The 118,286-nt window shown below is 43.1% G+C and overlaps 2 protein-coding genes across 7 annotated transcripts in view; one reads left to right on the top strand and one right to left on the bottom strand.

Annotated features, from left to right (window-relative positions):
- RNF170 (ring finger protein 170) overlaps positions 1 to 6,248 on the bottom strand; it is a 13,468-nt gene extending 7,220 nt beyond the window's left edge. The window contains exons 1-5 of one of the 4 annotated variants that reach the window (XM_069962210.1): positions 5,993 to 6,248; positions 3,531 to 3,689; positions 2,962 to 3,064; positions 1,903 to 2,014; positions 1,732 to 1,805 (exon numbers count right to left, since the gene is read on the bottom strand). In XM_069962210.1, the coding sequence (XP_069818311.1) occupies positions 1,732 to 1,805; positions 1,903 to 2,014; positions 2,962 to 3,064; positions 3,531 to 3,667 (426 nt within the window). In that variant the 5' untranslated portion in view covers positions 3,668 to 3,689; positions 5,993 to 6,248. The remainder of the gene's footprint in view (positions 1 to 1,731; positions 1,806 to 1,902; positions 2,015 to 2,961; positions 3,065 to 3,530; positions 3,690 to 5,992) is intronic. The other 3 variants (XM_069962212.1, XM_069962211.1, XM_069962213.1) reach the window with 3 other exon arrangements.
- Positions 6,249 to 26,867: 20,619 nt separating this feature from the next.
- HOOK3 (hook microtubule tethering protein 3) lies at positions 26,868 to 102,435 on the top strand. 3 transcript variants are annotated; one of them, XM_069962215.1, is made up of 24 exons: positions 26,868 to 27,480; positions 41,423 to 41,508; positions 42,304 to 42,376; positions 46,409 to 46,459; positions 52,813 to 52,945; positions 54,987 to 55,054; positions 58,626 to 58,688; positions 61,695 to 61,778; positions 65,241 to 65,303; positions 66,795 to 66,958; positions 67,857 to 67,997; positions 77,821 to 78,022; positions 78,106 to 78,216; positions 80,145 to 80,232; positions 80,332 to 80,401; positions 81,750 to 81,890; positions 83,029 to 83,116; positions 84,131 to 84,165; positions 85,259 to 85,341; positions 88,475 to 88,575; positions 89,384 to 89,488; positions 90,061 to 90,132; positions 91,847 to 91,983; positions 100,899 to 102,435. In XM_069962215.1, exons 1-24 carry the CDS (start codon positions 27,424 to 27,426, stop codon positions 100,912 to 100,914), a joined length of 2,232 nt encoding a protein of 743 aa, XP_069818316.1. In that variant the 5' UTR covers positions 26,868 to 27,423; the 3' UTR covers positions 100,915 to 102,435. The 3 variants fall into 3 exon arrangements, with proteins under 3 accessions (XP_069818316.1, XP_069818317.1, XP_069818318.1); XM_069962216.1 differs by lacking the exon at positions 65,241 to 65,303 and having other exon boundaries at positions 26,869 to 27,480; XM_069962217.1 differs by lacking the exons at positions 65,241 to 65,303; positions 100,899 to 102,435 and having other exon boundaries at positions 26,869 to 27,480; positions 91,847 to 93,197.
- Positions 102,436 to 118,286: the final 15,851 nt, after the last annotated feature.

A 118,286-nucleotide genomic window follows, 5' to 3' on the forward strand; every position in this document is an offset into this window, starting at 1 on the left:
GGAGCCAATAGTAAAGCAGTGTCAAGCTGGGATCAGCATCATTGCAGCGCTGATGGCAGATTTGTAGTGTGTATATAATATATAGGAGCCACCATAGAGGCTAGTCTGCATCCACACTATAGCGAAGTATAGGGAAAAACAGACACAGAGATGGGAGTTTGCAGGGTGATAAACGGGGGGGGGGGGGGGGGGGGGGAGAACAATACCATTTCCTAGTGATAGAATGGTTAGGGATAATTCTGCTCTTCATATACACACACAGGACAGTACATCCTAAAAATTCACTGAAGTGACAGTGACACTTTAAAGTGTCACTGTCATTATAACTTTCATGCTATCTTCACAAACTGTATAAACAATGGCCGTTCCGTATGTTTAACCCTACCTACGGCCAGAATTAATGATAATATTCATTAATTCTGGCCGTATCGTTTAACAATGGCCATTCGTGTGGAACATGTTTATGTAGTGTGGGAACATAGCCTCAAAATCAACAGTAGATGTGATATAAAGCATATTTGCAATTTACATTATTATTTTTTGGTCAGCATGCTGTAAAACAAAGCTATACTTACTTGCATCCAGGTCCAGCCTCCTAAAGGCAGATTTTTAGTTTTGTGTTGGTTGAAAAAAAAAAAAAAAAGACTAAACATATGATTTCCTGCCCAGTACAATCCTACGCAGGGGCGTAGCTAGGATTCATGGGGCCCCATAGCAAAAACTTTATGGGCCCCCCTACACACTATAATTTATATATGTGCTAGGATTCATGGGGCCCCATAGCAAAAACTTTATGGGCCCCCCTACACACTATAATTTATATATGTGCTAGGATTCATGGGGCCCCACAGCAAAAACTTTATGGGCCCCCCTTAACAACACTAATATATATATATTTATTTATTCATTCAGTGATGTTGCAAAAAAAAAAAAAATCTCTTGTGGCCAGAGGCAGAATCCTGTGTGCAGCTACAACAGTGACTGGCAGAGGAGAAAGCCAATGTCTGCTTGCTCAGTCCATCCACTGTATTTACCTATAACAGCCTATTAGGAGCCTCATGGTTATATACATAGGTGCAGGAGCAGACTACCTTTTGCTTAACCCTTTATTTACTGCAGTGTGTAAGTGACCCAGTGTTCTCTTACATGCTTCAAAACAAAGGGTTAATACAGAAGACAATTAGCTCTCTCTCCTTCACTACTCCTGCACTGATAACCCCTGACCTATGCAGGAGCTCAGAGAACAGAGGTCAGAGGTTATCAGGGTAGTGAGGCAGAGAGCTAATTGTTAACCCTTTTTGTGTTGCAGCATGTAAGAGAACACTGGGTTACTTACACACTGTAGTACATAAGGGGTTAAGCAAAAGGACACACAAGGCTCTTATCTTCCCTGGGCCCCCTCCCTCCACGGGCCCTATAGCACCCGCCTTCCCTGCCTCTATGGTAGCTACGCCACTGGTCCTACGGCTCAACGCATCCATCAATCAAATGACTGCCTTCTCTGTGAGCACGCAGATAGCCGGGACTTCCTGTGTTTGGTCTCTTTTTTTTTCTTTCTTCAACCAACACAACACTGGACCTTAATTTCAAGTATAGCTTTGCTTTAAAGCATGAAAACTAAAATATAAATAAATGTAAACTTGCTTTATATTAACATCCCCTGTTGATTTAAGTAGTACATCTTAAAGCAGTGCTGAAAAAATTCTATTAGAGATAAAAAATATTTCTTACCGTTTGACGGCAAATAGGACAGCTGATGGCACCAAGCCACGACCCATATCTCCAGTATGCAATAATGCATGGACCTATATGGGGATAAGATTTTTTTTTTTTAACCATATGCTACATAATGTGTGAGAGAAACAATTTACAGCGTGGTAAAAAAGAAAAAAAATTCCTTACCACAAAAAAGATGTCCACAATTTGTCTCCACTGGAAATGTTGCCTGCTGCAAACAGACTGGGCAAGACATATCAGAGTAGAATTGATGTCGAGGTTGGATAGTTGTTTCCTGCTAATACAAAACAATCATGAAAGCTAGACATCATAACTGTACATTGTGATGACTATTATTTAGGATTCAATACATAGTTGAAATGTAATTTCACTGGAGAATTCCTACTAAAGCAAAAGTCAGAATACTACTGTACATACTATATAGTACATCTAAATTCTGTTATCAGGGAGGCACCTGACTCACTCTTAACTTTTATTCTGCAGCAGGACACCAACCCCAAATGTATAAAATACGTCATTATAAACTAATGAATGGCCCTTGCAGAGCCCTGATCACAGTATCATCGAGTCTTGTCTGGGATTACATAAAGAGACAGAAGCATTTCAGCAAGCCTACATCTACAGAAGATCTGTTCTTAGATCTCCAGGATGTGAGGACCAACACCCTTGCTGAGTTTCTCCTAAAAGAACTGATGCGGTTTTTAAGTCACAGGATGGTCAAACCATTGTCAAAGCTCCATTTACATTCTGTAAACGGCTCCAAATCATTATGCAGCACACATACACTATAATAAATTCATTGTACCATAACATGCAGTAGCCCCCTAAACACAGTCTTTGCCTATAACAGGGGTCTGCGGGTACCCCAGTTTTTCTTATTTTACTGTATAGATTGGAATACATTAAATCATTAGCATAACTATGCAAATACATTTGCAAAAACCTAGAATATATTATGTCAATAGGGCCCCTTCACATTAAGCAAGTGTGGTGGAATTCAAGCACAGCCCTCCCCGTGGACGCTGTTTGAATTGTCTGTCTGATTAATTCAATGGGATTGTCTGTCTGTCCGATTGATTCAATGGGATTTCTCGTGAGAGCAGAGGTGCACAAAAAATTCGCTTGAAATTCCATCACTTTTGCTCAGTGTGAAGGGGCCCACAGTTTTGATTCCTAAATAGTTATACCCATGCATAACAACATAGTATACAAAGGATAACATACCTGTTCATTTTGTAGTTGCTCCCTAATGGCCCTTACCCTTTCTTGATTTTCAGGGTGAATGTTTTGGTGCTCACTTCTGTTTAACAAATTTAAAATATTAGTTCTGTGAAAAGACAACATTAAATTCACACCATTAAAACAGAACTTTGGAGACAAATTGGTTACATGATGCAAGCTAATTATAGAGACTTAACAGGTCTCCAGATAAAATGGGCCCATTTCATACAATAAAAACAAGAACATTAACAAATTATGAAAACCAAAATACATAATTTATTTTACCAGTAGATGTCTTATGGAATTAGCTGCACAATTTGATACTTAAAGGAACATCCCAACTATGCTCTGGCTGAAAAGACAGATTAGGCATGCTGGATTTCAAGATGTCTAATCCTGCTTTGTCATGAAATAAGCCACTGGCAGAAGTATTTGAGAGCAGCCTATTAAAATGTTGCATGCTGTAGTATTCATCCAACAGCTATCTCGTGCATATGACTAGCCTTACATGGGAGACTCAGACTAGTTAGTAAACCCTACACTCATCTAAGAAAATTACACACAAAACTTACCGCAACATTAAATATGTGAGGGCAGCTATGAAGATCAAACTGATCACTACTGCAACAACCACTTGGTTGCTTACACCTTCAATGAACGACCCATCAACTAATGGCAGGTGTAGAATATCTTCTTGGTTGTCAGCCATCCCAGAACATAGGTATTAATTTCTATTAAAAAAAAAAAGAAGATAATTATCTTCAATGATAAATATTTAAAGGGGTTTTCCCAGGTATAATTTACAGTCCAACACTCAGCATATACAGTATGTAGACAGTTCTATACATTATGTTGCTCACCTCCTATCAATGCACACATACAAGCCAGATTATTACAGTGGTACCTCGGTTCTCGAACTTAATTGGTTCCGGAAGGCAGTTTGAGAACCAAGCAATGTCTTACCATAGGAAATAATGTAATTGTGTTTAATTTGTTCCAGCACCCACTAATAATTACCTACAGTACCATATATTACATTGATAAGTGCCCAGTTTAATCACTACAGTACAATACAGTACAGCACTTTATACTATACAGGACATTTCAGAGCAGCACTATATACTGTACAGCACATTATACACAAGAAACATCCAACAAAACCAGCAATTATATTACAGTAGTCACTAACTCCTCATTTATCCATTACTGTATAGAGTCCCCCACCCCCACACTAATGTATGAGAGATGGTGGTGCACTGACTGTACTACTACTGTACTGTATATGCGCTCCAGCAGTCTTATACAGTACTGTACTGTGTGTGAAGCCTCACCAGTGATAAACTCACCAGGCACAACCCACCATCCATGTTCGTAAAAACTTTCAGAATACAGAGTACTTCAAGACTGGGAGCCCGAAAAGTGTTTGAGAACCGAGCAAAAGTTTGACAACCAAAGAAAACTTTCCTTAAAAAATACAGTTTGAGTTCCAAACAGTTTGACAACCGAGCAGTTTGAGAATTGAGGTACCACTGTATTACCAATTTTGACACCAACAATTTGTTTATTTACATAATAATATTTAGCAGCAGATTTGTCTGTCAGTATAAGGCTGGGTTCACACTAGACTCCCATTATGAGAGGGAGGCTAACGGAACTCTGCGGCGGACAATTCTGCCGCGGAATTCCGCTAGTTTTGCTCAGTGTGAACCTGGCCTTAGGTGTATAGGGGTCTCCAGAGTCTCCACAGACAGATGATGTCGGTGGAGACAGGGGCGTGATGGAATGTCACTGGCTGAGAAGCCACCACCAGGGCAGCCTGGCAACGTCTTTTTGTTCGCTGACAGTTATTGAAGGTGTATAAAAACCTTTACAGATAGCTTGGCAAGATGATTCCTTCTTCTGTGGCACGGTACACAGGGCATGTCCATAGTATACAGGGCATGGGCACGGTACACAGGGTATGTCCATAGTATACAGGGCATGGGCACGGTACACAGGGCATGTCCATAGTATACAGGGCATGGGCACGGTACACAGGGCATGTCCACAGTATACAGGGCATGGGCACGGTACACAGGGCATGTCCACAGTATACAGGGCATGGGCACGGTACACAAGGCATGTCCACAGTATACAGGGCATGGGCACGGCACAAAGGGCATGTCCATAGTATACAGGGCATGGGCACGGTACACAGGGCATGTCCATAGTATACAGGGCATGGGCACGGTACACAAGGCATGTCCACAGTATACAGGGCATGGGCACGGCACACAGGGCATGTCCACAGTATACAGGGCATGGGCACGGTACACAAGGCATGTCCATAGTATACAGGGCATGGGCACGGCACACAGGGCATGTCCATAGTATACAGGGCATGGGCACGGTACACAAGGCATGTCCACAGTATACAGGGCATGGGCACGGCACACAGGGCATGTCCATAGTATACAGGGCATGGGCACGGCACACAGGGCATGTCCATAGTATACAGGGCATGGGCACGGCACACAGGGCATGTCCATAGTATACAGGGCATGGGCACGGCACACAGGGCATGGGCACGGTACACAAGGCATGTCCACAGTATACAGGGCATGGGCACGGCACACAGGGCACGTCCATAGTATACAGGGCATGTCCATAGTATACAGGGCATGGGCACGGTACACAAGGCATGTCCATAGTATACAGGGCATGGGCACGGTACACAGGGCATGTCCATAGTATACAGGGCATGGGCACGGCACACAGGGCATGTCCATAGTATAGAGGGCATGGGCACGGCACACAGGGCATGTCCATAGTATAGAGGGCATGTCCATATACTGCTCACATAACATGGTGTGTACAAAGCCGAGACTGCGTGTTATATCCATGAAGCCTGAACCCCCACACTGACACCTGGACAAGATGAGGGAAAGCTGTCAGCACTGGCTGCCATATGCCCCTGTCGCACAGCCCATACAGTGTGCACATCTTTTCATATCCCTGTGAGGAGACAGCCATGACGGACGCCCAGCACACATACCTGCACAGGGCTCATGGACGCGGCTCCTCCGGGCTGTCACGTGTCACTTTCTGGTAACTTAGGAAACAAGTGCAGGGGTCAGCTGACCCAGGGCCCTCCTGTCAGCAGCTCCTACAGTGCCCGGGAAATGTCTCCTGTCAGAGACACCGAGCAGCCGGAGCAGCCTCCTCAGCCTGCAGCTCCCGGGGCACACTCATGTCTTCCTGGAGGAGGGTCCCGAGCAGGAAGCGCGACCGCCATCACTTCCTGCCACAGACAACTCACGTACAGTGCAGCGGGCAGATGACACGGAGTGGCCTGTACTATAGGGCGAAACCACCAGTACATTGGGGACTCCGCTATAAGCAGACCTCGTCTATTTCAGTGAGCCTTGTGTTACGGGGAGGCGCCCCCCACCGTCCACCACAGTGTACTGTAACGTCCGGCAGAGGAGAGGACGGAGCCGTCACTAGTCTGTGCTTGATAATGTCTGTGGAATTCTAGCTAGCTACCTGTCCACTCTCATACATTGGGCAGGGTACATGGAAATCTCTATACACACCTGGTATGCCCACCATACTCCAGGCTGAGGAAGAGGAAAGTTTTCCGCTTGAAATTCCTGGCCTAGAGTATGTCTACACTATGGAATCCCAGCAGATCACCCAGCTCGTCCCCTCTGGTGGCCGCGCACATCTCCGCTGGTCCCATTCTTCAGGCGGACGGCAGAACCTGGCAAACCGTAGAAGGAAGCCTATGGGAGCAGTGGAGATGAGCACGGCTGCAAGCGCGGCCGAGCTGCAGAGTTCGCAGCGGGTGAACGTCCGGGACTCCGTAGTGTGGACATACTCTCGTTCAGCTCTGGCTAAATAGGAGCGGAATTCAAACCTCAATGACTTCTATAGGTTTTCTCCAGCAGAATCCATGTCAATCCTTTAGGTGGAGATTGGATCCACCATGGAAAACTCCGCCATGTAAACAACAGTGGAAATCCCATTGGACACAATGGGACATTGGTCTGTTCATATTTTACGGGTGTAATCCGCGGGAAATTAAGCGCTGATTCTGCATCAAATTCCTCATCAATTCCTCAGTGTGAACTTACCCTAAGTGGAGTGAATGTGTGACTCTTCTAATGGGGATTGGTGTGTATTTTGTTGCAATATCTTGTGACTGATTTATTTAAAAGTAGCACTGCCATAGTGAATGTATTTAAGTAAAAAGTCACAAAAATTGCTCAAGCATATTCACCTGTTACTGACCAGGCGTAGGCTTGCACCTGTCTGTGTGACTTATTAAAAAGTTGTAAATAATAAATTGGAGGCTAATCCCTAATCATGTGAATTTTTGGGTGAATACTCAAACAGGCAGATTAAAAAAAAAGTTGCATCTAAAAAATATTCACCTGTCGAATATTGATTCATAAATAGAACTTAATAAATTTTTTTAGGGGAAGGGGGTGGGGATGGATGCACTTATATGCCATCCCTCAGGATTTCCATTGACTTACATTGTACAAGAATGGATTGAAACAGATCAATTTAAAAAAAAAGAAGTGTATTTTGATCAGTATTTCTGTCAGTATTTGTAGCCAAAATCAGGAGTGGAATTGACAGAGAGAAATTATAATGGCAAAATTTGCTCAGGTTCTGTGTTATTAATCCAATACAAAAGAAAACAGCAGACGGCACTGCTCCACTCTCAGGTCCAATGCAGACACTGCCGGTATGACCTGGTGTCAGGTAGCCTTCGTGGTGCTCAATCCCAGAAAACAGTCACGAATAATGCACTAAGAAAGAGAAACAGATGGAACTCACCAGGTTGTAAAGTGTCAACGTCCGACTTTATTCAGGCATGCGAGGAGCGGAGAGAGATGAAAGTCAAATGACTGAAGTTTCGCGGCAAACACCACTTTGTAAAAAAAATTGAAAATCTAAGTTTGCCGTGAAACTGCGGTTATTCGACTTTCATCTCTCTCCGCTCCTCACATGCCTGAATAAAGCCTGACGTTAACACTTTACAGCCTGGTGAGTGCCATCTGTTCCTCTTTCTTGGTGCATTATCTGTGTTATTAACCCACCCCTGGTTTTGGTTGAAAAAAGGCTTATGGAAATAGTAAAAAAGAGACTGAGAGAACTTTGCCTTCGTGTCTGCACTACATACCTTCTGTGGGCAACCCAATGTGTACCAGCACAGACAGTAAAAAAACATGTGACTGAAGCCCCAAGCTGAATGTTAGATAGCTGGCCAAGGAGACACCCGGTATTTTTCATATATACAGTTGTCCTTCCAGAACATAGAAAAATGCTTTTATTTTCCTGTACAATGGCTTAGCAGTTTGGAATTTAGATTGCTGCAGACATTCATTTTTAAACTACCATTAGTCAGAGTAGACATTTTACATGCACAAGAATCAATATGGAAATATATAACGCCCTGCCCACATGCCATTTTTGTGTTTGCTGTCTTCAGGGCTTTTTTCTGCTCCTTGCTTGCTAAATCAAGGACAGCTAACCATATTTTTCATGGGTCAAAGTAGAACTGGTGCTGTACGTATATGAGCAGAAAGGTTTTTTTTATATATAGTAGAGTGGGCTGTAATGAAAAAATATCCTTGTGTTTTTTTTTTTTATTTCAGGGTGATCTGTATTGCACTGTATCATGCTTCTAAGAATGGAATCACACTAGATGTTTTTCCGGGAATGAAATACTTGATGTTTTTGCTATGGTAAATTTCCAGTGCAGCTTGGCTATTTTTTAGTGAATTTGCAGTTTTTTGCAGCATTTTGCTTTTTGTTCTCCTTATAGTCTTCTATAGGGGGTAAATGTCATGTCTTTATGCAGTTTGGTGTTTTTTCCCCAGTTCTTCAATAGAAAACCTGGAAACACATAATAAATTGTGACATGATTTTTACTGAATAAAAATTCAGGAGATAAAAACGGCAGAAAAACTGCCAAAGAAGGGGGGAAACTGCTATTAGTACTTTGGGTGTTTTTGTGCCATTTTTTTTATATCTCCAAAAATGCTGTGTAAAACTTGTGCCTGAGGGATGCCTTATGTGTAATGGGAGTAATGAGGCGGCAGGCCTCCAGTAGTCAGTTGTTTACCAGGATTTAAATGACCAGCATTAGAGTTATTTCTAAGACCCTATTCACACAAACGTAATCCGTGCAGACCTGCAGCTATGGACAGGATTTGGACATATATCCGTAACTGTCCATATTTGCACAGACATATTGATTGAAATGAATGGATTAGTACAATGGCTTGCCAGTATTTTTTGCTGCACGGATCACTGCCCTCTTACAACTAGCAACTGCAGATGTTTGTCCTGCAGTCGTTAAGGGTGTTCAGAGCGGGGCCGCGCGGCAACTCCGCCCTCAACCGCTGCGATCCCGGGTGCGGCATGTAGCCCGGGACCGCAGCTATTAGCGGGCACGGTCTGATTGCCGTGCCTGCCAATAAGGTAAACAGATGCAGCTGTCAAAGATGACAGCTGCATCCGATTACCTGATGCAGCCGTTCCCTGGTGTCTAGTAGCGGAGATCGCCCCCCCCCCCCCCCCCCAGGACGTTGTCCCGGAGGAGCGATCCCCGTGTCTGCTGCCGGCCGGGGTCTGCGCCGTAATGGCGCTGATCCCAGCTCGGCACACGGTTGCTTTCGGCTGCAGCAGCCGGAAGCAATTGAGTGCCTATCTCATTGATCTATGCTGTATTACTATGCAGCATAGATCTAAATGAGAGATCAGAGTGCTTACACTAGAAGTCCCCCAGGGGGGCTTCTAGTATAAGTGTAAAAAAAAAAAAAGTGTTGTTAATAATAAAAAGCCCCCTCCCCTAATAAAAGTTTAAATCACCCCCCTTTTCTCATGTTATCAATAAAAATAAATAAACATGTTTGCTATCGCCGCATGCGTAATCGCCCGAACTATTAATTAATCACATTCCTGATCTTGCATGGTAAACAACGTAAGCGCAAAAAAAATCCCAAAGTGCAAAATTGTGCATTTTCAGTCGCATCAAATCCAGAAAAATTGTAATAAAAAGCGATCAAAAAGTTGCATATGCGCAATCAAGGTATTGATAGAAAGTAAACATCATGGCGCAAAAAATAACACCTCACACAGCCCCATAGACCAAAGGATAAAAGCGTTATAAGTATGGGGAACATATGTTTGTTAACAATGGTTTGAATTTTTTACGAGCCATTACATACAAGAAAAGTTATACATGTTACATATATTGTTGTAATCGTAACGACTTGAAGAACATATATAACAATTTTATCCCAGGGCGAATGGCGTAAAAACAAATACCCCCCAAATAAACAAAAATGCTTTTATTTTTTTTCAATTTCACCACTCATTGAATTTTTTCATGCTTTTGCAGTGTACTTTATGAAAAAATTCAGCCTGTCATTGCGAAGTACAATTAGTGGCGCAAAAAATAAGGGCTCATGTGGGTTTCTAGGTGACAAATTGCAAGTGCTATGGAGGTAAAAACGAAAACGCAAAAAAACGAAATTGGCCCAGATTGTGGGTACAGAGTGGCTTTAAGGCGCATATTGTATGCCAGGGGAAGGGGTTAAATTCTGCTGCCATTTTGCTTTAATTTCTGTAAAAAAAAACACCTAAAAGGTTAACAAACTTTTTAAATGTCTTTTTGAATACTTTAGGGAGTGCATTTTAAAGCAGGGTGATTTGTGCAGGGGGTTAACATAGATGCCTCTCAAATCCACTTCAAGGCTATGTTCCCACACTGTATTTTTGCTACCAAAACCAGAAGTGGACTGAAATGGCACGCTGTTGAAATTTAGTGGATGGCCGCAATTTAATGGCAAATAACAGGAACTATTTGCCATTAAATGGCAGAGGTTCACTGTGAACATAGCCTTTCTGTGTCTTTAATCCACTCCTTGTTTTTGTTGCAAAATACTGAGCAAAAATACTGTGTGGGTACATAGCGCAAAACTGAACTGGTCTAAAAAAAAAAAAAAAAATCAGAAAATATTCTTGAAAATGGGAAAAATTGCCAAATGACTATAGCAGTGCTTCCCAACCTTTTCCACCTCGGGGCACTCCTTGGAAAAAAAATTACAATGTTCTTCAAAATAAACCATCATTCAGTGACTCACCGGTGACGTTTTCGTTAATCTGAGGCGTCACTTTCCCTTTTCCTCTCTATCCGGCCCAGGCCACCATGATTCATCTCTTCAGAACCTGTGAGACAAACATCTTAGGCTCCACACATTTCTAGAAACTTCCTATCCTTTCTCCCTCCTATAGGCTCCCATAGTAACTGCGCTGTTTGGTGTTATGTGCAGTAAAGTGAATAGGAATGTGGGTTGCCCCCTGTATGTAGGATCCCCTGCTGTGCCTTTATATACTAATAATGCTCTTAGCTGTGTACCCCCATACAATATTAATGCCCCCAGATGTGTCCCCATGCAATAATGCCTCCAAATTTGCCCCCATACAATAATGCCCCTAAATGTGCCCCATGCAATAATAATGCCTCCAAATGTGCCCCAAGCAATAATAATGCCCCCAAATGTGCCCCCAGATGTGTCCCCATGCAATAATGCCTCCAAATGTGCCCCCATGCAATAATAATGCCCCCAAATGTGCTCCCATGCAATAATGCCCCCAAATTTGCCCCCATACAATAATAATGCCCCCAAATGTGCCCCCATGCAATAATAATGCCCCCAAATGTGACCCCATGCAATAATAATGCCCCCAGATTTGCCCCCATGCAATAATGATGCCCCCAGATGTTCCCCCATGCAATTATAATGCCCTCTGCTGTGCCTCCCCCCCCCCAAAAAAAAAAAACCCATCCTACTCACCTAATCCGGGCTGTGTGGCTGCAGGAAGCAGCTCTCCTTCTCTTCGGGCTCCATCTTGCGAGCTGCGGGGACGAAACCTCCGGCAGCCGGCGGCCTATGGGGGTGAATGTAGGAGCAGGACGCTAACAGGTCCTGCTCCTACATTATGCTCACTTTAATGTTCTAAAACTGTGAGCGGGCGGAACATCAAAGTGATTTGTGCATCCCTAGAAGCTACATGGCCGCAGCTTCTAGGGATGCTTAAAGTGACAGTGTCACTATTCCCACCAGGATCCCGCGGCACCCCTGGCGGGTTCTCCCGGCACCCCAGTTGGGAAATGCTGGACTATAGCATAAAGCAGACGTATTGTAAATACGAATTATCAACTAATAATGTGGCATCTTTATCTTTCTTAAACGCAAGATGGTCAAATTTTGAAAAATGCTAATTTTTCAAAGTTTTGACTAAATTTTGCGGGGCACATGTATCAATGTTATTGCGTCATTATTCTGGCATATTTTGTTTTTTTTGTGTCATAGTATTTTAAGCATCATTTACGAAGCAGCATGTGAAGAATGTACAAGCACAAAAATTATTGCGCAAATAGTACATAACCCATTGGGGTTTTTCAGATAAATGTTGACCACAATTTACCACAAAGTACAGTGCGTCACAAAAAAAGAACTCTAAGACCCACTTGGATAAGTGAAAGCATCCTAAGGTTAGGATCACAGAAACAGACACGTTACATCTGAAAAATGGGACCTGGTCCTTAAAGGGGTAGTGCGGCGGTAAAAAATTATTCACAGAATAACACACATTACAAAGTTATACAACTTTGTAATGTATGTTATGTCTGTGAATGGCCCCCTTCCCCGTGTCCCACCACCCCCACCCGTGTACCCGGAAGTGTGGTGCTTTATACATACCTGATCCGTGCCGACATGCGTCCGCCATCTTGTGCCAAACGTCATCTTCGGCCGGCCGGCCCGAACACCTCCGATCTTCTCGAGTGCCGGCCGCGTCATCAGCCGCTGAGCCGCGATTGGCCGAGCACAGTTATGCTCAGCCAATCGCGGCTGAGCAGCTGATGGCACGGCCAGCACTCGGGAAGATCGAAGGTGTTCGGGCCAGCCTAAGATGACGTTTGGCACAAGATGGCGGACGCGTGTCGGCACGGATCAGGTATGTATAATGCACTACACTTCGGGGTACACGGGTGGGGGTGGTGGGACACGGGGAAGGGGGCCATTCACAGACATAACATACATTACCAAGTTGTATAACTTTGTAATGTGTGTTATTCTGTGAATAATTTTTTACCACCGCACTACCCCTTTAAGGCCAAAATTTGCTGTGGTTAATCCAAGCATGAAACCTAAGAGGTATCTCACTTGCTTGTATAACCATGCTTTGTAACCATTATATAAAGATGAAGGGACATCTGTTCACAGGATGACACGAGCTTCTCATGTAGTGTATGACATTCCACTTGACCTAAGATTAACCAGACATATCTGGATGTGAAATATTTCTCAGCGGTTTAGTATTTAATTAGTGTTGTGGCTTCACAGGAAGCCAGTAACAGACAGGGCTGTGTAAAATAAACTCGACGCTAAGCCATTTAAAAACCCACACTATAATATTTTTTTTCTTCTACTTATTTCAAGCCAAAGATGAACTCCCTATATGGCATTACATTCGGTTGCACTTATCAACCTTCCTGGCCTTTACTTGGGAGCCTTTTACACTGGTCGATTACACAGGTCAACAAAAAAAAAAAAATTTACTGGTGTCCAAAATATTTTAATGATTTTGGGGTATTTTTGGGGTGCTGATTCTGAATATGCTATCAGTTTTGCCAGATTGGCTCAAGTTTTTTTTCATGTCTTGTTCATTTTTGAAGATTACTTTCTAAAACTAGTTAAAATAAACTAAAATCAACATTTACTTTGTAAAATTTATTGTATTCATGACAATAGCAATAAAGTTAATGCGCGTGTAGCAAATTACGTCTTTTTTTTTTTACACATTTCACGAAAAATTCTCAAAAACTTGAGCCAATCTGGCAAAACTAATGACATATTCAGAATCAGCACCCCAAAGTTACCCTAAATTCGTTGAAATATCTTTGGCCCCAAAAATGCTGTTGACCTGTGTTATTGGCCAGGAGCGCTAGAAATGCTCCTGCGGCCAATAATCTGTAAGTGTAAAAGTGATATTGATCAGCTCAGAACCAGGAAAGCGCCAGATCTTCGGCCGATTAGGTCTTTGTATCACACGGCCGAGACCGATAAAAGAAAACCGACAGCACAAGTATGTATATAGCTGTGCTGTTAGTTCAACCCCTTCAGAACCAGGCTAATTTTAATTTTTAGGCTTTTTTCCTCCTCGTGTTTAAAGGCCATAGCACTTTCTTTTTTTCACCTACAGACCCACATGAATCCTTATTTTTTGCACCATTAACCCTTTAAGGACAGAGCAAATTTCGATTTTTGCGTTTTCGGTTTTTCCTCCTTGTGCATAAAAGGCCATAGCACTTGCATTTTTCCACCTAAAGACCCACATGAGCCCTTATTTTTTGCGTCACTAATTGTACTTTGCAATGACAGGCTGAATTTTTGCATAAAGTACACTGCGAAACCAGAAAAAAATTCAAAGTGTGGTGAAATTGAAAAAAAAAAACGCATTTTGTTTATTTGGGGGAAATGTGTTTTTACGCCATTCGCCCTGGGGTAAAACTGACTTGTTATATATGTTCCTCAAGTGGTTACGATTAAAACGATATGTAACATGTATAACTTTTCATGTATCTGATGGCCTGTAAAAAATTTAAACCATTGTCAACAAATATACAACACTTAAAACCGCTCCATTGCCAGGCTTATAGCGCTTTTATCCTTTGGTCTATGGGGCTGTGTCAGGTGTCATTTTTTGCGCCATGACATGTTCTTTCTATCGGTACCTTGATTGCGCATATACGACTTTTTGATCGCTTTTTATTACAATTTTTCTGGATTTGATGCGACCAAAAATGCGCAATTTTGCATTTTGGGATTTTTTTGCGCTGACGCCGTTTACCGTGCGAGATCAGGAATGTGATTAATTAATAGTTCGGGCGATTACGCACGCGGCGATAGCAAACATGTTTATTTATTTATTTACTTTTATTAATAACCTGGGAAAAGGGGGGTGATTCAGACTTTTATTAGGGGAGGGGGATTTTTACTAATAATGACATTTTTTTTTTTACTTTTACACTTATACTAGAAGCCCCCCTGGGGGACTTCTAGTATAAGTGCTTTGATCTCTCATTGAGATCTCTGCAGCATAGATATGCTGCAGAGATCCATGAGATAGGCACTCGTTTACTTCCGGCTGCTGCAGCCGGAAGTAAACGAGTGCCGAGCCGGGGACGGCGCCATCTTGGAGCGGTCCCCGGCCGGCTTCATTTACGGAGATCGCTCCTCCCGGAGGAGCGATCTCCCCACTAGACACCAGGGATGACGCTGCGTCCGGTAATCGGATGCAGCTGTCAACTTTGACAGCTGCATCCGATTACTGTATTAGCGGGCACGGCGATCGGACCGTGCCCGCTAATACCTACGGTCCCGGGCTACACGCGGCACCCGGGACCGGCGCGGCGCGCTCTGAACTCCCTTACCGGCATCAGGGCGTAAATTTACGCCCGATGTCGTTAAGGGGTTAATCGTACTTTGCAATAACAGATTTAATTTTCATAAACTATGCAGCAAAACTGGAAAAAATTATTTGTGCTGTGTAATCAGCATTCGTCCTATGGTAAAACGGACATCATCTATGTTCAAATCAGTACGATTACAGCGATAGGCTACCTATAACTTTTATTTTACTTGATGGCTTTTTAACCCCTAGGCAACCCAGGGCATACATGTACGCCCTGGCCACCTGTCACCAGGTGACCCTAGACATATATGTATGCCCTGGGTGTCGAATCTGCTATGAAGCACTCTCCGAAGCGGAGCGCACTTCATAGCAGGTTGGGGCCGGCTGCAATCAGGCTGCAGGCTGCGACAGGCTGCGTGTAAGGGACAGTAGCAGCTCCTGTCACTTACCGATCGGGACCCCCGCAGTGTGACTGCGGGGGTCCTTATTGTTGTGCCGGACGTCTTTTACCTTCCTCCGTGTGGTCCAATCAGCGCTCCGCTCATTGAGTCTGCCACAGGCATAGCAATGATCAGTGTATGCAATCTAATGATTGCATGTAAAAGTTCCTCAGGGGGACTTAAAAATATCCCAAAGCCCCTTCCCCAATAAAAATGAAAATCACCCCCCATCTCATTATAGAAATAAAACATATAAAAATAGATAAATAAATGAACATATTATATACCATGGGGTGCATAATTGTCCAAACTATTAAAATATAACAATGGTCATCCCGTATGGCGAACGGGGTAAATGAAAAGACAGAAAAAAGCTTTGGGATTACTTATTTTTTGTTACATTATATATATATAAAAATGAAAAAAGTGATCAAAACATCCAATCTTCACAAATATGGTATTAATAAAAATTAGAGATCAAGGCACAAAAAAATGATACCTCATACAGCCCCATAGGTGAAAAACTTAAACCGTTCTAAGAGTCACAATAGGGCCATTTTATTTAAATAATGTTTTTAAAAAATAGAAAATCTGTGTAAACCTGCATATGGTTGTGTTCAAGCTGACCTAAAGAATAATGGTATTATGTTGCTTTTACCATAGAGTGCATTACGTAGACACAGGATTCACCCAAAAGTTACAATATTAACTCTTTTTTAATTTCACCAATTTATATTTTCAGAAATAATATTTTGGGGTTCCATCATACATGTTATGGTAGAATGAAAGACGCCATTACAAAGTACACCTGTTCCTGAAAAAAACAAGCCCTCACATGGCCCTGTAGATAGAAAAATTAAAGTGCTAGAGCTCTTAGAAGGAGAGGAGAAAAAAAAAACGAAAAAATGAAAACTGGCGCGGTCTACTGGGTCATTTTGGGCCAGGGGATAAAAAACAAAATGTTCCTTAAAATTGCTTTATTCCTATCCTTATAACGCTTTTATCCTTTGGTCTATGTGGCTGTGTGAGGTGTCATTTTTGCGTGGTGTACTTTCTATTGGTACTAGAGATGAGCGAACCTGGAGCATGCTCGAGTCGATCCGAACCCGAACTTTCGGCATTTGATTAGCGGTGGCTGCTGAAGTTGGATAAAGCCGTAAGGCTATGCGGAATTCATGGATATAGTCATTGGCTGTATCCATGTTTTCCAGACAACCTTAGAGCTTTATCCAAGTTCAGCAGCCCCAGCTAATCAAATGGCGAACGTTCGGGTTCGGATCGACCCGAACCCGGTTCGCTCATCTCTAATCGGTACCTTACTTGCATCGTGGGGGAACAATCCGCCCAGTAGACCACCAATGAACAGGGGAAATAGCTATTTATATGCAGCTGTCAGCTTTGACAGCTGCATCTAAACAGCTGATTAGCGGGCATGGTGACTGCTGTGGTCCTGGCTACTAATAGCAGCCATGATCGCTGCGGTTCAAAGCTGCGCAGCCCCCCTCTGAAATCCCCTACCCAACCCAGGACGTACTGTTAGGCTCTGGGTCGTGAAGCAACAGTGTATACTTATCTGCGCTGCTTGTGATCCAGCATTCAGGTTTCCCATCCATACCTTCAGGCCCCCAACTCCTTTAGAATGATTGACAGTTGGCAGAGGCGTGGCCTGAAAAAAAGCAATCGTATATACTGTTGCTTGTGATCTTTAAACTGGCAGCACAAATACATGCATATTCTGTACTGTCAGTTTCCTGGGCCACACAAATGATACAAGGATCGTTTGTGCAGCCAGGGCTCCTCAATTTGTTGTGTAATGTAAAGGCACTGCAAACAACCGCCGATCTCACCCCAGTGGCCGTAAAATGATTCCTGACCAACCCCCTCCCAACCTTGTGAATCTTCCTGCCTTTCCAGCCACATCCAAAGTCACCCTACTCCTTCCCCTGGACCGCACCTAGCCATACCTAGGTTGGTTCATTTCATCAGACTGATCCCAGGTTCATATACAGGCTGCTTAGCAGGTGTTCGCCCCAACATATGTTGATAAAGTATACCTTAGCAGGTGCCCCCCAATCCAATCAAGGGCTAACAGCCATAAGCACATGGAGAAAATACACAAGACATACCAGGACTTGCCAGCTCGCTTGCCTGGGCGCCTCTAGGCTATGATTATAATTATGTAATTGTGCAGTGAGTGGGTCTGTCGGCCTCTAGTCGCAAGGATTTGTGAAGTGCAGCACAGACTCTAGCAAAAGCAGCAAGGGGCGCACACAGCTCCCTGCGGTGCGCCTGTGGCCCCATTCTTACAAGAAAGAATAACATTGACAGAGGAGCGAATTTCTCATCTGTGTCAGTGTTTTACAGTCAGTTCAGAGGGACTCCCTATAAGTCATGGGCCCCCGGGCATCAGCCAACCCTGCTCAATGGGAAAGACTGGAGCCATGTCACAAAGGGGAGGGGAGATCGCCACACTGGGGGCCGGCAGACAACGCCCTCCCCCCCCCCCCCCCCCCCCAGTTTTCCAGGGTGGGTCAGTGTTTGGGAATAGACCGGCGCCGTGCACAGGAACCAGGCAGCAGTTCAAAAGAAGGATCGCACCACGGCCAGTCTGAAATGTAAAAAACCAAAGTGATGTAACTAGAGGTACAATCGCTTAAAACTAACATACACAAAAACTGCTTCACTTTAGTTCAGAAGGGGTCAAACTACCCTAAGCGGTTTAGAGATGACTAAAACAGCATAAAGAACTTGTTTTGCTGCTGTACACTGACTAATGTGTCATGCTCCAGTGACTTCTCTTGACCTAAGGCTCAATAGCTGCTTCTGTCTTAGGGTGGTTAGTTACGTAACACTCCAGAACACAGGCGTTCTTAAGATTTCCAACTGAACAATCTTACTGTCTATTTATTCAGTAATCTGATATCAAAGATATGGGGGGAGATGTATCAATTATGGTGTAAATTAGAACTGGTCCAGTTGCCCCTAGCAACCAATTAGATCCCCTTTCATTTTCCAGAGAATATGGAGACTGGGGAACATCAAATGGAGTGGCCCACACTTTCTTCAGACCTGAATCCCATAGAAAACCTATAGGATCAGATGAGTTACCGTTTAGAGGCTCACAACTCTGTACCCCACAACCTCAATAGCCTGATGGCCACCCTTCGAGAGGGATGCCCTTTCTCAGCAGACAATAAGAGATGTCATTGTCCAGCTGTAGTTGATGCTCAAGGGCACAAGACAAGTAATTGAGACATTGATATATTTGTTGGGGTACACCCGCCACTGTTGTTGGCTTTTGTTTCAATAAATTGTTTGAAAAGAGGAAATCACCATTGCATGCTTCTACTTAAAGACTCTGTCAGCAAGTTTAGGCTCGTTTCACATCTCCTTTTTTATGCACATCGGACGTGCAAGTCCCTTATCCCCAAAAAAGGATCTGGATGTACACTGACATATCCATTCAGTGCTCTCACACAACATATGCACAAAGTATGTCCTTTATGTATATGTTAGACTCCGTTCACACAGAGCAAGAACAGCGGAATTGTCCACCACAGAATGCCACCAGCCTCCGTGTCATAATGACAGTCTATGGGAGGCGCGCAGCTCCTTTCCCCGCGCTGAAGAATGAACATATTTATATTTATAAAATGGAAAAAGGGGGGTGATTTGGACTTTTATTAGGGGAGGGGATTTTTTATTAATAAAAAAACATTATTTTTTTTTACATTAACTGGAAGTCCCCCTGGGGGACTTGTATATACACAGCACTGATCTCTCATAGAGATCAATGCTGTGTATATACACAGCAATGATCCATTAGATCAGTAATAGATTGCTATGGCCTGCTGCAGGCCACAGCAATCTATTGCCTAGCCGGGATCAGCGTCATTGCGACACTGAGTCCCGGGCCAGCCAAAAGAACGGATCTCCCCCCCGCGAATGCATCGCGGGGGGGGGGGGGGGGGAGATCCGTCCCACTAGACACCAGGGATGTGTGAGCAAAGCCTCTAAATGCAGCTGTCAGGTATGACAGCTGCATTTAGAGGCTTAATTAGCCGGTGCTGCAACGGGACCCGCGCCGGCTAATAAAGGCGCTCCCCGGCTGCACATATCAGCCGGGAGTGGCGCGTTCAGAGCGGGACCCCCCTCTGAACACCCCCCCCCCCCCGCGGCACCATGACGTACCAGATACGTCATGGGTCGCTAAGGGGTTAAAGAAACTAAACACAGCAAGTCCTGTATTTCCCAGTGATTTTTGTGCTCAAAGAGAAGGCACTCATTTGATTGATAAACACATTGGGGGAGATTTATCAAACTGGTGTAAAGTAGAATTGTCTTAGTTGCCCCTAGCAACCAATCAGATTCCACCTTTCATTTTCTAAAGAGTCTGTGTGGAATGAAAGGTGGAGTCTGATTGGTTGCTAGGGGCAACTTAGGGTCCATTTACACAGAACGAATATCTGACAAATTATCGGCCAAAGATTCGAAGCCAAATCCAGGAACAGACTATAAACAGGGAACAGGTCATAAAGGAAAGACTGAGATTTCTCCTCTTTTCAAATCCATTGCTGGCTTTGGCTTAAAATCTTTGGCCGATAATCTGTCAGATAATCTTTCTGTGTAAATGGGCCCTAAGACAATTCTACTTTAGGGTATATTCACACGGACGGGCTCGCAGCGAGATTCTCGCTGCGAGCCCGGCAGGTCCTGGCAGTTCCTATACACTACATACTTGCTGCGGTCTAAACGACCGCAGCGAGTATGTAATTATACCGCCCTTAACCCCTTCTGCTCCCCCGCTGTAAGCATACTTTACCTGTTCTTGCTGCACGGGTCCGGCGTCCTGCTCTCCTGTCCGGCCAATCAGTGTGTTGCCCAGCCGCAGCCACTGATTGGCCGGGCGGGAGAGCAGGACGCCGGACCCGTGCAGCAAGGACAGGTAAAGTATGCTTACAGCGGGGGAGCCGGGCGGGAGCAGAAGGGGTTAAGGGCGGCAGAATTACATACTCGCTGCGGTCGTTTAGACCGCAGCAAGTATGTAGTGTATGGGAACTGCCAGGACCTGCCAGGCTCGCAGCGAGAATCTCGCTGCGAGCCCGTTCGTGGGAATATACCCTTACACCAGTTTGATAAATCTCAACCATTGAGCTGTAACTCCCGGTACTGACCATGACTTCATGTGTTTAGTCTCTTTTTTTAACGAGCGCAAGACTAAATATTTGCCTTCAGGAGACTGGACCTGGATACAAGTTTGTTTTACAGCATGAGAACAAAATAAAGACAGAAAGAATCTTATAGAAAGTTATAACAGTGACACTTTAAGACAGCATATGGCACTTAAACCATTAAATGCCATACTTTCATGATGTAATATCACTGTACTGTGAACTTTTTACACTTTCCATTAACTTCACCTCCAAGCCAAATATCCCTACTGCAAGCCACTGAAACAGGTACAGGCACCTGGGTCAAACATATACCACAATTATAGTGCTATGCAATAAATTATCCCTAATGGGAGACTATCTCACCATATGAGGGCCCATGTGAAAGGAAAGAACCTGACATGATGGAAAAGGGGCAGGGAAAAGTGTGCCCTGTCTGTGGTTGCAGTAGGCTGGCACTGTCTTTTGTGGTACCCACTTCCTTAACAGGGTGGACCGAGCTACAGTGACTGTCCCTTCCTGAGATACACACGGGAAAAAGATAAGAGTAAGAGTAGTGCTGAAAGGGAAGAAACACAGCAATAAAAGAGAGCAAATACATAAAAATTAGTTCCAGAGCATTTTCCCTGTAGGACGGTATAATGGTGTGAACACGGCCTACTGACATCATCTATCAGTGGACATTAGGCCCCATTTGGGCATCTTTAGGTTAGGTTTACATCCATCCGACATCATTTTCTGTGGTATACAAGGAAAACGGGATGCTACATCACAGCACGCTCCCACTAATCACAATTTTGAGTCTCATACAAAAATAGTATATACTTGCAAATGTACCAAACACAGTCACTTTAATACTAAGCTCGGCACATAGAAATGAATGGGTTCAGCAGAGGCACGCTGTGCTATGTGTCAGAAGCATATTTTCCTAGGCGGCCAACATATACCATAGAAAATGACTTTGGAAAGATGTGAACCAAGAAGGTGTGAGAAGGTTCTGATGTGTTGGATTTTCACTGGCCAACCTTATTCTAAGGGTGGTATTACACGGGCCGAGCAGGGCCCGATAATACCTGTAAACGAGCAGCGATCTGCTAGATCGTTGCTCGTTTACTGGACCTATTACACGGCCCGATAATCGTTTGACAAGAGCTGCAAGGACATCGTTACCGATGTCCTTGCAGCCCTTGCTAAACTGGCATACATTACCCATCCACGTTCCAGGGCTGCTCCTGCGTCAGCTTCTCCCGGGGGTCCCGCGCGCTCTCTAGTGTCACAGCAGCCTGTCAGCTGGTAGGCCGCTCAGCCAATCATAGGCCGGGACCGCCGCGGCCTGTGATTGGCTGAGCGGCCTATCAGCTGACAGGCCGCTGTGACGCTAGAGCGCGCGCGGGACGCAAGGAGAAGCGGACGGCAGGAGCAGCCCTGGAACGTGGATGGGTAATGTATATCGTTAGTCGCCGGCCACGCACCGCTATTACACGCAGCGGTGCGCGGTCGGCGCCCGACGAAAATAGGTTCTAAATTATATCAACGATCAGCCGATGATCGTTGTCATCGGCTGATCGTTGCATTTATTACACGGAGCGATAATCGGCCGAATCGAGCCAATTCGGCCGATTATCGTTCCGTGTAATACCACCCTATGAAGGATATGCCAGTGCTAAAAATGTCTGGCAGTGGCTAACCTCTCTTCAGCCCATAGACAACACATAAACACTCAGACAGAGAACAGTCATTAACCCCTACACGACCCTTGATGTACAGTTACACCCTGGAAGTCTGTCACCAGACGACCCTAGACGTAACTGTACATCCTGGTTCTCCAGGGAGCTATGAAGCGCGCTCCGTAGCGGAGAGCGCTTCATAGCAGGTGAAGGCCGGATGCAGCCATCACGCTGCAGCATGTAAAGGGAACCTGTCACCCCCCGTGTCGGTGTGACAGGCTCCCAACCCCCCGCTAGAGCCCCCTATACTTACCTGATTGCGCCGGTCCCGCTTCTTGATCCGGTCTGGTGACGGAGATTTCAGCGCCCGAAGCCTGGTGCGCGCGCTCCTGAGATGAGTCAAACGCTCATAAAGAATGAAGCGTCGGACTCACCATTCATTCTCTATGGGCATCGGACTCATCGCAGGAGCGCGCGCCGGGCTTCGGGCGCTGAAATCTCCATCACCGGATCGGATCAGGAAGCGGGACCCGGTGATCAGGTAAGTATAGAGGGCTCTAGCGGGGGGTCGGGATCCTGTCACCCCGGCACGGGGGGTGACAGGTCCTCTTTAACCCTTAGAGGACCCTGACAATTTCAATTTTTGCGTTTTCGTTTTTCCCTCCTTGTGCTTAAAAGGCCATAGCACTTGCATTTTTCCACCTAGAGACCCACATGAGCCCTTATTTTTTGCGCCACTAATTGTACTTTGCAATGACAGGCTGAATTTTTTCATAAAGTACACTGCAAAACCAGAAAAAAATTCAATATGTGGTGAAATTGAAAAAAAATGCATTTCTTTTATTTGGGATTTTTTCGTTTTTATGCCGTTCGCCCTGGGGTAAAAATGACTTGTGATATATGTTCCTCAAGTTGTTACGATTACAACGATATGTAACATATATAACTTTCATTGTATCTGATGGCCTGTAAAGAATTCAAACCATTGTTAACAAATTTATGTTCCTAAAAACCGCTCCATTCCCAGGCTTATAGCGCTTTTATCCTTCGGTCTATGGGTCTGTGTGAGGTGTCATTTTTTGCGCCATGATGTGTTCTTTCTATTGGTACCTTGATTGCGCATATGCGACTTTTTGATTGCTTTTTATTACAATTTTTCTGGATTTGATGCGACCAAAAATGCGCAATTTAGAACTTTGGGATTTTTTTGCGCTTACGCCATTTACCGTGTGAGATCAGGAATGTGATTAATTAATAGTTCGGGTGATTATGCACGCGGCGATAGCAAACATGTTTATTTATTTATTTGTTTATTTTTATTTATAACATGGGAAAAGGGGGGTGATTCTGACTTTTATTAGGGGAGGGGGCTTTTTACTAATAACATCACTTTTATTTTAATTTTTACCCTTATACTAGAAGCCCCCCTGGGGGACTTCTAGTATAAATGCACTGATCTCTCATTGAGATCTGTGCTGCATAGATATGCTGCAGAGATCCATGAGATAGGCACATTGATTGCTTCCGGCTGCTGCAGCCGGAAGCAATCGAGTGCGGAGCCGGGATCATTGCCATTACGGCGCTGACCCCGGAAGGGGTAAGATGTGTGGATCGCTCCTCCGGGACAACGTCCCGGAGGAGCGATCCTCCCCACTAAACACCAGGGAACGGCTCCATTCGGTAATCGGATGCAGCTGTCAACTTTGACAGCTGCATCCGATTACTGTATTAGCGGGGACGGCGATTGGACCGTGCCCACTAATACTTGCGGTCCTGGGCTACACGCGGCACCCGGGACCGCGGGGGTTCAGAGCGCGGCCGCCGCTCTGAACGCGGTAAGGTGGCCCTGGACGTACGGGTACGTCCAGGGTCGCCTAAGGGTTAAGTGTAAGTTTACTGTAATGCCCCTATTCCACGAGTCGTTTGGAGGAGCAAACGAGCGCTATTAGCGCTCGTTTGCTCCTCGTTCCCCGCTCGCTGCCGCCGCTATTCAACGCGGCGTCAGCGAGCGGGTGAGTGCGGGAGGGGCGGCGGGGAGCTGCTGGGGGGGCTGCCCGGGGGATCGCTGATCGTCCGGGCAGCCCATAGGATATAGCAGCATCTGCTGCCGATGCTCCTATTCAACGGAGCGACGGCAGCAGATCGCTGCTATATCAGTCGCTTGTTTTTCAACATGTTGAAAAACAAGCGACTGCAACGATCAGCCGACATGAACGATGTCGGCTGATCGTTGCACTCTATTCCACGGGACAAATATCGTTCGTAGCGGCCGATATCGGCCGAATACGAACGATATTGCTCCTCTAAACGACCCGTGGAATAGGGCCTTAAGTTAACTGAAAGTGTGCGGTGTTTAAGTGTAAGTGACAGGGGCAGCTCCTGTCACTTATCGATCGGGACCCCCGCAGTCTCGCTTTCACAGACCGCTGGAGGTCTCTTACCTTCCTCTGTGCAGTCCGATTGGCGATCTGCTCATTGAGCCACAGGCAGGCTCAAAAGCAGAACGCCTATTACACTGATCAATGCTATGCCTATGGCATAGCATTGTACAGTGTATGTAATGTAATAATTGTATGTAAAAGTCCCCCAAGGGGACTTAAAACGTGTAAAAGAAAAAAAGTGTTAAAATGTTTTTTAAAAATACCCAAATCCCCTCCCCCAATAAAGATTAAAATCACCCCCCTATCCCATTTTTATAAATAAAACATATAAAAATCATTAAACAAATGACATATACCGTAGCGTGCATAATTGTCTAATATATTAAAATATCACAATCGTCACTACGAACGGCGTAAACGAAAAGAGGGGAAAAAAGTGCCAGGATTGCCAATTTTTTTGTTACATTATATATATATAAAAAAAAATATATATAAAAAGTGATCAAAACGTCTGATCTACAGATATATGGTATTAATAAAAACTTGAGATCATGGCGCAAAAAAATTACACCCCATACAGCCCCATAGGTAAGAAACTAAAACTGTTGTAAGCGTCACAATAGTCCCATTTTATTAATAACCAATTGCAAAAAAAAAAAGGATTTCATAAAAAAAAAAAAATTACCATTAGAGAATCTGTGTAAACCTGCATATGGTTGTGTTCGGGCTGACCTATAGAATAATAGTATCATGTCGCTTTTACCATATAGTGCATTAGGTAGACACAGGAACCCCCCAAACATTACCATATTGCATTCTTTATTCCGACTTCCCCAATTTATATTTTCATAAATAATATATTTGGAGTTCCATCTTACATGTTATGGTAAAATGAATGACGCCATTACAAAGTACAACTATTCCTGTAAAAAACAATCACTTACATGGCCCTGTAGATTAAAAAAAAACTGAAAGTGCTAGAGCTCTTAGAAGGGAAGGAGGAAAAAACGAAAACACTAAAATGAAAATTTGCGCGGTCCACTGGGTCATTTTGGGCCTGGTCCTCAAAGGGTTAAAATGTGTGGCCACTAGAGATAAACGCTACTCCAGCATTCTCAAGGTGGATTGTTTGGCATTTGAATAAGGTTGGGTTCCCACCAGTGTTGTCTATTGTCACTGAAGCAGCACATAGGGTGAGTGGAGCTACCTGCTGCACCCAAAGGGTGGGTTCATACTGAGGAATTCTCGCGGATAATATCCATTATCCATAGAATGGGATAATACCCATTCTATGGGCCGGCTGATTCCGCTATCCACCGAAAGAAGTGACATGTCACTTCTTTTGACGGATAGGGGAATAAGTCGGCCCATAGAATCGTGTCTATGGAGCCGGCGGAAAGGCGCGGATATTATCCACGAGAATTCCTCAGTATGAACCCACCCGTACAATCAGTGTCGGACTGGCCCAGCAGAGAATCCCCCCGGTGGGCCCCCAGCTTTAGAACCTGCACAGACACTGAGTGACATACTGTTTGGCACTGGCTCTTCATTGGCGGCCCCCCAGTGTCATTTCCTCTGCTGGCCCATCATACCCCAGCCCCACACTGCTAACAATGGCTCCACACTAGGTTGGGTGGACTCTGTGGCCTCCATCACACAATAACAGTACAATCACAGCCACTTCTCTCCTCCATAGGGTGTTGTCTCCATTGGGGCAGCGGTATGACCGGCTCCATCTGCCCCCTGTGACGGTGTGCACCCATAGTACAGCAGGGAATCTTGTATTGCCCTGTATGTGTGAGGGAGCCCCCCAGCGCAGGTGTGAGCCCAGTCTTCTCCACCGGCAGTAGGGGGCAGGACTGAGGGCTAGAAGAGAGGCCCCACTCCGCCGGTTCACAGGCAGCTGAGCAGACGGCTCGTGCTTCTCCGGTACCATCTCCAGGGACAGCCTGCCCTCCTCCTCCCTCACCCGGGAGAGCACCGGCCGCGCTGGGCAGAATATCCGGTGATTGTGCGCAGTGAGCGCTGGGTGTCAGCTGTGCATCTCCCACAGCCAGCACTGCGAGCAGGGGGAAGAGGAGGAGACCGACCACCCATCCCCCAGCCAGAGCGCCACGGCCCGGAGCAGGGGGACACCACCGGAACCCTCCGAGCACAGCCACACAGCAGCAGCGCAGGGCACCGGAGCGCCGCCGAGCACAGCCCCGTTATCCGGTGTCATTGGCCGGCACCGCTATCCCATCCATCTGTACAGTACATGTGATCGGGAGATCGCGCTGCCGGAGATCTGTTGGCGGAAAGCGAGTAGCGGACTGCAGAGAGGATGTTAAACGTGGAGAGCCTGGACCGGGTGGATCTCTGTGAGAGTCTGTTGACGTGGGTGAGTGTGAGCCGTCCCTTCCCCCACCCGCCGCCTGACACAGGCCCTGCACGGCCGGAGTACACTGCTGGGACCTAGATGTGCTGTATATAGGAGCCAGGGACCGTGCCTACACATATTACCACAGCTGGAGTACACTGCCGGCACCTAGATGTGCTGTATATAGGAGCCGGTCACTGTGACTATACATATTACCACAGCTGGAGTACACTGCCGGCACCTAGATGTGCTGTATATAGGAGCCAGGGACTGTGCCTACACATATTACCACAGCTGGAGTACACTGTCAGCACCTAGATGTGCTGTATATAGGAGCCAGGGACCGTGCCTACACATATTACCACAGCTGGAGTACACTGCCGGCACCTAGATGTGCTGTATATAGGAGCCGGTCACTGTGACTATACATATTACCACAGCTGGAGTACACTGCCGGCACCTAGATGTGCTGTATATAGGAGCCAGGACCGTGCCTACACATATTACCACAGCTGGAGTACACTGTCAGCACCTAGATGTGCTGTATATAGGAGCCAGGGACCGTGCCTACACATATTACCACAGCTGGAGTACACTGCCGGCACCTAGATGTGCTGTATATAGGAGCCAGGGACCGTGCCTACACATATTACCACAGCTGGAGTACACTGCCGGCACCTAGATGTGCTGTATATAGGAGCCAGGGACCGTGCCTATACATATTACCACAGCTGGAGTACACTGCCGGCACCTAGATGTACTGTATATAGGAGCCGGTCACTGTGACTATACATATTACCACAGCTGGAGTACACTGCCGGCACCTAGATGTGCTGTATATAGGAGCCGGTCACTGTGACTATACATATTACCACAGCTGGAGTACACTGCTGACACCTAGATGTGCTGTATATAGGAGCCAGGACTGTGCCTACACATATTACCACAGCTGGAGTACACTGCCGGCACCTAGATGTGCTGTATATAGGAGCCAGGGACCGTGCCTACACATATTACCACAGCTGGAGTACACTGCCGGCACCTAGATGTGCTGTATATAGGAGCCAGGGACCGTGCCTATACATATTACCACAGCTGGAGTACACTGCCGGCACCTAGATGTACTGTATATAGGAGCCGGTCACTGTGACTATACATATTACCACAGCTGGAGTACACTGCCGGCACCTAGATGTGCTGTATATAGGAGCCGGTCACTGTGACTATACATATTACCACAGCTGGAGTACACTGCTGACACCTAGATGTGCTGTATATAGGAGCCAGGACTGTGCCTACACATATTACCACAGCTGGAGTACACTGCCGGCACCTAGATGTGCTGTATATAGGAGCCGGTCACTGTGACTATACATATTACCACAGCTGGAGTACACTGCCGGCACCTAGATGTGCTGTATATAGGAGCCAGGGACTGTGCCTACACATATTACCACAGCTGGAGTACACTGCCGGCACCTAGATGTGCTGTATATAGGAGCCAGGGACCGTGCCTACACATATTACCACAGCTGGAGTACACTGCCGGCACCTAGATGTGCTGTATATAGGAGCCAGGGACCGTGCCTACACATATTACCATGGCTGGGAGCCACACATAGGAACCCTAGGCTGTCATACACAGAGGATACAGTGATGATACACATATATATATATATATATATATATATATATATATAATATACAGTGTGCCCACATTGCCTTACATGTCAGCCAGACCTGTTGTGACCCTCGGAGTCCAGTGCTGTCTGAGCCCCATAGAAGTTCTGGGGATTATAGGATCCATAATGTTCCTTGTTCCATCTATGGCCGGCCCTATTGTCCATATACTATAGGCCTTCATAAGGTGCTGTATATAGCTGTATACTATTGTGTGGGATAGGCGGCCAACATCTGGTTCACAAAGGTGAACGCCAGCACCACTGTAATGTGGTGGCCTTTGTGCGGGTGTACTCTGCAAGTCTATACCCCCATAGTGTTAGCGGGTGTACTCTGCAAGTCTATACCCCCATAGTGTTAGCGGGTGCACTCTGCAAGTCTATACCCCCATAGTGTTAGCGGGTGTACTCTGCGTCTATACCCCCATAGTGTTAGCGGGTGCACTCTGCGTCTATACCCCCATAGTGTTAGCGGGTGTACTCTGTGTCTATACCCCCATAGTGTTAGTGGGTGCACTCTGCAAGTCTATACCCCCATAGTGTTAGCGGGTGCACTCTGCGTCTATACCCCCATAGTGTTAGCGGGTGCACTCTGTGTCTATACCCCCATAGTGTTAGTGGGTGCACTCTGCAAGTCTATACCCCCATAGTGTTAGCGGGTGCACTCTGCGTCTATACCCCCATAGTGTTAGCGGGTGCACTCTGCAAGTCTATACCCCCATAGTGTTAGCGGGTGTACTCTGCGTCTATACCCCCATAGTGTTAGCGGGTGCACTCTGCGTCTATACCCCCATAGTGTTAGCGGGTGCACTCTGCGTCTATACCCCCATAGTGTTAGCGGGTGTACTCTGTGTCTATACCCCCATAGTGTTAGCGGGTGTACTCTGTGTCTATACCCCCATAGTGTTAGCGGGTGTACTCTGCGTCTATACCCCCATAGTGTTAGCGGGTGTACTCTGTGTCTATACCCCCATAGTGTTAGCGGGTGTACTCTGTGTCTATACCCCCATAGTGTTAGCGGGTGTACTCTGTGTCTATACCCCCATAGTGTTAGCGGGTGTACTCTGTGTCTATACCCCCATAGTGTTAGCTCAGCCCAGTACAAGCACAGGAGGTTCCGGTTGTTGCAGCTGAGACACAGACGCTTGTATCTGTCCCCAGATTATTGGTATGTTATTAGAGTGTGATACTAGTGCATGGAGGCTTTGCCAGGCCTGAGGGCAATATGAGGGGCTCATTGCTGTCCTACCAATATATAGCTGGTAGTAGAGGGCCAGCTGTCCTGAAGTGAACGCTCGCTGGCATATCTATCAGATTAGGACTGAAGTCGCCGACATATGTGGAAATCCCATTTATCTCAGCTCCCCATTGCCTCTTCTTCAGCAGGGATTATGTGTAGGAGATCTCCTTTCTCCAGCCCTGCTTTCCCTCAGATCTGGCTGCTGTGTATTGTATGCGGCTTCATGATGTGTAAGTAAGGGGTCATTGGAGGTCAGCCTTCGCTATCTCTATCATTGTAATGTGGTCAGACCTTGCTACACACATTGTCCTATTGACGTCTGCAGGCATCAGAATGGTTATTTAGCATACAATGAAGCGAGGTGCTCCCCCTGGCCATGTCCCAGTCCTCATTGTGCCGGGGTCCATGTGACTGTGTGTACAATGTGCTGAAGGATGGGCCAGCTTTGTCACAGCCTCTTTGTCTGACTCCGAGCAGTCTGGCTCTATCTCCCATTATTACATCATCAGATCATGAATATCTGCCCTGCAGCTTTTATTGCACTTGTGCTGTTCAGCAGTGAGCCATTCATTCCTGAGAAACAGACCCGCACAGATGTAGCAGAGCTGACCCTGACACTCACTTCTTTGTGCACTGTGATGTAGGGTCTCATTATCATTGAGACCGATTAGCAGGTTTTCATGCCAGACCAGTATAAAATATTTCCTTATAATTTAGCTTCAAACATTTAGAAGGTTGAATGTGTTGAAAAAAACTAGAACGAAAGCGACGGTCTGCTGGCCATCACTTTGTGTAGCACCAGCTATCTTATATGGGTCCCTCCTGCAGCTCCCTACGACCCCCGCTCCTCCCCACTCCCCCATGCGTGTAATTGCATAGGTAGCAAGCAGGGAACAAGGAGCAAGCAAGCACTCATCTGACAGGTCGGCGCTCGCTTGCTCCTAAACATCGGCCTGTGTGTAAGGCCTCATACTTATGGCTCTTTTATACCCTAACCTCTAAGTGGTAATATGTCCCGAAGGAGCCCTACTGTAAGGCTTCATTCACACGATCCGTGCTGCAATAAGGAGGAGGATCGCAGCACGGATCCACTAGCATTGCAGCCCACCCGGCAGCAGAGATGCATAATGTGCACTCCTGTCATTGCATCTGACTACTCGCCTATTTCCTTGTGCCGTCCAGTCTACACACCCTCATGGAAGTGGCCATGGACTGCGCTGCTGGAAGAAGAAGGCAGCATGGTCCCGGCCATTTCTGGTGAATAAGTAAGCTGGGAGGCATCGGGAGTAGGTGAGTAGTCAGATGCAATAACAGGAGTGCACATTATGCGCTCCTGTAATCTTTGCTGCCAGGCCCAGGGGGCTGGGCTGGGGACGTTGTTGGGTGATCTGTGCAGCAATCCACAATCCGTGCAGCAATCCACCCGTACAATTTTACGGGACATGTGAATGCAGCCTAAGGCTATGTTCACAATACACAGGTTCTGTAGTAATCACGGCCGTTGTAACAATGCCCGTGATTTCTACAGCACTTACGTAGTGCTGTCTTCTGAGGAATCCTGGCCACAGTGTATACACATAGTATACACTCCAGCCGGGATCCCTTGCGACGCCGCGAGAAACTGACATGTCAGTTTTCCGGGTCTGCTATTCATTGAGTAGCGGCCGCATTGTGCAGTGCCACAGGCTCTTCATGTGCTTTAGTATGGGCCGGGCATGGAGCCTACTGATATATTTATACCTAGCAAAATTCTTACTATATTATCAGATAGATCTAAATGAGCTTTGTACACACACACATACAGTTTTCCATACTCTTAATACCTATTCTCTTTTAGTATTTAAAGGGGGTATTCTGATTTCAGAAAGTTATTGTCTATTCATTGGTTAAGGGGATAGCTAGTGAATCAGTGGGTGACCGGTTGCTGGGACACAACTGGTCCTAATGGTTCTGCTTTCCACACACCAGAGAGCACAGAGAATGAATGAACCACTGGCTGTGCATTTAAAGGGGTTATTCAGCTCTACAAAAACATGGCCACTTTTCCCCCTCTCTTGTCTCCAGTTCAGGTGTGGTTGGCAATTAAGCTCCATTTACTTTAATGGAACTGAGTTTTAAAGGTGTTATCCAGTGCTACAAAAACATGGCCACTTTTCCCCTCTCTTGTCTCCAGCTTGGGTGGGGTTTCAAACCCGGTTCTATTGAAGTAAATAGAGCTTAATTGCAAACTGCACCTGAACTGGAGACAACAGTAGGGGGAAAGGTGGCCATGTTTTTGTAGCGCTGGATAACCCCTTTAAACCCCACCCAATCTGGAGACAATAGAGGGGGGAAAGTGGCCATTGTAGTGCTGGATAACCCCTTTTAATGGTGCTGTGTTCATTTTCAGAATGTTTGTCCACTGTTGTATGGATTGGCCTTTTTTTTTTTTTTGTCTTCCCAGGATTAAGTACAGCATTACATGCCCCTTCCCGAGGTGTAAGCGAGCGCTGATCTGCTAGATCGACAACTGCTTGCCGGGCTGACTTCACTACTCGATAATCTCACAGTCAGGGCTGCATGAACATTAATTAGCCATGCATCTCTTATTACACCAACAGCGGATTATCATTTGACTTGCTTAAAGTGAAGGATCAGCCAACGAGTCTTTTGCTTGTCAGCTGATCACTGTCTCTCTTAAGGTACTTTTACACGGAGCGATAATTCGCCCGATCGCACGATTAACGATTTTTTTTATAATGATCAGCGTTTAGACGGAACGATGTATCGTACGGAAAATTCTCTATGCGATTGTTTTGCGATCGTTTAAGCCTATCTCACACATAGGTGAAATCGTTGAAAGACTGTTTACACTGAACGATCTGCGAATTTTTTTGCGAACGATCAACGATGATTTGTGAACATGTTGAAAGATCAAAATGAACGATTTTTTGCCTGTCGTTTGATCGTTCGCTGCTTTTACACGTGCAAAAATGAACGATCAATGGTTTCGTGTAAAAGGACCATAATGGTGCGTTTACACAGAAAGATTATCTGACAGATTATCTGCCAAAGATTTGAAGCCAAAGCCAGGAGTGGATTTGAAAAGAGGAGAAATCTTAGACTTTCCTTTGTGACCTGATCTTTGTTTATAGTCTGTTCCTTGTTTTGGCTTCAAATCTTTGGCAGATAATCTGTCAGATAATCTTTCTGTGTAAACGCACCATTACACAGGGAGATATCTGCCTGATTTGGTAGATAATCTCTGGGTTAGGACCTTATGGTGGTACTCTTAAGGGCCTTTTACACACCTGTGTAAAAGTGATGGTGATCAGTCGAAGACCTGGCAAACACCCGATAATCAGGCTGCTGCCTCCTCCAGAATGACTTTTTAATGAACAGTATCTACATCTGAATAGACTGAAAATGACTGACTGACATTAATGGAAGCTGTGTAAGTGACTTTGCTCTGAGAGTTACACTGTTTACCTAATTCATAGAGTAAGGGCTCTATTGCACCCAACGATTATTGGTGGTACTTGGCCGATTACCGACCATTCCGTCTGATAACCATTTGGTGTAATAGGTCATGTAAAAGGCAATGATCATGCCTCTGTAGCACCACTCCTTGGTCTCACTGATGATTGCTGGCTGTCATTTTCATCCAGCATTTCATACCTGGGTCCTCCAGCTGCAATGTCGCGGCCCGGCTGATCGATTGCCTGCTCAGCCAGTCAGTGACTAGGGGATGTCCTGCTCCAGTCACTGACTGAGTGAGCAGTCATTCAACAGGGTATGTGAGATTGCAGCTGGATGAGCTGCAGGAGGCCAGCGGCTGTCATAGAGATCCAGGAGCAGTACTACAGGGCACAAGGATAGGTAAGTATACTCTGTAAGACAGGTGACCCATCTGTTTTTTGCTTCCCAGCCATGCCTGTTGGCTGCAAACAGCCCGAAAACCTCTTTAAATTAGTCTAAAGATCTCTAATATGCTTGTTTTCTAAAAGTTTTTATTGTACATGTTTTTTGTCAGATAGCTTCACATAGCTAGTCCTGGTGGGTATGTGATCTTGTGACTGTGTAGCTGCTATGAATAGGAGAGTACAAATACCCTTCTGAACCTATTGAAGGAAGCAGTCACATCTTGGTGCCCTAGTTCTGGCAGGAGGAGTATTTTTCCCATAGTAGATGAGTTTTCCTACCCACTTGCTGTGTTGGAGTAAAGCGCTAGAAAGCTCTCTGATCTGTAAGTATGCATTCCCTCCTGTGGAATTCACAGCTGGAGATTCCAGTGCCCCAGGTTTTAAAAGGACGCCCTTGTGAAATATGTGCTTAGAGGGGTTGTGTCATGAAGACAACCAATGGTTTCGTGAAGCTTGGGACCCCCGCATGTATAAGGATGTCACCCCTGTGTAAGCAGCTCCCGTTCTGAAAGTGCGCCTCATTATAAGGACGTTAGTTCATTTGAATGGCTGCCATTTAATAGTGCATTTTCCCTGGCAGGTTGCAGCATATTCAGCTGTTTCTGTGTGAGGACGGGCCGAGCCAGGGTGGAGTAGCTGACTGGCCTGGGAGCTGCACTTGGATCACAAAAGCATTTATTAAAAGAAGTGCATACAGTGACCCAGTCCTAGGTTATACCTCCTCATCCTAAGGATAGGACAGCAATTGTATTAGTCTGGAAACCCTTTTAATAGACACATTGCCCATCAATGTTGGCTCTTTGCGGATTTGCGTATACGTGTTCTGCCTGTACCCTCAGGCAATGCGGACCTGATATGGTGAATGGATATAACCTTGAAATATTTTGTTATTTTGCAAAATTATTTTCTACAACAGTAGAAGCATTTGTCTATGTTGGAGCCTCTTGGGGGCTGGTGTGAAGTCTTTTCTGCATACTACTCTGGCATATACCGCTATCGTTGTGTCTGACCAGCCCCTTGTTGTCGGTGCCAGATCTGTTTTATTTTGGTAAAGGTGAAAGGGGAATCCTTGTTTGAGCAGTGTTACAGGAGACCTTGTCCTCTTGTCCTTTTTGTTTGTTTATTCAGTATCTCCTACATTCTTGAGATAATCAACTGGAGGGTTTACATTAGGTTTAAAGGGAGTCACCCTGGGAGAGCGGGCTGAACCCACCCCAACCCTGGATAGAGCCCCCCATACTTATTCCTCTTGGCGGGAAATTGTATTGCAAATGAGCAGAGATGAGTCCAATGCCCATAGGAAATCACTGCTTCAGTAGTTTCCTAAGGGCAGCTGACTCATCTCTACTCATTTGCATTGAGGAGCAGCTGCGATTTCCCAGGGACAGGACCGGCATCGGGATCGAGGCCAGCAGTAGGGGGTAAGTATTGGGTGCTCTTTTCAGGGGTGGTGTGGGTTCGGCTCGCTCTCCCAAAGGTGACAGGTTCCCTTTAAATTGTTATTTTTTCTTTTTATTAAAGAGACTCTGTTAGCTGCAATTCACTTTCCAAACTGCTGACACTGTTAAGGCCCCCATACACTTTAGACTTTCGTAGGCCAAACTGGACGCTTGTGACTGATTCAGCCATCATTCTAGCATGTATGGGGCCCCCCCAAACGACCACTGACAGATGATGATGATAGGAGTCGGGTGTGTTTTTTGTTCACAGAGAGATAAGCCGCAGTCAGAGTGCTGTCCCTGCAGCTTATCCCTCCCTTGGGGATAAGCTGGGGGGGACATTTATCAAAATGCACCCTTTTCCGTAGCGTACACCACTCTCACCTGATTAGTGGGCAGGGGTGTGACAAGGATGGGACAAGACGGGGTCTCTACACATGTCCCCTGAATGATGTAGCAGGCTCCTGGGCTATGAATCATGCCCGGAGCGGTGGGATTACATTGACTACAGTCTGAGAAGCTGTGACTAGTTTAGGGAGAGATGCATACAGCGCAGAAGGAATAAAACTACGTTCTGGGACAATGGCAGCTTATATGGTAGGAAACGCTGCTGAATTCTTTATAACATCATTATATTACCTCACCACATTATATTTTAATGATTGATTTCATTTAACTCTTTTATTGGAATAATTGGAAAAACATACGGGATAAGTGTTGACAGATTTTGATTCTGATTAGCATTGGAGTCTATGGCACTCATTTCTTGCAGCGGATTTTCAGTGGCGTCCAGAGCATTGTATAAGTGAATATATAATGCTGCTGTTGTGTTTAATATAATAATAAAGCCATGCTTACCAAGCTCTCTGGCGGTGTCTCCAGGTAACATATCTCCCTATAATGAAGTGGCAGCCTCTGTGTCTGCCTGTGTAGAGCATACTGCACAGGGTACTGGGTTTCCATTTGTTTTTCAGTCCACGTACAGAAAGTAAAAAAAAACAAAACACAACTTCACGGCGCAGTTTATTTTTCTATTAAAGGTCACAGGAAAGTTCCTTGTGTTGCCACTCTGTAGCAGTGGATTGCCCTTATTGTTTAACAGGAAGCCAAGCCTGCTGTTCATTGTTTAGTGCTACAAGCCTAAATTATTGGCTGAGGCAACTGAGAGGAAAAGATAACCGAGAGCTCTCGTAATCTTATAAAACAGGCTGATCACATTGGGAAAGTTACATATAAATCTGCTTGTAATTGGGACAAACAGCCTCTGGGTTCAGTCATATACAGCCAACAAAGTATAAAGTGCCTGGGAACCTTTATGAATGGCTATTAATATCAGATTGGTGGCAGTCTGACTTCTGGCACCCCTCGTGATCAGCTGAGACTTACAGGCTGCTGATCAGGCACAGCTCTCTACATAAAGTGCTTGTCCCATGGAAGCAAATCCAGTGTCTGCTGTTACCAAATGTACAGATCTGTTCTGCATAGCAGTGATGAGGCTGCAGCGCTGCACAAGGGACACAACTCCTTTAGTCAGCTGAGGTGGCGGCAGTCAGATTTAACTTTAGCCTTTCCTAAGCATAGTCAATCACATTTAAAGTCTCAGAAAACCCCTTTAGGGCATTTGCCTATTTACTAAATAGTTTACTGGTTTGCCTGGAGGAAGGGTGTGGAGCACGGTTATGGATTCTTCACACCTAACTCTCATGGAAAGCAAACTGTTTAGGGACTGCTCACTTTGGACCTATTTACACGGGCCAGCAGGCTCCAACTAACAAGCCCTGATTGCTGGGATTGGCGCTAGTCTAGTCTACATAACCGTTAGATGGCCCGATTAATCGAGTAGCCGAACCGCACAATCGCTCGATTGTTTGTTTATATGGCCATTTGAAGTCTTTATTATCGCCCACACATCCTCTGTTTACACCGGGTGATGTGCGGCCAAATACAATGGTTTTAATGGATACATAAAAAGGTGCCAAAAAATGACTGTTTCCTCGTTCATGGTTGGGAACAAGGTTTGTTACAAACACTCATTTGCCTAATAATCTGCCTGTGTAAAGGGGCCTTTAGTTTCACGCAAGGCACTTGCTACTCTATCTTACTGAAGAAATGAGGATAGTTTTATTATTAATGGCACTCCAGACTACCTAAATAAGAGTTTGGTCTCCTTCCTCATATTATAGATGAATGGTGAAATGTGGTAATTTTCATCAGACATCCTCTCTATAAAATAGAACAAGACAACATTTCTAGCATCATCTCTTTGGCCAGCACAGATTGGTTGCTTTATTGATTGAATGGAGCAGCAGCTCAGTCAGTGCACCAGTCATTCTCTATGGAGTTACTGGAGATACTTAAGAACAGCACTATGCTATCTCCATAGAGAATGAATGGTCCATATGCTGACCAGCTGCTGCATTCAGCCATTAGAGTCTGGTCTCTGTTCTAGAGATTGCAGGGTATCCCAGAGCTCAGCCCCCCCCCCCCCCCTGCACTCAGGCACTTCTTTCCTAATCTATGGATAGGGGATGAGTATTTGCTGAAATACCCCTTGAGGGTGCTTCACACGTACAGGATCTGCAGCAGATTTGAGGATGCAGATTCAAAGCAATTCTGCAGATATAAATCTGCTGCAGATCCTTTACCTGTGAACACACCCTTAGAAGGGGTACTCTAGCGGAAATCTTTTTTTTTCAAATCAACTGTTTTCAGAAAGTTTTATATAGATTTGTAATTTACTTCTATTTAAAAATCTCAAGTCGAAACTGTATGACAAGATAATGCTGTTGTTACCACTGTATAAAGTTATCTGATAAAAAAAAATCTCAAGTTGTCCCATTCTTATCATACTTAAAGGGGAACTTCAGGTAGAGGTTAAAAAAAATGAAACTTCTGCAGAAGCATATAGCATTACTTACCTATCTAGCCCAGTTTTGAAACTACCAAAAATCCATTTGTTTTTTTTTTGTTGTTCTGTATTGCGTTTCTGTCCTTCCTGGTTGAGCAGTTCTCAGAATGCAATGCTTTCCCTCAGCTGATCATCACAGTCCCACCCATTACAATTAGTGAAATCAGTGCAGCAGCTGCTTCTGGCCATTTAGAGAGCAGAAAGAGCAGGAGACAATGTGGAATGGCACAGAGGCCATTTTCTTCACTTCCTGGATCAGCTACCAGTGTGGCAGAACTGTACAGATATGGTAATACATGGTATAGACACATCTATATAACTTTTAATAGAAAACAAGTTTTTCTTATCCAGAGTTCCCCTTTAATATGTCCTGCAGGAACTGGTGTATTCTTTTCAGTCTGACACAGTGCTCGGTGCTGACACCTCTATCCATACAAGGAAATGTCCAGAGTAGGAGAGGTTTTCTATGGGGATTTGCTGCTGCTTTGGACAGCTCCTGTCTCAGACAGCGATGTCAGCAGAGAACTGTGTCAGACTGAAAAGAATACACCACTTCCTGCAGGACATTCAGCAGCTGATAAGTACTGGAACACTTGAGATTTTTAAATAGAAGTAAATCACAAATCTGTATAACTTTCTGAAACCATTTGATTTAAAAGAAAAAGATTTTACCCCTTTAACATAAAGCATGTGTTAAGTTTGTCCTAAACTGTCTTCGTTTAATCGGAGGAAAAAAAAACACTTTCAAAGCCTAAAGTTGAATCCTTGTGTAAAGTAGAGTCCATTAATCTAGGCAAGGCAGTGTCCTGGCTCCCAGTCCCAGATATTTAGTAGCTGTCAGATTACAGAGGAGTGATGTCCTTCTCATAAGGCTGGGAAATAAGAAGCTCTGCAGTCATGGTCGAGCAATACACTTCTGGTTAAAAATACTTACTGATAGATGAGGATATGGCATACACATCTTATTGTTATTTCTTGCAGTGAGGATGTTCTGTTATTGCTTTACTGTATCAGTACATTTATGTGATGGACATTCAGACATTTTTCGAGCAGTTTTTCTCTTCAGTGCAGTCATTTTTGAGCTTGTGTCTGAGCTTATGCATATTTGTGCTAATTTACTGGTGATATGCCCCAACTTAGGCTGCATTCACACGTTCAGTGATTTTCCCGGTCCGTGATTGTGGTCCGGTAGCTACCACCGTGATCTGTGCAAAACAATCCGTTTTGTATCCGTGTCCGTTTTTTTCACGGATCTGTCTTACAGCATTTTAAATTACATTGATTACATCACATCCGTGTTTTTCACGGATGAACACGGATGTCACATCCGTGTACATCTGTGAAAAACACGGATCTTATTGTTTTCTATGGGGAATCCTTTCCGTGCATCCGTTCTGAGTAATGACATGTCCAATTTTTTAACGGAACGGATCACGGATCCGTGAAATCACGGAACATCTGAATAGCCCCATAGAAAGCAATGGGCTGTAAAATTGTCCGTGCGCACAGATCCGTGAGCAGGGACAACTTCCCGGAACGTGTGAATGCAGCCTTACAATGGCCTTGGGTTACAATATTTTCAACTTACAATGTTCCTTTCTGGACCATTGTAACTTGAGACCCAGCTCAACATATGCTACAGACAGTCCGGACAGTGGCCGTTTTACTGAGGTGCATGCAGTGATTGGCATCTGCTGGTTGTTGGTCTAGGGAGCCCCATACACCTTACATTGTGTAAAGCATAGTTCTGTTAAAATGGCAGCCCCCGTGATAATATATAAAATAAAATAATATCAGAAAATAGAAACAAATAAGAAAAAAGGATGTTTTACTACCTGGCTTTCATCAGTAAAAAAGACTAAACAAAATCTAGGCGATACATTATTCACCTCATAGATCCCCCATAATTCTACAGTTTTTACAGTGTACGTGGCTTCCGTGATGATAATAGGCATTGCATACATCACACCAAAATGTTTCTGTAACTTAGTTTAACCAACACCCAATATTGTCTCTGTGAATTACATAACCTGTGTAATACAGCCCACTTGACTGTTTTTGGACTCCTGACTGACTCCACCTCTATGAGACATTTATGGCATATCCTGTGGATTTTACCATGAGATTATTAGAATTCCTTTCCACTAAATCTGACTCTTTTGCTTCATTACAGTCTATGGCAATGTTACCACGGCGTATAACGGACGTTGTTTAACGTTTACTACGGCCAGAATGAATGAAGCAGTTCAACAATTCTGGACGCAGATAGCGTTAATGGCCGTTCATGGTGGAACGGTAGTTGTTGTTACACTGTTACATAGCCTATGAAGCAAAAGAGACTAAACTTCCGCTGGCAGCTGAGTGGAGTACACTCCTGGGCTCTCCACCCTTGCTACAGTATATCTTGGGATCATGAAACAGGTTTTAGAAGTGAGAACTGGTGCGATCAATAAATTTTGATTTTTCAAATGTTATTACAAATAACATCAACTTCATGCCAATCACATGCCTAAAGTGTCCCTGTATTTATTAAGATGACAGGTACTTTTAAGATACTAAACTGTTCTGGCAGTGGTTGTCATTATTAGGTTTCATTATTGTTGAATACTGTATTTATGATGTATATGACCTTTTACATATTACATCATACGTTTGGTTGTTATGTAATTCTTTAGCATTTTATTTACTGTAATCTGAATTTCTTTTTGTTGTGTTTTTTTTTTTTTTTTTTAATTCAAACACCAAACACCAATTTTGAACCTTTTCTTAACTGTCACTTTGGTAATAAATTTCAGATACAGACGTTTCATGTGGATGCACCATGTAAAACCGTAGAAGAACTTACTAGTGGAGTGGCAATGGCTATGGTCCTGCAGAAAATGTAAGTTGACCAAAGAAAGTAAAAGTGACTGTTTTTATAATTGACACCTGTTTTTCCCTAAGGAATGTGACATATGCCTGTGGATGTTGGTCAGTGAAGGATAAAACCCACAGCCGTTACACCTTAATGCACACCGGGTGGGCCACGTCAGATAAAGGGGTCACCTCTCACCCCTTACTTTGTCACAATAAAGGAAGGGATACTGACACGACACACTTGCTCTTATATTTTTTCTTTATTTGTTTCTTTAGCAAAATAAGCAAATTTTACATACTTTTCGGAGTAGGAATCTCCTTTTTATAGCGTCTGAGAAAGGAGATTACTTCTCTGAAATGTCGCGTGCTATGTGAAGACGCCATGAGTGATCCCCCACAGACTTAAGCGGTCTTTGCCGGATCACTGTTATGTGGACTTTAACAGCGCCCTGAGCTGAACGCCAAGGCGGAGTCCCAATAAATATCCATTTATCACTGGCGAATCACTGGCCTAAGGGGCGAGGGGAGGCACTCCTTTAATGAAATTGGTGGGCTCATGACTATAAGTCTGTAGTATTTTAGCCAAGCAGTACAAAATGTTTTTAACATTTTTAGCTACAAGTACAGACCTGTAGCTATAATTTTTGCTGACTCTTGGCCATTTTGTACATACTGCTGTCTGTGGTGCCTTCCATTGGATTCCTGTTTTTTATTATATTTGTTTCACTTCATAAAATGTTCTTTTGTCCCTTACGGAGAGATATTCCTTTCCCGTAAGACATTTTTTGTGAAATGTGATGGTTTGTCTTGTCTTCCACAGTGACCCTACATACTTTGATGAGAACTGGTTAAACAGGATTAAAACTGATGTGGGAGACAACTGGAGACTCAAGGTACAGCTTCTTGGAGAAAACTATTTCCGCTCTATGTATGCACTTGTGTTACCTTTCTCTACATTCCTGGGATGCTTTGCAGGGATAACATACCGTATTTCTTTTTTCCACTCTTATTGTTGATTGGCTACCACCACATTGTAGTACTTAGCATTCTGCAAGACTAGTGTGCCAAGGGGTAGCCCAGCCAGTCTCCACTGTTTCTGCACACTAGTTGCTGAACTGGTGAGTGGTGGTGATCCTAAGCCCTTATCGCCAGAAGAGAACTTCCAGTCATTCTCCTCAACTCTTCAGTGCTAGCTCACTGAGGGGGGCAGATGGTATAGGGACTTCAGTGCGCTGTCTCTTCCTCCTAGGGAGGGCCGCTGACCCTCTCAAAAAGGGGAGAACTGGTGGTTGAAAAAAAAGCCACCCCTGAAGACAAAGCCACTATCGAACAAGAACCTTTCACTACTCCAAACCTGTCTACTAAATATTTTTCAAATTGACAACTGGGTGTTACCAATCACCTTTTCAAAGATTTGTGTCTATACACTGATTGGATTATCTCATACACGGTAGGGACACACTTCGCACTGATAAGGGTCCTTTTACACACAAAGATATCTGACTGATTATCTAAAAGGTTTTTGAAGCCAAAGCCAGGAGCAGAACAGATCATAAAGGAAAGACTGAGATTTCTCCTCTTTTAAAATCCATTCCGTTGTCAGATAATTTGTGTGTGTAAAATGACCCTCAGACCCACAAGGCTATTAAGTCATAAATTTCTTGTAAAAAATAACAAAGTAGTGGCACAACAGAATTATGTTCCAGAATTGTTGTTCTAGAGTGAAAATATTTAGCAAAATTACACCTGTTTGAAGAGCTGACTGGTACATTTTATAAGGGTCATTCAAGACTTCTTACAACTTGGGTGGAACAAAGAAGAGTGTGTGTGTGTGTGTGTGTGTGTGTGTATATATAATATATATATATATACACACACACACACACGTTTTTTGGGGCTAGACACGCTAGCACACTATACTATTCTATACAGCAAAACAAAATTTAAGTGAAAACCAGTTAAAAGTAAACACAAAAATGCAGTAATGTCACTTATGCCTCTGTGCTGGGTGGATTCTGCAGGATGCATTCTGTTATGATCTCATCGGGATGTATGGTAATGTAATTGATAGTAATAGGGCCATTGTCATGTATTGACTACGTATAAGCACTGGCACTCATGTGTAATATGCATGCCACTTAGTAATTAGGAATCATTCCGATCGGCACTGATATAACAGGTCCCTGCCTGGCTTTGTAGGCTTGGATTTGGTAGCTGGTGCTATAGAAAGTTCTCTCTATTGTGACAAAGTGTCCCACGTGGTGACACTATGACTCATGGAAAGGGACATAGACTGATGACGCTTCTAATGAGGACATCTAGGACTGCCCTAACCATCACAACCTTGTTCCATCCTGCCACTGCTGATGCATATTAACCCTCCATTTGCTGTATGTGTTATTTTATGTCAGGCATTGGGTATCGCTGCTCTCTTGTACATATGTCCTGCAAAAAATTATTTCCTTCCTTTTACCCATCAGGCCCTGAGATCCATAGGATCAGTTAAGAGTTTAGACTCCCCTACTGTGTAATCTGACTGTCCATGTTAGAGGAGGGCTGCCATTCAGGTAGTGTTTAGTGATATTTTGGCCCGTCTCTATTTTTGTCCTGTGCTGAAGTCTTTGGGTTTCTGCACCAGCAGAGGGAAGTGAACTGTGTATATATAGTTCACCCTGAAGCTTATGTTCAGTTGCTGAATGCTGAATATTCTTTAAAGCGTTTAGCTGGCATGGCCTATTGAGTCACATTCACCAAGCCTAGCCATTAATCTTTTTTTCTTGGCTGCTTGTGTGCTGGAGGTTTAGCTTGAGATTTACTTTTAAGTCATGACAGGTGTTGTCCTTCATGGCCTTCAGGGTTAAAATATGATGTTAGTTGGCTGGACAGAGAATACGTCATACAATGATTAACGTTGGGTGACTAAGGCTGTGTTCACACTATCTTATTGCAGTCCTTTTTTTTTTTTCCATCCGTTTTTGCAGAAAATTGATGAAAAAACAGGTGCATATGTGTGCATCTCTTTTGATTCGTTTTTCCACTGACTTTTATTATTAAAAAAAATCTGTTATTTTTAACGTACACAAAAACCTGGTTGTTTTGTAAAAAGTGGATGGCAAAAACTAATTGCAAAAGTGTAGTGTGAACCCAGCCTAAGACTAAATACACACACGTACGCTTGTGTGTGTGTGTGTGTATGTATGTGTGTGTGTATATATATAATATAATGTGTATATATATAACATACAGTGGGTCCTATGATTCATTCTGTTGCTGTGCTTGTAATCCAAATAACTCCTAAACCAAAGCAAATTTTCCCATAAGAAATTATTGAAATGCAGACAGTTGGTTCTTCAGCACCCCAAAAATAATGATTTGTTTTATTTTGAATAACATGTAAAACAAATTAAACAAACATTTAGAAACAGCTGAATATGTCATGGGAAACATAAGGGCTTACAGAGACTGCAGGGACCATGAAGGAATGAGCAGGGCATATGTGGGCACATACATGCAGCACTCTGTCCTGGGAGAGAGGGGTTACAGCTATGGAGAGATTACCTCCACAGTCCTGTCCCCTGATGTAAGCCCAAGCCTGAAGTTGATCTGCTATGATTTGGAAGGTGAGGGAGACTTCCTGGGTCAGAGTACAGTGCTGTAGACCATGCTATGCCGACCATGCCCCTCTCCTGCTCCCCCTCCCACTCAGTACAGGGAGCTCTTAAACCAAAGTAATGCTCTTAAACCAAGTCACAATTTTGAAAAACTGAGCTGTTGTTGCAAAACACTCTCAATCCAAGTTACTCTTAAAGGGGTAGTGCGGCAGTAAACAATTATTCACAGAATAACACACATTACAAAGTTATACAACTTTGTAATGTATGTTATGTCTGTGAATGGCCCCCTTCCCCGTGTCCCACCACCCCCACCCGTGTACCCGGAAGTGTGGTGCGCTATACATACCTGTCACGTGCCGACTCGTCTCCGATCTTCAGTCTGCGATGTCGTCTTCGGACGGCGCGGCCTAATCCCTCCGAGTGTCCTGAGTGCCGGCCGCCCTCTTCAGCGTCATCAGATGCTCAGCCGCGATTGGCTGAGCACAGTTTGGCTCAGCCAATTGCGGCTGAGCAGCTGATGACACGGCCGCGTCATCGGCTGCTCAGCCGCGATTGGCTGAGCACAGTTATGCTCAGCCAATCGCGGCTGAGCAGCCATGACGCGGCGGAGGGCGGCCGGCACTCAGGACACTCGGAGGGATTGGGCCGGGCCGTCCGAAGACGACATTGCAGACTGAAGATCTGAGACGAGTCGGCACGTGACAGGTATGTATAGCGCACCACACTTCCGGGTACACGGGTGGGGGTGGTGGGACACGGAGAAGGGGGCCATTTATAGACATAACATACATTACAAAGTTGTATAACTTTGTAATGTGTGTTATTCTGTGAATTGTGAAAATTTACCGCCGCACTACCCCTTTAAACCAAGGTACCACTGTGTGTGTGTGTGTGTGTGTGTGTGTGTGTGTGTGTGTGTGTGTGTGCATATATATACATATATATATATATATATATAATATACTATATTTATTAGTTTTTGTTACATACATAGAAACCATAACACTGTGCTGGATACATTTTATTATCCGTACTGGTGGTGCCAGATGGACTCCATAAGCTTATAAAGTGTTCTGTTGGGTTCTGCTGAGGTGTCTATCGTTCTAACAGTAAAGGGGATAATTGGTTAAAAATTATATGTTGCTGATAGCAACCAATGACTGCACAGGATTTCTTTCCCAAAGTGATCTACTAAAATAAGTCATGCTGTGACTGGTTCGCCATGGGCAATACACCACCAGTTTTTCCTTCAGACACTGAAGCCCAGAGCCAACATTTATCATCTTTATACCTATTTTTTTTCTCTTTTAGATAAGTAATCTGAAGAAGATTTTAAAAGGGATTTTGGACTACAATCATGAGGTAAAAATATTTGGAATGTTAACGTTAAGGCTGGATTCACATACCATTTTTGATGTTCATTAAACTTCAGTTTTTTGAGGAAAAACGGATGCAAATAATGACAAAATCGTGTGCCTCCGTTTGGATCTGTTTTTCCATTGACTTGCATTATAAAAAAAAAAAAAAGATTTTTTTAAGCATACACAAAAGCATGGTTGATCAAGTTTTTCTGTTTGTTAAAAGTAACAATTTCAAAAAGGATCCATTAAACGGACTGAAAAAACGCAGTGTGAACCCAGCTTGAAGGTGGTTCTCTATTTCTCCTTAAAAAAAAAAATCTTTGGGGCACATTTATCAGTGTACGCCACTGAAAAGGGACAGATTTTCCCCTTTTCCGTAGCTTATGCCAGCCATATTCCCTTCATGCCTGATGGCCATTGGCGGCGAAGTTGGAGGAGAAGAGGTATACAGTATTAAATCATCAGCCTTAATCCCTAGACGACCTAGGACGTACCGATACGTCCTGGAAGTCTGTCCCCAGATGACCCTGGACGTGCCAGTACGTCCTGAGCTATGAAGCGCGCTCCGGAGCGGAGCGCGCTTCATAGCAGGTGGGGGCCGGCTGCAATCAGCCGGCACCTCACCGTTAATGACACGCTGCAGCGTGACACTAACTCCTTAAACGGCCCCGCCGCGGCGTTTAAGTGTAAGTGACAGGGGGAGTCCCCTGTCACAGTGTGACTGCGGGGGTCCCGATCGGTAAAACGGACCACCGGAGGTCTCTCACCTGCCTCCGTGCGGTCCGATCGGCACTCTGGTCACTGAGCCTGCACAGGCAGGCTCAATGAGCAGAGCGCCGATAACACTGATCAATGCTATGCCTATGGCATAGCAGTGATCAGTGTATAAAATAAAAGTATTGTATGTACAAGTCCCCCAAAGGGACTTAAAATGTATAAAAAAAAAAAAAAGTTAAAAACACCAACACACAACCCCAAAACCCCTCCCCCAATAAAAGTCTAAATCATCCCCATTTCCCATTATAAAAATAAAACATATAAAAATAAATAAATAAACATATAATATACCGTAGCGAGCGTAATTGTCCGATCTATTAAAATATAACAAGCATCATTGTGAACGGCGTACACGAAAAGAGGGGAAAAAGTGCGCGGATTACCGATTTTCACAAATTTGGTATTATTAAAAACTAGAGATCATTGCGGAAAAAATTACACCCCATACAGCCCCATAGGTAAAAAAATAAAACCGTTATAAGCGTCACAATAGGCCCATTTTATTAATATTTAATTGCCAAAAGAAGGATTTCATAAAAAAAAAATATATAACATTAGAGAATCTGTGTAAACCTGCATATGGTTGTGTTCGGACTGACCTATAGAGTAATAGTATAATGTTGCTTTTACCATATAGTGCATTACGTAGACACAGGAACCCCCCAAACGTTACCATATTGCATTCTTTTTTACGATTTCACCTGTTTATATCTTCATAAATAATATATTTGGGATTCCGTCATACATGTTATGGTAAAATGAAAGACGCCATTACAAAGTACAACTATTCCTGTATCAAACAAGCCATTACATGGCCTTAGAGATAGAAAACTGAAAGTGCTAGAGCTCTTAGAAGGGGAGGAGGGAAAAACAAAAGCGCAAAGATCAAAATTTGCGCGGTCCACTGGGTCATTTTGGCCCTGGTGCTCAAAGGGTTAAAGGAGAAATTCGGCCAAAAGTATTTTTTAATATGTTATTTCTAATGAAAAGTTAGACAAATTACTAATGTACCTTAATTATGGGAAATGCACATATAGGGCTATTTCCCTTAATTTAGTAGATCGTGGAGACTTCAAATTCTATCAAAAACGGTGACGTCACGAATCAGGGTGTAATTCCTATAGAGTGTCCAGCAGGGGGCGAAGTATAGTATATGTATATGTAGAAGTCTATAGACTGTATTGAAGTCTATGAGAGATGTAATGTGCAATGTAATTTAAACTTCACTTTATTGGTAGACTATGTGTATGGGATAATTTGGGGAGCAAGGACATTTGCACCCCAAATGGAGGACACCGAGCAGGGAGGGGGAGAGGAGCCGGTGCATCTAACTACCTCCTTCCTCCCCCCCCCCCGCTTGCTGCAGTGGGACAGATAGACACTACTACTCCTCCTATCATCTGCTCATCTGAGCAGATGATGGGAGGAGTAGTACCAGGGAGATGCCCAACACCAAGCCCCACCTCAGCCAACAGTCCCCACCACCGACCCCACAGCTGCTGGGGCTGGTAGCTTCACAGATCTGGCCCCCACTCACCCCACACACCCGCCGCACAACCACCGGTAACCTTACAGCCCCCCAGCCTTACAGCCTTTCCCACCGCTGCACAACTCTCTTTTCTGCCATCCCGGACTGCCATATCACTGCCGCCCCCGTGTCCTGTCCATTCGGTCCCGGATGAGGAGAGCTGCTGGGGGTGACATCCGAGACCAAATCGTCAGGACGCGGGGGCGGCAGTGATCTGGCAGTCCGGGATGGCAGGGAAGTAAGTTGTGCGGCGGTGGGGGAGGCTGGGGGGTTGGGGATGGGGGGGGGGCTGTAAGGTTACCGGTGGGTGTGTGGGATGGCTGGGGGCCAAATCTGTAAGGTTACTGGCGGCTGTGCGGCGGCTGTGTGGGGTGGCTGGGGGCCAGATCTGTGCAGTTACCAGCGGCAGCAGCAGCTGTGCGGTGGGTGTGGGGTTGGTGATGGGGGCTGTCGGCTGAGCAGATGATGAGAGGAGTAGTAGTGTCTATCTGTCCCACTGCAGCAAGCAGGGAGGGAGGAGTAGTTAATTGCAGCTCCTCTCTCCCTCCCTGCTCGGTGCCCTCCATTTGAGGAGCAAATTTTCTTGCTCCCCAAATTATCCCATACATATAGTCTACCAATAAAGTGTAGTTTACATTACATTGCACAATACATCTCCCATAGACTTCAATACAGTCCATAGGCTTCTACATATACTGCGCCCCCTGCTGGACATTCCATAGGAATTACACCCTGATTCGTGACGTCACAGTTTTTAAATTAAATTAAGAGAAATAGCCCTATATGTGCATTTCTCATAATTAATGTACAATAGGAATTTGTCTAACTTTCCATAAGTAATAACATATTAAAAAATACTTTTGGCCGGGGTTGTCCTTTTTAAGGTCCAATAAAAGCTTAGTTTTTAGTTAAAGTTTCACTGTTTTGAAACACTTTTGACATGTCATAGTCTAGAGACGTCAAAAGTTTAAATTGGTCTGAACGTTTAGACCCGGACCAATCACGAGAATGAGCCTTGAGAAGACCGCGCTAAGTGCGTTCCTCTCCCGGCTCTGTGTCACGTGATCAGTCGGGCTCTGTCTGATTGCTTATTGAGCCTGACTGATATCATGTGACACAGAGTGGGAAGCAGACAGGCTGCAGCGTGGGCCTCTCCCTGCTCCTTTAATGATTGGTACGGGTGTGAACACTCAGACCCAGACTGACCAAAACTTTTGACATGTCTCTATGACCTCTCCAAAGTTTTTCAAAATGACAGTGACACTTTAACCCCTTCCCATCAGTAATACATATATCTACATTCCTACTGCACATACCCCCGTGCAGTAGGAATATATATATATGTTCCTGACTTCATGGGGTTACTGATGTGTGCGGGACCGCTGCAGTGAGAGCAAGCTTCTGTCACTGAGTGATTGGGAGCCCCGATCGCATGTACTGACTGGTAGGGGTAAGCCTCTTACCGCTGTGCTGTTGGTTCAGCGATCTGTGCATAGAGTTTTCTCTCAGGAAGGCTCTATACATAGATCGCTGATAACACTGATCTATGCTATGCTATGCTATGGCATAGCATAGATCAGTACATGCAATGAAATTATTGCATGTTTTACAGTGAAAAAAAGTTTTTAAAAGTATAAAAAAAAAACCTTATAACCCCCCTCCCTATAAAAGTTTAAAATACCCCCTTGCACATTATAAAATATAAAAAAATAAACTAACATCTTACATATTGTAGCATGCAGAATTGTCCAATCTATTAAAACAGGGCCGTTTCTACCACCGTGCGCGCCGGGCGGCCGCCCGGGGCGCTGACAGGGAGGAGGGCGCAGTAACCCGCACTGACATCTGATTACCGCCCCCCCGGCACATATGATCGCTGCAGCACCACCCCCCGGCACATGTGATCGCCGCCCCTCCTGGGACACCTGATCGGCGCAGCGTCGCCCTCAGGAACTTGTGATCGCCGACGACCCGGCACACCTGTCGCCGCAGCACCGCCCCCCGGCTCATGTAATATCTGCCCCTCCCGGGATACCTGATTGCCGCAGCGCCGCCTCCCGCCACATGTGATCGAAAGCACTAATGGGGGGGGTTGCGGCGATCAGGTGTGCCGCGGAGGGTGCTGTGAGGTGAAGTTGCCGGTCCCGGCCCCCTCTATGCCTGGCTACATCCCCCGCCCACTGTGACGTGCCTACGTCACCTCCACGGTTCCCGGCTCACATCCCTAGCGCTGCCCTTACTACTCAGGCGCCGCCCTCACGTTCCCAGGGCCCCCCTCTTCTCTCCAGCGCCGCCCTGCCCCTGATCTTGTTCTTGGCCGCCATTTGCAGATTCCCGCCTGGCCTGTAGTGAGGAGCAGAGAAAGGCTGCACAGGAGCAGCAGCAGGTAGTAAAAATAAGAAAACTGTAACGTAAGCTTTAAGTGTGGAAGCTGGGCCCCTAGAATTAAAAAAAATCGATTATAATGAAAAATTGTGAACTACACCTCCCAGCATGCCCTGACACTGTCATTTATAAACCTTCAGGAACTGCTGGGAGTGGTAGTTCTCCGAACAAAATAAAAATAGATGTATTTTGTAGGGAGAACTATAACTCCCAGCAGTTACTGAAGGTATATAGCTGTCAGTGCATGCTAGGAGTTGCAGTTCCCAATCTATGGGGTTGGGGGTTACATTTTTTAATCATGTAAATGAATTTTCCAGAACTATGTAACACCCAACCCCATAGATTGGGAACTACAACTCCCTTCATGCCCTAGCAGCTAGAAACCTTTAGGAACTGCTGGGAGTTGTAGTTCTCCCAATTAAATTAAAATAAAAAAGGATGTTGTAGGGAGATCTATAACTCCCAGCAGTTACTGAAGGTATATAGCTGTCGGGGCATGCTAGGAGTTGTAGTTCACAATCTATGGCAGGGGTATTCAACAACTTTTAGTGAGGAGCCACTTACTGGGGTCTATTGTCAGGTGAAGGTCTGAGCTGAACATCAGTAGTAAACGTGTTGCGCTTCCCAAGTAGTATATAGCCCCCCTGTTACTCCCCCAGTAGTATATAGACCCCTGTGCGCTCCCCCAGTAGTATATAGACCCCTGTGCGCTCCCCCAGTAGTATATAGACCCCCTGTTACTCCCCCAGTAGTATATAGCCCCGTTACTCCCTCAGTAGTATATAGACCCCTGTTACTCCCCCAGTAGTATATAGACCTCTGTGCGCTCCCCCAGTAGTATATAGTCCCCCTGTTACTCCCCCGGTAGTATATAGTCCCCCTGTTACTCCCCCAGTAGTATATAGACCCCCTGTCACTCCCCCAGTAGTATATAGACCCCTGTGCGCTCCCCAAGTAGTATATAGACCCCTGTGTGCTCCTGAATTACTACTGTTTGAAGCCTGTGTGCTCCTGTATTGCTGCTGTTCGAAGCCTAAGTGCTCCTGTATTGTTCCTGTATGGAGCCTGTGTGTCAGTATTTATTTTATTTATAATTTATCTTATTGGCACATTATTTGCCTTTCAGAGTATTATTTGCTAAATTGTATTATTTGGAAATAGAGACGTTTAAAAAATGTATATGTATCCGAACCTTTTTTTTTTTTTTTTGGGGGGGGGGGCGCTTTTTTTCACATTCGCCCTGTAGCTAAAATGACCTAGAAACTGCCCTGTATTAAAATATAACATTATTAACATTATTGTTCCCGTAAACCGAAAAACAAAAAAAGCACACACCAGGATTGCTGATTTTATGAAATTATATATCAGAAAAAAAATTATAAAAAGCAATCAGAATTTTTCGGTTACACCAATATGATGTTAAAAAAAACTAGAGATAATGGCGCAAAAAATTACACCTCAACCAACACTGTAGGTAGAAAAAAAAAGCGCTGTGGCTCTTAGAAGGCAGGGAGGAACATTGCATTAATTTGACCTGGGCATCAAAGGGCTCTGTCTTGAAGGGGTTAATTATATATATTCTTTTTCTTATATTCTTTTTTTATTGCTACTGAATCTTATATACTATTTGTAGGTCTTCTAATATTAATTTGTACTGTTTTCAGATTTTGGGCCACCAGATAAATGATTTTACACTTCCAGATGTTACTTTGGTTGGAGAACACTCTGATGCTTCCGAACTAGGAAGAATGCTCCAGCTAATTTTAGGTTGTGCTGTAAAATGCGAACAAAAGCAAGGTAACTATTACTGTCTTTTTTAATACATTTACCTAAATCCAAAGTTGGCTATCACTGTGGGCAGCTGTTATTGAGGTTTATGGCATGTGAAGTGTTACTTAAAGTGTCACTGTCGTGACATTTTTTTTTTTTTCTTTTTGCAGAAATCAATAGTCAAGGCGATTTTAAGAAAATTTGTAATTGGGTTTATTAGCCGAAAAATGCATTTTTATCATGAAAAAGCAGTTTGAAGCTCTCCCCCCTGTCTTCATTGTTCTCCTATGGAGAGAGCTAAATGAAAGACCAAAACGGGACATCAAAGAGTTAATCTACAAATACCTCACCCTTTATCTCCTCTGACAGTCACCACTGACCTCTCTGAGCTCTGAGCACCCAGCTCTGTGCCTGTAATCCCTTTGTTCTCAGCTTTCTGCTGTTGGCTAACTCCCTCCTCCCCCCTCCCCTCTCTATAGAACAGACAGGGTTGTGTCTGATGCAACAAGTCACAATTTCCTGATATTTTGCAGTGGATGGAAAAGAGGAGGGAGGGGGGGGGACCTGGGAAAAGGCTTTTTAAATGCAGATAATGGCATATTTGCCTAATAAACCCAATTACAAAGTTTCTTAAAATCGCCTGGACTATTGATTTCTGAAAAATAAATATATAAATACGACAGTGACTCTTTAAGCAGAGGGTACTGCTAGACATTGCCGTCAATGAAAAATCTGTCCTGTTTAATCAACGAATATCTGGCAATGGCCATAAAGCATGTCCTCAAATGCTGCCAGAGTCTCTGGGATCTGCCAAGTCAAATTTCAGTGGCCAGCTTAAAGCGTAACTATAATATAAGTAGCCAAAAAATGACATTCCTCAAATAAAAAGCCTACGTGTTACCCTTTAAAAAGAGCCCTAAACCGTGGCCTGATCCCTGTCATCTCCCTGGCTGGGCCCCTCCATTCACTGACCAGCACCTTAGCAGATGGTATCTCACACAGTGGCATCAGATAGAGCCCCAACATACAGTATCACACAGTAATATTAGATACCGAGCCCCAGCAGATGGTATCACACACAGTGGGATTAGATACAGTCATCTGCTCTTGTAACTCTGTAGGATAATGTCAGCCATGGAGGTGGGGGCACCTGCTGCAGACATCTGATAGTGAGTGCTATATGTACTATCGAAGGACTACAGCTGTGTTGTGCTGGGACTTGTAGTCCTCTCCTAAGTGACTTACTCACCGCTGCTAGGAGGTGGGCGAGGAGGTTTTTTGTTTCTGTTATCTGATGCTGCTGTCAGAGTCCGTACACTCAGTACGGAATTCCAGGGAGGGGCATGTCCAGCAGGTTTGCAGAAATAACACAGAGACAGACAGAGAGCTGACAGGACAATAAGCTTCATGTATTTAAAAAAAACCTGTTCATTTTAGCTGCTTAGACTTATTATCATAACCTAAGCTAACTAAAACTAATGATCAAAATATTTTATAGTTACGCTTTAAATCAAATAAGATTCTGCCTTAATGTGTATGAGAATGAATTACCCCAATAATAGCAGTGAACCTAGGTAGATCTAGGCAATTTATTCTTGTGTTCAGATATTGTGAAAATTTTTGTTCATCAAATCAAAAAATCTATGCAGAACTAGAAGCATCTTCCCAAGGGCTCTGCCTTTTAAAAGTCATGTCAGTCATGCGGCTGGGGCGCTCAAACAATCACTGTATTTGTTCATGCGGCCATTTAAATATTGCTATTGCCCATACATCCACTGTTTACACAAAGAGATACGTGGCCGATAATACATTTTTCTACTTGCACAAAAGATGCGATCAGCTAGTGAGTGGGTGTTTTCCAGCTTCTTGGCTTTTAAGCGGGTGGATTATCGGCCAAAGAAGCGTTTCTAGCAGCACTCCTTGCCGATAATTGGCCCGTGTAAAAGGAACATAAGTCATGTGACAGGATGAGTTTTCTTTTTTACTGTTCAAACTTCTGTGTGATTGGAAGGAAAGTATAACCAGCTTTCTCCTTGTAGTCTGTAAAACATGTTTATTTGAATTGCAGAGTATATCCAAACCATTATGATGATGGAAGAGTCCGTACAGCATGTGGTGATGACTGCCATCCAGGAGGTATATTGTCTTCAGTAGCTGATTTTTTAAAGTGAATCTGTAATCCCCACCCAAAACACTTGTACTGTTTAGATGATTGTATTAAAGAATATCCGGTCCCGGGGTCTACCTGTGTCCTGGGGACTGTATTCTGTGTAAAACCAGCTTCAAATCCAGTGGCATGGTGGGGTGTCTGTGAGGTGGGCCTAAAGCATTCGTGCCCTGGTCCTACAGCGCCTCTCTAAACCTTTCTTCTTTTTAGTCACGCCCCTGAACTGAATCTTCAGCATACCAAAGATAAAGATCCAGCCCTTAGCCATGCCAAAAAAGAAAAAAGGCAGGGAGAGAGCCCCTGCAGGCACAGGGCACGTATACTTTAGGCCTACCTCATTGACTCGCCATGCCACCGGAAGCAAAGTTGATTTTACTTAGAACCGGTCGACCCTGGGATGCGATCATCCAAATGTCTCCAAGAGTACAGATTTGCTATAAACCTGATATGGTTATTACAGAACAGAATACAGTATACTAGTCCGGTGGCTCTTCTGAAATCCTCCATGCTGTTTCTGTTTACCTCTATGCATGACATGCGCTCCCTGCTTCCCTGATGGCATTCTAGAAGCACTCTATAGCTATTCACTCGCCTCAGCAGCAGTCTGCATGACACCATTAAGACCATTGGTTGGCCATTATCAGGAGAGCAGAAAGAGCACATCATTGCAGCAGGTAACCAAAGATAGCGGGGATGAAACATTGTCAATGGACTTGGCAAGCAGAAGACAGGCGAGTATGCTGTATTTTGATATTGTAAAAACGCACTATTTTTTTTCCCCCCTTCATCTATCTCGGACAGCCCCATAATGATTGTTGCTGGGTTGTATTTGTTGTGTATATATTGTTAGAATATTCCCAGATTATTTTCTGTGATGGACACTTTTTTATTTTATTTAAGAAGTTAAAATTTTATAGTAATATCATTATTGGCTAACCAAAAAAATAAGTTTTTTTCAAGCTTTCAGACCTTAGGGGCTTCTGCTTGAGATACGTTTACAAATGGATGACATGGTGAATGATTGACATTTATGGACTTACCTGCTTTGGGGTCCCCTCTGTCTTTTTTGGGACACAGAAGTATTAAGCATCCTTAAGCTTTTTATAGCGTCACACTTTTTCCTTTTCTTTTTGTTCTTCACAACTTGTTTTGCATTTGTTAGCAGTGTCAGGGCCCTGCAGTTTTATGTACTAGGTGAACACTTGTTTATTCTGGAAAATAATTTCTGCCCGTCATCTCTTTGGTATTTTTGTTTCTTTTTTTCTTATCACTCAACTTTATTAACCACATGGCAACATTCTCAGAAACGTACACCTACACACACAGTGAAGAAGCTGTTGCAATAGCAACAATATTTCTAACAGTATTGTATAGCTTGTACACTTTCTGTATTTTTACACTGAATCATTTACACTGAAAGTAGAGGCTAGGACTACACAGCGATGGCCGTGACAGGGGTTGTGCAACCAAAGATTGTGTCAGTTTTGTGGATTGTGCAAAGTAAATGAGTTATGTTGCAACCTACAAGTTGCTGTGACTGTGGCCCTATTTTTATTGCTTTGGAAACCTTGTACCAGGCAGCACATGCGTGGCCTTATTGTGTCCCCCCCTCCTCACTCCAGGTGTTTATTATTCCAGTTGGTGATTCATCTAGAACAGGGGTGTCAAACTCAAATACACAGTGGGCCAAAATTAAGAAATTGGACAAAGTTGCAGGCCGTCCTTGATAATTATTGAAGCACGAATGCGGCGGTCCTGGCACTGTCAGAGCAGCGTGCGGTGTTCCTGGTACTGTCCGTGGTGTGCATCTCCCAGCGCTGTGCACTATGATGGATGACATGATAAATTGCTATGATATGAATAAACCCCAACCCATGTAATAGCCAAGCCCCCCCCCCCAATATTACCCCATGTAGTAACCAACCCAACTAAAATTGCCCCACATATTATCCAGCCCTCCGAATAGTGTCCAAATAGTAGCCAGCCCTCCGAATAGTGCCCAAATAGTAGCCAGCCCACCCAATAGTGCCCAAACTGTAGCCAGCCCCCCAAGTGTCCCATATAGTAACCAGTCTTCCCCCTAAGTCTCTTATATAGTAGTCAGCCCTCCCCAGCAGTCTCATATTAGTAGCCAGTCTCTTATATTGTAGCCATGGGGGGGGGGGCCAGATGTAATTCAAACTCTGAATTGCCTGGTGGGCCAAAAATAATGGCAGCACGCTCGAGTTTGACATGACTGATCTAGAGTACTGGGATTTCCAGAAACAAATAGGTATCCTGTGTGTGACTGCCCTTATTAGGGTGACCACCCTACCTATGTATAAGGAGATTATGGCACCTCCATAACAGGGTAGGAACTCCCTAGGGATCATATAAATGCTCCCCCCCCCCTTTCCTGTAATCTAGGGCTGGGTTTACCACTTTGAGTCATTTTCCATTATTCGTTGTCCAGTATGCTGTATCATAATAGACTGTAAATGATTTGATGTATATTCATGTACAGATTTGGTGCACACGTTGGTAGTTTTATTACAGTTTAAATAAAAAAATCAGTTTTATTCTGCACCACTGTGATTTAGTTTGATTTGGCAGACTTATATCCAATATCTATGATTGTTGCTTTGTAGCCCTAGCCTTATTGTGTTTGTCTCTATGTGCTTCTCCATTACAGCAACCTCATAAAGGAGGTGAAAACGTCTGCAATCTGCTTTCTTTGGCCTTCCTTAATCTTCTAAATCTATAAGCTTATTTTTCTGCTGTTGTTTTTTGACAATGTGTTGCTTCTGTAGGGTCTATTCACACATACAGGATCTGCAGTAGATTTGATGCTGTGTTCCATTAGTTAGTTACATTAAAGGGGTAGTGCGGCGGTAAAGAATTATTCACAGAATAACACACATTACAAAGTTATACAACTTTGTAATGTATGTTATGTCTGTGAATGGCCCCCTTCCCCGTGTCCCACCACCCCCACCCGTGTACCCGGAAGTGTGGTGCGCTATACATACCTGTCACGTGCCGACTCGTCTCCCATCTTCAGTCTGCGATGTTGTCTTCGGACGGCCAGGCCGAATCCCTCCGAGCGTCCTGAGTGCTGGCCGCCCTCTTCAGCGTCATCAGATGCTCAGCCGCGATTGGCTGAGCACAGTTATGCTCAGCCAATCGCGGCTGAGCAGCCGATGACGCGGCAGAGGGCGGCCGGCACTCAGGACGCTCGAAGGGATTCGGCCGAAGACGACATCGCTGACTGAAGATCGGAGGCGAGTCGGCACATGACAGGTATGTATAGCGCACCACACTTCCGGGTACACTGGTGGGGGTGGTGGGACACGGGGAAGGGGGCCATTCACAGACATAACATACATTACAAAGTTGTATAACTTTGTAATGTGTTTTATTCTGTGAATAATTCTTTACCGCCGCACTACCCCTTTGATATTCTGTATGTGTGAATGGACCAGTAATAAGGAATACTATTAAGAAATGAAATGGTTTGATGGTTTTTGGGACATTTTACATATCTGTGTGGTCTGTTTGCAGCTGATGAGTAAGGAAACCCCTGTCTCTATTGGAACAGATGCCTTTGCTGAACTTGACAAACAGGTAAGTCTTTGTATATCACAAACCTTGTCATACTTGTGTACTTGTGTAAGCTGTTGTGCAATTTTAGGGTGTATTCACATGCTGCAGTTGAAGCATAAAACTGTAGTCTTGTGTTTGTGGTACCCTTACAATAAAGAATAATTCACCAACCATTGTACTAGCTGGATTACTTCCCCCATGTTGTGTCCATTACAGCATTCTGCTCCCAGATGGACCCTTCTAAGACAATAAGAAAATAGTACATGTTTATGTTTATTGACGTTGCAGAAAAACACAAAGGGGAAGATTTATCTAAGGGTGTAAAATTTAGACTGGTGCAAACTGACCACAGCAACCAATCACAGCTCCTCATTCCTTTCACCAGAGCTGCAAGCTGAGCTGTTATTGGTTACACCCTTTGATAAATTTCCCTCAAAGTTGTCAGCAGAATGAGGCAAAAACAATTCTACGAATAGACAGTTTTCCAAGGGTGAGGTCTCCAGAAATTTATCGTATTTTCTAGCAATATCAAGCAATACAGGTTATGGATAGGCCAACACCACAGACTAGATGTTCTTTCCTGTACTGAGAATACTGCAGAATTAAACGGACGCAAATCACACACCAGCTATCAGATTTATAGACTTTGTATTCTAGCATTATGCTTGTCATTGGTTATACAGATAAACTAATGGACACTGGATAGATTGACTAATTGTGCCTTTACACAGAGATTTATCTGGCAGATCTTTAAAGCCAAAGCCAGGGATGGATTTGAAAAGAGGAGAAATCTCAGTCTTTCCTGTATGACCTGATCTCTGTTTATAGAATGAAAGGGGGAGGTGGTGCAGCTCACAGGTCTAAGTGCAAATGACTGAGGTTAAAATATGGTATGCCCCTACCTATAGTGGCATAGTGTACCAAGAAATGCAAACAAAAATTATATAGTGCTCTTAGCCACAGCAGCCCTATGTGATATGGTAAAGAAACATAATAAAATAACAATACTCTATAGATTAATAGGTAGGCAGATATTCGCCATGGAGCTTGCTGTGTGCAATAGATGCAATTACATAGTTGTGGCAGTCTGTGCTACCCAAGGCAGTGACCTTGTAACAATCAGCAACAATTTATTTTATGCTGGATAAACAGATAGCAATCCATAGATAGTCTGTAACATTTAGTAGAAAATCACAAACTGTAGATTTTTAACAGAATTCTTAGTGATTATCTTCTGCCAAAACTGCTCTGGAGACATAAGTTTGGTGAGTATCTGTAGTATGTTTGTCAGTATACTGGTAATGACACATGATGTTTAGCCTTACGCGTTTCAGAGTGTCAGGTTCACTCCTTCATCAGTGGCACAGTATGTTTGTATGGTGGAGGAATGATACTTTTATCTCCCCTAATTGATCACATGATCTGGGTAATAAGAAAATCCGGACTGGATCTGGCATGTTATCTGGCATCTCTTATACTCATGGGCATTAAGACATGAGGAAGATAACAATAAAGGTAGAGAAAATAATAAACAAAACATAATGATACTCTATGGGAGGCTCGTACACTGCTTGTCTCGGTGCTGAAGAATGAACATGTTCATTCTTCAGCGCGGAGAGACGCTGAGCGATGAGGCACGCGAGCCTCCTATAGAGTATCGTTATGACACGGAGGCTGGCAGAATTCGGCGGTGGACAATTCCACCACTCTTGGTCTGTGTGAACAGGGCCTAAAGTTGAGTGATAGAGGATGTGTCATTTCTCCTTTTTTGATATTACAAATGTGTTCAGAAATTCTGGTTTTCAGTTGCCTTTTAGTCCTCCCAATGTATTGCTTCGGGCAACTGCACTGAATCACATAAATAACGCCTTTTGAGTTACATGTCCGAAGTTCCTTGATGTCCCACTTGTAATCATTGGCTGTAGATGTGATTGATGTGATACTTCTAGGGGTGTTGGTGGTTTTGTACCCCATACATGAGCTGCACTTGTGAAACCCAGGGACATCTAACCATGTTGTTCTGTTTTTTGTTTTTCTAACAGTAGAAGCAATTTGTATTCCCAGATTGGGAGCTTTGGGATAGATAATGGGGGGTTTTAGAGGTAGTAGTTTTCCTAGAATTTTGTCCCTCTTGATTAAGTGCCAGTTCTTTGAGATGACTCTCTCAACTTTCTTGTACTCTACATTGAAGGGTAGAATGATAGAATCTGACCTTTCTGCCGGAGTTCTAACTGTTGGATCGAAGAATGTGTTCCAATCCAAACGTCTAACTTTATTTAGAGAGGTTTGGATAATTTCATCCGGATAGTTTTTTTTTCTTGGAATCTGGCAGTAAGAAGTTCGGCTTCAAATTCAAATTGTTCGGGTACTGTACAATTTCTTTTCAACCATCTAAATTGTCCTGTTGGCACGTTCATTAGCCACCTTGGCAGGTGGCAGCTGTTAAAACGAATATATCTATTCCTAGCTGTGGGTTTCTGAAATGTTCGGCATTCTAGTCTGTTAATGGAGGCCTTAATGAAGAGGTCCAGAAATTCTACTTGTGTTTCGCTAATAACTGGGGACAGCGTGATGTTCCAATTGTTAGTGTTTATGTTTGTAATAAAGATGTCTAGGTTAGACCATGTATCGTCGATGTATCTACGCCAGAGGACAGACCCATATTGAGGCTGACTGCCACCTCCTCCCATGCGGACATGAAGAGGTTAGAGAAACTGGGCACGAATCTGCTCATAGTGGTCCCGGTCCTCTGCAGATAATAGTGGCCTTTGAAATAAAAGTAATTATGTTGCAAGATGTATCTAATGAAATCCAGAATGAGTTGGGTCTGTTCTGGTCTCATGTCGCCGTTTAAAAGATGGCTTGTTCATGTTCGATGATGGTGTATAATGAACTAACGTCCATTGTTATGATGTGGTTGGGGTCTGTTTTATAGTCTGTTCCTGGCTTTGGCTTTTAAAATCTGTCATGTAAATCTCTTTGTGTAAAGGCTCCATAATAGACTGTTTTTTTCCATTTCTTTGATAGCTTAAGAAGACAACAGAAGAACTGAATGACGCATTGGCAGCAAAGGAAGAAATTGCCCAGAGATGTCATGAACTTGACATGCAGGTTAGTATCTGTCATAAATGTGTGAATAAGTGTGTAAAATCTAATGGTGTCAGCCCAAGTAGCCTGACATGAAGGAGTAACATGAAGGGGTATTCTTATCTGGGCATGTTATCCCTTATTTATAGGATAGGGGATAACAACTGATCGCTGTAGGTCCAACCACCCAGATCCCCACCTATCCTGAGAACAGGAATGTACAGTGAATGGCTTGTTCAGTGTGCCTGCACAGTCTGCGCCCCATTTATTCACCTTCGTAGGCAGGGTCCTCTATCCTTATGTACCAGTCTGCCATTAACCTTATTCATGTAACATGTTTTTCAGTGTACAGTGTAATGTGCTGTTTGTTAACCCTTATCGCTCATATAGCACTCTGAAATCAAGGGCTCTTAAAATATAAATAACAATAAATCTCTATGGGGGAGCCAAACGCTTCTGAGCGCTGAAGCGTTTGGTGGCTCCATAGGAGATGAACAAAATGTTAGGTGCACTGATTGGTCTATTTACTGCGGTTGATTGATCCCCATTCTCAGGATCATGGGATGGGGTGGGGGTAGGGGGGACCCCAGCAACCAGGATGTTCTCTGCAGTTGTGCTCAAAAGTTTACATACCCTGGCAGAATTGGTAGTGAAGGTTCTGGAGTGGCCATCTCCGTCTCCTGTCATTATCATTGAGCCACTCTGGGGAGATCTCAAGCACACTGTTCGTGTAAGACAGCTCAGGAATTTACAGGAACTGGAGGCTTTTTACCAGGAAGAATGGGCAGCTTTACCATCTGAGAAAATAATGAGCCTCATTCACAACTACCACAGAAGACTTCAAGCTGTCATTGATGTTACAGGGGTCAATACATGATATTAAGAACTGGGGTTTGATTAGGGTCATTTGGATGTTTTTGGTTGTTATTATGATTTAGGAAGAGAGCACACAGTAGTTGACGATAAATGGCCGCAGCCAGCCACTAACTATGGGTGGGGAAAAAAGCTTTTGTGTTATTCATATTCTCTGGAAAAAAAAAAGAAAGAAAGCTAAAATTCTGCCGGTGTATAAACTTTTGAGCACAACTGTATCTATCTATGGATAGGGGAAACCTTCCCAGATGACCAATTTAAGTACATTTACAGCTAATATTTTAGTTTTTAATAGTGGGATAAAGATCAGCAAACATTAACATCCTTATGGTGGATCTCTTGGCTTATTTGTAGTATGATATCTTTGTATACATTTTTTTTTATCATTTGTACCTGTTTTTAGATAATAAGCACTGCGCTGTTGTAATTAAAACTCATTTTTTTCTGCATTGATTTTCATTTGAGCCAGTGGCATATACACAGCTATTAGAAGAGGTAGAGCTGCAGTCCACGTCTAGACAGCTGCTTTAATAATAAACTGTAACTCCTATTGCTTTCTGGCAATAATAACATAATAAAATATGCCGAATAGGTGCCTTTTTTTCTATATGTTTGGCCATTATGGTTTGTGTTCAGGTCAGTGTATAGACAAAGTAGAAGAATAGATCCCGGCACACATCAAGTAGAATTCTGCTTAGTTTATTGGTGCAATATATACAGGGTAGGAGGACGTGTTTTGGCTAGATAGCCTTCATCAGCTCATGAAGCTCAAGGAGCTGATGAAGACTATCTAGCCGAAATGCGTCCTCCTCTTCTTTATATATTGCACCAATAAACTAAGCAGAATTCTACTTGATGTGTGCCGGGATCTATTCTTCTACTGTTCTGGGGCAAGTCCTACCACGAGCACCATCAACCTGACAGAGTGCTGGCTTCTACAACCAGTGTATAGACAAAGACTGAAATTATTTGCTACGCATACCTGCCTTGCCTTGATCTGCTCCTCTTGGAGTGAGACACTGATAATGTGATAATGGTAGCCTGATCGTTGGGCTTTGCATTGAGTTTCCAGCATTCAGGCTGCCAATCAAGTGTCAGTGGCTGGGAAGAGGGTAGAGGCAGCGTGACCACATGCCGCTGGGGCTATGCCCTCATGCCTACTTACATGGCACCAGGATGGATGCATAAAGATGAGATTTTGAAAGTGCCATCCTGCCAGAGACTGCCAAGCAAAGCGTCAGAGAGCTGTGACCGGCAGCTGTAAAGTACAGGGGCCAACTCACTTCCTTGGGGAGGTGATGCGTTCCCTTTAAACAGTTTTTTTCTATTGTTCCCAAAGCTGCTTTCTATCTGCTGTATTGTATTGCCCCCAAACGTTATATCAGTCACCAATATACACTTATTACGGGACACAGGGCACTGGAGGGACACTGAGCATCCCTCTGCCATCATCCTCTCCAGCAGCTACAGCCCGCACAGCTCTAGGAGTCGGGTCGTGACATCACCATTTTATCCAGGAAGTAAAGCCTTGATGCAGTGGTAAGTGCAGGGAAAAAAGCATTTCCCGTAATAAGTGTATATTGGTAATTTGTATATCTTTTGGGGGGAATACAATACTTCAATAAAAAATTTTGCCAGGCTTCTCCTTTAAATGTGAATGATCTTCAGGCATTTAGAAACATACTAAAGTGAAACAGGCACCAACATTTATACAGGGTTTACATTAAAGTGCAGAATACAGGCAAAAAGTTTGCTGACCACAGAATGTCCTTTCTTATTAATGGACCAAATGTGGTCTTCTAATGACTACATTCAGTCTATTTCTGAGTGTATACTTTAATTTAGCAGGACTTAAAATCCCAATAGGCGAAAAAGGTATACGTTTTGAGGAATAGGCTGATTGTAGCCACTAGTAGACTATGTTTAAGCAAATAAAGTGAATATGCCTAAAGCAGATATACAGTGGAAGGAGCATTTTTTCTGGTATTCCTATGTATACCACAGAGAGTGCACTTGAAAGGGACGCTGTTTTTATGCAAATCTCTAATGTTAATGTCGATTCACCAGGTATAAACATACAGCTATTATACCTACATCCCATCTCATCAACTCATACTTGTGTATTTTTGAATTTATTTAATTTTTTTGCAATTGATAACGTTTTTCACAGTAAGATGGCAACTAGAGATGAGCGAATATCGAGCATGCTCGCGTTCGGCATTTGATTAGCGGTGGCTGCTGAGGTTAGATAAAGACCTAAGGCTATCTGAAAAACATGGATATAGTCATAGGCTGTATCCATGTTTTTCAGGCAACCTTAAGGCTTTATCCAACTTCAGCAGCCACCGCTAATCAAATGCCGAACGATCGGGCTCGGACGAACTCAAGCATGCTCGATATTCGCTCATCTCTAATGGCAACCATTCAGATTTCCCCAAAATTGCCCAAAGGCATTCCTCGGATAGTGGAGGACATGTCACAAATCTCTTGATTATATTATATTGCCAGCACATGAGTTTGTGAATACATAGACAACAAGGTGTATCATTATGTGCAGGCATCCAGCAAAGTCAGTTAACTCCTTTTTTGTTTTACTTCCTGTGCTAAAAAAAGGCGTACTCTATCCAAGAGGAGCGAGATAAACTGAGATATGAATGTAATGATCTAGAAGAAAGGGTAAAGTTGTGAATGCCCACACCCCAGCATCAAACACCTACTAACACAATGCTTCTTTGGTCTGCACATGCACTGTGTTTTACTGCTCAGAAATACTAATATTGGTTAACATGTATTACAGTACAATCCAGTAGAGGTAATCAGTGTAGCAGCATGACTTGCGTATCTGCACAGAATAATACGTAAGATAATTATATATGAAATTTTTTTTTTCATTTATATATATTTTTTGCTTACCAGCATGAAAGTGTTTTTTTTAAGGTTTTGTCAACTGTTAAAGAGCTTCACAAAGGTCATTGCTCTTGTGTGCTGGCTCCTCCTGACTATACCTAGACATTGAATCACAGTCACTTGGCAGCTTGTATAATTGTTAAATGGCAGAAGCGGGTACCTCTGTGGTTTTTTTGAAAAGTCTTAAACTTTTGGGTGACTCAGAAGTGCCTTGTAAGTGCATGGAAGCTGTGCAGAGTTTTTTTGTGATCTTTCATAGGTCAGAATGCTTGAAGGTAAAGGGCCCTATACTGTACATTTGAAGATATAACAATTCCTCTTCCTTTAATATATGGCATGTCCTAGGCTCAGCTCACATCACTTTTAGAGTTTCTGTCTGAGGTTTATGTCAGCAGGATTATTGTCGGGTAAATGAAGGCCTATGGATACGTTTGGTGTATGTGCCCATAGCTTTTCCCGATGTATATGCCAAACATAGGCTCTAAATGTAATGTGAACAGTGGATAGGTCATTAAAGCATATCTGTCAGGCTATGTTCATACAGCATTTAATTAGCGCTATTTTTCTGTGAATTGCACGGTAAAATAGCTCTAATTAACGCTAAATAAACGCTATGTAGGAACATAGCCTTAGAATAAAAATCTTTGGACATGTCTAAAGTTTTGATCTGTGGGGTCTCCCTGTCAAGACCCCCATCGATCAGAAGTATAAGCTGGGAGCAGCAGGGCTGTACTTCCCTGCTGTCAGTCCTGGTACGGCGGACTCCGCTTGAAGTTCCTATTGTCCCATTGAGTGCATTTGCAAGCTCAATCCACCGTCCGCTCAAAGAATTGACATCGGGCAGGGCCCAGAATGGAGATCAGCGGGGGGTACAGAGGTCCCCCCTTCCACCGGAAATTAGGGGAAGTTTTTCCTCCCAATACCTCTTAAAACTATATACAAATGAAATTTTATTTTATACAGTTTTTTTTCTTGTCATAAATGTAGTTACCTTTAACCCCGCAGTGATTGTCATAACAACGTGTCTCTGACATGTCTGTTCTCTGTGGATGGCATGCTCCATGGTTTGATTAAAGGGGTTATCCAGGATAAGAAAAAACATGGCCACTTTCTTTCAGAAACAGCTCCACTCTTTTCTCCAGATTGTGTGTGGTGCTGTTTCTATATGAAAGTGGCAATGCTTTCCTAAGTCTTGATAACCACTTTAAAAATCTTTTCATCTTCAACTCTTACTTAAATATTGTTTTATTTCTTTTTAAGGTTGCAGCGCTCCAAGAAGAGAAGAGCAGTTTACTTGCTGAAAACCAGGTTCTAATGGAACGCTTAAATCAGTCTGATTCTTTAGAAGATCCTAACAGCCCAGCTGGAAGAAGGCATCTTCAGCTTCAGACCCAGCTAGAGCAGTTACAAGAAGAAACCTTTAGGTAGAATATATATTTTATGTGCAGCCATAGAAAGTAACAGATAACTAAACACATAGATATGGACTGACATAGTCCCATAGAGTATACATACGCCTTTTTCTATGCAGCTGAGATTTTTCCAAAACCTATTTTTCAGAGAAAGTCCACACAGATATTTATGTACAGTAGATTTTTTTTTTTTTTTAATCTAGAGGATTATGATCTTGCACAGAAATGTCCGCATAGGCGAAGGGGAAATTCCACTTCCAATGCAGCGTATAGCTATGTTCCCACTTCTGGAACATATCGGGCAAAGGCAGATGTCTATATAACAAGGCTGCCAGGAAAACATGGGTACAGTCCGGGGCTGTAAGATGTTTTCCAGGACTTCATCAGGCGGCATCCAATTTCTCTAGACATCGGGAGTTGAATGCAAAGTGTTTGGGTTGGGCCATGCGGCTGAACCCTGACATTTTTCCAATGTTTGCTCATCACTATTCAGCATTCATCACTAATGTGCGCATAAAACCATGTCACTGCTGCAGCCATTTCATGGCTTCCACAGTTTGACATAAGACCACTGAGCCAAAGTTTGGCTGCAGCAGTGATGCAATTTTAATGACCCTTACCCCTTTCTGTTGGCCTGTTCATTTGAGCACTTGAGTACTTTGGGGGAGATTTATGAAAGGGTGTAAATATACACCTGGTGTAAACTGCCCACAGCAACCAATCACAGCTCCTTTTATATTTTACCAGAGCTGAAAGCTGAGCTATGATTGGTTGCTCTGGGCAGTTTACACAAGGTGTATATTTACTCCCTTTCATAAATCTCCCCCTTTGTCTTCTGTTCACACATTATGCATAATAGTATTACCTTTGATTCATTGTTCTTCTAAACAAAGTTTTATATTTTTTCTAGGCTTGAAGCATCCAAAGATGATTACAGGATACGCTGTGAAGAACTAGAGAAGGAGATCACAGAACTAAGGCAACAGAATGAAGACTTAACAACACTAGCCGATGAAGCACAGTCATTAAAAGATGAAATGGATGTGCTAAGGTGACTGCAAAGATTTCTTATCTATATTTTATTGTTATTGTTATTGCTATTGTTATTTTTTAACTCCACATCCATTGATTTAACCTTAAATGCTTTTTTTTTTTTTTTTAAATGTGTGGCCCCCAGCTGCATTAAAAATAACAAATCCGTATACTTGCCTGGCCGACTCCTCTTCTGCTGTTTGTTTGCTGGGCTTTGTTGATGTTCTGTGTGGACAGGTTATAGCCGGTCAGCAGCCGACCTCTATACTGTCAATTTTCATCAGCCACTTAGCAGGCACTTTTTGTCCACATGGAACATTACTTGAACTGGGCGTTCAGACAACCAGAAGCAATGGGGGAGCGGACTGGTAAATATACCATATTATTATTTTCAGTCTGGTCCAGGTCACATATTAACCCCTTAATGACGGAGCCACTTTTCGTTTTTTGCGTTTTAGTTTTTTCCTCCTTGTGTTTAAAAGGCCATAGCACTTGCATTTTTCCACCTAGAAACCCACATGAGCCCTTATTTTTTGCGTCACTAATTGTACTTTGCAATGACAGGCTGAATTTTTGCATAAAGTACACTGCGAAACCAGGAAAAAATTCAATGTGTGGTGAAATTGAACAAAAAAACGCATTTCTTTTATTTGGGGGGTATTTGTTATTACGCCATTCGCCCTGGGGTAAAACTGACTTGTTATGCATGTTCCTCAAGTCGTTACGAATAAAACGATATATAACATGTATAACTTTTCTTTTATCTGATGGCCTGTAAAATAAAAATTCAAACCATTGTTAACAAATATATGTTCCTTAAAATCGCTCCATTCCCAGGCTTATAGCGCTTTTATCATTTGGTCTATGGGGCTGTATGAGGTGTCATTTTTACTTTCTATCGGTACCTTGATTGCGCATATACGACTTTTTGATCGCTTTTTATAAATTTTTTTCTGGATTTGATGCGACCAAAAATGCACAATTTTGCACTTTGGGATTTTTTTGCGCTTACACTGCTTACCGTGCGAGATCGGGAATGGGATTAATTAATAGTTTGGGCAATTACGTACGCGGCGATGCCAAACATGTTTGTTTATTTATTTACTTTTATTCAAAACATGGTAAAAGGGGGGTGATTCAGACTTTTATTAGGGGAGGGGGCTTTTTACTAATAATAACCTTTTTTTTTTTTTTTTTACACTTATACTAGAAGCCCCCCTAGGGGACTTCTAGCATAAGTGCATTGATCTCTTATTGAGATCTTTGCTGTATAGTTATACAGCAAAGATCAATGAGATCGGCACTCGGATGCTCTCGGCTGCTGTAGCCGAAAGCATCCGAGTGCCGAGTCGGGATCAGCACCATTTTGGCGGAGACCCCGGCCGGCACCAGTCACGGAGATCGCTCGTCCAGGAGGAGCGATCTCCACCACTAAACACCAGGGAAGTGCTGCGTCCGGTAATCGGAAGCAGCTGTCATCTTTGATAGCTGCTTCTGATTACTGTATTAGCGGGCACGGCAATCGGATCGTGCCCGCTAATACTTGCAGTCCCGGCTACAAGTGGCACCAGGGACGGCAGCGGTTCAGAGCGGGGTCGCCCGCAGCCCTGCTCTGAACACCTCTTAGGGACATATGTTGTACGGCTACGTCATATGTCCCTAAGAGGTTAAACAATACACTCCCTCTAAAACATACAAAATAGTTTTATACATAGTTTTATCTTAGAATACTCCTTTAGGGTGCGTTCACACCTACAGGATTCGCAGCAGATCCGCAGCAGATTTGATGCTGTGTTCAGTTATTTAAATGAAATCTGCTGCGGATCCGCAGCAGAAAATACGATGCGGATCCGGTAAGTTTGAACACACCCTAAAATGGGGAATAACTTTTTACACGACTTGTGCTTGTCTCACTGTAGGACTGCTCACAAATCTCTAATTTATTGCCTTTAGGCTAAGTTTCTACCACATTGCCCTGCATGTTTGGTGTATATGTCAGGAACCTGGCCAAAAGGGATTCTGACGTATACTGCAGCGTAGACAGCGAGCCCTTTGAGTTTAATGGGATGAATACAGGTGTCTGGGGACATGTTTGACCCATTTTCTAAACATATATATATTTACTTTCTGGGACTGAAAAAGCATGTCTGCCTGTGCTTTTCAGTCCTGCAGAATTAGAGTACAAACACACCGTATACACAGCAGATCTGCAGCAGATTCAGGGTATAAACCCACACACCGTATACGCAGCAAAAACGCAGCAAATACGCAGCAGATGTGAAGGTGAAGATTTGATGCTGTGTTCAGTTACTTAGATCTAATCTGCTGCGTATTTGCTGCGTATCGCAGTAGTAAATGCGCTGCATATACGGTGTGTGGGTTTGTACCCTTAGGGTATAAACCCACACTTAATGGTGAAGACTTGATGCTGTGTTCGTATACGCAGCGTATTTTCTGCTGCGATACGCAGCAGATAATATCTAAATAACTGGTGTGTGTTTGTACCCTTAGGATACAAACCCACTTGCCGGATCTGCAGCGAGTCTCCTTGCTGCGTTTTTGCAGCGAGACTCGCTGCAGATCCCAGCCCTATACTTTCATTAGCAGAGAAACTGCGATTTTGTCTGCAGCCCTCCCCATTAACGCCCTAGCCGCCGGACATTATACATTACCGGGTCCCCGTTCCTGCTTGGTTCGGGGCTCCCGGTGATTGGCCGGGCAGAACGTGCCGGGAGCCGCCGAAGCAAGCAGGAGGGGGGACCTGGTAATGTATATCCTGCCTGCCCCCGGCCGTATGATCGCCCCCCGCACCTTCCGGCCGTACGATAGCCCCCGGGGGCTGCGGGGGGACGATCGTGCGTCTGCGGGGGGGCGATCGTGCGGCCGGGGGTGCGTGGGGCGATCATGCGGCCGGGGGCTGGGGGCAATCGGGGCTGCGGGGGGGGCTATCGTACGGCCGGGGGGTGCTGGGGGCAATCGGGGCTGCGGGGGGGGCTATCGTACGGCCGGGGGGTGCGGGGGGCCATCGGGGCTGCGGGGGGCCATCATGCGGCCGGGGGGGGGGGGGCGATCATGCGGCCGGGGGGGGGGGGGGGGGCGGGGGTGCGATCATGTGGCCGGGGGCAATCAGGGCTGCAGGGGGGGGCGGGCAGGATATACATCCTCCTGCTTGCTTCGGCGGTCCCCGCTCCTGCTTGCTTCGGCGGCTCCCGGCACGTTCCGCCCGTCCAATCAGTGCGCTGCCCTGCCGCAGCGCACTGATTGGCCGGGCGGGCCGTGAAGACATCGGGAGCCCCGAAGCACGCAGGAACGGGGACCCGGTAATGTATAATGTCCGGAGGCTAGGGGGTTAATGGGGAGGGCTGCAGACAAAATCGCAGCAGGGATGTACATCCCTGTTGCGAGTTTCTCTGCTAATGAAAGTATAGGACTGGGATCTGCAGCGAGTCTCGCTGCAAAAACGCAGCAAGGAGACTCGCTGCAGATCCGGCAAGTGGGTTTGTACCCTTAGGGTATAAACCCACACACCGTATACGCAGCAAATACGCAGCAGATGTGAAGGTGAAGATTTGATGCTGTGTTCAGTTATTTAGATCTAAACTGCTGTGTATTTGCTGCGTATTGCAGTCGTAAATACGCTGCATATATATGGTGTGTGGGTTTGTACCCTAAGGGTATAAACCCACACACCGTATAAGCAGCGTATTTACTGCTGCGATACGCAGCAAACACGCAGCAAATACGCAGCAGATTAGATCTAAATAACTGAACACAGCATCAAATCTTCACCAACAAATCTGCTGCGTATTTGTTGCGTATCTGCTGTGCATATGGTGTGTGGGTTTGTACCCTAACATGAATTTTGAAATTAGGCTTTTATTCGTGACTAGTTGACCAGTTCTTCCTATTAAGCTCAGTGAGCCTGCTATCTGTAGTAGCATATGTCGGCATCCCCGTGTGTGTGTGTGTGTGTGTGTGTTTTTTAAAAAAAAACAACGAATTTTAGGCTAAGGCTATGCTCACACTACGTAAAAAAACACGGCCGTATTTGCGCAAACAACGGGCGTTATTTTGTGAATAATGCTCGTTTCCGCAAATACGGCCGTTGTTGTGAAATACGGCTGTGTTTTTTACGTAGTGTGAATCCGGCCTAATAGTGTAGCCTAATGGTGCATTTACATAAAGATTTATCTGACAGATTTTTGAAGCCAAAGCAAGATATGGATTTCAGAAGAGGAGAGATCTTTCCTTTATGACCTGTTCTCTGTTTATAGTCTGTTCCTGTTTTTGGCTTCAAAGATCTGTCAGATAAATCTCTCTGTGTAAACACACCATTAGTTGATCTCTGAGAGGCCTCCCCTCCTGAATGTTAGGTGTGTCTGGCTTCTAATCAGCAACGTGCACCTGAGAGCCCACACCCCTATATAAGATTTCAGGTTAGTTAGTTGTTAGCTTTAGCCTTCTCTTTGCCCTTTGTTGTGCTGGTAAGTATGGTGCTAGTTTTCTGCAATTCCACCCCCCCCCCTCCTTTTTGTCAGTGACTTGCCCTGCTTGAGTTCATGGGCTGCTTTTCCTCATATGCATTTGGATTGAATTTTGAATGCATTAACCACACTCCCCATCCTCCCATAATAGCCTCAAGATGTTGCAGGTTTATTGGCAATATTGTGTCTCTCCAAGGGGTGACTTGTGGGAACTGGACCATAGTGCTGTTATTGTTATTTATTCATTGTCTATTAGATTTGAAGGAGTAACCAGTTTAAAACAATATAAAAGAACTTAAAGGCCCACTCTATGTTAACATAGACACTTCCCAGACAGGTTTATGTTAAGGCCATTGTTCAAACCTGTAATACAGGCAAATTTTGTTATGCACAGAATTTTAGAACTATTGTGACAAAACTATTGTGGTTTTTAGACTGGTGTTACATACAAAAACATTACAAAGCCAGAAGTGGAAGTATTCCCTTATTATTTCCCATTTCTTCTAGAGCCACTCCTGTCTTTGGCTCAGAAGCTGCATCAATAACTACATTGGCATTTTTTTGAAACGTTATATTTTATGATGTGGTTTTGCACAAATTGCCACCAAAACACATAAGACAGGTTTTCTTTCTAGAAATATGTCTATATATATATATATATATATATATATATATATATATATATATATATATATATATATATATATATTTTTTTTTTTTTTTTGGGGGGGTAATGGTTTTTGCAAAAACATCATTTTGACATTGGTGAACACATTTTTAAGAAAATAAGAGTAGACAGAGTGACTGAAAACTCAAAAGTTCATAATCAATGCTCAAGTTTTACACAAACACATTGGGGTGCTCACTTCTACATAGATGCTTAAAAATAATCCATTTTAAAGAGTTAAATGAAGCGTAGAGGGCACTCACCATTAAAATCTTGCAGCTTTATTCCTGGAAAAATTTTAAATGCCATACACGGCTGGGCAGGCAGCGAGTGCTCCAGTACATTCATAGTTGTGTGACAGCTGTTTTGCAGACGTCTGTTCTGTATTTGTAATGTAACATCTGTGTACATCAACATCTGTGTACATGAGAAAAATGGCCGTACAGAAGTAACGCCACATTCCGTGTTCCGCATGGAAGTGGAATGCCTCTAACGGAGGACTCCATTACAGGCATTCCACGTCCGTGCTCTGTGCGGAACATGGAACGTGTGAATGCGACCTAAGAGCAATAAAAATACTCGTTATTTACTAACTGTTTTTTGCAAAAACTGGTATAAATGGCTGTATGTAAACCTCCATTTAAATACTGTGTGTGTGTTCCCAAAACCAGAAATGCCCCAAACACATGTACTTCCCATCTCCCACTGACTTCAGTGGTAGAATATTTTAAAAAAAAACATATGATTTGTGAGTATTTTTACCAAAACCAGGTTTGGCGGTAGTTGAGGGGGTAATTGTACCATCTGCGCAATTTTTTTTAAACAGATGTCACACACTGTACATATTCTTGTGTTCCTTCTGCAACTACATGCATTACTTTTTGTGCAACTCTTTTCTTAAACGGCTTAGCTTAAAAAGTTCACTAGGGTAGCAGTAGAGTGCTGCTGTGCAATTTTTATTAAAATTCTGCACATGATAAACACACAATTTTGGTAATCTGAAACCAAGCTCCAAGTTTCCTTCTAGTCCAAAGGCTGAGTATTTTTGAACGTGGCATAAAAATCTAGCTAATTTGCCTTGATAAATTATGCACCTAAAATGCATAAACTCAATATTAGCCCCCAAAAAAGAGCAAACATGTTGATACATATGCCCCAAAGTGTGTAAAATAAATATGCTGTTTTATGTACCTGAAAACATTATTTGGCCATGTACACACAGTGTATTTGCCGTTAAACAATGGCCGTTGTTGCAGAGTGCAGCAACTGGCGTTGTTTAACAGCACTGCTGAATTGCATAGTAGTGCATGGAACAACGGCTGTAGGCTGTATACACTACCGTCATTGTTCTCTGCATCCGCACAAAATAATTGACAGGCCTGTTTTGTGCTGTTCACTGAACAGCGGCCTTACAAAATAGCCTGAGCTCACAGCGTAAAGTAGAGCTCCTGGCCGCACGATACATTGTGTTCTATGGAAAATTGGAGTGCGGGCACACCCGAATTTCCCCGCATTCCAAATAAAGTGATGTTCATCCAGAAGATATTGTAGTATCGGCCTTGACCCGGCTTTGTTCTCTGGCTGTTCATGAGCTTTATAATGAATTACACAGAGAGTCCCATCACAGATAAGTGTTCAGTCTATGATTTGCAGCTAGCACATAGGCCCTGTATCACAGGCGGCACACCGGTGTGTGAAGGGGGCCTTAGAAAGGTCTGTGTAATTTCTGACCTCTTGGGGGCTCACATTATATGATTATCACATAATATAACTATGATTTCAGGCTATGTTCACACATGGCATTTAATTAGTGCGAATTAAGGCTATTTTGAAATGGATTGCACAATTAACAGCCAAATAGCATGTGAACATGCCTAAATAGTATATTGTTATCATTTTAAATAAAACATTGTCTGCAGGTCTTTTTATAGAAAATCAAAGTTTTGTGCATAAAATAGGAACATTCATTGTTCCCCCCAAAAAATTGCTTAATAGCTAAACAGGTTACAATGTAAGGCTTTTGCCTTTTTTGCGACGTATAAAATGAAATGTCTGGTCATTTTTACGTACCAAAATATGGCTGCAGTGTGCTATGTATATTGCCAAAAATAATTCTTCATAGCCATTTTTTGGGGTTATAACTACCAATATGACAAAAAGTGTAAGAAAAAAAGGCCTGAAAAGTCCAAAAATACTAATAAACTCCTACTCATTTCTGAGCCTGAGAATGGCACATGAACATAGCCGTATAGATATTATTGTGTACCATAACTCAAATAAATCAGATAAATCAGTAACATAAAACCATAACCATCTGCATTTCCAAACTGTTCCTTGTTAGGATTCCTCTAGCTTTAATAGCTCTCAGCACAGGAAATTGGAGCAGGAAATCATAGTAAAATTCAGACATATTTCCTGTGTTCCTAGACCAGTTTGTGTTTTGTCTTGTATGCTAATGTATGATGCTGTCCACTCCCATCATTCAACAAGTTGTCAGGCGCAGGAGCTGTGCCTATGCCATCCACGGCAGGTACCGGCGGTCACTGATAGCCGGGCACCCGCTGCATCTGCCATAGTGCGAACGCAGCATCTATAGTGTAGAAAAGAGCAAGAATTCTCCCTGTCTTCACATAATGGTTGTGCGATCGCACAGCCTAGATGGTTGCTATGAGAGCAGAAGGCTTCTCTGAGGCCTCCTGTGTTAAAGCTATGGTGGCTGTAATATGCTTGTCATCAGGCAATCATTAAAAAAACACACGCAAATTAATATATAAGTAAATATTGTGTAATAAACATATTATCCCCGTAGCCCCTGATGCTAATAATAAATGTAGGGAGAAAAAAATATATACATCTTTAGTATGGCCGTGTGCGCAATGACACTGGCAGTAAAATGATCACGCGATTGAACCTGCACGGTGACCGCAGAAGTTAGAAAAATTTAAGTTTTGTCACTTTTTCATGAAATGTGAGCATTTTTCACTAGAAAATTGTAAGGATATCTGCCAAAATTTATCACTAACCAAAAGTACAATATGTTACGAGAAAATAGTCTCAGAATCACATGGATAAGTTATAGCATCCCTGAGCTATAACCACATAAAGTGAGACAGGTCAGATTTCAAAAATGGCTCTGGTCCGAACTGGTCCTGAAGGGGTTATTGTCTCATATAGCGAATTTCTGTATGGTTGAATGTGACGTGATGTGACAATGATAGGACAAAACAATTTTAGAACAGCTGCATTATTATCTTTCATCTTTGTAACTGTCATGTGATCACCTGACTGACTCCCAATAAATCATTGTGTAATAACATCATTGCTTATCAGATTTCTCCTGGCAACTTTACTTGCTAAGGGCTCATGCACATTGAGCAAAAAAGGCGGATTTTTGAGTGGATTCCGCACGAAATTCCGCCAATTTAAATTGAGCAAAGCACTTTTCCATCGTTTTCAATGGGCTTTGCGCTGTGCTTTTCACACAGTGGAATTTCCGTTGCGCATCCGCTTTCTGCCCAAAGAAGTGACATGTTACTACTTTGGGCGGATTCCGGTAGAGGAATCCTATAGAAGGGTGGGTTCACACTACAGAATTCGCGTGGATAAATTCCAGCGGATTCGGTCACTAGTATGCGCTCACAGCCGCGCGCCTCTCCACCCGTGCCATAAACACCATTCTACGGGCGCGCGGTTGTGAGCGCGTACTAGTGAAGGAATCCGCCGGAATTTATCTAGTGTGAACCCGGCCGAAGTGAATGGGGCTTGAATGCTGCTTGAAATTCTGCATGAATTCCACTTCCATTCATCCTAAATTCAGCTCCTATTCGCCCAGAGCAGAATAAAATAGGAATAATACTTTTCATTAAGAAATGTGAGTCTTTATTTTGTTAAATAATTGCTGTTCTATTTGCCATTGAAGTGTCAGCAAGGCGGAGCTTGGAGTCTATAGTGACCTTTGTTCACAAAGTGCCTCTGCTCTTATTTCCTTCCCTCTTGCTAAGTGTTGCCAAGCCCTGATAAAATCCTGCACATGTGCCATCAACTTTTATTGCATAGGGCTAGTTGTTAACTTGGCCAACTCGCCATGCATGAGCTGCAATGCGTAACAACGCCATCTGCTCAGGAATTCAACAGGGCTAAAGGCCCTGTTCCACCAACAGATCTGACGACAGATTATCTGCCAAAGATTTGAAGCCAAACCCAGGAACAGACTATAGAAAGAGAACAGGTCATAAAGGAAAGACTGGATTTCTCCTCTTTTTAAATCCACTCCTGGGTTTGGCTTCAAATATTTGGCAGATAATCTGTCGTCAGATCTGTTGGTGGAATAGGGCCTTTAGCCAAGTCCTGGCTGCATATCAATCGGTGAGAAAAAGTGCAAGGTAGACTCTGGGCTACACCTCTTTGACAGTTTAATACTTCAGTGGCACATACAACAGTGATGATTCTGTATGTTATAGAATGAAATAAAGACACTGCTTATTCATAGGTAATATTACAATACTCTTGAATGTAACACTGGCAGCACCTTGGGAATGTTTTTTTTAACATGACAGATCCACATGGAGTTTTTGCAATTCAGGTTTGATTGCGGAGCCGCGGTGGTTAGATAGGTAATACAATGAAACAATATTGACATCTTAATACATATGTTTCATTGAATAGTATACCAATGCTGTGTCACCTTTCAGGCATTCGTCAGATAAAGTGGCAAAGTTAGAGAGTCAGGTAGAGTCTTACAAAAAGAAGCTTGAAGATTTGGGAGATCTGCGAAGACAAGTAAAACTGCTAGAAGAGAAAAATACCATGTACATGCAAAATACTGTCAGCTTGGAAGAGGAGCTCAGGAAAGCGAATGCCGCTCGCAGTCAGCTGGAGACCTACAAGAGACAGGTACTTTTCTGTCTTTTCAAGGCTTTGAGTTATTTGTGGCATTCCTAATTTTTCTAATGCAATATGGGCACATTTCTGAACAGGTTGTGGAGCTTCAGAATAGACTGTCGGAAGAATCTAAAAAAGCCGACAAATTGGACTTTGAGTACAAAAGATTAAAAGAAAAAATTGACAGCTTACAGAAAGAGAAGGATGTAAGTATTTTTGTAGCTGTGATCAAACGGCATAATACACTGGGGAAAATATATCAATGTATTTACACCATGTTTTTTGTTGTAGGGAAAAAAAAATAAAAATATATATATATATATGTATATATATACTCCGCTACTGCCCCCCCCCCCCACGCTGTCCCCAATAAACACTGCCTGCCTCCCCTCCCTGCTGGCCCCAATTAACCTAATGTTTGGTCCCTTGCTGGTCCCAGTAAGCATTGTCCACCCCACCTCCACTGCCCCCAATAAACATACTGCCACCTGGAAGAGGAGGGAGCTGATCTTATAGGGGAGGTCCCAGGGTCACAGCAGCACAGAGAATGTCAGGAGTGGAGGGTGCTGATCTTATAGGGGAGGTCCCAGGGTCACAGCAGCACAGAGAATGTCAGGAGTGGAGGGTGCTGATCTTATAGGGGAGGTCACAGCAGCACAGAGGATGTCAGGAGAGGAGGGTGCTGATCTATAGGAGAGGTCCGAACAGCACAGAGGATGTCAGAAGAGGAGGGTGCTGATCTATAGGAGAGGTCCGAGCAGCACAGAGGGATGTCAGGAGAGGAGGGCGCTGATCTAATAGGGGAGGGTCACAGCAGCACAGAGGATGTCAGGAGAGGAGGGTGCTAATCCTATAGGAGATGGTCCCCCTCTTCCCCCCTTATAGATGGTACCCCTCTTTCCCCCCCCTTATAGATGGTACCCCTCTTCCCCCCCCTTATAGATGGTACCCCTCTTTCCCCCCCCTTATAGATGGTACCCCTCTTTCCCCCCCTTATAGATGGTACCCCTCTTTCCCCCCTTATAGATGGTACCCCTCTTTCCCCCCTTATAGATGGTACCCCTCTTTCCACCACCCCCCCTCTTATAGATGGTCCCCCTCTTCCCCCCCTTATACCCTTATTGATGGTACCCCTCTTCCCCCCCTTATACCCTTATTGATGGTCCCCCTCTTTCCCCCTCTTATAGATGGTCCCCCTCTCCCCCCCTCTTATAGATGGTCCCCCTCTTCCCCCCCCCCCCTCTTATAGATGGTCCCCCTCTTCCCCCCCCTTATACCCTTATTGATGGTCCCCCTCTTATAGATGGCCCCCCTCCTATAGATGGTCACCCTCTTTTCCCCCCTCTTATGGATGGTCCCCCTCTTTCCACCCCCCCCCTCTTATAGATGGTCCCCCTCCCCCCCCCTTATAGATGGTCCCCCTCTTCCCCCCCTCTCTTATAGATGGTCCCCCTCTTTCCCCCCTCTCTTATAGATGGTCTCCCTCACCCCCCCCCCCCCCCCCCCCCCCCCCCCCCCCCCCCCCCCCCCCGTGCAGGCAGATTTAAAAAAACAAACAAAAAAAACTCACCTTACAACCCGTTCCCCCGTCGATCCTCTCCTGTCCTGCAGGCGCCGTCTGTCCCTCGGTTGTTGCGCAGCTGCCGGAGGTGTCCCGTCCTATCCCCCGGCAGCGCGCGCATCACAGAGCTCCCCGTGCGCCGGAAGTCACAGCCACAAGCGCACGGGGAGCTCTGTGATGCACGCGCTGCCGGGGGATAGGACGGGACACCTCCGGCAGCTGCACAACAGCCGGGGGACAGTAAGAGCAGGACTCTTGTGACCGCAAGCAAAACAATGCTTGAGGTCACAAGAGCCTGCAGTGGCGAGGGGGGGCCGGGCCGCAGCGGCATTATAATGTGGGCGGCGTGGCATGGGCCCCCCGGAGCCTCGGGCCCCGGGCGGCCGCCCAAACCGCCCACATTATAATCCGCTAGTGACACACACACATGAAGGAAACCACATTTACATTACCTATTAACATTTTGTAGTGTGTTCATTGCTAGCGTGCTCACAGCTGTGCCTACCTTTGACGCTCAAACAATTGTGCATTGTCCTAAATGACCTAACCGTTTTTGTTTTCTTCCATAAAAAGAGGCTAAGATCAGAAAGAGATTCCCTGAAGGAAACTATAGAGGAGCTAAGATGTGTACAGGCTCAGGAGGGTCAGCTTACCACAGCAGGTAACCTACAGGGTGCTTCCATAGTTGGACAGAAAGGCTCCATGATTTTATGCTACAGTGATAGGTTTTTATACTGTTTTCTGTAATTTCTTTTGACAGGATTAATTCCTTTAGGTAACCAGGAACCGGCAGACAGCTTAGCTGCAGAAATTATTACACCTGAAATAAAGTAAGTGTTGTTTGGTCTGATATGATGACAGTGTGTCTCTCTTGCTGTCCAAAGAATGACTTTATGTAAACTCCTGATTTTTTTTTTTCCTTTTAGTCAGGTAGGTCTCTTTGTTGTATGTAAACAAAAAAGATCACATTACAGTAACAAATTCACATCCAGTAGGTATTGGAAACAGAATAACTACAGACTTTTTACAATAAGTAGTGGTGCTCAGTCCGCACTGAATGTTAGTCCTGGGGCTGAGCACCAAGAAGGTTTAGGGCTTCCAATCTCTCCCTTATACCAAGTGGAAACATAGTCACTCGTTCCCTTTAACATACATTTAGAGATGAGCGAACCGGGTTCGGTTTCGAGATTATCCGAACCCGAACGTTCGGTATTTGATTAGCTGGGGCTGCTGAACTTGGATAAAGCTCTAAGGTTGTCTGGAAAACATGGATACAGCCAATGACTATATCCATGTTTTCCACATAGCCTTAGGGCTTTATCCAACTTCAGCAGCCACCGCTAATCAAATGCCGAAAGTTCGGGTCCGGATGGACTCGAGCATGCTCAAGGTTTGCTCATCTCTACATACAGTATTTTAAAAGTAAGTTTTTACATTCTGCCACTGCATCTAGTTTCTCTTCCCCCAAGAGATTATTTGCATTTGTTATATTCAGCATGTGATCCCTGATACTTTGCTTAAAAGGGATATTCCTACTTTCTGGTATATCCACATATCCTACTTCTGGGACCCTTGCCCATCTGGAGAACGGGGATTACCTAATTCCTATAGACTTTAATGAATAGGCGCACTGAAATGCAGCTGCCTATCCTGTAATTTAAATAATAAAAGTGTCATCTGATGGCTGCTGTTAGTCAACATCACATGACCCACATTCTCCAGAGCAACTGTGCCCCAGAGATCAGGCATATATGTCATATCTGCTATAGCTGACAGTACCCCTTTAACCCCTAGCAACCTGTGATAAAAATGTGCGTCACAGTTGTCTGTCAGTTCCTACTCCATGATGTACATTTTCTTCATGAAGATCTTGCAGGTGCAGTTTCTTGTCAAGGGACCCTGCTAAAACATAAGGAATATACCAAAAGGAAAAACCCCTATGAAGAGTGATTAATGCGGCTGAAATAATTGTCCTCAAGTCATAGCTTCTTTTTTTTTTTTTTTTTTTTTTTTTTTTTTTTTTTTTGAGGGGGTGGGGTGGTCTTAATTTTGGAGAGCTAATGAATGTTCTTGGGGTGCTGTCTGATAAGCCGCCTACACCGTACAGCTAGGAACTTAATTGCAAAGTCAGGCAGAAATTAAGAAGCGGCAACTAATCATAATGTGTTTCTTCTCAAGGGAGAAACTGATTCGCCTCCAGCATGAAAATAAGATGTTAAAAATTAATCAAGAAGGATCAGACAATGAAAAAATCACTCTGTTACAGAGCTTGCTTGATGATGCAAACACGCGGAAAAATGAGCTGGAGACAGAGAACAGGTGTGAAAAGCCATATGCTGTCTTGTTGTTGCCTTGAGACAAAGACTGCAATCCTTGCCAACTTGTGTTCTTCTTTCCCTTTCTGCTGCGTTATCTACAGTATTGGAGGAAACCTAACATGCAATTGTTATGTACACATTACCCTTTCTGGGTGCACAATACTAGCCATGTATAGATGGTGATACTTCTCACCTTCATCATTCAGTAATGTATTGGGACCTGACTGATTTCTTGGCAGAAGGGCAGATACTACTCCTTACTTCAGACCACTTAGTTATACCGCATTGTTTGCCATTCAGTTTATGTAACCTAATAATACAGACATGGTGGGTTTTGAGCTGCAGGTATCATCACAAATCTGTTGGAAGAAATCTGGTATAGCCTTGCATGTTGCAATAGATATTGTCATAGGTGTAAGGCTGGATTCACATATCTGTAGTGCAGCCCATGACAGCGGACCCGGCTCGCACTACGAATGTGCATCCGTAGTGCTCCGTGCTCCACTTACAACATGTCCGTTTTTTGCGGCACAGCTCTTGGCCCCGTATACACGTAAGGACGTGTGAACGGGGCCATTAAATAATATTGGTTTTACGTTCTGTCCGCAAACAAAACAAACAGACGTGGATAAAGCCTTAGGCTAGGTATCTCATGTCAATCAGTAAAGTCTTTCCAGGGAAGTATACACAGTTCAAAGTATTCTTCTTTTAGGGTATGTTCACACTGAGCAAATAAGGTGGAATTCCATGGCGGAACTCTCTGCCACAGAATCCCACCTGCTTCAGTGTCATGACAGCATCTCTATGAAATGGCTTGCGCGCCTCCACTCTCCTCCACTTAAAGAATTGACATGTCAATTCTTTGCACGGAGAGCGGCTGGAGCAGAGGCGTGCGAGCCCTCTCATAGACAGGCTATGGCATATTGAGGCAGGTGGGATTCTCCGCTTCGGGATTCCACCACATTTACTTAACACTGGAACTGCTTCAGATTCTGTATGTGTGAATAGACCCTTAGGGGAGTAAAAAACAAACAAACTGATGTCTGTTCTAGAGTATAGTATAGATTTATTTATAATGGTGTCCTTTTCATTCAATCATCCTTTTTTTTTTTTTTTTTTTTTTTTCCTCTCTTTCTTAGACTTGTAAATCAGAGACTGATAGAAGTACAGTCACAGGTGGAAGAATTGCAGAAGTCCTTACAAGAGCAAGGAGCAAAGGCCGAAGATGTAGGTTCTCACAGGCCTACAGTATTTCTTTGTTTTATTCTTCTAATTAATTGCCTAGAAAATTCTCATACGATGCAGCAACATTTTAGCTTGCTAATATTAGTAGTTAGCGGTCAGTATATTAGTGTTTTTTTTTTACCAATAGGTACAGTACGTGACAAACACATTGTACATTTTGATAATTGTCGCTGCAGTGTTGTGTACAATAGCTTTATGGGCGCAGTGTGCATATGTTTACAGGCTTTTATATTCTCTCCATGTTCTTACTATCCATGTTACTATCCATAAATGGTCCTCTTTTGACCTAGACCTGGAATTTGGAAGCTAAAATGCAAGCAAAATAGCTTTCAGCACAAGTGATGGTTATAAGCATGTAAACACACTGTATGAAATCATTGCAAATAGACAGTAAATGAAAAATTTTAAATGTACCATTAGTAACAAGTAAATAATGTATGGTGTGTTAATGCTGACGTGCCTACTGTTCCTTTCTTTAGTTTTTGTGCATATGTCGCCCTCTACTGGTGGGCATAAATTTCATGCATTCAGCTGTAATCATTTCTTTTGCTTAATTTTCTTTACAATGCTTCTTTTATTTGGACTTTTCACAAGGCAATAGTAAGTATAGGAGGACTTAAGTGCTGTAAAATAATTTTTTAATATGTAAAGGTTTTGTACATTGCTAACAAAGAGGCAAAATAATAATAGAAAGTTTGCAGTAAGATGACACATTTTTGTTTATGTTGGCCGATCATCCCTGATGCACAAAGCTTGATTCTCTTGATCAATTCTCGTGATCAATCATGGTCAATGATATTTTATTAATACTGTTTTGTAACTGATTTTATAATGTAATGTGTTTATAGGGCAGCAGGATTTTAAAGCACATACTATTCTAAGCATGAACGTCTTAGTCTCCATAATATTTTCTGATAAAACGATCTAGAAGCATTATGCCATACTTTGTTATGTAAGTGATTTGTTTGTTAATTTTTTTATTTTTTTTCTGTTTAGTCACTTCTCTTAAAAAAGAAGCTGGAAGAACATCTGTAAGTATATTATCAATCAAAATACATCTGCTCAGAACCCTCCAAATTTATTAGGGTTGTTTAGGCTAATAAACAGCAATACTACAAAATACAGAACAAATTAATGTACATTAGAAAAGATTTGCTTTGCAAAATGCACCAGAACTATTTGCCAGTTGTATACGTTTAAAACAAACAAAAAATAGAGCAATGCACATGATGTACATGTTTTGTGCAACTCGCTAGACATGTTGGAATTTCTTTTCTTTTTTTTATGCTTGATATACATGAACTATTAAGTTGTGGCAGAAAGTATGTGATGACCATACATTACTTGTGCCTCATTAATTAATTATGGGGATTTTTCATGGTCTTAATAAAAAAAAAAATTGTGACTGCTGTAAAAAAAAAAAAACTGATGCTGTAAAAAAAAAAAAAGATTCTGGATTGAAGTCAAATAGTAGTTTGTCTAAATTTGCATTCATCACACTTGCTATTGATCAGTCACGTTGATAAATTCAGTGCGTTTTGAGGACTGTTGAAGTGGTTTTAAAGGGGCATTCCCATCACTTAAACTTTTGATAGATGAAAGGGAATGCAAGAGAAACCAATTTTGTAAATGCTTTGCATTATCAAAATTGGTTTCTTTTGAAGTTTGTTCCCTTTCGCATTTTTTACTGTTGATAGCTCATTGCCTAGGTTTCTGACCACCGCTCTCAATTCTAAGAGCAGTGGTCAGGCTGAGACACAAGTCGGGTGATTGGGACCTCGGGGAGCTTTCAGTATACATTTCCCCTCTCCCTCTCTTATACTGAGCTTACACACATCTCCAGGGCTTGGGTTGTCCCTGAAGACATGTGTAAGCTCAGCGATGCCAAGCTAATTCAGCTCCACACCACTGTGTCCCATCCTCGCTCCCCCTGCTCCCAACCAAGAAGTAAGTGGGGATGCAGTGGTGCTGAGTTGAATTCTCGGCAGATAGCACAACCCCTTTACCTGCTTGTATTAATAGACTACACGTGAATGGGTCTTCGATCCATTTTACTACATTTCATTGTTTGCATAGTACTTTTAAAATATTCTATTTCAATGGGTGTTGTATATATGAATGCAGAGAGAAGCTTCATGAAGCCAACAATGAGTTACAGAAGAAACGGGCAATCATTGAAGATTTGGAGCCACGATACAACAATAGCTGTACGTTTATTTTCTTTCATTAGAACATTATTAACATCTGCAACTGAAATCTTATTGATTTCCAATTATTAGTTCAGAAGACAATGCATTCTGTGCATATAAAAATACATCATGCTTGAGTATCTACTACCTCTAAGGTTCGCTTTATGTAGCATTGGGATATTAGGTAGTGGAAATAGTATGTAAAGCTGGAGCAGTTGCCCATAGAAGTCATTTAGATTTTTGGTCCAGTTCCTGTTTTTCTTTCTTGCCTCTGTCCTGCGGTGTAATTTCCATAAAGAACTAAGCCTAATACACATTATGGCCGGGTTCACACTTCGTAAGACATCGGACGTTCAGAGCCGCACTCCACATTGTGTGAACTGTCGGTGTTGTGCGGCCGCTTGAAATCCTGGTTGGAGTGTATACACTCCGGACGGGATTCCATAGACTTTTATGTGATTGGGAATTTCATTAAATATTGGCCGTGGTTGCAAGCCGTTTTTTTGTAGTGTAAACATGTCTATCTATCTTGTCTTTCTATATTTTAAATTTTTTTATTTTTATAACCGGTTACTTTGGTTGTGCACTAGTCTAAAACAAAGTATGAATGCTTCATATAATAGCAACTGTACTGTATATACGACAAAGAGCTACTACAATGGGCAGTTGTCCTTGTCAGTCTAAAGCCATAATCATAATGGCACCCAGAATTCAGTAGTATAATAGAGAGATACATCGTTTAGTGTTTGTGACTGTTTGCATTTAGTTTAATTCAAGGTAGTTCCCTTCTGTGTCAAACAATTACACAATAAGGTTTTGTTCAGTCACTTAAAAGTATGTTCTTATGTAGTTGCAGGCATGACCTCTTTGGAGTTGTGTATAATAGTAGCAAAGAACATAAATTCAGTAGGTTGGCAGAAAATAGGGGAGTAGTGAATTGAAGGGATCCTACTACATAGGGTTATGTGTAGTCCATGGAGACACACTGTCTATAGAGGATGTCTCTAATCACATTTTGCAGAGTTGCTTTATTGTTTTAAGCGTTGGAACACTAAAAATCTATATTGGCTGCAGACAAGAACATAGTCTTTTGCTGCCAGGGTTTAAGAATAATTTTCAGACTTTTGACAAACTCAAGGAAAATCTACATTTTTAAAATGAGAAAATCATATTTTAATACCCAAACATTTTTTGAAAATGTACAATTGGCACAATGTGAAAATGCCACACAGAATGATACGCTTTTAGGCTCCTTCAGTCAAATTTGAACCAAATCATATTATGTTGTGGGAAAAAGCATAACAATTATTTTTGTGTCTGAAAGTGTGACCCAAGTGGAAATCGGTGTGATCTGGATGCCCTAAATATTGAGTCACAAAGTTAACAAGTAACCATGGCATGGCTTAGTTGTGCAACCATTTAAGTTATCTAGAGCTTCCCTCTCCCCCTTCACCTACAAAGACAGTGAGCTAGAAAGTGCCTTTTTTTTTTTTTTTTTTTTTTTTTTTTTTTTTTTTAAATCCTGCTCCCTGAGTATTGCAGCTAGAGCTTTGATACTGGTATCTGTTAAAAACCATATACTCTATCCATGGCAGTGGTTTAATGTTTTATCATATTGCATATTTTCTTGCCAGTGAAATAGTTAATGGTAAGTGTTTTAAAATATGGTGTAAATTTATATTTTCCTGTGACAGCTCACACTGGCAAAATTGTGCATGAGTTTACACAACTTTTTTTTTAATGCACAAACAGCAGGTTTGATTTGTCTAACTTGCTGATAGTTCCCCTTTAAGCTATAAAAAATGCACATCTCCCCTGATCTCTCTTCTTCTTGCTTCAAAAATGATCACTCGGAAGCATGACCTCTCTTCTCATCCAATCACTTGCTGCAGTGGTATTCTATCTTAACCAGTGATTGGCTGAGACGGCAGGTCCTGTGCCCTAGCGCTCCTCTCTCAAGCAGGAGGAAGAGAAAAGATCAGGAGTTGCAGAGGATTGAGGCTAGGTAAGCGTATTCAGAATGCGCCCTTTATGGGTCCACTGAGTTTCTGTCATGGTACCTGCCATTATTATGTCAAGTGAGCGTAGGATATGAGACCCCTATTGATAGTAAATATATATATGTTTGTGTCTCCACTTGTAAATGCTGAGAACGTAGAAACTTTTTGAAAGAAGTGGTAGACTGACACTTGTAATTAGTGTCAAACAAGATATTTATTTAGTGAAAGATATTTACAGTGAAGTATAGTACATAGCAAAACTTGTAGAGCTATATAGGCAGATATGGTAAGGAAGGGTGTACGTCCAGGTCATGGAGGTCTATTACACCCTACCTAATTCTTTGAGCCACTTGGATAGAGTGTCCCCTTAGTACCGAGCGGAAATGACCCTACTCTAAATATGGGTCCCCGTGACGTTCTATTTAGAGTAGGGTCAGTTCTGCTCGGTACTAAGGGGACGCTCTATCCAAGCTTGTTTGACACTCTAATTACAAGTGTCAGTCTACCACTTCTTTCAAAAAGTTTCTACGTACCTGCCCTTATACCAGACAAAATGGAGAACCCCTGATGCAGCTGTGAATAAAGTGTTAGAAATGGGCACATACATGGACATCATATGTACATGAGGTCTGAAGTCAAATTGGCATTGTAAAATGAACTTCAGCTTTTGTTTTCCTCCTATCCTACTATTGTAGACCAGCTTGCTGCTAGTGGCAATGATGAGGCTCTTGGCATACTGTTTGCAAAGAGCATGTACCATCCCACCACAGTAGGGTGGCCTCATGCCCAGGATGGACCCTACGCTATACTCCCTACGCCTCTCCTTGGCTAATATTAAGCCTATATTCTGGGCATGCAGCAAATGTAGACCAGATGACTTCCAGCTGTGAGGCTTACCTATCCCATAATCTATTGACCCTGTTTCCTGCTTAGCCGATTCTTTTTGTAACTTCATGAATAGTCTAATGTTGCTGCTATGGCAGCCCAGTGAGGTGATTCTGGATAATACGTACACCGACATTGTGTCACATTTAAAAAGTAAATACATTTCTTAATAACCTTCTCATAAAGCTTCCAACATTTTTGTAGCAGCTTCTGATGTATTGGTTTTGACAAAAATGACTGACTGTTTAACTTTGCTTTCAATAAAGCAATGAAAATTGAAGAACTGCAAGAAGCTTTACGGAAGAAGGAAGAGGATATGAAACAAATGGAAGAACGCTACAAAAAATATCTAGAGAAAGCAAAAAGTGTAAGATTTTTTTCAAGTCTTTATTATAATCTCCACTTAAAGTGTACCTGTCATTACAGCTTTCAAAATCTAATTTATCAGGAGATGTGAAATAAAGGATGTCTGCAATTTACATTTATGATTGAAAGGTGAACTATAGCCCCTAATGCACATGAGGTGCCGAGGAGGAAGGTATGTCTCTTACCCTCCTTAGCGCTGTTCCCGTACTGTTAGTAGTTGAATCGAAAGCCCGGGGCACTGTTAGGAGCACTGCCCTGCCCCTTTGTGCTCATCGTCCCACGCGCTCCATTGATTATTATTAGAAAAAGTGGACCGGCTCGGCGCAATGGGGGTTGTGCAGTGCTCCTAATGGTGCCCAGAACCGTGAATTAAACAACTGCATGGGAACAGCGCCCCTTGCACATTAGGGGGCTATCAGCAGATCAGATTAGTCTAACATGCTGATAGTTCCCCTTTAAAACAAAGCTATACTTGCTTTTATCCAGGTCCAGTCTCCTTAAGGCAGCTTTTTAGTCTTGTGCTGGCTGAAAAAAAAGTACCAAATGCAGGAAGGCCATTTGATTGATGGATGTGTTAAGATGTGACTCTCTGCACTGGCTGGGACTTCCTGCATTTTAGTTTAGTTTCTTTTCAACCAGCGCAGGACTAAATTCAAAATGTCCCTTCAAGAGACTGGACCTGGTAAGTATAGTTTTGTTTTAAACCATAACTAAAAAAAAAAGTAAATTGCAAACCTGCTTTATTTCACATCCTCTGTTGATTTAGATTTTGAAATTTATAACAATTTATAATCTCCCCCCTCCTTTAGGTTATTCGTACATTGGATCCCAAGCAAAATCAGGGAAGTGGCCCAGAGATCCAAGCTTTAAAAAATCAGCTGCAAGAAAAGGATAAAATGTTCCATTCCTTGGAGGTAGTAACAGGTCTTTTCATCAGTGTTTTGTTTTACAACCTTCTTTTTCTTTAGAACAAATTACCACCAGCTCATACTTCCAATTAGCTCAGCAGAGCCATTGAAGAGTTTGTCCGAGCTTAGAAAAACATGGGCATTTGCTTCCAGAAACAGCACACCTCCTGTCCTAATTGTGGATGTGGTTTTGCAGCTCAGTACCACTGAAATGAATGGAGCTAGATTGTAATACCACACACAACCTGAGGACAGGGTGGCACTGTTTTTGAGTAGCTGTGCTTTTTCTAATCTTGGATAACCCATTTTAAGCTAAATTTTATTTTATAATTTACCCAAAAGGCAAAAGAGACACCCTGTCTGGGGTTTCTACCTATTGGGTGGAGAGTACTCCATTGAACGCTGTTTTCCTCAGATTCGGTGGAGTTATAGCTATGCTTGTGCACTGCTTATTCAATTGCAGCCTGTGGCCAAAAAACTATCCGTAATTGATGACAAAAGTATATAAATGTGTGGGGTTTTTTTGTATTGTAAAGTGTCATTTTGTTTATTTGCCCCTTTTTTATATTTGTCTATAGAAAGAGTATGAGAAGACAAAGACGCAGAGAGATCAAGAGGAAAAGCTGATTGTCAGTGCATGGTATAATATGGTAAGAATTTTAGACTAATGCTTACTATTCAGGATTTGTACACCTAACAGAGGCAAGCGAGGGCTTAAAGAGGATGTACCATCAGGTACATCCTGTTTAATCTAAACCCAGGCATAGAACGTCACGGGGAAGCTGGTGCCGCGGTCCGTGTATTGAACTGCGGCCCGATTCCCGTGTATGGCGCAGTTCTATACACTGGCACCGTGCCGGGGTTGGAGCACAGGAGGCGGGCCGGCCCGCCCTTAGTGGGGGGAGAATTCCCTCCCCTCTAGAATTAATGGAGCCGCGTCATAGAGGGGAGGGCAATTTCTCCCACTGTCGGCGGCCGGCCCGCCTACTGTGCTTCAGCCCCGGCACATTACCCGTGGATAGAATGGTGCTGTACACGGGAACCGGGACGCGGTTCAGAAAACGGACTGCAGCACCGGCTTCCCCGTGATGACTCCGTTCTATCCCTTGGTCAGATTAAAGAGGATGTACCTGATGGTACATCCTCTTTTAAGTGTAGTTGTTTCTTTGTTAGCAGCAGGAAATGCTTTAATCTGGGATTTGCACATGAGTCTTATCAGTACTTCAAGTGGGTTTTTAAGGGATCTGTGACAGCAAACCCTTTGGCCAGCTGAAAGGACTGCAATGGGCCCTTTTAAAGTGAATCTGTCATGTTCTAAACTCATGACACTGTTAAATAACTGTTAGGTCAAGGAGACACATGATACCTTTTCATATATTAGTCTGTGCTTCCAGGATGTAGAAAAAGGCTTTTTTAGTCTATAGTGCAAAGAGTCATAGAGGCTTTTCCAAATTCCTGAAGTGCTGCAAGCTGTAATCTGACCCTGCTAAGGACTTGGTTTCCAGATTTCAGTCAAGCAGGGACAGTAGGCATTACAGCTTGTAGATTCTCTGGAGCTTGAGAAAGCCTTTTTGACTCTTTGTACACAAGAATAAAAGCATTTTCTACATTCTGGAAGCTCAGACAGATATATGAAAAGTACAATGTGTCTCCTTGACTTAACAGCTGTCTACCAGTTAGGAACCTAAATTACAGCTGACAGATTCCCTCTGTTGATTGCAAATGCATCCACTAACTTCTCTTAACTAGTGCATCTTGCAGCTGTTGTAGAGGTAAAAGATGGCTTCCCAACCCCCTTCAGCCTGTTTGCGGCCACTGGATGTGGTCCAGAAGCTGAAAACAGCTGAGCCAGCTGTCCTAAACAAATTGTGTAGCACAAGCCACAGAGAAGGAAGCATAGGTGGCACTCGCCAAAAAACTTTTTATTTATTGCAAATCCTTCATTCCATCAGTTTGCACACACAGAGTAAAAACGGACACCTATCATTTCATTGGCGCTCTCTCCTCTCATTTTGGGGGCGCTGAACCCCCTTTCAAACGATTTTGAGAACGGGGACTAAAGTCTCCTATTAGAATAGAACTGTGGATCGTGCACTACCTCCACAAGCTCCTATAGAGCATGAATGGATGGACAGCTCACATGCACGACTTGTCACTCCATTCTAACGTGGATCCCGTGATTAGTTTGAGGATACCTTTGCCACTTAGGAGAACTGACAATTTAGTTGGCTGTTGATTGTCCATGAATGATGAAGTGCAGGGAAAGCATCTTGTGGAGTGGATTAGAGTTCACTAGTAAGCTTGTATTAGTATTCTCGTACTTTGTTCTTTGCTGATGTCGTGTGCGTTTTGTTAACTTCTCAGGGTATGACCTTACATAAAAAAGCTGCAGAAGATAGATTGGCAAGTACGGGTTCAGGACAGTCATTCCTTGCAAGACAGAGGCAAGCTACAAGTTCTAGAAGATCTTATCCAGGTCATGTACAGCCAGCCACAGCGAGGTAGAAGAACCTTATGCAAGGAGATCTGTACCATAACCTTGTGTTGCACACAGCTGCATTTCAGGAAATGTCACCATTGTGCTTTTACTTTGTTCCTTCTCTCTTTTAATACGTTTTACAGATTTACTTCTTTGTTCAAAAATTCTTTATTTTGAATGTGCCAAATAGCTTTACACCATAATGAAGTGTAAAGAGTTAACTTTTCTTTCCTGTGAGTTAAATAAGAATCTGGCTGGTCTTTCTATGTGATCTTATGAATTATTTCCACCAGTCACATCTTGCCTATTATTCTGCTATAGGAGTGTGGATGAAAAAGAAACCCCAATGCTGGGAGGGCAATTACTCTTAACTCGTAGACTTCCCAAATTCATTTCAGGAGGGTTTCTTCACAAAGAACATCCACATACAGCAATACTGTGCCAGGCACAGTATACCAAGGGCTGAAGTGCACATAAGGAACTGAACGCTTGGGATGGTCCGTGCACTGTGCTTATGCTGCATTTTCAGCACCATTCTCCATTGTTGGCACAGGTCTTAAATATTTAATTTGCACATACCCTCCTCTAAATGTACATACCTGTAAGCATGTGGTTTCATTTCATAGAGGTTCTTCTGTCTTATGGTGATTGATTAAATGCCTGAAAGAAGCCATTTGTATGCACAGAATGTTAAACTGCATTTTCAGGATATGTATATAACTCATAGGTGCTACAATTGGCTGGGCTAACAGGATGCACTTTGCCTTGGTAACTTTCTGGAATGCTCTGCCTGACCTCATATATACGCTGTATAATTTTACTAGCTCTGTCTAGTTTTATCTTTAAAAATGTTTATACATTACAATGATTTTTCAACGTCTTTATTCTTGACTTATAGAAATGACCTATTTATTTTAGAGCACCTACAGGTGCTGTAATGAGATGAACTGGTGACTTTTAAAGGCCCCGCAAAGGACTGGTCAAAATTGTAACACACATTGGGGCAGGGCAGATAGATAAAATTCTATGATTCTTAGACGATGTAAATTTAGACTAGACACTAAAGGCCCGTTTTAACAAACTCAGTAGGCCAAAAGAACAAGTCCGTTCAATGAGTCTTCACACAACTTATGTATCCTGCATGTTGGACCGCACAAGCAATCTTAATTTTATGCCAAAAATGTTTCTGAAAATGTTCATGGATTTTTGGCACAGAGCATTAAAGTAAAAGTGCCATGAAAAACTTTTTCCCAGTAATTGAAGCACATTACAAAGTTATATAACTCTGTAATATGCTTCAATCACCTATCTGCCTCCATTCCCTGTCTTTTCCCCCCTCCACCCCCCACCAGGAAGTGTCCTAACTCACACAGACCTAATGACTGTCGTCACCGTCACCAAGCTCTTCTCTCAGCTCCTTCTCCTGTTACACTAGCCTCCCCCCTCCCCTGCCTTGTCAGGCGACTCAGCTTGCTCAGCTCATATTGGCTGAACAACTGCAAGCCATCACTTGTCACATGTCACTTGCTTATCTTCCCTCCGGCACATAGGCAGCTCCCCCCTCCCCTCATACTCTCTCCTGCTGCCGTGGACTCAGTGAGTGAATGAGTCATGTCACTAGAGAAGATAAGCAAGTGACAATCGGAGCTGAGCAAGCTGAGTCACCTGACAAGGAGGGTGAGGCTGGTGTAACAGGACCTAGAGCAGCCCTCCTGCTGATGACTCATCCTCACAAGAAGAAGCTGCCTGGTGACTGTGACGACAGTAATTAGGTCTGTGTGAGTTAGGACACTTCCTGGTGGGGGTTGGAGGGGGGAAAAGACAGGGAAGTGAGGCAAATAGGTGATTGAAGCACATTACAGAGTTATATAACTTTGTAATGTGCTTCAATTACTGGGAAAAAGTTTTTTTATGGCACCTGTCCTTTAATTTCAAGCCACACGCTTTTTTTTTGCTAAGCCTCCTTATTGGGCGAGGAGCAAAAGTGTCTGGAAAAAAACATAAAATGTGGGGTCATGTATGTTAGGTTTTTTTGTGCATATATTTTTATTTCTTCTCCAGTGTGTTAAAGCGGACCTGTCAGCACTTTATTACACAATAAAACAAGAATGCTTAAAAATAGCTTTTGACCCTGGTATTTAATTCCTATGCAAATAAGCATGTAAGGCCCTTGGGGCATTCCCTTGTCCTGCAAAAGTCCAGCAGCCCAGTTTAGCCTTGTCGCTGTATAAGAACGCCCCTCTCCCCGCTTGTTCACACCTACAGAACTTTGAGTGACTGTCTATTTGTTGTCCAGTCTGCAGCCCCACTGCTTGAATCCTGCACATGCAGTTTGCATTACATAAGCAGCAAATGCGCCGTCCACCACCCTCTCTCAGCGGCATGTGAGGCCGCCAGGAGAAATACTTATTACCAAGCATGCACCACCTGTGTAATGCAACTCCTGCTGTGTGATTTCAAGCAATGAGGCTAGAGAGAGGACAGCGAGTACACTGTCTCTGAAAGTTCAGAGGGTGTGAACATGCCTGGACATGGGTGTCCTTATATAATAAAGGGGCTGAACAACACTGGACTTTTGTATCCCAGAGTAATGCCTGTGGGCTTTATGAGCTCATTTTTATATGGATGTAAATGCTAATTTAACCGTGAAAGTGGAATCAATTTCCATAACAAAGGTATCATCTGATTCAGCGTCAACAACTCTCTTTACCATGTGCTTGTTACATTGTGTTAAAACCTGCTGACAGGTCCACTTTAATAGCATGCATTGTCTCCGCTTCTAATACAGCACTTCTTGGACAACATGTGTGTGATTGTTTTAAAGGGGAACTCCAGGTAGAGGTTACAAAAAATGAAACCTCTGCAGAACCATATAACATTACTTACCTATCTATCCCAGTTTTGAAACTACCAAAAATCCATTTGTTTGGGGGCTTTTGTTCTGTATTGTGTTTCTGTGCTTCCTGGTTGAGCAGTTCCCAGAATGCAGTACTGGTTCCAGAATGCAATGCTTTCCATGAGCTGTTCACCACAGTCCCAGAGAAGTTGCTGCAACTGCTTCTGGCTGCTCAGAAATGGTGAATCACTCAGGGGATTGGGGGATCCAGCCAAGCCTCCTGTGACATCACGCCTGGCCCCCTGTCTGCATCATCAGCCTAATCTCTGCAAACACACACAATGTGAGACATAGGCATGGAAGATTTGTCTCCTAAGGTGGGAGAGCAGTGGGAGCAGGAGACAATGTGAACTGGCACAGAGGCCATTTTTCTTCACTTCCTGGATGTCTATCAGCTACCAGTGTGGCAGAACCGTACAGATATGGTAATACATTGTATAGACACATCTATATAACTTTTAATGTACTTTCAATAGAAAACAAATTTTCCTTATGTGGAGTTCCCCTTTAAAGATGTGTGCCTGTGTGAGAGATGCACTTTGTTGAGTTTCTAAAATTGACAAAAACATTGATCTACATAAAATGAACATAATTTGTGCACTGTGAATGTTAAGGTGTATGCAGCAATTGGTTTAGTATGTGAACAATCGGGTAGCACTTTAAAGTAACCTGTAAATTAGCTTTTTTATTTGTTGTGTGTTAGGGTTTCCTTTTCTTTGTTTTGTTGTAAAATTGGGCTAACCTACGGATCTGTAGACTGTACAATACAGATAGCTGGTTCCTCCAAAGTCCGATAACGCGTGTATTTGTATGACCCCAGTTATCAGATACAAATCTACTAGAGACCACTGGCTAAACATCTCTAGTATTTTATCATAACTCCTACAGAAAGGACAACAAGTCTAATCAATAATTGTAATCTTTATTAATAAATTGCATAAAATCCTGACAAACAGTAGTAAAAAGCCAAAAAATAGCCATGCACATGAGGCTGATGGTACACAGGAAAAAGTTGAACAGTATTGCACAAGAACCAGTAAACAAGTTGAAAGGCAATCTATTAGTATTGATTCATTGCACAATTCCCTTCACAAATAGATATTACACAAAAGCCCAGTGGCCCAGGGGGAAATAAATACAGAAGGGTAAAATCACATAATAATTATAATACCTGTGATCAAGGTGTGTGCACGCTCCCCTCCAACGCACGCTTCGCGCAAAGCTTTCTCTAGGAAAACGTGCGTTGCACGAAACGTGCGTTGGAGGGGAGCGTGCACACACCTTGATCACAGGTATTATAATTATTATGTGATTTTACCCTTCTGTATTTATTTCCCCCTGGGCCACTGGGCTTTTGTGTAATATCTATTTGTGAAGGGAATTGTGCAGAGAATCAATACTAATAGATTGCCTTTCAACTTGTTTACTGGTTCTTGTGCAATACTGTTCAACTTTTTCCTGTGTACCATCAGCCTCATGTGCATGGCTATTTTTTGGCTTTTTACTACTGTTTGTCAGAATTTTATGCAATTTATTAATAAAGATTACAATTATTGATTATACTTGTTGTCCTTTCTGTAGGAGTTGTGTAGTTGGCTAGAGGACAAGCCGATTTTGTGGTCAATATAGGAGTATATAGTATTTTATCATAGTAGACACTGCTAGACACACTGCTAGCCACCTGTTTCTTGAGGAAATATTGTTGGATCCCACCAACAGTGTAATGTTCTTGACCAATGTATTGCTAGGCTGGATGCTGAGAAAAATTAAGCCCCTATTACACGCGACGGAGAGGAGCAAACAAGCGCTGTCAGTGCTTGCCCGGGGCTGCCCGGGTAATCCCTGAGTCTCCCATAGCAGCGATCTGCTGTTGCCGCTTCTATTCAACGAAGCGACTGCAGCAGATCGCTGCTATATTAGTACTTTGTCTTTCAACATGTTGAAAGACGAACGACAGCAACGATTAGCCGACATCTTTCATGTCAGCTGTTTGTTGTCTCCTATTACACAAGACGATTATCGGCCGAATGCGGACGATAATTGTTTAGTGTATTATGGCCTTAAGAGATTTTGCACATGTAAATGAACTGTTTTAGATGCTACTGCTATTTAAAAGACGTTCCAGTTACTTGCGATGAAAAACTTTGGCATTAACCTATTGATCGGATGACATAGCAATGTCTCACAACAGAAGACTATAAGACTGCTATCAGCCCTTAGTATAATTGTTGGCTATCAATCCAGAAGTGCACCTCCACCCTTCTCGTGATGATATTGTTCAGATGGTAGTTTATCTACATAGCTTACATTTTAAGGTGTCACCATTGTACTAATGTTTAATGTACTAACTACTTCAGTCAATAGTTGTCTCCTGATTTCTCTATAAACATGCACAATAAGCTCAGTGGAGTGTTCATATTTTTTTGAATAGGGAAGGCTGTTGCCAGACACTTTTGACAGCGGCTTATCTCCCCAAGAACTTTTCTCCCCCAGCTTCTCTCCCCATAAATAACTTTTCATAGTGCATGTTGTGTAATCTATAGCAGAAGTCATCATACCTTCACACTCATAAACATTAATGAATGGAGATATTAACAGATTGGGCTGTTTTGAATTGGTAATGAAACTTTCTGCTTAAGTTTGCCATCCAGCAGTATGTGTGATTGACAGATCCTTCATTTACATTTTCTGTGGGTGGACTCCTTGTCCTGATTTTTATTTTTTATTTTTTTTTACTGTAGCAGTACTAGATTACATATCTACCTAATATAACACATATAGTCTGTCTTTTATCCAAAGCATTACAAATCTGCAGAGGTTACTGGCCCACAGAAACATCCCAGCAGTGTGCATCAGAGTAGGTATACCGTGGCTGGCATGACTTTTTTTCAAAGAGGCAAACTAAGTCACATTTTTCCTTTTTTGTATTGGTTTTCTGAGAAAATATTAGGCAGATGATAAATTGGACATGACAGTAGCTGCAACAATAATGAATAGAGAAATGCCCATGATAAAAAGATTGAGAAAGACAGAGATTAGCTCTCCATGCGTCTTTATATCATGCACATGAATGCCAGTGTAATGCCTAGAGCAGTACCTTATGTTTTAAATATTAGCATATTTGAGCTTTTTAGGCATAAACACTTTAGTATTTCTAATGTGTTATAAGTAATTCTTTAGAACAGCTTAAAGAGTATTTGTCACCACACATACTCTTTATGAGGTGCCGTAATAAAGGGAATTCTCCTTGTGTGGCTTATTGACCCTCTAGCAAACCAAACGATTATACTCCCTGTATGCAAAGTAGAGTTCCCTAAGGATTGTGGGCCATCGGTTGTCATGTGGAATTTGTGTGTATGACCTAATCCACCAGTGACATACTATCTAAAGAGCCCCATACACTTGAAGGGGTTGTTCAGCAAAAAAAAAAATATATATATATATAAGTTTTATTATTATTATTTTTTCAGATCAACTGGTGCCAGAAAGTGCCAAAGATTTGTCATTTACTTCTATTAAAAAATATATATCTCAAGTCTTCCAGTACTTATCAGCTGCTGTGTGTCCTGCCGAAAGTGATGAATTCTCTCTAGTCTGACACACTGTCCATGACAGGAACTGTTGAGAAGTAGCAAATAGCCATAGAAAACCTTCCCTGCTCTCCAGACTGGAAAAAATACACCAACTCCTGCAGGACATACATCACCAGATAAGTACTGGAAAGACTGAGATTATTTTATAGAAGTAAATTAGAAATCTCTGGCACCAGCTGACTTGACGTAATTTTTTTTTCTCAACTACCCCTAACACAGAAGTCAGCTAAACCCAACAATCCCTCAAGAGATAATTTCTGATTTCAACAGCTTGACCCTATTGTTCACCTCTCTATAGAGGGTACATGAACATTCGAATGTGTGTGAGGAGCTTGGGAGCAATAGCTGTCAGCTTTGTTTAGCCACCACTATTTAAAGTGTGTGGTTCCCTTTACTGCAAGGACCTTAAACGTAAAGGATCTCTTTGGTTATAGTATACTACTTGACTACTCATGCTTCAGCAACCAGTAATGTACTAAAATCCTAACGTTTTCGAATGGCTTTTAATGACACACAGGTCAGGTCATAAAAGGCATTGGTGGACACTGCAGTCAAAGATGTCCAGGTTTCGACTGCAGGAGCCCCTAGACTAAGTTATGAGCTGACCAGCTAACACTTATATTTAACTCAATAAGATAAAGTAATTCTTTCAAAACCATCAGCATGTTAGGAGAATCTAACCTGCTGATCTTCATCTATAGTGCATGGGGCGCTAAGTTTTTTTTTTTTTTTTTTAACCTTTATCCTCGACAACATTTCTGTGATATCAGCAATTTATTCCCTATGTTGATGAGGCATTTTGCTGCACTAGGGGTGGGCCGCACCCATCCCTCAGATGGCCCACCCCTTTTAATGAAAAAGAGCAGGCCAGGGCGGCTCTGTGCATTGAGGACGGTAGTCCCGCATAGTGCATAAGAAGTATTTTGCTAATATCATAGAAACTGCAAACAGGATGAAGGTAACACACTTTCCTTAACCCTCAGTTCCCTGGGCCGTATAGGGACATATCAGCAGATTAGATTCTAGTTTCCCTTTAAGGCTATGTTCACACTGCGTAAAATAACAGCCGTTATTTTGAGGGCAAAACTATGGCCGTAGAATTACTATCGTACGGGCTAGTCGTGAAACTACGGCCGTTGTTTCATTTTGATTCCTAGCATGATTATAAACGGGATGAAACAGGTCATTTACTTAAAATACTGCGTCCAGCCCGAGAAGCCACTCAGAACATTTTTTTACATCAAAATCAAGTTTAATTCGGCAGATATAAGTTTTTCATTCGCGGCCGCATTGAAATCCATGGCCGTTGTTGCAGTATTACCGGTCGGAAATTATTGACATGTTTATTTTTCACGGGGCTGTATAAACAACGGCCGTTATCTGATACGTAGTGTGAATTCAACGGCCGTAGTTACATTGCATTGCAGTCATTATAGGGAACCTCAAAACAACGGCCATAGTTTTGCGGCGCGGACAACGGCCGTTATTTTACGTCGTGTGAACATAGCCTAAAGCTGTGTCTGAAAATTAGTTGTTTTTTTTTTTTTTTTTTTTTTTAAACTCAATCTGTTTCTTCCTTCCACTCAATCCAGTGGGACCCTCTGCTTCATCCATGATTCTTTTTGCCTATTTGCCCCTGTGTAATGAAAATTTGTAGTGCAGTGCATGTAAGGAATGGGGCAGGCAGCAGGCATAGAAGGCTGGGTATAGAGCCCTTTGTATGTTATATCGCTTCATAGTATGTGACTTATGACATTCCACCAGAAACTGCACTTTCAGATGGGAATGAACAATAGTTTCTCTTACCTAAAGAATAAAGTTGGCCATACTTCTTGTAATAAAGAGCAGAGGAACAAGTAGACAAAAGATGCTTAATTTCTGTATATTGAGGGCAAATCTTTAAAGGGGTATACACAGGATATGCCATATGTGTCCCCTAGTTGCAGGTCCCATTAGAGTCAATAGAAGTTACGCAAATTGTGTAACTTATAAGCGCTGCGGAATCTGTTATAAACACTGTGGAATATGTTGGCGCTATACAAATAAATAAATATTATTATTACTACTATTATTATTATAACTCCTATAATGGCAGTTTTTAACTTTCCAAAACAGGTGAAAGGTGGCTGGGGAGCCCTTGATCGGTGGTTGTTGTGGATCCCAGAGGGTGAGACGCTTATAGCATATCTTGTGGATATGCCATAAGTGTCCCAGATGGGTATACCCCTTTCATAGTTTTCTTGAAGTCTTACTATTTTTACCTTACATTTAACAATATTAGTCTACAAGCACTATTATCTTCCTTTGTATTCTTGTGTGGCTCCAGAGAGTTGTCATTGTCCTCTCAGTACTGTTTAGTTATTTTATGTCTATGACTTACATTGGGGGTGTTAGCCTTCACGCTCCACTTCACACCATTAATATTTTCTCCTTGCTATTTATTTGCAGTGATGTCATTGCATGATCGTGGCATGATGCGCCGTCAGATTTTGCATGAAAATTTGGGTTTGGACGACCTAACCAGCAGACTAACCATCATTAACAATGGCAGGGCTTTGGGCTAACACATGCTTGTTTCCTTCCATTTACTCTCCTACACTCTATACCTTTTGTCACAGCTTGGCGTCAAGGTATTGTGCTTTTTTCGCTTTGTATTTTAAGAACAATATGCACCTCATATGCATTGGACTTCTATCATGTAGCCTGTATAGCTACTATGTGAAGCATTACATCTTCAATTATGAGGTGTAGAATTAGAAAATAAATGGTACAACTGCTAGACATTCTGTACCCAAGTCATGGAGAGCGACAACACTGGCTATGGACGATACCGCTTTTACGTTTATTAATGTGTAGTGCACTTTTAACCACTTGGACACACCAAAATGGTGGCAAAGAAGGAAAGGCGAGTGTATACATATGTTTATTGTACACTTCTTATTGTATAGACCTTTGCAATATGTAATAAGTACATTTTGTGAATGACTGTTTAAGAAATGACTTGTTTACATTTTCATGTTCTTGTTTTCAAAAATAAGATTTTATTTTAAATTATATTCAACTTCTTGTTTATCGTTGCCACATTGTACTGATGTCCTGTTTGTACTTTGGATGGACTTCATTTACATATACTTGCTGCCTTAGCCTTTATTTAAATAAACCATACTCGTACATTAATGTATTTCTACTTACACTTCTTGTATTTATATATAAATATATTTGTATTTAGACACAGCGAGTCTCTGGCTCCACTTTTGCCTGTTTTATTGTATAGATTAAATGCAACTTTTTACTGCAGTATTACTTCATATAGTACATAACATTCACTTTTTTAATACGGATACAAATGCAAGCTTTAATGTGTGTTTTATTTGCGCTGTTATCGGATTGTAAAGGAACTATGGAAGGGTTGGTGCCAATGGAACATTGTATGTACGAGATCCCTTAGAAATGGCAGTGCTTTTAAGATTTTTGTTAAGTGGAAATACAAATTTGCCTGTTTAGATTTTTCGTTCCACAAAGTCTAATCATGATACAGAGACCCTTCTATCAAATCAAATTGGCTTCTTAGCTACTTTTACAATGTAACTGCAACTTCCGTCCAATTGGAGACACTTGGAGTGTTGTTGTTCCGTTGTCTATTAACCTTGATGGATTATGTCTACCCAGCATGCATTAGTTTTCCTCTGTACTGTAGTTGGATTTTTTTTTTTTGGGGTCACATGCTTTAAAATGGGATAGCAACTAGAAAAAATGTATTTCTTTTCTGTAAAATTAAAGTAGAATCCCCATAGCACTGCATTTGTGGTCAGCGGTACATAGTGGGACATGTGGGAATCTGTGGTGGCAAGGCTTGTATGTGTATATAGGATGAATGGTTATTATCATTATGAACATGAAATGTACATTAATCAGTCAATTCTTCCAGTGTAACCAGAAGTGTACTTTTGTTAAGGAACTTGTAAATAAACTATTTTAAAAGAAATGAATACTGAGTGATATATCTTGTGTAAAAAAAAAAAATGGTGTGTCAGACTGATAAAATGGTCCAAAAACTGCTATAGTCTTCATATATTCCTTTATACTTGCACTGAAAAGTCATACAGGGAGAACGGTGAGAACAAGATGCTCACATGGTTTGTTCCCTACAAACGTGCCATGAATGCTATGAACCAAAGCAATCGTCTCTTCTCAATAGAAACCGCAATACTAGGAAAGGATGCTGGCAGAACACCGTGGAGATCATTGGTTTCACTTTGCTTTCAATGGATGAAATTGGAAGTGATGACCTTAATTTTAAATGCTACAAAGTTCAATTTTCATTTATGTAGTTTGGTATTAAAGGGGTACTTTTCAAATTGTCTGGTGTCAGAAGTAATTTACAAATCTAAATAACTTTCTGTTTAAAAATCTCCAGTCTTCCAGCTGCTGTATGTCCTGCAGAAAGTGGTGTTTTCTTTCCAGTCTGCTCTCTGCTGTAATCTCTGTCCATGGACAGTTCCTGTCACCGACAGAGGTGGCTGTAGAGAGCACTGTGCGAGAAGAATACACCACTTCTGCAGGGCATACAGCAGCTGATAAGTACTGGAAGACTTGATCTTTTTAAATAGAAGTAATTTACAAATCTCTATACCTTTTTGGCACCTGTTGATTTGAAAAGAAAAAAATGTAACCGGTGTACCCCTTTAACCCCTTCACCTTGCTGATCTGTATATTTACTTATACGATATGAAGGGAGAGTTTGGAGCAGGCTCAGAACTGCCTCTGAACACATTAACCTATTTAATGTCATATAGAAAGTGACCTTTTAGTGCAGAGATGCTCTTTTGCTTTACATCTGGCCATTATGGTCCACGTTCAGGTGAATGTATAGATAATACGTTACCAATAAGCGTTGAAATAAAACCCCTTTTCCCTGAATACTTATTTAAAAAATGTTTAATCATACCAGAGTTCCCCTAAATCTACACACATGCCCTGGCTCATGCTATTTTTCAGTTTATAAGTAGTGCAGAAAGCTGTAATGCCGACAAGTGGCTGTGATCATTCATGGCTGAACAAGTGAATGAAGGCTTTGTGTCTTATCTTTAGTTTACCAAATGTTCAAACTGCTGCCTTACTTTTCACTAAATGTCACTAGATGGCACTCTAAAATTATATTTCAGAGTATTTTAGGTCACATGTATTAAAAAGGCAATATATTTCTTAGAAAATATATATTGGGGAATTTTTATCTGTACTGCTGCAGGAACACGTTGTAAAAAAGTAACATTTTAAGGTGTAATTTTATTTTTTTAAATTGAGAGTTATAAATTTCATAAATATGCCATACACTTATGAATTTGTCAATAGATTCTGCTGATTTTCAACGAATTTCATTTATATGGGAACTGCACGATTGTCTCCCTAACTTAACAATTTATCACACATTGCACTGTTTGGAGTTTTTTTCTTTTTTTTACCTTGTGTATTAGAGGGCCTAGTAGTGTGTAGGTGTCGTATATCTCCTCCTGCTGACAGAATGTGTATTTCTTGTACGGCCAACTAAGATAAAGATGCCACTTTTGAACCACATTTCTTTACTAAAATCTACATGAAAAGTTGAGTAACCTTGTTAGATCATCTTCTGATTTTTGTTGTCATCACCCAAGCAAAAGATTCCTTGAATCTTTGTGGAGTTTGTCTGAGCTGACTTTACAGCTGATCTCCCACAGTGAATATATCTCTGTCTGATAAGAGAATTAGGGTGCGTTTACACAGAAAGATTTATCTGACAGATTTTGGAAGCCAAAGCCAGGAATGGATCTAAAAAGAGGATAGATCCCAGTCTTTCCTTTATGACCTGATCCCTGTTTATAGTGTGTTCCTGGCTTTGGCTTCAAAGATCTGTCAGATAAATCTGTCTGTGTAAATGCACCATTACACCACATAATTAAAATCAGTAAAAGATAAGGAAAGTATAAGGAATGGTATAAAGTATAACAGGAAATTGGCTGTAGAAAGTCAGCCCTGTTACCTGGATCTTATATTTCAAACCTAACCTCATTCCAAAACTCGGACTGTGAATGAAGATTTTGGCTGTGTTCACACTCAGTATTTTGCTTTGTATTTTTCAACCAAAACCTGGAGTGGATTGAAAACACAAGCTTTGTTCACACACTGTAAAAATTGAGTGGATGGCCGTTATTTAATGGCAAATTAAAACAAAGGCCATAACAGCTGTTATTTGGCAATAAATGGCGGCCATCCATTAAATTTCTGTGTGTGAACAGAGCCTTTCTGTGGTTTCAATCTACTCCTGGTTTTGGTTGAAAAATACTGTGTGGGAACACAGCCTAAGGCTGGGTTCACACACTGTATACTTCAGGCAGTATTTGGTCCTCAAGTCAGGTCCTCATAGCAACCAAAACCAGGAGTGGATTGAAAACACATAAAGGCTCTGTTCACACAATGTTGAAATTGAGTGGATGGCCGTCATATAACGGTAAATAACTGCCATTATTTCAATATAACAGCCGTTGTTTTAAAATAACAGCAAAAATTTGCCATTAAATGACGGCCATCCACTCAATTACAACATTATGTGAACATAGCCTTTCTGTGTTTTCAATCCACTCCTGGTTTTGGTTGCTATACAGCCTCACAAATACAGCCTCAAATATACATAGTGTGAACCTAGCCTTAGGGTGGTATTACACTGGCCGAGCAGGGCCCGATAATACCTGTAAACGAGCAGCGATCTGCTAGATCGTTGCTCGTTTACTGGACCTATTACACGGCCCGATAATCGTTTGACAATAGCTGCAAGGACATCGTTACCGATGTCCTTGCAGCCCTTGCTAAACTGGCATACATTACCCATCCACGTTCCAGGGCTGCTCCTGCGTCAGCTTCTCCCGGGGGTCCCACGCGCTCTCTAGCGTCACAGCAGCCTGTCAGCTGGTAGGCCGCTCAGCCAATCACAGGCCGGGACCGCCGCGGCCTGTGATTGGCTGAGCGGCCTATCAGCTGACAGGCCTCTGTGACGCTAGAGTGCGCGCGGGACGCAGGGTGAAGCGGACGGCAGGAGCAGCCTTGGAACGTGGATGGGTAATGTATATCGTTAGTCGCCGGCCACGCACCGCTATTACACGCAGCGGTGCGCGGTCGGCGCCCGACGAAAATAGGTTCTAACCTATATCAACGATCAGCCAATGATCGTTGTCATCGGCTGATCGTTGCATTTATTACACAGAGCGATAATCGGCCGAATCGGGCCAATTCGGCGATTATCGTTCCGTGTAATACCACCCTTAGAATAAAGTTTGTTTTTCTGCAATAAAGACATACACAATTATTGCTAGTATGCCATTACAGATTTTATTTACTACCAGGTAGTGCAGTCAGGTTCATGGTCTTTGTTGGCTCTCTTGCTGGTGATGGGCTCAGTTAATGTCTGTATCAGAGGCTTGTTGGACAACAACCAAAGCTCAATACATGCAGTTGAATTATTGAGTTCTAAATAGAATATACAAGAATAGTTGTAAAGAGAGACTGGATCCACCTCACAAATAGTAAGACTTGGCATTGAGAAGAATAAGTTGTATGTTCTTTGCACACTCTTGTACAGTGTAAGGCTCCTTGATCACACTTGAAAATATTGAATAAAATAGGTCCAAAAATTGTGGAAGGTTCTAGCAAATGTGGTTGGTAAATTCACAGTAAATAAGTGATTGTATATTTGCCTGGGATAAATGTGTATCTATACTAACATAAAAAAAGAATGTAAGGGCAGACTAGATGGACCTGGTGGTCTTTATCTGCCATTAATCTTTCAAAAGGCTCATGCACACTGAGCAAAAGACGAGGAATTGAAGAGGAAAGATTTCTGCTTGAAATTCCTGCTCTGGCAGAATAGGAGCAGAAGAGAAGCTGAATTTGAGCAGATTTCAAGCAGAATTTTAAGCAGAATTCAATCCCCATTGACTTCTATAGGATTCCTCTAGCAGATTCTGCCAAAAGAAGTTACCTGTCATTTCTTTGGTCGGAAAGCAGATCTGCGGCAGAAAATCTTTGGGTGAAAATAAATACCACAGTTTTTTGAGTTTATCTGGAGTGCTGCTGTGTGTGTGTATATATATATATATATATATATATATATATATATATATATATATATATTACACCCTATTAGTGCTGTTCTGATGCCACTGATACAGCCACTGATCCTCCTCAGAACTATATATTCTAATCTTACACAAAGCATTCAGTGTACAACATTCCTAGGGCCCTCTAACTGCAAAAGCTGTAGACCAGGGATGGGGAACCTCCCACCCTCCAGGTGATGCAAAACTACAATTCCCATCATGCCTGTTTTGCAACAGTTGGAGGGCCGGAGGTTCCCCATCCCTGCTGTAGACCTTTAGTGCATATTGGGAGTTGTAGCTGCTAACACTACAACTCCCAGCATTTACTTAAAGTCTGCAGTTCTTAGGATATGTTGGGATGTTGATGTAAAAATAAACAGACAACACCTCTGATAACCGCTGGCTTTGTAGAGGGATTTATTAATGGTCCTTAAGGGCTGATGGTAGATTTTTTTTTAAATGCTTGCGACCCACAGATACTCGTATATCATGTTTTGAGGATTTCACAGATGATCTAATTATAGTCAGTACATCAGGTATCACTACAGGTATTGTTTGTATGGGACATCCTGAAATCATGACCTATCAGGTAGGGGGAGGGGGGACTGGAGTTGAGAAACATTGCTGTACATAAACATCAGGTCAGCTATTTATGTTATTGCTATTTATTAAAGGGTTGTTCTCTCAGAAACTACAACTCCCAGCATATCTGGGTGAAAGAAAAAACTCCATACCGAGTGCATGCTGCATTTAGAAGAGCTGCCACTTACCCGGAATTGTAGTCCAAGTCAGGAAAAATGCCACGAAAAAAAGGAATGTTATTTTTTTTTTTCTGACTCTTCTGCTAGCCGTTCTCGTCATGTTCCCGGCGCAGGCAGTGTAATGCACACTGTCTGCGCCAGAGGTCCCCGAAGCTCTTCTGGCAGCCAAACATCTCATCGGAGAAGCTAGGCTGCTGGGAGAGCTTCAGGAGAATGAGAGAGGCTTTGGGGACTTCTGGCGCCTCTGCATCACACTGCCTGTGCCAGATACATGACGGGAGATGCGCAGCTGCCAGGAACGGGTCACAGGCGAGTTGAATTGTTTGTTTTTTAATTGTGATCGCCACATGTGGTGGGGATGGCTTTTTTTTTTTTTTTTATAGCTCCCCCACCATATGCAGCGACCATACCCAGCATATAAGATGACCCCCGACTTCTGAGAAGATTTTTTAGGGTTAAAAAGTGATCTTATACACTGGAAAATACTGTATGTTTAATTTGCAGCTATTCTTGATAAAGATCCCAGTTGGACTGACATTTTAGAAGTAACTAGAAAATGTACCCGGCGCTGCCCGGGTATAAAGTGTCAGTGTGTTAATTAGATTTGTTCTAAGTTGCCCAGGAGGCCAAGCTAAAGGTATTGTTTCATCTGAGTTAATCAGTGGAATTAGTGTATACCTGTAGTGCATAGTTGGAGGGGTTCTGTATACCCACAATGTATAGTTTTTAGGGGTCTCGCATATCTGTAGTGCATAGTTGGGGGGGGGTCCTGTATACCTGTAGTGTGTAGTTGAGGGGGGGCTGTATACCTGTAGTGTATAGTTGAGGGAGGTCCTGTATACCTGCAGTGTACAGTTGGTGAAGGTCCTGTATACCTTTACTGTATAGTTCGGGGGTCCTGTATACCTGTAGTATATAGTTGGTGGAGGTCTTGTATACCTGTAGTTTATAGTTTGAGGGTCCTGGATACCTGTAGTGTATAATTGGTGGAGGTCTTGTATACCTGTAGTATATAGTTCGGGGGTCCTGTATACCTGTAGTGAATAGTTTGAGGGTCCTGTATAACTATAGTATAGAGTTGGTGGAGGTCCTGTATACCTGTAGTGTATAGTTTGGGGTCCTATATACCTGTAGTATATAGCTGGTGGAGTTCCTGTATACCTGTAGTATATAGCTTTGGGGTCCTGTATACTTGTAGTATAGAGTTGGTGAAGGTGCTGTATACCTGTATTATAGAGTTGGTGTAGGTCCTGTATACCTGTAGTGTATAGTTTTGAGGTCCTGTATACCTGTAGTGTATAGTTTGGGGTCCTAAATACCTGTAGTATATAGTTGGTGGAGTTCCTGTATACCTGTAGTGTATAGTTTTGGGGTCCTGTATACCTGTAGTGTATATTTTGGGGTCCTGTATACCTGTAGTATATAGTTGGTGGAGGTCCTGTATACCTGACGTATATAGTTGGTGGAGGTCCTGTATACCTGTAGTGTATAGTTTTGGGGTCCTTTATACCTGTAGTGTAAAGTTTGAGGTCCTGTATACCTGTAGTATATAGTTTTGTCGAGGTCCCGTGCACCTGTAGTGTATAGTTTTGGGGTCCTGTATACCTGCAGGGTTGTATTTACCCGTATGGCAGTGTTATTCAGTCACAGTGTGTCGGTATTGGTCATGTCTGGTATGGCGGTGTTATCCAGTCACAGTATGGCGGTATTGGTCAGGTCTGGTGTGGCAGTGTTATCCAGTCACAGTATGGCGGTATTGGTCAGGTCTGGTGTGGCGGTGTTATCCAGTCACGGTATGGTGGTATTGGTCAGGTCTGGTATAGTGGTGTTATCCAGTCATAGTATGGCGTTATTGGTCAGGTCTGGTGTGGCGGTGTTACCCAGTCAGTTTTCCGGTATTGGGTCAGGTCTGGTATGGCAATGTTATCCAGTCACAGTATGGCGGTATTGGTCAGGTCTGGTGTGGCGGTGTTATCCAGTCACGGTATGGTGGTATTGGTCAGGTCTGGTATAGTGGTGTTATCCAGTCATAGTATGGCAGTATTGGTCAGGTCTGATATGATGGTGTTATCCAGTGACAGTATGGCGGTATTGGTCAGGTCTGGTGTGGCGGTGTTACCCAGTCAGTTTTCCGGTATTGGGTCAGGTCTGGTATGGCAATGTTATCCAGTCACAGTATGGCGGTATTGGTCAGGTCTGGTATGACAGTGTTATCCAGCACAGTCTGGCGGTATTGGTCAGGTCTGGTATGGCAGTGTTATCCAGTCACAGTATGGCGGTATTAGTCAGGTCTGATATGACAGTGTTATCCAGCACAGTATAGCGGTATTGGTCAGGTCTGGTGTGGCGGTGTTATCCATTCACAGTATGGCGGTATTGGTCAGGTCTGGTATGGCGGTGTTATCCAGTCACAGTATGGCGGTATTGGTCAGGTCTGGTAAGACAGTGTTATGCAGTCACAGTATGGCGGTATTGGTCAGGTCTGGTGTGGCGGTGTTATCCAGTCACAGTATGGCGGTATTGGTTAGGTCTGGTGTGGCGGTGTTATCCAGTCACGGTATGGTGGTATTGGTCAGGTCTGATATGATGTTGTTATCCAGTCACAGTATGGCGGTATTGGTCAGGTCTGATATGATGGTGTTATCCAGTCACAGTATGGCGGTATTGGTCAGGTCTGGTATGGCAGTGTTATCCAGTCACAGTATTGCGGTATTGGTCAGGTCTGGTATGGCAGTGTTATCCAGTCACAGTATGGCGGTATTGGTCAGGTCTGATATGACAGTGTTATCCAGCACAGTATAGCGGTATTGGTCAGGTCTGGTGTGGCGGTGTTATCCATTCACAGTATGGCGGTGTTATCCAGTCACAGTATGGCGGTATTGGTCAGGTCTGGTATGACAGTGTTATGCAGTCACAGTATGGCGGTATTGGTCAGGTCTGGTGTGGCGGTGTTATCCAGTCACGGCATGGTGGTATTAGTCAGGTCTGGTATAGCGGTGTTATCCAGTCACAGTATGGCAGTATTGGTCAGGTCTGATATGATGGTGTTATCCAGTCACAGTGTGGCGGTATTGGTCAGGTCTGGTGTGGCAGTGTTACCCAGTCACAGTTTGCCGGTATTGGTCAGGTCTGGTATGGCAGTGTTATCCAGTCACAGTATTGCGGTATTGGTCAGGTCTGGTATGACAGTGTTATCCAGTCACAGTATGGCGATATTGGTCAGGTCTGGTATGACAGTGTTATCCAGTCACAGTATGGCGGTATTGGTCAGGTCTGGTGTGGCAGTGTTACCCAGTCACAGTTTGGTATACCTGTAGTGCCCTGTATATACATTTACTGTATAGATGGAGTAGGGGGCCCTGTATATACATGTACTGTATGGATGGAGTAGGGGGTCCTGTATATACATGTACTGTATGGATGGAGTAGGGGGTCCTGTATATACATGTACTGTATAGATGGAGTAGGGGGCCCTGTATATACATGTACTGTATAGATGGAGTAGGGGGTCCTGTATATACATGTACTGTATAGATGGAGTAGGGGGTCCTGAATATACATGTACTGTATAGATAGAGTAGGGGGCCCTGTATATACATGTACTGTATAGATGGAGTAGGGGGCCCTGTATATACATGTACTGTATAGATGGAGTAGGGGGCCCTGTATATACATGTACTGTATAGATGGAGTAGGGGGTCCTGTATATACATGTACTGTATAGATGGAGTAGGGGGTCCTGTATATACATGTACTGTATAGATGGAGTAGGGGGCCCTGTATATATATATATATATGTACTGTATAGATGGAGTAGGGGGCCCTGTATATATATATATATATATATATATATATATATATATGTACTGTATAGATGGAGTAGGGGGTCCTGTATATACATGTACTGTATAGATGGAGTAGGGGGTCCTGTATATACATGTACTGTATAGATGGAGTAGGGGGCCCTGTATATACATGTACTGTATGGATGGAGTAGGGGGTCCTGTATATACATGTACTGTATGGATGGAGTAGGGGGTCCTGTATATACATGTACTGTATAGATGGAGTAGGGGGCCCTGTATATACATGTACTGTATAGATGGAGTAGGGGGTCCTGTATATACATGTACTGTATAGATGGAGTAGGGGGTCCTGTATATACATGTACTGTATAGATAAAGTAGGGGGCCCTGTATATACATGTACTGTATAGATGGAGTAGGGGGCCCTGTATATACATGTACTGTATAGATGGAGTAGGGGGCCCTGTATATACATGTACTGTATAGATGGAGTAGGGGGTCCTGTATATACATGTACTGTATAGATGGAGTAGGGGGTCCTGTATATACATGTACTGTATAGATGGAGTAGGGGGTCCTGTATATACATGTACTGTATAGATGGAGTAGGGGGCCCTGTATATATATATATATATATATATATATATGTACTGTATAGATTGAGTAGGGGGTCCTGTATATACATGTACTGTATAGATGGAGTAGGGGGTCCTGTATATACATGTACTGTATAGATGGAGTAGGGGGTCCTGTATATACATGTACTGTATAGATGGAGTAGGGGGCCCTGTATATACATGTACTGTATAGATGGAGTAGGGGGCCCTGTATGTACATGTACTGTATAGATGGAGTAGGGGGTCCTGTATATACATGTACTGTATAGATGGAGTAGGGGGCCCTGTATATACATGTACTGTATAGATGGAGTAGGGGGTCCTGTATATACATGTACTGTATAGATGGAGTAGGGGGTCCTGTATGTACATGTACTGTATAGATGGAGTAGGGGGTCCTGTATATACATGTACTGTATAGATGGAGTAGGGGGTCCTGTATACATATACTGTATAGATGGAGTAGGGGGTCCTGTATATATATGTACTGTATAGATGGAGTAGGGGGCCCTGTATATATATGTACTGTATAGATGGAGTAGGGGGTCCTGTATATATATATATGTACTGTATAGATGGAGTAGGGGGTCCTGTATATACATGTACTGTATAGATGGAGTAGGGGGTCCTGTATATACATGTACTGTATAGATGGAGTAGGGGGCCCTGTATATACATGTCCTGTATAGATGGAGTAGGGGGTCCTGTATATACATGTACTGTATAGATGGAGTAGGGGGCCCTGTATATACATGTACTGTATAGATGGAGTAGGGGATCCTGTATAGATGTACTGTATAGATGGAGTAGGGGGTCCTGTATATACATGTACTGTATGGATGGAGTAGGGGGCCCTGTATGTACATGTACTGTATGGATGGAGTAGGGGCTCCTGTATATACATGTACTGTATAGATGGAGTAGGGGGTCCTGTATATACATGTACTGTATAGATGGAGTAGGGGGTCCTGTATATACATGTACTGTATAGATGGAGTAGGGGATCCTGTATATACATGTACTGTATAGATGGAGTAGGGGGTCCTGTATATACATGTACTGTATAGATGGAGTAGGGGATCCTGTATATACATGTACTGTATAGATGGAGTAGGGGGTCCTGTATATACATGTACTGTATAGATGGAGTAGGGGGTCCTGTATATACATGTACTGTATAGATGGAGTAGGGGGTCCTGTATATACATGTACTGTATAGATGGAGTAGGGGGTCCTGTATATACATGTACTGTATAGATGGAGTAGGGGGTCCTGTATACATGTACTGTATAGATGGAGTAGGGGGTTTACCAGTTATTACTGTGGATGTTGTGAGGCAGCTTCCCTAGCAACCATTGCTCCCTGTGAAAATGAGAGCAGTAATCCTATTGGTTGCTAAGGCTCCAACTGCTGTGTCTGCTGCAGCTAATTATATCACCTGTGTTTGCAGTGAGGAGATTTTCCCATTCATCTATATGGGGTGCCGCTCTTCCCCCTCCCCCTCCCCTCCTGTACATCTGGCGGGGACGGGACCTTCGCAATAACCTTCCCGGGCAACCAATGTATCTGTGTGCCAAATTTGGGGTCAAACGGTTCACGCGTTTGGAAGTCTATAGAGGACAGACAGAAGGACAGACAGACAGACAGACTTTCATTTTTATGATATAGATGTTATGCATTGTTTACTGTACCTACCATGTTTCTCCAAAAATGCAGGATTTTTGGAGTAAGCCCTATGGCAAAAATAAGCCCTAGTTAGTCAGCTGACCAGATCCCTGCAACTGGCTGGCTAAGCATCAACTAATGAGTGCCAGACTAGAAAATAATATTAGACCCAGTCTTGTTTTCAGAGAAACATGTCGGCACAAAAGCTACAGCTGTTTAGGCATCCGTTATACTTTACTTGTGATCTACTCGTGTCGAGAATATATTGCAATATTACACTTATATAAACTGTCGGAGAGAAATCCTTTCACTATAACAAGAACCCTATGAAATGTAAACCAATCTATGAGATTTTCTTATTCATCCATTTTTATGATGCACCTGGATTACTTTATATTGTTTAATGTATTCTTTCTTGGTAGAAAGCTGATTGATGCATAATCTCGTTCATTTTATATCAATGCACTTAGCTGCTATTTTTATCTATTAAAGAAATCAAAATGTATTGTGTTGTTTCCTTTAGGCTGGGTTCACACTACGTATATTTCAGTCAGTATTGTGGTCCTCATATTGCAACCAAAACCAGGAGTGGATTAAAAACACAGAAAGGATCTCTTCACACAATGATGAAATTGAGTGGATGGCCGCCATATAACGGTAAATAACGGCCATTATTTCAATATAACAGCCGTTGTTATAAAATAACAGCAAATATTTGCCATTAAATGGCGGCCATCCACTCAATTTCAACATTGTGTGAACAGATCCTTTCTGTGTTTTTAATCCACTCCTGGGTTTGGTTGCAATATGAGGACCACAATACTGACTGAAATATATGTAGTGTGAACCCAGCCTTAAAGTGCACATTAGTATTTATTATATGGCTTTTTTGTGTGTAAATTGCAAGTAGCATAACAGTCCATGACCATTTCCCCATTCTTATAAAAATTCCCCATTTTTTATAAAAATATGAAAAATAAAGAGTCATAAAATCTTATATGTTGGGAATTTTCTACAATATTTCAAAGCGTTGCAACTCCTTTTTCCCTCCAAACATTGATTCTTATTGGGGATTTACATTATTATTACATTATTCCCCAAGTGTAATAGGTATTCTAATGCTAATAATGCTAATATGTATTGGTAAAGAAGGCTCAGTATTTGTAATGCACTAGGAAAGTCCTTATTGTTACAATGAAACAGGTGGTTTCCAGGCAGAGTTGGCTAGTTGCTGTAACTGAAGTATATTGATACTGTGCTGAAGTGTACAGTGTGAGGAAAATTGCAGCACTCCTGCCCTGTGTGACAAGTCACCTCTGCAAAAGTGGTGTTTGCTACAGACTGCTTGGACTACGGCTGGGCTAATGCTAAGTTTACACGAGGCGATTATTGGCCCGATCGTACGATTAACGATTTCGAAGTAACAATTTTTTTTTTAATAACGATCAGCGTTTAGACGGTACGAAATATCGTACGGAAAAATCGTTTTGCGATCGTACGCCCGCAGGGGGGCCCGCCCGCAGCCCGCCCCCCGCTCAAGCGCAGCCCCCTGCGCCGCCCTGATCGCCACCCCCGCCGCTCTGATCGCCCCCCCTCCGCCGCTCCGATCGCCCCCACTGCCGCCGCTCCGATCGCCACCCCCGCCACTCCGATCGCCACCCCCGCCACTCCGATCGCCCCCACTGCCACGGCGAAGAACATACGTTACCTGCTCCGCGCAGAAGGTCTTCAGACATCCCCGCCTCCCATCTTCAGCGCACTGATTGGCTAAAGAGATGAGCTGGGAATTTCAAACGGCTCCCCTTCAGCCAATCAGTGCACTGAGGAGCACTGATTGGCTGAAGAGGAGCCCTTTGAAATTCCCGGCTCCCCTCTTCAGCCAATCAGTGCACTGAAGAGGGGAGCCGAGGATGTCTGAAAACCTGCTGCGCGGAGCAGGTAACGTATGCTCTTGGCCGCGGTGGGGGCGATCGGAGCGGCGGCTGATGGGGAAGTGGGTGGGCGATTGGAGCGGCGTCGGGAGAGGCGATCGAGCCGGCGCAGGGGGCTGGGCTGCGAGCGGCCGGACTATCGCGCGACGACTGTTTACACGGAACGATCTGCAAATTTTTTGCAATCGGCGAACGACGATTTATGAACATGTTAAAAGATCAAAATTAACGATTTTTCGATCGTTCGCCGTGTTTACACGTACGATTATCGTTCGAATTCAATCGTTATTGCGAAAATTCGCCCGTTAATCGTTTTGTGTAAACGTAGCATAAGGGTCCATTTACACAGAAAGATTATCTGACAGATTATATGCCAAAGATTTGAAGCCAAAATTATTGGTTCTAACCTATCTCAACGATCAGCCGATGATAACGATCATCGGCTGGTCGTTGTCTTTATTACATGGAGCAATAATCGGCCGAACGTATTATAGTTCCGTGTAATAGTACCCTAAGACGTTGCACTCATACCTATGCCTCACAGTCTGGGGAAGAGCCTGTATGTTTGTGTGAGAGCTGTGCTTCTTTGCTCCTTTTGATACAAAAGAACGGAGAACTTGTATATATTTTTCTGTTACCACTAAAGTGTCTCATTTGAGTAAAGACTGTGCGGGAGATAAATACTTCTTGGACACTACACTAGACAGGACTGCACCAGATTTATGACAGCTTGCCATGGTCCATTTACACAGAAAGGTATCTGACAGATTATCTGCTAAAGACTTGAAGCCAAAGCCAGGAATGGATTTGAAAAGAGAAAAAATCTCAGGCTTTCCTTTATGACCTGTTCTATGTTTATAGTCTGTTTCTGGTTTTGGCTTCAAATCTTTCTCAGATAATCTGTCAGATAATCTTTCTGTGTTCTCTCAGGCTGTTTGAAGATCAGGCTTTCTAGTCTAGGTTTGCACCTTCTATTAATTGGTTTAGTTTTACCACAAAAATGTATGCCTAAAAGTAGTGCATTTTTGGTTAATTTAAGCTCCTCCCTCTTCACCAAAGGCACTGCTATTTTCCCATCAAGCCTCACTCCTCCTCAAGTGAAGTGCCTAAAGGCGTCTAAAATACATTAACCCTTTGAGGACCAGGCCCAAAATGACCCAGTGGACCGCGCAAATTTTGATCTTAGTGCTTTCGTTTTTCCCTCCTCCCCTTCTAAGAGCTCTAGCACTCTCAGTTTTTTATCTACAAGGCCATGTAATGGCTTATTTGTTACTGGAATAGTTGTACTTTGTAATGGCGTCTTTCATTTTACCATAACATGTATGATGGAATTCCAAATATATTATTTATGAAGATATAAATAGGTGAAATCGTAAGAAAGAATGCAATATGGTAACGTTTGGGGGGTTCCTGTGTCTACGTAATGCACTATATGGTAACAGCGACATGACACTATTATTCTATAGGTCAGTCTGAACACAACCATATGCAGGTTACACAGATTCTCTAACGTTATATATATTTTTTTTTATGAAATCCTTTTTTTTGCCAATTAAATATTAATAAAATGGGCCTATTGTGACACTTATAACGGTTTTATTTTTTCACCTACGGGGCTGTATGGGGTGTCATTTTTTCCGCCATGATCTCTAGTTTTTATTAATACCATATTTGTGAAGATCGGACGTTTTGATCACTTTTTATTGATTTTTTTTAATATATAATGTAACATAAAATCGGTAATCTGCGCACTTTTTCCCCTCTTTTCGTGTACGCCGTTTACCGGTCACAATGACGCTTGTTATATTTTAATAGATCGGACAATTCCGCACGCTACGGTATATTATATGTTTATCTATTTATTCATTTTTATATGTTTTATTTATATAATGGGAAAGGGGGGTGATTTAGACTTTTATTGGGGGAGGGGCTTTGGGGTAGTGTAATAGTGTTTTGAACTTTTTTTTTTTTACACTTTTGAAGTCCCTTTGGGGGACTTGTACATACAATACTTAGATTTCTACACTGATGATTGCTATGCCATAGGCATAGCATTGATCAGTGTTATCGGCGATCTGCTCATTGAGCCTGCCTGTGCAGGCTCAGTGTAGCAGATCGCCGATCGGACCGCACGGAGGCAGGTGAGAGACCTCCGGCAGTCCGTTTCAACGATCGGGACCCCCGCAGTCACACTGCGGGGGTCCCGATCGGTAAGTGACAGGGGACTCCCCCTGTCACTTACACTTAAACGCCGCGGTCGCGCCGTGATCGCGGCGTTTAAGGGGTTAATGACACGCGGCAGCGCGATCGCTGCAGCGTGTCATTACCGGTGAGGTCCCGGCTGCTGATTGCAGCCGGCCCCCACCTGCTATGAAGCACGCTCCGCTCCGGAGCGCGCTTCATAGCGGGAAAAACACCCAGGACGTAAGGTTACGTCATGGGTCGTCTGGGGACAGACTTCCATGACGTAACCCTACGTCCAGGGTCGTCTAAGGGTTAAAAATTTAAGTAATGTAAGGGTATGTTCACATGGGCAAATAAAACGTTGTCTTTGACAAGCCAAAAATATCACAGTGTTACTGTCCAAAACCCCACTCTTTTTTTTACTTCAGTGGTAGACAGGGAAATGTGTGAAAAAGAAGTGACATGTCGCTTTTCTGTGTAGTTCAACACTGAAGCTCCCACTTGTAACACAAATTACACCAGATTTTTGGCCGAGGCAGCTGGTACCTGTCATAATGCACGAGTGACCTGATGAGGGTGCAGTCAATTCTGGCACTGGAAGTTTGGGTATTCATGTATATGACCACGCTAGATCGATTCAAAGCATAATCCCCATTCTCATGCAATAGGGCTCATGCACAAACCGACCCAATGTGGTCATATCCATGGATAACCAAACTTCCAGTGGCAGAATCGACTGCATGCGG

This window comes from Dendropsophus ebraccatus, chromosome 3 (genome assembly GCF_027789765.1).
Source record: "Dendropsophus ebraccatus isolate aDenEbr1 chromosome 3, aDenEbr1.pat, whole genome shotgun sequence".
Classification (NCBI taxonomy): Eukaryota; Metazoa; Chordata; class Amphibia; order Anura; family Hylidae; genus Dendropsophus; species Dendropsophus ebraccatus.

Coding starts and splice junctions, on each gene's coding strand:
- HOOK3 (XM_069962215.1), top strand. CDS start 27,424: ATGTTAAACGTGGAGAGCCTGGACCGGGTGGATCTCTGTGAGAGTCTG. Junction 55,055..58,625: donor TGATGACTGCCATCCAGGAG/GTATATTGTCTT, acceptor GTCTGTTTGCAG/CTGATGAGTAAGGAAACCCC. Junction 58,689..61,694: donor TTGCTGAACTTGACAAACAG/GTAAGTCTTTGT, acceptor TTTCTTTGATAG/CTTAAGAAGACAACAGAAGA.